General features: G+C 37.2%; 8 protein-coding genes across 12 annotated transcripts; 5 read left to right on the top strand and 3 right to left on the bottom strand.

Annotated features, from left to right (window-relative positions):
- Positions 1-6,330: 6,330 nt before the first annotated feature.
- Positions 6,331-54,827, top strand: myo15ab (myosin XVAb). Its single transcript, XM_079855858.1, has 65 exons — positions 6,331-6,672; positions 6,924-13,430; positions 14,143-14,225; positions 14,313-14,376; positions 14,821-14,930; positions 15,577-15,651; positions 15,736-15,832; positions 16,440-16,543; positions 16,876-16,939; positions 17,062-17,175; positions 17,843-17,998; positions 18,270-18,383; positions 20,163-20,221; positions 20,310-20,451; positions 21,265-21,396; positions 21,485-21,610; positions 21,761-21,838; positions 22,060-22,214; positions 22,367-22,412; positions 23,242-23,366; positions 24,231-24,348; positions 24,465-24,640; positions 25,861-25,945; positions 26,509-26,562; positions 26,793-26,874; positions 27,820-27,950; positions 28,062-28,157; positions 28,243-28,478; positions 28,946-29,124; positions 31,811-31,883; positions 32,363-32,557; positions 32,651-32,766; positions 34,359-34,447; positions 35,261-35,360; positions 36,066-36,137; positions 36,224-36,288; positions 37,877-38,221; positions 38,865-38,949; positions 39,045-39,210; positions 39,307-39,400; positions 40,520-40,625; positions 41,370-41,485; positions 41,570-41,629; positions 41,896-41,971; positions 42,099-42,214; positions 42,298-42,416; positions 42,503-42,644; positions 43,795-43,906; positions 44,682-44,756; positions 44,952-45,157; positions 46,808-46,926; positions 47,028-47,100; positions 47,983-48,055; positions 48,169-48,242; positions 48,372-48,454; positions 48,543-48,673; positions 48,787-48,881; positions 49,362-49,439; positions 49,532-49,628; positions 50,186-50,346; positions 51,409-51,542; positions 52,150-52,283; positions 52,400-52,533; positions 54,113-54,253; positions 54,324-54,827. Exons 2-65 carry the CDS (start codon positions 6,960-6,962, stop codon positions 54,423-54,425), a joined length of 13,629 nt encoding a protein of 4,542 aa, XP_079711984.1. The 5' UTR covers positions 6,331-6,672; positions 6,924-6,959; the 3' UTR covers positions 54,426-54,827.
- An 885-nt stretch (positions 54,828-55,712) lies between these two features.
- Positions 55,713-63,994, top strand: alkbh5 (alkB homolog 5, RNA demethylase). The gene is made up of 4 exons (XM_079853114.1): positions 55,713-56,909; positions 57,548-57,628; positions 57,720-57,845; positions 62,895-63,994. The coding sequence occupies exons 1-4, from the start codon at positions 56,236-56,238 to the stop codon at positions 63,070-63,072; spliced, it is 1,059 nt and encodes a 352-aa protein (XP_079709240.1). The 5' UTR covers positions 55,713-56,235; the 3' UTR covers positions 63,073-63,994.
- A 1,136-nt stretch (positions 63,995-65,130) lies between these two features.
- On the top strand, positions 65,131-73,044 carry mief2 (mitochondrial elongation factor 2). 2 transcript variants are annotated; one of them, XM_079848072.1, is made up of 5 exons: positions 65,131-65,262; positions 66,557-66,711; positions 69,637-69,793; positions 70,118-70,440; positions 71,387-73,044. In XM_079848072.1, exons 2-5 carry the CDS (start codon positions 66,577-66,579, stop codon positions 72,164-72,166), a joined length of 1,395 nt encoding a protein of 464 aa, XP_079704198.1. In that variant the 5' UTR covers positions 65,131-65,262; positions 66,557-66,576; the 3' UTR covers positions 72,167-73,044. The 2 variants fall into 2 exon arrangements, with proteins under 2 accessions (XP_079704198.1, XP_079704197.1); XM_079848071.1 differs by having other exon boundaries at positions 70,115-70,440.
- A 668-nt stretch (positions 73,045-73,712) lies between these two features.
- smcr8b (Smith-Magenis syndrome chromosome region, candidate 8b) lies at positions 73,713-78,874 on the top strand. Its single transcript, XM_079864615.1, has 2 exons — positions 73,713-77,207; positions 78,079-78,874. The coding sequence occupies exons 1-2, from the start codon at positions 74,629-74,631 to the stop codon at positions 78,494-78,496; spliced, it is 2,997 nt and encodes a 998-aa protein (XP_079720741.1). The 5' UTR covers positions 73,713-74,628; the 3' UTR covers positions 78,497-78,874.
- Positions 77,808-90,178, bottom strand: LOC307154615 (uncharacterized protein). Of its 3 annotated transcripts, none has more exons than XM_079864618.1 (22): positions 89,991-90,178; positions 89,613-89,681; positions 89,356-89,474; positions 88,937-89,042; positions 88,755-88,848; positions 87,649-87,805; positions 87,367-87,553; positions 86,451-86,573; positions 86,305-86,358; positions 86,093-86,212; positions 85,699-85,857; positions 84,702-84,755; positions 84,555-84,597; positions 83,719-83,935; positions 83,474-83,553; positions 80,817-80,924; positions 80,650-80,730; positions 80,218-80,322; positions 80,000-80,124; positions 79,794-79,916; positions 79,456-79,504; positions 77,808-79,341 (listed from the first exon to the last, which is right to left on the bottom strand). In XM_079864618.1, coding segments are annotated over exons 2-22 (2,169 nt in total). In that variant the 5' UTR covers positions 89,615-89,681; positions 89,991-90,178; the 3' UTR covers positions 77,808-79,278. The 3 variants fall into 3 exon arrangements, with proteins under 3 accessions (XP_079720744.1, XP_079720743.1, XP_079720742.1); XM_079864617.1 differs by having other exon boundaries at positions 89,981-90,168; XM_079864616.1 differs by lacking the exon at positions 89,991-90,178 and having other exon boundaries at positions 89,613-89,692.
- A 2,314-nt stretch (positions 90,179-92,492) lies between these two features.
- Positions 92,493-97,580, bottom strand: ptcd1 (pentatricopeptide repeat domain 1). The gene is made up of 8 exons (XM_079846697.1): positions 96,783-97,580; positions 96,016-96,156; positions 95,654-95,872; positions 95,451-95,552; positions 94,236-94,952; positions 93,420-93,536; positions 93,128-93,310; positions 92,493-92,774 (listed from the first exon to the last, which is right to left on the bottom strand). The coding sequence occupies exons 1-8, from the start codon at positions 97,227-97,229 to the stop codon at positions 92,601-92,603; spliced, it is 2,100 nt and encodes a 699-aa protein (XP_079702823.1). The 5' UTR covers positions 97,230-97,580; the 3' UTR covers positions 92,493-92,600.
- A 2,185-nt stretch (positions 97,581-99,765) lies between these two features.
- slc29a4b (asolute carrier family 29 member 4b) lies at positions 99,766-117,406 on the top strand. 2 transcript variants are annotated; one of them, XR_013823834.1, is made up of 12 exons: positions 99,804-99,978; positions 100,721-100,846; positions 101,499-101,630; positions 101,777-101,890; positions 102,021-102,149; positions 102,243-102,317; positions 103,629-103,903; positions 104,546-104,678; positions 104,801-104,988; positions 106,122-106,362; positions 107,685-108,183; positions 116,739-117,406. XR_013823834.1 is itself a non-coding variant. In XM_079896425.1 (11 exons), the coding sequence occupies exons 2-11, from the start codon at positions 100,723-100,725 to the stop codon at positions 107,834-107,836; spliced, it is 1,563 nt and encodes a 520-aa protein (XP_079752551.1). In that variant the 5' UTR covers positions 99,766-99,978; positions 100,721-100,722; the 3' UTR covers positions 107,837-108,281. The 2 variants fall into 2 exon arrangements, 1 of the variants encoding a protein (XP_079752551.1); XM_079896425.1 differs by lacking the exon at positions 116,739-117,406 and having other exon boundaries at positions 99,766-99,978; positions 107,685-108,281.
- On the bottom strand, positions 111,137-114,890 carry LOC307153359 (endonuclease domain-containing 1 protein-like). The gene is made up of 2 exons (XM_079862780.1): positions 114,577-114,890; positions 111,137-112,125 (listed from the first exon to the last, which is right to left on the bottom strand). The coding sequence occupies exons 1-2, from the start codon at positions 114,859-114,861 to the stop codon at positions 111,604-111,606; spliced, it is 807 nt and encodes a 268-aa protein (XP_079718906.1). The 5' UTR covers positions 114,862-114,890; the 3' UTR covers positions 111,137-111,603.
- Positions 117,407-118,410: the final 1,004 nt, after the last annotated feature.

Genomic DNA, 118,410 nt, shown 5'->3' with positions numbered 1-118,410 from the left:
ATAGCTGACTTACAGATTCAGTTAACATCCACAAATGAATAAGCGTGTCGATTCAGGGAGCAGTGCAAAGTGCCTGTGCAAAATCAGTTTTTGTGTGTGTTTTTAGTAATTGTTGGTTTCTTGGTAAAGAAAACACATTTTTACTCCAATTAATCAAAATGGATTTATCACGTATTGGAACCAAACTATAATATTCAGAAGTAAACAGTGTAGCTGACAGATTGTCAGAATGTTTATTTTTAAACCACAACCTTCTTGGGGCTTCTTTGACCGATACAACTCTCTAGTGTCAGAATGTTTATTTTTAAACCACAACCTTATAAAAATGATATATTTAACGATATCTTTAGCATTTCTCATCCAAACAACGTCAAACTTGGCACTGCACTTACTCGTGACCGTAGCGAGACACCTGTCAAGTTTGAAATCCATCGGACTAACGGTTCGAGAGATATGTGGTTAACAGACACACAGACAGACAGACAGACAGACAGACACACACACACACACACAGACAGACAGACGTTTCTGTAATTTATAGATAGACTAGTGCAAAAAATGCCCGTGCAAAATCAGTTTTTGTGTGTGTTTTTAGTAATTGTTGGTTTGGTGTGTTTGAGTGCTCATTGTTACAATTACACAGCAAAAGTTCAGTGACATTATTTTTTGTGCATGGTAGAAAGCACACAGTGAACTCTGAGAAAACGCTGTGCTTGAGTAAACAGTTTGTGTATAGGACACTACAAATGATGCCCGTGAAAGAGACTGTGAACGCATTGAATAGGATATGTTTAGTTGGTGAATAGCATAGGCTACTATTACACAGTAGCGATAACGTTAAGCGCACCAGAATGAAATATAATATTCAGAAGTAAACAGCAGAGCTGACTTACAGATTCAGTTAACATCCACAAATGAATAAGCGTGTCGATTCAGGGAGCAGTGCAAAGTGCCCGTGCAAAATCAGTTTTTGTGTGTGTTTTTAGTTTTGGTTTCTTGGTAAAGAAAACACATTTTTACTCCAATTAATCAAAATGGATTTATCACGTTTTGGAACCAAACTATAATATTCAGAAGTAAACAGTGTAGCTGACAGATTGTCAGAATGTTTATTTTTAAACCACAACCTTCTTGGGGCTTCTTTGACCGATACAACTCTCTAATGTCAGAATGTTTATTTTTAAACCACAACCTTATAAAAATGATATATTTAACGATATCTTTAGCATTTCTCATCCAAACAACGTCAAACTTGGCACTGCACTTACTCGTGACCGAAGCGAGACACCTGTCAAGTTTGAAATCCATCGGACTAACGGTTCGAGAGATATGTGGTTAACAGACACACAGACAGACAGACAGACAGACAGACACACACACACACACACACACAGACAGACAGACGTTTCTGTAATTTATAGAGAGATGTGCTGATTTGCTGCTCAAAAAACTTTTCTGATTATTATCAATGTTGTTCTGCCTAATAGTTTTGTGATTATGTTTGTGAAATGATGCTCTCCTGGTGTCTTCATCTGCTCCCTCTGTATGCCCCTCTCAAACAAATATCTATGATAATATTGTGGTCAATAAAATAAAATGCATTTGATTATAATTAACATGACAATGTGTAAAAAACTAAAGTAGCCTAAATTCACGTTTATTTTTACGTATCTGTCAGTCTGGGGTGTCGTTGCCAACGCGTTGCTATGGGTTCACGTGCGTCACGTGCGCTTGTCTTCCTTCACTGACGGGGTCAGTCTCTGTTTTCGAGATGCACTAGTGCAAATCGAATTCAGACACTGAATGCGCCGGAAGGGCTGCTGCTTTTACACAGTTTATGATCTATGATGTTCATGTTTATAATTAAATGTGCTTGCTGTTTAATAATACTGTAATTTGAAACTTAGCAAACTGGCTGCTCAGTAAGATGAAAATATTTATCTTGAATTCAGTCATGGAAACTAGCATGTATAAACCTTAATTAAACAATTAAATAATCAAGTAAAAAATTATTTATACCTGTATATTACACTGTAGCCACATTGGATCAGCGGAAAATTGATGTTGAAAATTGAAAATTGAAAATTCAGCTGTGGGCACCATCTTCTAGACCGTCAGACGCAGGAATTCATTCGGCGCAGGACTCTCACGGTGCATTATGGGTATTCTCTAGCCGTTGAGCGTACATCAGTTTTACACTCATTGTTGCGGTGCATTGTGGAAAAAGGAAAATTTTGTCATTACTTACCCCCAAGTTGTTCCAAACCTGTATGAGTTTCTTTCTTCTTTTGAACACAAAATAAAATATTTTAAAGAATGTTGGCATAGGCGTAGGCACAGAGTGTGCCGGAGCTGGCACATCTAAAAATAGATGCATAATTATTTTTTAAAGTCTTAATAAAAAATGTTTTTCTAAACTTGGGCTATTGTCGTTTACTTACAATATTTGTTCATTTAAAATGTAATGACATTTTTTAATTATTATCGTAAAAAAAAAAAAAATCTGCCGACCAATCCGCAAACAGCCGCTAACAAGGTTGTGCTTTTGAGGCTCGCGCCTAATGAGGAAAAATGGAAACAAATGAGCCCAGCTCACACAAAGAAACTCAGTGAACATACAGTGGTAAAAATTCATGTGGAGTTTTCATATTTTTAACATATATATTGACGAAACAAATCGTTTGAATAAATGGCTCAATGACTCACTCATTAAGACGGTCACATGCCGCCACCTACTGGTGGTTTAGTTGCGTGTTTAAAAGTATCATATCTCATATTAAAAAAATATTTAAAACAATCTCATAACATTATTTAATGCAGTTGTAATTTTTCAGTGTAAATTATTTAATTTGATTGGTGCTAAGAGCTAATTATTATTATTATTATTATTATTAATTTATTGATCAAATTTAAGAATTTAAAGCATAAAACGATTAGGGGAAAATGCCCTTTATAAAGGTTAAAATATCATAAAAATGCAGATTTATATATGTCAAAGCTGACTGAACACTGAGTATAGTTTTATACATCAACCCAGTTTATTCTGTAAAGTTAGTGATATGCAAAATCAGGTTTATTTGCACATTAATCTGACAATAAATGTGGCACACCCAGTTTTTCGTATAAGCACACCCAGAGAGACTTTTTTCTGGCTACGCTAGTGAATGTTGGTAACCAGACAGTTGACGGCAGCCGTTGAAAAAAAATACTATGGAAGTCAATGGGTGCTGTCTACTGTCTGGTTACCAACAATCTTTAAAATATTTTTTGTGTGTTCAGCAGAAGAGAGAAGATTATATAGGTTTGGAACAACGAGGGTGAGTAAATTAAGGCAACATTTTCATTTTTGGGTGAATCCCTTTAATAACCGCATTTATGGTTCTCTTTATGCAATAGCTTGCATACAGTATTCGATCTGCTGTAGCCTATATCTGCGTTAACTCTCTAACGCCTGTAGCCATAGTGTGACAGTGACTAAGGTGCTTATTAAAGATGGCGTCTTTCACAAGGAAAGTCTTATTTAATCGACTCGACGTAATTACTGGGCGATCAGCGATTTTTAAAGTGTTTAAAAAAATAAAAGCTGAGTCGATCGTCGGCAGTATTTTGAACACGAACAGGCCAAGAAACAAATGAATCAGCTCAGGTAGGCCTAAAAGACCGCGAAATCTAAAATCGTCATTTGTAGGCTACGCCACATGAAAATAGCCAGTAGCCTACATCACAATGGCTTGAGTTAGATTAGGTTTGGTCATTAGAATACAGTTGTTATTCTGGTTAATAAAAGTTTGTGTGTGTGTTTGGCACTTAAAATAGCACTGACCTATTCTGGTGCTGTAGTTATTTCATCGTTTACCTAATCGATTTGTAAATTCACGACTGAACCGTTTGCATGCATCCTATGCCTACTTAAATTTATTTGAATTTATGGTTGCATATGTTCTTCGAATGAATGTTTAGTGAACTATTTTTATAAAGAAAGTGTAACATTAAACAGAAAATATTACAATTTATAGCAAATATTTATATAATTTATATAGCCTATAGCATTTTATTTATAGGCCTATAAAAATTCACTTACTAAAAATAAAAGCTGAAGAGTATTTAAGTGTAACCCTTAATAAAACCTTAATAACCCTTTGATAAATGATTACGTCTATGATCATTTATCCTCCATTTTGTCACCTGCTGCCAAGACTTTTATTGAGCTATAGAGAAAGATAACAATAATAAATTAGTTATAATAACGACTTTATAAATAACGATTTTAATCCGTCATCCGTTTTTACAAGTCATAATTCTACCACCCACTGACTTCTTCAATCTCCTTCAAATGGTTTGTATCCCCATGTTTTTGGGCATATACCAATGTACTCCATATGGTGGCAGTATAACATACTGAAAAGCATTTCAATTATAGGCCAACGCCATCGTGATTCCTGTATGGTGCCTCCAAAAAGTATTTAGACAATTAAGCAATTTAGCAACTCTTTTTGAATCGTTTTCCATTGCATCCATTGACTTTCTTAGAAGTAGCCTAAATTCCAATGTTAACTTGATTTGATATGTCATTGTATATAAATATGGTAGTAGTTATTTTATAGTTTTGAAATCATTTAGCTCAAATTATTTATTGTTGTCTTATAAATAATGTTATGTTTACATCTATTTTGGAATTTACTCACTGTACAGTACAAGATGTTTTCTGCAAATCATGATACTTTTTTACTTAGTTAGCCTATGAAGTTGCAAATTAAGCTAAAAAGTTGTTGCCTCTAAAGAGGTTGTTAATGCCTTCACACATCTAATTTTATGAATTTCTTGATGTACAGTTGGTGTATTCTTCCATACTCCTTAATTCTCTCTCTCTCTCTCTCTCTCTCTCTCTCTCTCTCTCTCTCTCTCTCTCTCTCTCTCTCTCTCTCTCTCTCTCAGTGGGTCACCAAAGGGAACTCTAGGGTTTGGTCAAATTGTACACACACCCTCACCAACACATGCTCATTAAAGATAATTGTCATTATTCACCTTTGCACTCACTCCAATTAGGGACGAAGCTGCTACATTTTTAATCACTGAAATTAGAGTGGGTCAGTGTGGACTCCAGCTTTTAAGTAGTTCTTAGATGCCAGGTAACACCAGTTCTTGGCGCTGACCTGGTCACTTCTATGGTTACAACCTTACGTCAATATTTTTAATTACTCCTGTGCGAGTGCTCCAGTGACACTTTGATTGTTAGTGATCATGTATGAAATATTCAACTGCTAATTAGTAACCTATAAATCAGCAAGTCATTACTTTTCAGTCCTCAACAGGTTGTGTATCGTATCATTGAAAGTGAATTAAATGAGGAATAATTATCTCGACAAATGTATTTGGATCTGTTCCAAAACTGTTTATTAAATACTTTTGATAATATGTATCACATAAAAAAGTACCACAGTATTATGATTAGTGTATTTTTAGTCATAGTGCCATATAATGACCATAATAAGGTTTTTTGGACTATGTACCATGGTATTCAGTTCCATGGTACTGCCACAATACTTAGCCTATTGTTATGGTTTTTCTAACAGAGGTGCATGAAAGTAAATTGCTGAATTATATTTAACTATATCAAAAAATATATTTTTTAATTAAAACGCATGCATTTATATTCTCTACATCTCAATGCAAAAAAAACAAAAACAAATTCAAGCAAAAAGATAAATTAGATTTTGTTTTCTAAACCTCCTCCCCCTCCTGTGAAATGGCATGGCTGGCCAAATAAAAGGTCATCAGGTACCAACTTTGGCCCATGGGCCCAAAATAAATTTGTTTTTGTTTTGTTTGTGTGTGTGTATGTTCTACTTTTTTTTTTTTAGCACGTTTTAGCATTTTTTATGTTGTTAACCAGTCAAAATCATTGTGCACTTAACGATTATTAAGGGTAATTGTATTTTTAACAAATTTAACCACATTTTAAGTTTATGCTATTTTCTTCAAATGCTGAGAGAGTGTAGCACAATCACAATTTCATTCATGCCTGCATTCACCACCATCAATTTGTGTGTGTGAGAGTGAGTGAGTGAGTGAGTGAGTGTGTGTGTGTGTGTGTGTGTGTGTGTGTGTGTGTGTGTGTGTGTGTGTGTGTGTGTCTGACAGTGTGACAGTGTGTGTGCAAGCTTGTGTAGTAACAGGCCTCTGTGCTTACATTATTTATGCTGGAATGAGACCCAAGCTTAAGTTACACCAAGGCAAGTAGAGCTGACAAATTAAGGTTCCTTCTACAGCGCTCCAACAGAACTAAAAACCTGATGCATATCCTCTCACTTACACAGACACACAGTCCTTGTCTGAGTCACTCATGGATGGCATATCATAGTTGATGACTTGCATGTGCTGGAATTATTTGTTTGTTCTTTTGCAGAGAAGTACAGGTAGGTGTGCCTCTCTAGTATCTTGATGATCAACATAAGAAGAGAAGAGGAGTGTGTAAGTGTGTGTAAGGTTATAGAAACATACAAACATACCTCAACAGAGGATCTCTATCTTAGAACGTCTGCTAGAAAGATACATTTTCTAGATCACGTCTGGTGCTGTGGCGTGTGGAACCATGTGAACAGAGATTTATATGCACTCTGTGTTGAATTCATCTATGACAGTACTGAGAAGAGACAATGAACTCACCTACAGGTAAGACTAATTTCTTGCTTTATCATCCTAAATACGGAGAATTTAGAAAAGATAATGAATTGTGTATGAAGATCGTATATTGATTGATGTTGGTTTTTTAAAGAAAAAAAATTATTGTAGTGTCATTTTTCAGTCTTTAAATGTAATTTGTACAAAGCAGTTGTTTTATATTGTTACTTTTGTTTGTGTGTTTGTTTTGTTTTTTTTCATGAAGATTCTGCTTAATCATATTTGTATTTGTCATTTGGCAGAAAGGCGGTAGACTAGCATGGTTTTAAAAGGATAAAATGCCAGCCAAAAAAGACTCAAAATCAGCAGCCAAGAAAGGAGGAAAACCTGAGCCAGAAAAAAGCAAACCAAAGGAAGAAGAAAAGAAAGGAAAAGATGACAAAAAAGGAGCAAAAGATGACAAGAAGGGTGGAAAAGATGACAAGAAGGCAGGAAAGGATGATAAGAAGAAAGGAAAAGAAGAACCACCCAAGGGAAAAGGGAAAGATGATGGTAAGAAGGGAAAGGATAAAGGCAAGGGAAAGAAAGAGGTTATTGAATCTGATGAGGGCTCAGATGCTGAGTTGATGGATGAAGATTTGAGCGAGGAGGATGAGGATGAAGAGTCAGATGGAGGCAAAAGAAAGCGTGGTGGTGGAAAAGATGCTAAAGGTAAAACTGCAAAAGGAAAGTCCAAATCAAGACAGCCTGATTCTGATGAAGATGAGGATGATGACGACGATGATGATGATGATGAAGATGAGGAGGAAAGTGAAGAGGAGGATAGGAAAGGAAAGAAGAAACCTAAAGATCATCATAAATCTAAAGCAGAGGACGATGCAAAGAAGAAGAAAGCAAAAAAGAAGGAAGTGCCTCCACCTGAGCCACCACCTGAAGAGAAAAAGAAAAGAGGACTCAAAAATACCTCAAAACTCTTTATGAGGTTCTCTGGATTTAAGAAGAGGAAGAGCTCAAAAAAGCGACTTAAAAGCACTTCCAAGCTGTTTCTTGGACTTGGCAAAAGGAAGAATCGTTTGCTTAAGAAAAAAAGGAGAAAATCTCTCTTGAGAAATGCTCCAAAGTTCATGATGCGTTTCAAAAACAGCAAAAAGAAGAAAAAAGAGAAGGAAAAAAAAGAGCCATCAGGGCCGAAGCCAACCTATATGCTTATTAAATTAGGTGGCAATTCTAACACAGCGGATAAGAAAACAGGATTTTTTAAAGGGCTTTTTGGGAAAAAGGAAGCAGGGGATGGGACTGGTTTTAAATCTAGGGGTCAATTATTAGGTAAGATTGCTGGGGCAACAAACTGGCTCACCAAGAGGTTCCTCTCAATTAAGGGGCGTCAGAGTGGAAGGGGTGATGCCTTTGGCCGGAAAAACAACAAAAAATATCAATATTCTGCTGACAGTCGCCAAGCTAGCATCCGAGCTCCTCAAGGGCATCACAATTATGGATATGAACATGACACTGGAGGATATGATTATAATAACCAGAGCAGGGTGGATAGGAGTGCATTTCACAGACAGTCAGTCCAGAGGCATTCTAAAAGGTATAGTGAACAGTATGCCCAAATGCAGGGACACGCTTCATTTCCACATCAATACACTCAATATGAGGAACCAAATAACTATTATGACATGGAATCACATGATCAAGGCTATTATGAGATGCAGGATGGATACTATGACCCTCACACAGCCATGCAGAATGACAGCGAATTTTATGATGATGGTATGAACTACAATGACCACTATGAAGTGCAGGATCAGATGGGCAATTATCCACAGGAAATGGGCTACTATAGTCAACAGCATCCACTGGATCCATATTTCGATGATGGCATTGAGTACTATGATGATAGTCAGTATCCAATGGGGAACAGTTATGATCAGTATGGGAATGAAATGGATCTGAATTCCCAGGCTCATTTTGGATATTATGATGACCTTCAGGGTTTCTATGGTGACCCATATGAAGTTGAAATATCAGGTGATCCATATATGGAAGTTTACGGGGATTATGGTGATCTTTATTTTCAGGATTATCAAGTTAACTACAGTGAATCAGATGTTGATCCATATCTGCAATCTTCCTACAATATGTATGATCCATATAGTTATCCAATGCAAGATATTATGGAAGGTGAAGAAGCTTATGGAATGTATGGTGAGAAGTATGGAGATTTTTCTATGGAGTCTATGCCCCTTCCCAGAGACATGGAGTTCAGAGTCCCAAGACCCCAGGTTAAGCTTTTTGGTAAGGAAAGGATTGATGTTGAGCTTCCTCCTTTGCCTCCACAATATGATTTTGAAGAAATGTCAGACATACAGTATGAAAATTATGCATATATACCTGGAGGCTCAATGAATGATGGTTTTTCACAGGCAATGCATCCGCAAGAAATGTTTCATCAGCAAGAAATGTTTCATCCACAAGAAATGTTTCATCCACAAGAAATGTTTCATCCGCAAGAAATGTTTCATCCGCAAGAAATGTTCCATCCGCAAGAAATGTTTCATCCCACAATGCCTCAAGTGCCCACACCAACAGCCATGTTAATTAAACAAGCAAATAATCCCCAGGGATTTGTCAACCAACATATGCCACATATGGCTCAAGTTGGTGGTTTTCCACCATCTCCCACACCAAGCAGGAGGTCAGTAGCAGGGATGGCCTCCCCTGTTTATAAGCCTATGTCACCCATGGTAACCATGGATCCCATGGCAAGTTTTGGAGAGCCGGTAATGGAAGCTAGACGTTCCCCTGTACCTATACGTAGACCGAGCCCCCATGCCTCCCCACAGCTATCCAGGCATCCTGTTGGTCCACTCCCTATGAGAAGAAGCCCATCCCCACAGCCCTCTGTGCGTGGCATTGGAGGCATGGGAGCACCTCCATCGCCAAGACTAGCCAGAGGTGTGCCCTCTCCAATAAGTCATGGTCAACACCCTCCATCACCAATTGGACGCAAAATGAGCCAACCTGTTTCTCCAGCACTTTCTAGACGTTTACCGCCTCAGGCTCCATTTAGAGAAGGACCACCCACTTCACCAACATTCCCTAGACGTTTACAGTCTCAGGCTCCACTCAGAGAAGGTCCACCTGCTTCACCAACAGTCCGTAGACATTTGCAGCCTCAGGCATCCTTTAGAGAGGCACCACCATCTCCGCAGCCAATGCCTGGCCGTATGCCCTCACGGGCTCCTTCTCTCTATACCAGTCCTCCAGCTTCCCCTCGTGCATCTATTCGGAGGAGAAGCCCACCGCACTCCCCTCGTGCCTCAATTAGGAGACCTAGTCCACCCTCTTCACCCTCACAAGTTCATCGTCCATTTGGTGCCAAGAAATTTCAAGCCTCTCCATCTCCACTTAGACGGATGAGTCCTCCTCCTTCCCCTCAGATGGGTATGCGAACCATGGGCAGTGTTCAGCCGAGGGATCTTCGTAGACCACAGTCACCATTAATGGCACAAAGAGCATCACCTACTCCTTCTCGGAGAAGTTTTACTGTGGAACCAGACTCCCAGCAACCACAAGTGCAAGGTAGATCCCCCTCTCCCACCCTCTCCCGCAGGTCGACTCGTCTAATGAAGGATTCTCCACCTTTTGTATCTCCTGGAGGTCGACTGCGAGGAAGGGGACGTCCAAACATCCCTATGGGAGCTGTGAAACCGTATCCTGGCCGAGGGGGTCATACTGGAACTCCAACACAAAATGTACGGCCATTTAGACCATCCATACGTAGTAACAGGTCCATGATGCCACAGGACTTTACAGCCTCCCCACAACTCTCAGGTCAACATACTAGGATGGGCATAAGGGAACAAAGTCGTTTCAATCCTCCAGGAACACCCAATGCAATGAGAAACCCACAGAGACCCATTGGTCGTGGCCGTCCACTAATGGCCAGACAGTCACTTAGGCGTGCACCTGGCATGATGCCCCCTTCACCACAGCTTTCTCAAAAACACATGCCCCCTCCATCTCCCCAGCCTTCCATTAGACATCTCTCCAGACCAGCCTCTCCTCATCCATCTATCATACATGGTTCCCCATTACCAACGCGGTCCACTTCCCCTAGGGCTCTGCCTACTTCTGTTCTTTCTGGTCCTCCAATGTATGATGCTTCATTTGCATCTCCTTTACCTTTTGTTGCAGAGCCGATCCCTGTAGAATATGATCAGGTTAGAGGTGTACCTCATTCACCAATGCTTACAGGTGCCCTCCAAAATCAAAGGGTCCATAATGCAACCTATACTTCACCATTCCAACAGCCTATGTCACCTTATGCTCCTGAGATCATTAATGTTCCACAGTTTCCGGGTCAACCACCTTCACCAGTTTCCTCCCTTGCCCTGCAAAACCCTAACCTAAGCCATGCTGATCATTTCTCCCAATTACAACCAGTACAATCACCATATACTCCTGAAATGGTTGTACTGGATCAACATAGATCAGAGATGGCATCTCCTCTTCTGTCGAATGCCTTACAAAATACTCATCTCAGAGAAGCTTCTTACATGTCGCCCTTGCAAAGACCAGTACAATCACCATATACTCCTGAAATGGTTGTACTGGATCAACATAGATCAGAGATGGCATCTCCTCTTCTGTCGAATGCCTTACAAAATACTCATCTCAGAGAAGCTTCTTACATGTCGCCCTTGCAAAGACCAATACAATCACCATATACTCCTGAAATGGTTGTACTGGATCAACATAGATCAGAGATGGCATCTCCTATTCTGTCGAATGCTTTACAAAATACTCATCTCAGAAAAGCTTCTTACATGTCGCCCTTGCAAAGACCAGGTTCACCTTATGCTCCTGAAGTGGCTCAGTTTGGTGAGATCCCTGAACAACCGTCTTTTTCTTCCCCATATGTTCCTCAAATGGAAGCATTTGAACAATTTCCAGGTCAGCCAGCATCACCTTTGCTGTCCAGTGCAATTCACAATCCACAACTTCACAATGCATCATACAGATCATCCTTTCAGATGCCACATTCACCCTATACTCAGGTAGAGACAGGCTATGATTACATTGAAGAGCCAGGTGCTGCCCCCCTTCTCTCTAATGCTCTTCAAAATACAAATGTCCGCAATGCTTCTTACCGAACACATTTACGTCGCAGGGGATCCCGTGTGCCCCCTGGCTATGGTCCAAGAGGATCTCCAGTTCTTTCAACAGCTTTGCAGAACCAAAATGTTCGTCAAGCATCATACAGAGCACCTGTTCAGGGAATGGTCTCCCCTTATGCACCTGTGCCAGGGCATAGGCAGGACCCTAGGAAATCTCCTTTTCTGTCTGATGCATTGCACAACCCCCAACTTCGAGGTGCCACTTACCAATTGCCTGATGGGACATTAGTATATGGTACTAATCCTGCTGGATCCGTAATAGGCATGGACCCACGACAGCAACAGTCTTTCTCACCTAACCTCTCAAATGCTTTGCAGAACCGAAACATAAGAAATGCCTCTTATAGACTTCCAGATGGAACAATAATGTACCCAGAATCTCATTTACAGCAACCGTCTTCTCCAAACTTGTCTAATGCCTTGCAGAATCCAAATCTAAAGAATGCAACTTATAGACTTCCAGATGGAACTCTTGTAACTGCAGGACAACAACGACAAACCTCACCAAACCTGTCACATGCACTTCAGAATCAGAACATTAGGAAGGCATCATATAGACTGCCAGATGGGACAATAATAATGACTGATCAGCCAGTGGAACCAACATCTCCAAATCTAGCCAATGCTCTCCAAAACCGAAACATTAGAAATGCAACTTACAGATTGCCGGATGGCACATTAATAACAACAGACTATGGACAATCCAAACCTACTTCCCCAAATTTATCAGCGGCACTTCAGAACCAACAAATGAAAAATGCCAGCTATCGTTTACCTGATGGGTCAATTATAAGTGGACCAGGTTATGAAGTTAAGTCTCCAAATTTGGCAAGCGCACTTCGGAATCAGGATGTTCGTAATGCTACCTACAGGTTACCTGATGGCTCCATAATAAGTGCTGATGCAAGTTATAAAACTACATCCCCAACTTTGTTCTCTGCCCTGAGAAATGATGATCTGAGGAATGTCTCCTATAGGCTTCCAGATGGATCTGTTATTTCACAAGCTTTATTTAAACCAAGTAGCCCAAACATTTCAAATGCCTTGCAGAATGAAAACATTCGCATGGCCAAATACCAGCTATCAGATGGATCTGTTATTTCTGCAGATCCTCGAAGACATAAAACCAGTCCAGATCTATCAAAGGCACTTCTAAATCAAAACCTTCGCAATGCTAAATACAGATTACCTGATGGATCCTACCTCGCTCAAGGATTTGCTGTCCCCACTTCACCACATTTAATGGATGCTCTAAAGAATCCTAACCTGAAGAAAGCCTCTTACCAACTACCTTCTGGGATCTCCAACTATATGACATCCTCTGGGCAGGTGATTATTGGGCCAGATGGTCGTTATGCTGTGGTTCCACCACAGCGGAAAGGTCCAGGTGGGCCAGAAGAGCACTGGGCTCAAAATGCCAGAGAGGGGGAAACGGCAGAGGACCTGTGGGCTGCAGAAAAAGTATTGCCTCATGATACAGTACAGAACCTCATCAAATGGTCTATGTATCGTGATGAGAAAATGGAATTCCTTACCCCTCCACCTGGTGGACTTAGGCCAGGGGAAACAGAGCTGCAGTGGGTACCAGATCGTGAAGGGGAGCCAAAAGGACAGTGGTATGACAAGGTAAATCCCTTTAGACATAATACCATCCTTAATTTGGTCTTAAACTTATTTATTTAACTAATGGTAACAGAAGTTACCAAATGCATTGTATTTTTTCTGCCCCAGAGACACTAACTCTATATCATGCTTTCATTTTTTTCTCTTCTCTTGGTCAAATTCTGCTGTTGTAAATATTCATTTGGAAGCAGATAAATATAGGATAACATTGAGAGATGTCTCTCTTCACTGGAATGCAACAGTGAATTCATGATTATGTTTGTGGATCATATTTATACTATTCACTAAAACTTCTATATCTGAATGTTTATATTAAGAAGGAATTATAAATAAGCAGACTGTTAAATTTGACTAGTAATGTTGTCAAGTTGACAGAAATGAAGTTGTCAGATCTAACAAGTCTATTAGGCTTTGAGCCTTAACAAAAGGTCCAGCCAAGCTCACCTATCTTCATCAGGTTTAAGCTGCAGTCCGCAGCTACATTGTATGTCAGATGAGATTTACAAGGCTGATTATAACTCCTCTTAGGTTACCTTGCTGACCAGTGATAATCATCTCTGCATTATTGTAGTGCAGGCCCTAGAAAAGACAACTTGACCTAATTCATCAGAGAAGATATTCTCTCATGTAATTTAATGAATGACTTCTCAAATTTCTTTGAATGTTCTCAGATTGCATTTTCTTTTTCTGAGCACAAGTTGTATTTTTCAAACAGATGTATTCTATAAGGAGCCTGCCTACTGTCAGCTACAGAGCAAAAAGGGAAGGAGATGGAGTTGAGGACATGACACAAATGGAGTATGTCAGCATAAATATACATAGTAATGTATGTGTAAAGTTGATCATTAGATTCAAAATAAATAATTCTTCCTCCATTTCTTGCAGAGAGCTTTCTGAGGCAGCAGTATTGATAAACCTGAAGAGTCGCTTTGATCAAGAGCTTATCTATGTGAGTCTTGCATTCATGTCCCAGTAAGCATACATCACCAAAATGTCTCCTAGTTCTTATTACTTTGTACAAACATTTAATAAATATATTTTTTAAGTATTCACATACAATCAACAACTGCTTAAGGATGTTCTTATGCTTTAAAAATGCTTCCAGATAAATATGCACAAGAATAGATATGCTCACATACATGTGACATTAGGGACTATACAGTCCCTTGTCTTTGCAAAATTCTCGACAGAAGCACTTAATGTTACGCCATAATGTTACGTTACAGAAAATGCTTCACTGGACTGGCCAATTAGCAGAATAACTTTGACTTAATTTTGATATGAAATGTTTGATTATATGTTTTTCTTAATAATGTGAATAGACCTTTAGCACTTTTATTCAAATCTCTTGTGAACCTAACTACATTATGAATTTCCTTTTTCTTCTAAGCAGACATACATTGGCAGTATTCTGGTATCTGTGAATCCATACCAGCTATTTAACATCTATGGCACTGATATGGTTCTGCAGTACGAGGGCCATGGCTTGGGAGATAACCCACCGTGAGTCACAACAACACAATCATAACTATTCTCAATACATTTTCTTATTTGTCAACTCCTGGTAGAAGCTTGCCCAGTTTGGCAGATAAGATAACATGCTTTCATTCTTGAAAACCATGAACAAAATTACACAAACTAGAAGAAAATACAGAACAGGCATTAAAGACATTTATAATGTTACAAAAGATGTCTATAAATAGCTGTTTTCAACAATAATAAGAAATGTTTCTTGAGCAGCAAATCAGCATATTAGAGAATGATTTCTGAAGGATCATGTGACACTGAAGAATGGAGTAATGATGCTGAAAGTTCAGCTTGGCCATCACAGCAATACATTATATTTTAAAATATATTCAAATAACCCAGTTATTTTAAATTGTAATAATATTTCACAATTTATTGTTTTTACTGTATTTTGGATCAAGTTAATACAGCCTTGGTGAGCATAAAAGACTTCTTTCTAAAGAATAAAAGTATCTTACTGACCCTAAACTTTTGAATGGTAGTGTACATTAAAAGTCTGAGAAAGAAGGGATCATTAAGATGAAGATTTTATCCTCCATCCATTTACAATACTTTGTGATTATTGTTACCTCCAAAAACTGACAGTATGTAGATCTACTCTCTTATACATGTTTGTTTTCAGTCATCTCTTTGCCATTGCAAACATTGCCTACACAACAATGATGGACATCATGCGAAACCAGTGCATCATTATCAGGTCAGGTGATAGCATGTGTGTGTCAATTGCAGAGGATGTAATAATACACTGATATGTTGTATCAGTGAAATGTTTGTATTGTAGTGGGGAAAGTGGTTCTGGAAAGACAGAGGCGACCAAACTGGTTCTGAGGTACCTCACTGCTATTCACCATAAGAGGAACATTACACAACAGGTACATGTGTAGGATTATAAAGTACACACTGAATTTTCTTAATAGACAATTATACACCTACGTACACCTCTTTACACTTGCTGTGATTTCGCCAGGTAGGATATGTTATTGGATCAACATCCTTGATGGCCCTGGAACAACATTTTTAGGGATAAGGAGAGGGATGGAGTTGGGGCTTGAAAAGCACATAACAAAATTGGCAAAACTTCAAAAAATAAATTAAGATATAAAAATAAATACTATAAAGGTATTTAAATAATACTAAAATAACACTGTTAGTGATAGGGTATCTTTGGTAGATGTGTTGTTCCAGGTCCAACAAAAGATGTTGATCCAGGAACAAGTCATACTTCGCAAAATCATAGGCAGCAAGTGCATATTATAGAGTACATTTCTGGAACCACAAAATTTAGTTTGAATCAATGCATATGATGTATGCAGTGTTTGTTAATGAATGTATAATCTGTCTTTTTGTTTTTCTATTTAATGCTTTCGTCTATACAGATTGAGGTAAATCTGTGAAATTATTTTATTTGCTGATAGCCTAATAACTCTATCCTAGTAAACTTTGCTGCATACATCTGTAAGTAAGTTTTAGCTTCTTAATATCCAGATTCTAGAGGCAGCTCCTCTTTTAGAGTCGTTTGGGAATGCTAAGACGGTCCGGAATGATAACTCCAGTCGCTTTGGGAAATTTGTGGAGGTCTTTTTGGAGGAGTGAGTATTTTTTATATATATATATATTGTACATTACTTCTGTTCCGAACAGTGAAAAACTCTTTCACGCTATGTTAAATAGACTGTTTGAATGTTACATTGCGTAACTCTTTAACGTCTCTCAAGCCTGAAATTGTTGCTTGAGAGGCAACACTGTAAGGGAACTAGATCTGTACCGCCTGACCTTGTGTGAAAGTAGGACAGTAAGGTTGCTATTTTACCTCTGAATGCTAAGAGAGGAAGAGAGATGGAAAGAGAATTGAGAAGGTACAGGTAGAGCCAAAGATAGTTCATACACAAGACCAATCTGTGTGTATTGTTGTCCGTATCAGAGGGGTGATCAGTGGTGCCATAACCTCGCAGTATCTACTGGAGAAGTCCAGGATCGTTTTTCAGGTTGGTTGTTTCTTTTCCTTTTAACTTGGAAAAGGCTAAAAGAGCCCTGTATTTATCACTGACATTTGGGACCTTATCTGAACTGTGTCTGTGTGTGTGTGTGTGTGTGTGTGTGTGTGCAGGCCAAAGATGAGAGAAACTACCACATCTTTTATGAGATGCTGGCTGGACTTCCTACTCACATGAAACGGGCCTTCTACCTACAGGAGGCTGAAACCTATTACTACCTGAACCAGGTACATGCAGACATATACAAATGCAAGTTGCCAAGACACTGAAAAATAAGTAGACAAATATAGGCAAATCATTTAGATGATAAATTATTAAAAGGTAATTGTTTCTTTTGAAGGATTTTAGCTTGCACTACTGTTCAAAAAATTGGTAAGCTTCTCTTATGCTCACCAAGGCTGCATTTATTTGATCAAAAATACAGTACAATTTTGAAATATGATTACAATTTAAAAATAACTTCAATTGAACTGCAATTTAATAATTTATCTAGTCACACGATCCTTCAGAAATCATTCTAATATGCTGATTTGCTGCTCAAAAAAACATTTCTTATCACTGTTTTTTTTTTTCAGGATTCTTTGATGAATAGAAAGTTCAAAAGAACAGCAATTGTTTGCAATAGAAACATTATAAATGTATTTACTTTCACTTCAAATGAATGCGTCCTTTTTGATAAAAAAAAAAAAAAAAAAAAAAAACAGTTCTTTCAAAAATAATTCTTACTGACCCCAAACTTTTGAACAGTAGTGTATATTTCTGGTATATTTTAAGAATATCATATTATTATATTTTATTAATATCATTATTATCTAGATCTCCTTTGCTAAATCAAATGTGAACCTATATTGTGTAAAAGTGCTTATATAATTATGTCATGTTGATGTAATTTAGGGTGGTAACTGTGAGATCAGTGGGAAAGATGATGGGGAGGACTTCAGGAGGCTACAGAGTGCCATGGAAATTCTCCACTTCAGTCCTGAAGACCAGAGCAGCATATTCAGAGTGCTGTCGTCCATACTGCACATGGGCAATGTCTTTTTCCATAGAGTAGAGGTACTGACTGTGCAAATTAACATTTGAAAATTTCCTTTCACTTTTGTTTGCACACCAAGCCTATAATAATAAAAAAAAATGCACAATTTTAAGAATGTCACTGTGTTCCAGCTCTTCCCATTTGTCACACAACAATGTTTGTAGATTAAATATTTTACCTTTTAAATAGCAGTTTTCTTGATTGTACATTTATGTAAATATAGCGAACATATATGGACAATGTAACGAGTCTTGTGGACCGTGTGCTTTGGGTTCTCGGTCTCAGACAGAAGTGCAGGAGACAGCTGGTGTGGTGAGCACTCAGGAGATTCGTGCAGTAGCCGATCTGTTGCAGATTTCTCCAGAGGGTCTGCAGAAAGCCATCACCTTCAAAGTGACGGTACATACACGTTTACATAAACAATAATCCATAATGTGCTCTGAAAAACAGCATGTACACTGTTAGATCTGTGTTTCCATGAAGAACCTTTAACATCCATGGAATCTTTCCATTGCCCAAAAGGTTCTTTATAGTGGAAAAAAGGTTCTTAAAATGTTCTTCACTCTAAGAAAAAGTTCTTTTAAGAACTGTTCACTGGAAGGTTCTTTGGGGAACTGAAAATGGATCTTCTATGGCATTGTTGAAATACACTTTTATTTTTAAGTGTAGTATTTTTGGCCACTTTCATTTTTAAACATATTGATTTCATGGGGAAGCCAGACTCAAACTCACATCACCCATGGGTCCTATATATATCCTATATATTTTCCAACGCATTTGCGAACACCTAGGGCAGAAATAAAGAGAAAAGAAACATTGTAATGACATGTAAGCAGGTTGCTGTTAAAGAGTTCCAGTAACCTAATTTAATCATTCTGAGTTCAGCTCTATGGAAACCACAGTAATCTAATCAAGGGTTGCTCAGTGCTTGAGTAATCTTAACACCTAATAGCTTGCTCACTGCCAGGTTAGCTTGACATTACATCATACAATGAAGGTTAACAAGGACAGACGAGATGACATCAGGTCAGTTGTATTTCTATAGCATTGTCAGACCTGCAATTAACGAATTAAATCCCTGTAGGGGGGGGGGGGTGTCTGGGGACGTCCTCCCCCATAAGAAAACTTTTGTGATTTTAACATGTAAACGAAGCATTCTGGTGCACTCTGAGAAGAACATAAAGGGAAAAGACAACATTTGCATTCATTGAAGTAAAAAAAAAAAACATGGGCTGGACATTGACACAAACTTCACAGTTCAATTCGATTTCGATTCACAAGCTTTTGATCCGGTTTCGATTATTTTTAGGCCTATCAGGTGCAGTCCAGGCAAATTTCCTCAAGAAAAAAAGATATCTTTAAACTAATGCTGTAAACTATACAGCTTTGAAAAGTGACTAGTTTGGAGGTATGGTTATTCAGAATACCAGAATAAAAAAAAATACATTAATACCCTTAATAAGCACATTTCGCCCCTAATGCAAATTTTAATTGTATAATATTCATATGCCATGGTAGTATTTGTTGTACTACCTTTAATTCAGGCTGATTTTTCACCAAAAAAATAAATTAAAAATCAGGAATAAATTAAACATTTTTTATTCTGGTATGTTTAAAAACAAAAAGAAGCAAGACTGTATAATTGTAATGAATAAAATGTATTAATAGTAATGAAAGAAAACAAATTTACAATAATAGGAATTCTAAAAACACTACAAAGTAATATATCTGGATGCATGAAAATTATCATAGTTTTCATATATATATTATATATCTTTTCATTTTTTGGGACGAAATGTGACATGGAGGTTTTTTGTTGTTGTTGAAAATTTTAACACGCTCTAAGCATTTTTTATGTTAGCTTTATTCAAACAGAGGTGTTACATGAATACAGTGTGATTTGTTAGTGTGTTTGTGGTTTGTGTCATGTTGCTCATTTAATAAGTAAAGCTCTGCTATCCAGAGCTCACAGGTTTGTGTTTACACCACTTACTTGGATCAGCTGTCACATAACACTGTCTCAATTGCACACACTCACTGTGACAGTACAAGTGACATAACGTGTGTGTGTGTGTGTGTGTCTGTGTCAGACTAGCTTGTCTGCTTTCTCTGACTTATTAAATGATTTTTTAAAACATATACAGTAACTAAGCAGTGTGTTATTTGGTTTTGCCACAGGAGGCTATGAGAGAGAAGATATACACTCCCCTCTCAGTAGAAAGTGCTATGGATGCCAGGTACTCATTATGAGACATTTTCTAGTTATCTGCAATAGCTTGATTTTTCACTGCATTTTAAGTATGTATTTCTATTTCTCCATCGCAGAGATGCCGTTGCCAAGATCCTTTATTCCTTGCTCTTTCAATGGCTGACAGAACGTATCAATGGACGGGTCTACCCCAGGAATGAGGCTCTGTCCATATCTTTACTGGATATATATGGGTTTGAGGTATACACTGACATAAAGGTCTTTTTACATTTAATACTTTACATTTTTACATAAAGGTCAAATGTGCAGTTTTTATTATTTTTTAGGAATTTAGACCTTCTAAATTGCATATAAATTGCATATATCTTCATGTCATCTTGGTCTGTATTGTCCAGAGCTTGATGTTCAACAGCTTTGAGCAGCTCTGTATCAACTATGCCAATGAGACACTGCAGTTCTTCTTCAGCAAAATTATTTTCAAACTGGAGCAGGTGAGAATTACTGTGTACACCATCATTTAGAAGTTTGGGGTCATGGGATGTTTTTGAAAGTCTCATGTGCTCACCAAGGCTGCATTTATTTGATAAAATACAGTAAAAACTTAAATAGCTGTTTTCTACCAAATATAGTTTGAAAAGTAATTTATCCCTGTGATGGTGGCAAAGCTGAATTTCCAGTCTCCAGAGTCACATGATCCTTCAGAAATCATTGTAATCTGAGGATTTGGTGCTGAAGAATCATTTATTGTTATCAATGATAAAAATGGTTGTGCTGTTTACATTCATTTTTAATTATTAATAATATATTTTTTTATTTTTGTTTAGGATTCTATAATGAATAGAAAGTTCAAAAGAACAGCATTTATTTGAAATAGAAATCTTTTCAGAAATCTGTCAGTTTTGACCAATTTAATGTATCAGTTCTGAATAAAGTATTATTTCTTTAAAACAAAAATCTCACTGACCCCAACTTTTTGAACAGTAGTATATGTAGATTTTGATTGTGATTTCTTTGAAATATTAATTCCAAAAATATAACAGCAGAGCACACTCTCTTTCTGCGTGTCTGCAGGAAGAGTACATTCGAGAGCAAATCAACTGGAAAGAACTGATCTTCACTGACAACCAGGCATGCATAGACCTTATCGCTGCAAAGCCCCATGGGATACTCCGCATCCTCGATGATCAGAGCTGCTTTCCACAGGTTAGACACTTGGTATTTCAATGTTGCATTGGGATAAATTAAGGAAACCTGGTATGTTAACACCACATGTTTTAACATTTGTTGACAGGCCACTGACAACACCTTCCTTCAGAAGTGCCACTATCATCATGGAAACAACCCCCTTTACTCCAAGCCAAAAATGCCACTGCCAGAGTTTACTGTCCATCACTATGCTGGCCGTGTAACTTACCAGGTAATAGAAATCACAAAATGCACAGGCAGTATATTAATTAGACATTTAAGTCATGTCAAAGCTTAGAGGTCATTGCTAATTAATTTACCATTAGTAATGGAGGTTTTAATGTTGCCAGCCTGTCTAAAGAGAATCTCATACTGATTTTAGATCCATAAGTTTCTGGATAAGAACTTCGATCAGGTTCGGCAGGAAGTATTGGATCTGTTTATGCAGAGCCAGAACCGAGTGAGTCCAAGTATCTCCATGCATGCATCTGTAGTGTGTGTTTTGTGTGTATGTGAAAGCATATCCTATTTTTCATCTCTAAAAGAATAAAGAAAATAAGTGAGAAGATATGAGTTAGAAGTCACAATTTCCTCTGCTTATGCATATGATTCTTTTTTTCCCCTTTTTTTTATGAATGTGAATGTATGTTTCTAATATACATATGTGTGTGTGTTTTCTAGATGGTGTCCAATCTCTTCATAAAGCATGCTGAGATGCTGAATCAGCAAAAAGGAGCAATGAACAGGAACAGCACAGTGACTCGGAGATATCAGCCCTCTACTGTGGCCGCCAAGTTCCAGCAATCACTACAAGAGCTCCTTGACAAAATGGAGAGGTCTTGTACACTCATAAACACAAAGAGATGTACAATATTACACATGGATATCAGCAGCACATACACATACATTCATATATTTGTTTCTCCTGATTATGTGTCTTTGGCGGAATTTATTTAGTTATATCTCCTGTTCTTCTCACTTTTTTCAGGTGCAACCCTTTTTTTGTGCGCTGCATAAAGCCAAATAATAACAAGGTATGGGCAGACATTAGGCAAGCATCACTATCACTGTTTTATTAGGTACTTAGGTTTAACAATTTAACTTCACTGCAGCACCCACATTTCCTTCGGACAATTTACACTACTAATAATTAAGATTAATCTTATTGAACATTGTAGCATTGTGAAATATTATCACAATTTAAAATAACTATTTTGCATTTTAATATATTTCAAAATGTTTTTTTTTTTTCTTTGATGGCAAATTTCAATTCAGCAGCCATAACTCTATTCTTCAGTGTCACATGATCCTTCAAAAAATTATGAATAAAAATGAATAAAAAAAAAATATTCATTTTATTAATAATAATTATAATAACAATAATATCAGTGTTGAATATATAATATTTTTGTAATACTTTCAGGGTTCTTTGATGAATACAAAGTTCAATGAACAGAATTTATTTATTATACATGTCTTTACTGTCACTTTTGATCAATTTAATGCATCTTTGCTGAATAAAAGTGCTACTTTTCTTACTTACCCCAAACCTTTGAATTGTAGTTTATCACAGTTTCCACAAAAATATTAAGCAGCACAAATGTTTTCAACATAGATACTAATAAAAAAAAATTTCTTAAGCTGCAAATCAGCATATTAGAATGATTTCTGAAGGATCATGTGACACTGAAGGCTGGAGTAATGATGCTGAAAATTCAGCCATCACAGGAATAAATGACATTTTATAATCTATTACAATTACAATATCATTGTTTTTACTGTATTTCTATTTTTGCTTACTCATATATTTGTGTTATCACTCTAATGTGTATTTGAAATAAATGTATTTGTGTGTCCATTCAGGACCCTGGTGTATTTGACCCTGAGTTGGTCGCTACTCAGCTCAGATATTCGGGAATCTGGGACACAATCCGCATCAGGAAGGAAGGCTATCCAGTCAGAGTGCCGTTCCATAAATTCTTAAACAGGTATCCTACTCAACAGCTGGTGCTTGTTACTTATGGGTGCAGTGACATATGGGGCCCTATTTTAACGATCTAAGCGCATAAGTTCACTTAGGGTGTGTCCGAATCCACTTTTGCTAGTTTAACGACGAAAAAAATGGTCGGAAAGGGTTGTCCCTATTCTCATGATGAGTAATGGGTGTGTTTGGGGATTTACGTGTGTTAAACCAATCAGTGTCTCATCTCCCATTTCCTTTAAATGCCAGTTGCGCTCGCGCCATGGCAGATTTGTTATTTACATGACAGAATTTGATAGTGGAAAGACCGAACGCGTCTCCAGAGCACAAACTGAACTGCTCGTGTGTGAGGTAAAAGTGCGCAAGCAGACCATCTACGGGACAAGCCGGATTACATCATATTTTTATGTACACAATAATAATCTTTTACATTGTAATCCTTTTATTTTAAATATTTGGGATGTTTGTGTGCTGCTGTGCGTCCCTGTGTGTGTAATAAGCAGAGTGTACACGCGTTGTGGACCCGCCTATAGGCGCACATTACTAACACGCTCATTAAATAACAAAACATAACGCAGTCTTAACATAATGCGTCAGAACACACCTCGTTTTCAGACCAGCACGCCCATGGGCGCACAAATGGGCACAAATGCATTTGCTATTTAAACAACGTAGCGCAGGATGTGAAAATGATAACTGCGTCAGGCTGAAACTAGCAAAAACACTTGCATCGTGCTTGGCGCTGCATTGTGCCGGGTGTAAGATAGGGCCCTTAGTCTGTAATCTAGTCTAGTGATATAAATAGACGTACACATGCCAGTGTATAGAATACAAATCCTATAATAAATTATCTCTGCCAATGTGTCCCCAGGTACAAAGCCCTGCTGGGAATGAAGAAGCCACCACCTCCAGATGGAGATAACTGTGTCATTATGTTAATGAAGCTCTGCCCAATCAACAAAGGAGATTATCAAGTGGGTGTGTCAAAGGTAAGCAGAATAATTAAACATTGCACTTGTAAAGATGCCCAAATTTGGCTTTCTTCAAAAAACAGACACTTTTACATTGTATAATGTTTGTTTTAATAGTGTTTTTTTATTCTTAGATCTTTCTAAAGGAGGAAGTGAATCAGTTATTGGAGAGTAAACGTGATCGTATGAGGCATGTAGCTGCACTGACCCTTCAGCGTTATATACGGATGTATTTTGTCCGGAAAAATTTCCTCAAGTTCCGATTGGACATGACAAATCTTCAGGCTCACTGTAAGGGCTACCTGGCCAGGTAAACTACTACCTATTGCCTGTAACTTAACTTCAATGCTGTGTCATTTGTAATGTGATTTACAGCTAGAGAATCCAAATAGAGTCCGGGTCATGATGTGAAGTTCAGGGATTTGAACCCAACAGGAAAAACTTGTCAACGCCAGCTTTTGGCTGCGTTTACACTGGAACAAAAAAATCAGATTTTTTTGCTCACATCTTTCACAGATCAGATATCGTTTTTTTTTTTAATTCAAATCCATTCTGGGCCACCTCCACATGTGGTTTTTCAAATTTGCCCATAAAGATTATTTCACTTCATAATTCTAAATTTAACGAAAGCTACTGTTGTTTTTATCCATTCAGTCAAATATTTGTGCTGCGAACATCAATGACAGCTGTAACTTTTCCATGCTGGCAAGTGATCATGGTATAAAAAAACACCTAACATGAATATAATAAAACTTTATATACAGCCATTGAAAACCTGTGGATCAACCATGTCGCTAAAAGTGATCACCAATAAAAATCATTCTATAGTTGGGTGAGGATTAAAGTAAACGCAGATATTGGATATGAGTAATTAAAAAAAAATGGATTTGGTCAAAATATCAGATCTGTGCAATAACCTTGCAGTGTAAATGCAGCCTTTGATTGTCGCTGCTTCAAGATTTCTAGCTGGTTAAAATTGGACATTAACTGGTCATTAGCTGGCCTAAGCTATGTTTAGGTGCTTGATCACTTGGACAACCAGCTACTTCAATTCAATTCACATTTATTTGTACTACACTTTTCACAATATCGTTTCAAAGCAGCTTTACAGAAAATGAATGTCTTCCACTAAATCCATTACTTGAACACAGGCACCTCTGAAAACAGATCACTATAAATTGTAATGTATTTCAGAAATGTACATGTACAAATCATGCAGTTAGTTAACATCATGTATTAATTTAAGGCAGAAACAATTATCTCATTGAAGTAATTATTACAAGCTAGAAAGGATGAAGTCGATCTGGCAGACCCGACCATCTCAGATAACCTCGTTAGCACTGGTAGACCACTTTGATTAAACTGGCTGAGCTGGATAACCATGATCTTGACCACCTTATGATCTGTTTTTTTGGCAGGGAGAGATATTTTTGTACAAAAAATCAATATGTTACAGTAAGATCAATGAAACTGAGTGTTATATGTCATTGAAATGGCTGAAACTTCCCTCACTCTCTTTGTGCCTTTTAGGCGACGGTTTCTGCGAATGCGTATAAACCTGATCAGGCACCGTGCAATGATCCGACTTATTGTCAATCGCAAAAGATACATCAGGGTACGTTACATAATAGGGATGCACCTATACCGATAACCGATAGTTAGATCAGCTAACCGATATATTGGCCGATAAATCTAAATAAAAAAATGTATTATAATGATTGAGAGCCTGATTATAAAAACAAATGTCTCACTAGTAAAAGCCATGTCCCAAGCACACAATTGTAATGTTCTCATTATAATTTTTTGTAGCCTATGTGACAGCACATGTTGCACTTGCACTGTATTTTCAGTTTTTTAAGTGATTCCAATCATATTTTAAGCAATTCAAATCAATCATGGCGAACAGTGCACATCTGAAGTGTCTCAGCTGAAGGAAATAATCCATTATTTATCGGCTTTAATATATCGGCAAAATTTTCTTATCGGGCCGATAACGATAACATTAAAACTGAACATATATCGGCAGATACCGATATGGTTGCCGATATATCGTGCATCCCTATTACCTTATAATAAGTTCCAATCATTACTTCACCAATACTAAAGTGTCTAATGCAATTAATATAAGTTCACATTCGAGTTTTTTATGCTTTACTTTTGCTTATGGTTTTGTTACAGTACAACATCTACTTAGCGAGAAGAGCAGAAGAGGAGAGGAGAAGGATTGAACTGGTAAAAGAACTGTCTGTGCTCATTTTTATTTAAGGACCAATTAGGAACAATTATGTATATATTATCGCCCTGATGATTGAGGTTGTATCATAAGGCCCATTTGCAGTTCATATTTTAATATATTAAACTTTCAAACTGTTCTTTAGATTTCAGTTTTTGTAAATAGCCAGCCAAACATTTTCCACTTTTCTTAATGAGAGATTCTATGTTGTGTTTTCTCTTTTCTGTAGGAGCGAACAAGCAGGGAGGTGGTAAATGTGACTCAGCTAGTTATTCCTGCAGAGTTGGGAGGATTGTTACAGGCCACAGCAGGTTATTAACAATTTCCCAGTGTGTCTTCCTTATTATTAATAATGTCTGCTGAGGCAAAATCACTATTATTATTATTATTGTTCAAGCTTTGATCAAAACCTTTATCCCATATTAAACTGTGGCACATAGCTTTTCCCCCACTGTTTATGCTACAGATGTGAATGATACCTCAAATCATGCTGCTGGTTAAGGAGAGATGTGCTATTATTTTTCTGAGTGCTCTGACTTATCTGTCCAGCAGATTATACAAATTCATTGAAATTGAGAAAATGGAAAGATGTGCTTTTACTTTTCTGACAGCAGATGATAAATATGAATTTAAAATTGATCTAGTAAACAACCACCCAGAACATCCTTACAACTTAGGTCTATTTTAGTTAACTAAAACTAAAATAAAAAATAATTAAAACTATATAGACATATTGGTTGCACTTTATTTTACAGTACGTGCACTTTCAATGTACTTAGACACAAGTACTAAGTAGTGTAAGGTAATTACATGGGTTAAGTTAAGGTTTACGGGTAGGTTCAGGGTTAGTGCATAGTTAGATTCATTACTACAATAAGTACATAGTATGTTCATGTGAAACAGGACTGTAAACTAAAGTGGTACCAACATATTAAACAAAAAATAAAACAGACAAAAATACACAGCAAAATTTCTAAAAATAAAAATAAAATGAAATCAGAAAATAAAACAATGAAAACTAATTCAAAATAATAATAAAAACTATATTAGTATCTCAATTATATTAAATAACACTCAGTGCAGTACCAGTCAGATTTTGCATTCCTCCCATTATAATCAACAAAGCTGTCTAGTTTGTAATGTTGCAGTTGAAATAAAAAAATGATGCACAGACATGATGCAAAACTAGGCATTACTTTACCTAATAATTTTGACATAATATTAAACCTATGTTTTGCCTTTTGTTTTGTTTTTAGCTGGAAGGGAGCGTCATTCAGACTGCTTGGCTCTGGTTCAGGCTCCTAGAATACAGACGGACCCCCAACTCACTCTTCCACTGGACATCAACAACTATTTGATGACCAAATATATACGCACACATTTCAGGGTGAATGTCCTGCCTGCTAACACACACACACACTCATAATACTCACAATTAACTCACATTAAGGACATAATGCAGTACATTTTGTCTAAATTTTTTCTTTCTTTTGTGTAGGAATTGCAGTTCGGGATGCTAACAGCACCGCTGGAAAACTCACTGACCCGTCTAGAAGATGATCTGAAACAGGATGCTCTAGATGTGTTTATACTGGTAATGTTACCTTTACAAATCCAGTCTCATTATCAGTCACCCTTTGTAAGTCTCATATCTGTTTCATATCTGTTTTGATTGACAGATTTTGAGGTTCATGGGAGATCCAAACCTGAATGGAGCTCAAGAAAACCTATTTGGAAATTATATAATTCAGAGAGGCCTTGCCACTCCACCAATCAGAGATGAGATCCTAGCGCAGATAGCCAATCAGGTGTGGCGGAATGAAAACAGCAGAAATGCAGAGAGAGGCTGGCTGTTGATGGCTGCCTGTTTGAGTTCCTTTGCCCCATCTGAGAAGATGGAGAAATATCTGCTAAAGTGAGAGAATGCACAAATGAACATACAAACACACACAAATCAAAAGTTTGGTGTCACTAAGATTTTTGAAAGAAATCTCTTATGCTCACCTAAGGCTGCATTTATTTAATTAAAAATTATTGTGAAATATTATATTATTACTATTTAAAATAACTGTTTTCTATTTTAATGAATTTTAAAATATAATCTGAAAGCTGAATTTTTAGCATCATTACTCCAGTCTTCAGTGTCACATGATCCTTCAGAAATCATTCTCCTGCTTAAGAAACATTACTTATCATTAATCTAATGCAAATGAAAGTATTCATTTCTTTCAAAAAGAATCTTACTGAACCCAAGTCAAAGCACATCACTGATGCATATTTTGTACAACAATGCTGTAGGATAAGTTCTGTTCAGGGACATGGAGCTAGAGCCAATGTGAGATTTAGCAGTTAAATAACTGTCTCTCCCTCTGTCTCTGTCAGATTTGTGTCAGACTATGCTCTGAATGGCTTTAAGGCTCTGTGCCAACACAAACTCATCCAAGCCATGCAGAAATCCCACCTAGTCCCTGAAGCATCTCGAACATACCCTCCATCCCTGCTAGAGTGGACTGCCACCCGCAAAAAAGCACACATGGTTCTCCAGGTGCACTGTTTTGATGGTAAGACCCTATTAGTGTTTTCTTACATGTGTAACAAAGTAAAGAGGATACATGTACACCGTGAACAAAACAGCATCGTTAACTATGAGCAAAATTTCAGCAGATTTCAGACTAAAACTGATTTTTATCATCTTTTCCTGTTCAGACTCATTTAGGATGGTGCCACATTTCTTCAGATTTGCTTTTTAAACCCGAAGAATAATATGGATCAAAAATTCCTCTCTTAAAATGAGAAATAACACTAAAATAACTCAAAAATGTTAAACTAAATATGTTTTCCATTGAGTGCATTACATGTTACTGCCTCAAAAAAAGTATTTTAGTATTTCATGCATGACATACATCCTCAATCATTAAATATGGCCAAATTATCCCAAAATTGTCGCAAATTCTAAAAGTACCAGAAGTTACTAATACTAAAAGTTACTTGATCAACCGACAATAATATCCAGTGATGCAAGCTACCTTTTTGTCAAATTTCGCCGTTTTGAATTTAAAATAAAGGCTATAATTACATGATTCATCTAAATCGTAACTGAATATGACAAGACAAGAAATATTAATGGAGCTGTTTTTGGTTAGACATGATTCTTGACTATTTCCACAGTTGGGTTTTAAAACTGCCTTACAGTTCCACACTAAGCCACAGTGTTTCTGAACGAGACGTAAGTGGTGCTGTTTTCCCTCTTTTTATATCCCCTCTATTTATTTAAATAGCACTTTATCCAATACACATTGTTTCAAAGCAGCTTCACGGTAATAAACTGATTCATAACAGAATCATTGATGCAAACTTCATCAAATATTAGACAAATTCAAATTCTGCAGCTCTACAGATGACAATAGTGTATTTTTCAGCTGAGGTCAGTTCAGTGTTGATTCAGTTCAGTTCTGTTTAAAGATGTGTTATGTTATTCATCTCAGATCAGTTCAATTACAGTGTCAATGTTGTAAAATTAATCAATTATGAAACAAAGTTGATTCAGATATAAAGCAGCTCTACAGAAGACAGTGTCATCATCCAGCTCAATTCAGTTCGAGTTTCTGTTCTCGTCCAATAGTGTCAGTGCACTCTCTCTCTCTTTTCTCAATTTCCTGTCCCACTTTCTGCTGTCTCTCTCAAATAATGCTAATGTCAGGTCAGGAGGCAAATCAGGACTGGTGTCATCTGTCTATCCTTTCCTCTAATCTATTTAATCTCTTCTTCTGTCATTCTCTATATCTTTCTTTCAGCCTCTCCTCTTTCATCTAATCTTGCTCACTCTCTCCGTCACTCTGCTTTATTTTACTCCTCCTCTCATCCAGTTACACTGTCTCTCTGTCCTCGCCTGTTTGGGCTCGAGCAGATTAGTAGATATGTGATAGTGTGTGTGTGTGTGTGTGTGTGTGTGTGTGTGTGTGTGTGTGTGTGTGTGTGTGTGTGTGTGTGTGTGTGTGTGTGTGTGTGTGTGTGTGTGTGTGTGTGTGCTGGTAGAGATAAGATGGTCAGTCAAATTATCTTGACTACTCTTTCCACCCGTCAATTCTCTTACAATTACATAACCATTACAAGCTACAAGTATTAATGACCTCTTATCGGAGATTTTTCTCCTGTGTGTTGATCACAATATCATCTTCTAACAAGTCTACATATTAAGGTCTGGGTAGAATAGATGGTAAGAAAACAGCAGATCTCAGTTCTGCAGGAGAAATAGGCAAAAACAAAGATCAGAGCGACTTTGACAAAGGCCAATTTGTTATGGCAAGGCAACTGGTCAGAGTATGTCTGAAACTGTGAGAATTTACCAAAAGTTCAAGGTGTTGTCCTGGCGTCCAGATTCCCCAGATCTCAATCTAATTGAGCATCTGTTGGATGTGCAACAAGTTCGATCCACAGCAGCTCAACCTTGCAACCTACAGGACTTTGAATGATCTGCTTCTATTGTCTTGGTGCCAGATACCACAGGACACTTTCAGAGGTCTTGTAGAGTCAATGTCTTGGCGGGGTAGGCGCTGTTTTGGCAGCACATGGAGGAACAACAGCATATTAGGAAGGTGGTTATAAGTCAGGTGTTTTGGCTCATTGTATATACAGTATATATATATATATACAATATATATATATATATATATTATATATATACAGTATATATATTATATATATAATATATATATATATATAATATAATTTAATATAATATAATATATATATATATATATATATATATATATATATTAGTTCACCGAAAAAAATTTCTCATCATGTATAATAAGTCATGGGAATAAATTCTTAATTTGTTGCTACAATTTCTGGCTTTCACATGTCATATGTGGGGCTGCGTGTTAGATGATCTCACAGATATGGATTATTTTTCGAAAATTATTTGTTTGTGTCCATCCAAAGAAATAAAGTGGCATGAGTGTATCTCAAATTGTATACTATCCCCAGACAGCAACATAGTATCATCCCAGATCCGGGCCACATCTGGTACATGTGGATTCAACGTGTACCAGATGTGGGCCGGATCTGGGCCGACACTATGTTCCCACTGTCTGGGTCTGTATTTTATAGAAATGGAAACTCCATTCTGTTTAAGTATAGATTTAGACTGGGAGGAAGCCAGGCTGCATCTAGAGACCATAATAACAGAGGGACTTGGGTTTGGGGCTTTTTTGATTTGAGTTTTATTTAATTATCTCTTTGTAGGTGTCTCTTTCCTGTGTCCTGTCCATTCCTGGACCAATGGAGAGGGCCTCGCAGGAGACGTTCTACAACACAGGTGATTTTTTTCCCCACTGAATTTTACTTGAAAATAAAGCATCTTAAGGCTGGATTTCTTTACACAGATTTTACGAAGATTACAAAGTACGCAAGTTGCTGAAAATCAGAGCCAATCTGCAGATTTTAGGTAGTCGGAGTTGACAGATTTAGCAGAAATCACCTAGTGTATGATGGGCACAGACTCAGATTTTTTTTTTAGCTTCAGACTTTGATTTCATCCAGTATGGGGATTACAAACATGTTTGATATTTTTAATATTACACATCTTCTAGCAACGAGGCACACTTTTCTGCTTGAGTTTGTTGTCTTCAGAATGACTTGAAAAGTCTGTTCAATTGTGATCCTCAGTCGTTTAGTGTATGATGCCCAGTTATTCTCTGTAACCATTTACAAAGTCAGCAAGTATATAATGCCTAGTGTGTTGTCTAGTGTATTCCAGCCTGTAGTGTCAGTAACACTGTATTGGCCATCCTGCAGGGGCGTGTCCAGTGAGAGTCGATGGGGTTGGTCCGTTCTGATGAAGGAGCTGGCGCAGTGGGTGGAGTTAGAGGGTCACGATTACGTTCTCGATCTGGTGTGTGACCTGGAGCTGCTGCCAGACTTCCCTAAACAGAAAACATACTTCATCATCTCTACTGAAGACCCCAGCAGGGCACGACCTAACGCGAGCATGTATGTATGCATCCCAAAATATTTAGTTGTTCTCCCATGTTTCAGTTGCATTGCATTGTTGTGACCATGTTTAATACATACGTTGGTATGCAGAAGTCTCTTTGGCAGTGGATTTGAAGAGGATGAGGAGGGGCCGCTCTCGTATGCCAACCGAACGAGCGCCATTGCAACCAACAGCCTACCGATTTCTGAAGGCCACTACAGTCTGGGTAGCCTCCTTTTTCAGTCTTTTAAGTGAAGCACGACATACACTTGTTCCTAAGTGAAACGACATAAAGTCATTGACCCTTCTCAATCTGATTGCCCGGTGATTGTTATTCCACCAATAGGCCTAGTGGTCTGTCTCATGAGTCATGAATATCCAAGCATAACCTCAAGAAACACTAAACTACAGCCCCTGCTTTAATCAGTTGTAGCAGATCTACAAGCTTGCTTGTAAAGTAGAATCAGATACACACAGAATGGCTAGATTACATACAGCTAAACTAACCCCGATGGTGTTCATGTAACCTTTCTGTGTGCATGTCCAGAGGATGAGTAACATTATACAGGTTTAAGAGGTCTTGCCAGGGTGAAATGTTCAGGTCATTGATCATTAATAATGTTTTTTAGGCAGTGGGTTGTTCTACCAGTGTTATTGACTTCACTTGGAATATTTTGAATTTTGGGTTAATGAACTTTTGGGTTACCATTTTCTCTGATCCTCTTTAAGAAAAAATCAAAAATCACGGTCATGTGACAATGTATTAATCTGTCTGGCATCAGAAATTTCAAAACACTGCTTTTACAGCTTGGTTTCCATGAATTCTCTGTTTTTTAAGTAGGTTACAGTATATTTTAATAGTATAATGAACTACTATGTTTGCAAAAGATTAGACTCTTTATTAAATTATTCCTTTAATACACTTCTGTTCAAAAGTTTGGGGTCAGTAATATGTTTTTGAATGTCTTTGAAAACTCATTTGCTCACCAAGGCTGCATTTATTTTAAATGACAGCTTTCTATCTTTAGAAATATTTTCAGCATCATTACTCTAGTCTTCAGTGTCACATTATCCTTCAGAAATCGTTCTAATCTGCTGATTCCTGCTCAAGAAACATTTCTTAGTACTATCTATGTTGAAAACAGTTGTGTTTTTGGGGAAACCGTGATGCAATTTTTTTGGATTTTTTGATGAATAGAAAGTTCAAAAGACAAACATTTTTTGAAATATAGGAATCTTTTGTAACATTAAATGTCTTTACTGTGACTTTTCATCAATTGAATGTGTTCTTGCTGAATAAAAGCATTAATTTTCTTTTAAAAAAACAAACAATCGGTAACTCTTTAGTTTAGGGTACAATTCTCACTATTAACTTGTTGCTTATTAATATGCATATTACCAGGATATTGGCTGTTTATTAGTTCTTATAAAGGACACATTAATGCCTTATTCTGCATGACCATATTCTACATCCCTTATTTCTACCCAATACCTAAACTTAACAACTACCTTACTAACTATTAATGAGAAGTAATAGGGGTTTGAGGCAAAAGTCATAGTTACGAGTTAGTTAATGGTGAGAATTGGACCCTAAACTAAAGTGTGTCAAAACAATCCTACTGACCCCAAACTTTTAAACGGTAGTGTATCTTGGGATGCATTTGCTCCTTATACTTTAAAAAAAAAGCCTAAGTAATCTTACTGCAAACCAAGATGAAGATACTGTTTTTCGTATTATTAAACATAAATTCCTGTTACCACTTCCACTTTATCCTTTTTTTTCACTTTCTCTCTCCTGTCTCTTTCTGTTTTTATCAGACTCAGAACCATCCTATGATGCCACTCATCGCGGGATGGACCGGTATTTGGACAGCCTCTTTGACCCAGTTCTGTCTGATGGAACTGGGGTACGGTGACACCTGATTACCTCACACACACAAATGTCAATTAACCCCTAATGTGTGTTTCAGAGAGAGCAAGAGAATGAAAGATTGCTTTACAGGGTTACTGTAGGTATGTGTTGGTTTGTGTGTGTGTTTGGCTGTGCTTCCTATGATCGTTTTACACAGAGCACTATGAAAAAAGTAAGCAAATGAGTGTGTAATTTTTTAATGAGGCTTATCCCACATGCAGAGAGAGACTGAGACCAAGAGTCATGCACTAAACTACACACCTCAATGAGATTTCTCTAATTAAATTACAATCTCTGTTATAGAAACAGATTAATGCAGTAAAATAAGTGTGAAAGCATGGTCTGACTCTCTGTGTGGCTGAAGCCCTACATTTGATTTATTATTTAATATCTTGTTTCACTCAGAAATACATTATGAAAGAAAAAATAGGTTGTTTATCTTCTTTCATGGAATGCAAATATAGCTTTTATTAGAGTGTTAAACCATTTTTTCACTATTTCAACCCAAATATATGATACTAACACAAAGAGTCCTATTCACCCAGTGTGGATTTTTTAACCTTTAAAAATGCTGAAAAAATGATGCTGTTGGAAAACCACATCGGCTGATCTTTTTACTCCAGAATGGTGTTAATGCATATTAGCCAGACTCATTTTAATAATTTGTTACCTTCGTTTCACTTAGAAAGATTTTATGAATGTAAAACATTCTATGGAACGCTAAGGGTTTTTTTTTTTTTTTTTTTTTGCTGTAGTACTCTGAAGTATGCGGTCTTAGTAACTAACTGGATTATTCTTTTATATGTAGGACCTTGATGCTTCAGTTTTGTCTGGTAGGATGAAGGGTGGAGGAGGTGTAGGTGGCGATGAAGCACAGTCCCCTGCTAGAGTCACTCTTCAGCCAGGAGGTAAACACACATTCACTTTCACACATTCTCTGCTGAGAAGTCCGGCTTAAAAAAGCAGGAATTTCTTTGCTGGTTCAGGCTGGTTTATGCTGGTTTTGGTGCTGGACTGCCTGCAAAACGTATCCAATTTTTTCTGCATACATACAGTACACTGTGTGTAGTACAGTTATATATAGACTTTTTCAAAGGCTATTCATCGATTTAATCTCAACTGCCTTATTTTTTATTTATTTATTTTTCGCAAAATTTAACTCGCCCAGCTCTTTAAAGATGCCAAACTTTTTTTCTGCGTATGCACACTCAGTATACTTGCGTAGGGCAATACATACTATATAGTATATCTTATCTGGTTGATTGCTTGTATCTTCTATATTAGAACTATATTATCACCCAGCTTTAACCTACTAAATGTGGCTATAAGGCATAAAGATTATTAAGATATGATAAATATTCTGCTTTGAAACAATCTGTATTGTGAAAAGCTCTATACAAATAAATTTGACTTAATTTTACTGCTGCTTGACCAGATTCATTAGTCAAGTCAAGAAGCCTGGCAGAGACACCAGCTCACCAGAATCCCAACCTGAGGACCAGCTATGCTGATCTTTTAAACTGGACTCAGTTATGAATGCCCACATACTGCACATAATTTAATGATGTGATGGGCTGTGTGTGTGATATTTTTCTGTTATGTCTATTTTGCAGCAGTGAGAGTTCTGCCACCCATACCAGGCACTTCAGTCATGCCCAGAATGTCAGCGGTGTCCCCAGTGCCAGGTATTTCTAATTAAAATGCCATCAGCTTTACAGGGCTTGGAGTGATGGACCAGTATTCAGCATTGTCTTTCAATTCTTCCCCTCAGAGCAACAGCAAACTGTCCTGGCCCAACAGCAACAGACCATCATCAACCAGCAAGCCGTCATTATGGTAAAACATTAGCTCTCCCAAAAATGAAAATTCTCATTTACTCATCCTCATGTTGTTTCAAACTATTTGACTATTTCTTTAAAGTGATGTTTTTTTTTTTTTAAGAATTATTTCAGGATGAGTACATTATGACCGAATTTTCATTTTTGTGTAAACAATAATTTTATTTAAACAAAGTCCAAAAGAAGAGAGCACATCTAAAGGAGAAGTATCCAGTCGAGGTGCTCTATGGTCCAGGTATTTTAGTAGTCCATCAAAGATAACTTTAGGATGACCATGGCACTCTTTAGAATTAAAAAGCCTTTATTATGGCTACATACAAAATGGCTACATACAAAAAAACTAAAAACTCTCCAACACGTTTCGGCCCATGCCTTCCTCAGGGAGAGCAACACAACAACCTCAACCACAGGTGCAAGCAGTTTCAATCATTAAGACATCTGATTAGTTAACAGTTGTCATGTGATCACCATCTCTTTGCAGCATTAAACATGTTTTTAGTTTTTAGAAGTTTTTAGATATTTTGTATTTAGCCATCTGATAATAAAGGCTTTTTAATTCTAAGGAGTTCAATGGTCATCCTAAAGTTTTCTTCAATAATATATATATATATTTTAAATTGGCAGGAGCTATTTGCACTAAAGTGCAAATAGCGATAGATTCTATTTACGCAAAGTGAAAATAGCAGTATTTTGGGTGGAGTTAGTGTAAATAGCCTGGGGCTATTTGCACTTAGTGTAAATAGACACTCCCTTTTTTTTAGTTTTTAGTTTAGTTCAGAGTAATTATTGTTAACTAAAACTAAATCCATACAAAAATGTGTTAATTTAAATGACATTATTATTATTATTATTATTATTATTATACAAATGACAAAAACAAACACAACAAAATTACTAAAAATTTCAAATTAAAAAGAAATATTAACAAAAATAAAATTTAAAATAAGAAGTAATCTAAACCAGTGTTCATTTAGTATAATTGATAGTTTTTATTTTGTTTGTCTTTATTTATTATTCATTTTACTTTTTGAATGTTTGGTTACAGATTTTCTGTTACATTTTGACATATTTTGACATGTCAAATAAAAAAAAAGTTTTTACATGTAAAATTGTATGCCTTTTCAATCAGACTGCTATTAATACATGACTTTATACAACCTTACAACATATTTAAAAATTGTCCCAAAGAAAAAAGACTAAAGGCCCGTTCACACCAAGGACGATAACTATAACAACAGCGAAAAAGATATAGGTCTAAAAATCGTTCTAAATATAAAAGAATATCCACATCACAACTAAAAGATAACGGCACAGGGAAATAATTTTTTTTTCTAGCTGATGAACAATGAAAACAATGACAGCCAATCAGAATCCATCCTACTTTAAAGATCTCAAGCATTTAAAGCGGCAAACGACAAAACTGCAGCGCATGCTTATAATCATCAGAATTATATCATCCACTGGTGTGGACCCTAATATAGTTATCATATAATATATAATATCGTTATAGTTATTGTTCTTGGTGTGAACTGGTTTTCAAGTGTTTTAAGTCACCTTGTGTCTCTCGACTGTCCCTACATCTTCAGGCTCAGCATATGACCATGCAGGCGATGGCTATGGTGACCAGTCCAGTGTCCAGTCCACCAATGTCTCCCCTCACCAGCCCCCCAACCAGTCCTCCTCCTACCCCTTACAGCACTCTGCCACCCAGCCCGTACGCCGACATCCCTCCCAGCCCCTACGCAAACATCCCCCTCAGCCCCTACGCCCCATTCCCCCTGTCCGCATACACAAGCCCTCCAGTGACCCCCCAACCGGCCGTCGCCTCCACCTCCATCTACGCCACCCCCCGCACCTTAGAGGGGAAAAGTGAGCCCATGAAGAAGAACAGCCCCCCAACGCCTCAGCCGCAGAACACCAAGACTACACAGGTGCCCAAGTGTTGATATCATCTAGTTTATACTGTAAACCTGACATTGTGTCCTAGGAATATTGTTGGCTCTTTTGACTAATTGCTCATGAAGTTCCTCATTTGCTGTGGACAAAAGCATCTGCTAAATCAATACATGCAATGTAAATATAAAAACCCTACCATTTAAATTAAACCACAGAAATTTTATTCTGCATGGAAGTATTAAATTGATCAAAAGTGACAGCAAAGAAATTTGTGAAAATTGTGATATTACAAAAGATTTCAAATAAATGCTGTTCTTTGGAACTTTCAATTCATGAAAGAATTCTGAAAAACTTGCATCAATATAATTTTATATTTTTACATTAGTTAAAGACTATATTGAATACATTTTAAAAACTGGTTCATGAAAGTTAATATAATATGGTTGACAGTGGTGCTTTTTTTATTTTTATGTTCATGTCTTTTATTGATTGTTGTCATTAATACTGTATCTTTTTTATATTACGCTGCAACTTAATTACTTCTAATTGCACTTTAATTGATTATAATTAACTTTTAGTCACTTATATTTATCTAATCTGTGTATCTGTTTAACTGCTGAGTATATTTTAGTATAAGAACTGTTGATGATTTGTTATCTTTGGCTAAATGATTTTCAGGCTGCATCATCTAATGGGACATTAGGGAAGAAACAAGCCCCCGCTGCACCAATTAAACTTGACAGCAGGCCTGCTAAAAAACATGGTGTGATTGCATTTAATATAATAATGCCCAACAATTGAAATAAATCAATTTTCTGTAACTTCTATATATTCCAACTTTTTCTTTCGGTCTCTCAGCTCCTGTTGCGGTCACGGGTCCCATGCGTTCTGCTCCGGCTCCTGCCACAGAGGTGGTGAAATATTCTGTCTCTAACTCTGAGCACATTGTTCCCAGCCACAACATTAAAGACATCATTAAACAATATCAAACTCCAGACCCAGAACCTGTGCCGCAGAGGCAGAGGTGGGTTACCTGTGCATTTGCTCTTATGTATCATGCAATCAGATTATTTTATTATTATTATTCTTAACTCAAAGGATGGCATGCGTTTGTTGACAGGCGAGATGGGAAAGGTTTTGTCAAGAAGTTGAACCCACATGATGAGGCAATGCAGATCCTAAAAACACAGATGGACAATCCACCTCCTCCAGAGGTGTGTATGTTTTCCTATTTGTGTCTAGCTCTCTCACTTCCGTACTATCCATGTGTCTGAGCTATTAAAGATTGCTAGCTAATAACTAATCATTTAAAGAAAATCAAGTTTTTAATGGTTTTTTATATGTCTATGTGGTGTTTTTAATATGCTTTAAAGGCATAGTTCACCCAAAAATAAAAATTCTGTGATTAATTACTCACCCTCATGTTGGGTTCCAAACCTGTAAGACTTTCGTTCATCTTTGGAACACAAATGAAAATCTTATCAATGAAATCTGAGCAATTTCTTTCCCTCCATTGACAGCTACGCAAATACCACTTTGACGCTTCAAAAAGTTCATAAAGAGATACAGCTAAATCCATATGATGTCAGTAGTTATGGTTGCCAGCAGCCATATCACCCTGAAGCTAAGCAGGGTTGAGCCTGGTTAGTACCTGGATGGGAGACCTCCTGGGAAAACTATTGCTGCTGGAAGAGGTGTTAGTGAGGCCAGCAGGGGGCGCTCACCCTGTGGTCTGTGTGGGTCCTAACGCCCCAGTATAGTGATGGGGACACAATGCTGTCAAAGAGCACCGTCCTTCAGATGAGACGTAAAACCCTCTCTCTGTGGTCATTAAAAATCCAATGGCACTTCACGTGAAGAGTAGGGGTGTAACCCCGGTGTCCTGGCCACATTCTACCCATTGGCCCTTGCCAATCATGGCCTCCTAATAATCCCCATCCATTGAATATGCTCTATCACTCTCTCTCCTCTCCACCTGTAGCTGGTGTGTGGTGAGCGCACTGGTGCCGCTGTACTGTGGCTGCCGTCACATCCTCTAAGTGGATGCTGCACACTGGTGGTGGTTGAGGAGAGATCCCCTGATATGATTGTAAAGCACTTTGGGTGTACCGTAGTACATATGAAAGCGCTATATAAATGCCTCATTCATTCATTCATTCCTATGAATTGAGCGTTTTTAAAAAAAAAAAATTCTGAAGAGACTCGATCGCTTTATATGGTGAACCGATTGAATTTGCTTTTCTTTCTTTATACTCATTCCTGGTCGTATTGCGCACAAAATGTTTGTCTTCGCAAAATACAACATCTTGTGCTGTGTGTAACTGTTTGTGTAGAGAAAGCCTCCCGCTCCAGCCGCTGTGTCCAAAGGTGGAGGCCTCAAACCAACTAAAAGCAGCAAGAAGAAAGCACCAGAACCACCACTGACTTTACCACCACCAGGTGAACAACACAAACACACACACACACACATCGCTTACAACAGATATTATGGTATTATCACAGTTTTAGCTCTTTGAGCACTACCTTGATGGTATTACCATGTTATTCTCTAAATACTATAGCAAATGAATGTGGTAATGATATAGTACCAATGGTACAATAACGAAGTATTGTAGTATAACCATCTTTTTGTAAGGGATACACACTATTGTTCAAAAGGTTTTTTAGTAATTAATACTTTTATTCAGCAAGGATGCATTATATTGATAAAAAGTGACAGACATGTTTAATGTTACAGAAGATTTCTATTTCAAATAAATGCTGTTCTTTTAAACTTTCTATTCATACAAGAATCTTGAAAAAAATGTATCATGGTTTTCGCAAAAAAAAATTAAACAGCAAAAATGTTTATAGATCTATATATCAGCATATTAGAATGATTTCTGAAGGATCATGAAGGAGTAATGATGCTGAAAATTCACCATCACAGAAATAAGTTACATTTTAAAATATATGAATATAGAAACAGTTATTTTAAAGTGTACTAATAATTCACAGTGTTGCCTTTTTTACTGTTTTTTTGATCAAATAAATGAGCAAAACAGACTTCTTTCAAAAACATTAGAAAAAACATCTTACCGACCCCAAATTTTGGATAGCAATATACATACTGTATATAGTGCATACTGTATGTCCTCAACCATCTCTATTTCTCCATCTGTCATACACACACACACACACCAGTGTCCCGAGATCTTCCAGTGGAATCTGAGAGCATCCAAACACAGCTGCAGAGGAGCAGCACAGAGGAGCATTACACCTACACAAACGTCCCCTGGAAAATCTGCCTCAGGAAGGAGGTGTGTGTGTATTGTGTCAATTTTGTAGATCATCTTGAACACAGAACAGTTTCAGCACTAATGCTGCTGTACACACTGTTGTAGGTCTTCTACCCCAAAGACAGCTGGAACCATCCGCTAGTGCTGAACCTCATATTCAAACAGGTGAGGCGGACTCCACTCATTGCCTTCATAATATCATTTGCTTTGATAAATAGAAAGTTTTATTTTAAATAAATTTTTTGTAACAATGTTAAAGTCTTTACTGACTCTTTTGATAAATTGAATGCACATGCTGAAAAATGAAAACGTACTGATCCCAAACATTTTTATTAAAATATTGAACATTTTTGCAAATACATTGCTTTTCTCTCTTCATTTCCTCTCTTATTTTTGTCATTTATTTCTCACCTTTAAATGATGTTTTTCAGATTGTCAATGACACATTTACAGAGGCCTGTGTGCGCATTACTAAAGAGGAGAGACAGAAGATGAAATCCTTGTTTGGTGAGGAAGGAATTCATTTATAGTTAAATTTATTTTCTATGTGGAATAATTTCCCATGGCATGTTTAGTTTAATGTTTTTGATGACTACACTGATCTGTTACTATGATATGTGTGTTTATTTCATAGCTCAATATGGCATCGATCCGAACACAGATGTCCCGGATGAGACTGTGAAGAAAGCTGTGGTTGCTGCTGCCAGGGAATCATGGGAGATTTATTTTTCTCGCCTTTTTCCTGCCTCTGTGAGTTCCTTTTGCTGGCAGACTTTTAGTATGAATTCAGTTTATGCCTGATATGTCACCATTGTGTGTGTGTGTGTGTGTAGGGCAGTGTGGGTACTGGAGTGCAGGTGTTGGCAGTGTCTCACTCTGGGATCAAACTTCTAAAGACAGTGAAAAGCAGCTCTGCAGCTCCAGACTACTTCAGAGTGCTCCGTCCATACAGGTGCGTCATCCATCCAGCCATTTAACCGTCTGTCAGCAAGAAACCTCATTAAGATTGAGTAGCACAACTCTCGCTCTCTCCCACAGCTACACAGACATCCTGTTTGTGACCATCCCGTCTCAGAACATGCTGGAGTTTAATCTGATGAATGAGAAACTGATTCTGTTTTCAGCCAAAGCTCCTCAGATCAAACAGATGATTGATCTCTTCATCTCTCATCTTAAGAAGGTACGGAGGAGGCTTTGATATCTCTTCTTGTCATTTCTTAAAGTTACCATGAAATTGCGATATTCTCTTTTCTTCCCGACTGGGATTAGCCTGACGTCGTCATACTCAGATTCTAGTCAGAATGTGAGTCTGATACTGGTCCATTGAGCTTTGATTATGGGGCGTGTTTTAACCGAACCAGGAAAGAAAATGCCTCTGCACTCAATTGGATAGACTACAACCAATCAGAGCAACAGAGTAAATTTTCATTCATGTTTCCGATCGACAAATGCCTTGATCGCGGTTCTCTTTTCCTCTTTTAAAATGAATGCGCTGTCGATATCTTCTATAACAGACGCAATGGCGGAATCTACACATGATGTTTCATAAACAAAGTTCGGCAGGAGCACGTTCACATAATCAATCCAATCAACTTGTCATCAAACACAATGTCTACACTATCAGCATGAGAGGAAGCATATTATTCACTCTGTCAACTCACCTAACATTCCTTGACAGTTTTCAGCATCCCTCCACTCACTCTTGGCTTGTCCTCCCACAGCCAGGAATACGGGGGGAGTACTTTGGGTTCGGGCCGTATACCGAGCCCGAGCCCTCTCCTCTCCTCAGACAGCACGCCAAAAATGCATTTATTCTATCTGACTTATTTGTAAGCGTGAACTTGTGAAATCTCAATTCTCCAGCGGCAGTCTTTTGTATTCAACCCAAGCGCTCGTTGATGACGTGGAGGATTACGTTACCGTTGCTCATCTGTCCATCATCGTATAAAGCCCACCCTGACAATTTGATTGGTCCAAACAATTTTTGTTCGGGCATAATAGCTCCTCAACGGATCGAGTCCAGACCGAACTTCCCGACCTAAAAATTTTGTGGGCGGGGCTAAGTTCGGCTGGCATCCAGGCTAGACTGGGATGGAAATGTGAGTGAAATGGCTTCTCGAACAAGAAAAAAGTTATTTTGATTAAAGATTACAAGGGCGCATTCATTTAAAAAAAGATAAATCATTTATAATAAATACTAAATAATAATTATAAATGAATAATAAATTCCGTAAATTTATGTATGGTGACTTTATGGTGCTGTTACACTGCCAAAGACGGCTCTGATTTTGTGTTAACATGCAATGCTGTACTTCTGACTTCCTCCGCAGGACTCTGAGTATGTTGTAGCAGAGAGAAACTTCATTACGGAGGACAGAGCTCTTTTAAACTTCCATAAAGGAGATATCATCCGTCTGCAGGCCATGGATGGATTAGAGGAGGGTGAGAAATGCAGTCATTAAAATCACATTAAAATCTATAGGTCTTTCCCACAAGCAGTGATGTCATGCAGTTTTTAGCAGGGGGAAATATTTGGCACCCGAATACAATATATTGCATCCCATCTCACTTATCCCATTGAGTTTAAGTACACTACCATTCAAACGTTTTTTTATTCATGCATTAAATTGATCAAAGGTGACAGTAAAGATATTTATAATATATCACAGTTTCCAAAAAAATATTAAGCAGCACAACTTTTTACCTGTGATAATAAAGAAATGTTTTTTGAGCAGCAAATCAGCATATTAGAATAATTTCAGAAGGATCATGTGACACTGAAGACTGGAGTAATGATGCTGAAAATTCAGCTTTCCATCACAGGAATAAATTACAATTTGAAATATATTCAAATAGATTTTATAGAAATAGAAAATAGAGTTATTTAAGATTTTACAGAAACAATTTTTGATCAAATAAATGCAGCCTTGGTGGGTACAAAATTGTACAACCCCACATTTTTGAACGGATGACAATAACTTTTTTGTATACAGTGATTTGTTTAGTTTTGAGTCCGTAAAGATTAGGAAATTACTCTACAGGAAGAGATTTTAGAATAGAGCTCAAAATATTTGCATTCCATCAAGGAGGATCAGCAGTTAACCTTGGGACAGGCTTGACTCCAGGAAATCCATGAGAGGGGGGGGGGGGTCCTGTACAGTGCATGCATTTTAGAGGAAGAATTGTGACATTTTCACGGTGTGCATGTGTGTTTCAGGTCAGAGTTACGGCTGTGTGGTGAAGAAAAAAGTCATTTACCTCGAGGAGCTAAAGAGAGGCACACCAGATTTTGGTCCGACATTTCACATATTACCTTTTTTATATATATTATTTTGTTTATAGGATGCTTTAAATTGTGTAACAACTTTAAATTAGTTTTGTCACATGATGAAAACAGATATCTATTAATGCCATTTTTTTTAAAGATGTTAAAAAAAGCGGAATTCAGAAATAATAAGCTGTCATAAGGTTATGTTTGTTTTTTCAGGCTGGAAGTATGGGGCAGTGCAGGGTCGGAGTGGAGCGTTCCCCATGGAGTGTGTGATTCCTGTAGCTGCTCCTGATTTCCTGAGTCTCCCGGCAGATAGAAGAGACGAGCCGAGGGATAGACAGGGTCGAGTGGCAGCATCAGGAGCTATCGCTCTCGCCGTGGCCTCCACTGCAGCTGCACATGAACTAGACCCCTCACTGGAGGTATATAAACACAATTTCATTCATGCAGCATATACAAATGCTGATGCTGATATCACTATGACGAGCTGTTTGATGGCTGATATAATGCCAATATATTTGGGTCAGATTTACAAACAGCTTGCTCCAGCACAAACACTCTTTTGGTATTAAAAAAACTACAGTCAGGATTTACTAAAGACACACAAGTGCAAAAGAATAGCACTGAAAAGCAATGGACAGGGTTATTTTTGCGGCTGACCTTATTGCGTATGCATTTGTACTGTAGGAGTTTCCTAGCCTGGTAATACCAGACTCTGCTACTTCACTTTGCTTCGTAGAGAGAGTCTGGAATAGCATAATAGAGAAGTGTTTTCTCTCTCGCGGGGGGCGCTTGTCTGAAGTTTAAAATCATTGGTTACCCGTAAGCCAATCACATAACGTTTGGTTATGGCGTGTGTATTGCGCATGCTCAGCCGCATCTAACTTCCACTGTAAACACATGTATGATGCAAAAACTAAACCATCGAGCGAAATACCGGAGTGAACATGGCTGTGAACGACTTTTGCAGATTATGTGAAGTAAATCTACGCAAGTACGCATCCACCACGGTACAATCAGCGTCTAGGTCACGGCTCTCAGCCCGCCCTCTGTTCGTTGATTGGCCCGGCTGTTTTCAGGCCGGTGGAAAACTGAAAGATACGCTGCTATCTCAGACTGACTACAGGAGCGAAATGAAATTAGCGGAAGTAGGAAGTCTGACGTAGTCAGGCTAGGAGTTTCCCTTTCAGATGCAAAATTTATGGGAGGAGAGTATTTAAATGAATCACGCAAGGTGATTTACTATGGTTTGCGCTCATCAATTTACTGGTATTTGTGGCATTATTTACCGCCCAAAAAAGCACGTCTTAAACCAGACGCTAATTTGCGCTGATCTGGGTAGATTGTGTTGGTCATTATGGAAATAATCCCGCTGTGTCTGTGCTTTAATTTGAGTATTGTTTGTAGATTTGGAATTGCACTTTCACATTAATTTGCCCTGTTTAGCAAATAACATTTAAAGCTACACTGTGTAATATTTTAAGTTGATTTTTAGCAAAAAACACTTTGTTCTTTCAAAATCATACATTCTCATTAATGTGTAATCACTTCAACCAACTAATTAAGTATTCTCGTAAGCGTATAATCTGCAATTTAGAATACATACGAGCGAGTCGCTCGAATGGCGGAAGCCATGTTGCCAAAGAGGGACATACCTGGGAATTCAAGCTTCGCCTTTCGCGTTTTTACACTCAGTGGCACCGTGACGAGATTACTCGCGACTGCCGGCAGATTTGAAATAATACGGCCACCGTAGGAGTTAAAACGCCCTCGGAATGGGAGGGGCTAGAAAGTAATATTCAGTTGGTAGTCATATACAATTTCACCACTAGATGGGAGAAAATCCTACATAGTGTAGCTTTAATGTTAGCATGATGCGACAATGAAAGTGCACTATTAAAACGTTTTATGCAGTATTCAATTTTTTCTTGATCTTTGAAAATAAAAAAAGTGAATTTCCTATTTACTACAAGGCTGTTAGTAGATATTGGAGTTGAAGTTGAACAAAATGTGTCTGACGGAATATTGCTAATATTACATACTCGTTTTTATGTCTGTTTTGTGATTGCTAGTCTGATGGTTTAGGGGATTTTGGTGACTCTGAAATTGAGGGCAACATCATTTCGGACAGCCAGTACAACATGGTGGAGTTTGCTAAGAAATATTTCAGAACGTCAAATGGAAACAAGAGGTAAAAGTGATGCTACTGCTATTATAATACAAAACAATCCTGCTATTTATTATCCAACACATGACTGAGTCCAGATGTTGTACTTTTCTTTATGTTACTAGTGATTCGTTCAGGGATAAGTCCAAAAAAGGTAAAGGAAACAAAGACCCCACAGAGATGGTGAAATTCAGCAAGGTACTGCGTCCACTATATGCATACGTAAATAAACATATAAATACATGTCCACTACAATACATATACACTACAATTCAAAAGTTTGGGGTCAATATTAGCAAGGATGCATTAAATTGATCAAAAGTGACAGTAAAGATTTACATTTCTAATGTTACAAAAGATTTCTGTTTAAAAGAAATGCTGAAAAAAAGCTTGTGACATTTTTAGCGCAATTTTCCACCGGACAAAATTGCGATTGTTAACTCATGATTTCTGTTCTGTCTGTGCGCACCAATCTTGTACTTCTATCTACTCCTCAACCAGACCACCTAGAGACTTCGGGTTTTCGGCATTATGTTAAGGAAGGTCTAATCTCGGGAACGCACCAAAAAAAAAAAAAAAAATCCATGAAAGGATTTACTATCTCTTAGTGTTGTGATCCCATGACGTCAGAAAATTGCGCTAAAACACTCACTGAGTTTTTATTACTTGTTTGATTAAAGAATCTTGAAAAAGAGTTTATTATGGTTTCCACAAAAATATTAAGCAGCAAAACTGTTTTCAACATTAATAATTATAAGAAATGTTTCTTAAGCACCAAATCAACGTATTAGAATGATTTCTGAAGGATCATGTGACACTGAAGACTGGAGTAATGATGCTGAAAATTCAGCTTTACTATTACGGGAATAAATTGTTTATTAAAACAGAAAATAGTTATTTTAAATTGTAATAAATGTCATAATATTACTGTTTCACTATATTTTTGATCAAATAAATGGCTTGGTGAGCGTAAGAGACTTCTTTCCAAAACATTAAAAAAATGTATGTATATACAGTATGTACACCACAAACACACACACACACACACATATAAAACTGATGATCTCTTGTTTTCTCCAGAACCCTATCACAGAGTCCCTCATAGACTTCACTGACCCCAACATGAACCGAGTTGCTTCTGAAATTTTCCTAGGTGAGATGAAACATAAATCACAGCCACTCAGTCGGTTTTATTTTTGTTTATTATTTTTTTGGAATGCTTCATATCTCAAGATTTATATCTGTCTGGGTTTGGTTTGTGTGTAGCCATAATGAAGTTCATGGGAGATCATCCACTCAGGGGCCAATCAGAGCAGTTTGTGGTTTGCACCTTCCTTAAGGTAAAGCACTACCTCTTGTCCATCGGACCAGCTGTACTGTTACCCATAGGGCTCATAGATCCCAGTTGTGTTTGATATATGTTTTAGTTTTAGCTTTAATTTGACTAAAATGCACAATTGTTTTTGTAGTTAACGGGTGAATATGGACTGATGAAGGATGAGGCTTACTGTCAAGTCCTCAGACAGATTACAGCCAATACCAGCTCTAAACCGTGAGATGGTTTTTGTGTATTTGCTTGTTTGTTAGGAATCTGTGTTCAGCTGGTCTGTATGTTAGTGTTGTGTTGTGTTGTGTTGCAGTGACAGCTGTCAGAAGGGCTGGCGCTTGCTCTACATTCTGACTGCTTTTTACCGCTGCTCTGAAGTGCTCAAACCATTCTTACTCAAGTTCCTCAGAGACGTCTGCAGAAGTCCTGAAGTGCTTTTTCACGGTAATTATACATCACACATATACAGTACACATTTAACTTTTGTTAGTCTCTGAATTAAAATTATATTTTTATGACGCATGATGATCTAACATTATTTAATGTGTGATCTCCAGGAATTGCTAAAGCTTGTGAGCAGAATCTGAGAAAGACCTTTCAGTTTGGTGGCAGGAGTGTTTACCCCAGTAGTATGGAGCTCAAAGCCATAATGGTCAATAACCCACATAATTCATACTTTTATTCAAGGATGCATTAAATTGATCAAAAGTGGTAGTAAAAACTTTTACATTGATACAAAAAAAGTATGTTCATATCAAAGAATCCTGTTTTCAACATTGATAATAATAAGAAATGTTTCTTGAGCAGCAAATCAACATATTAGAATGATTTCTGAAGGATCATGTGACACTGAAGACTGGAGTAATGATGCTGAAAATTCAGCTTTGCATCTCACGAATGAATTACATTTTGAACTATATTCAAATAGAAAACAGTTATTTTAAATTGTAATACTGTTTCTCAGTTTGACTGTTTTTACTGTATTTTTGATCAAATAAATGCAGTCTGGGTGAGCTAAAAAGATTGCTTGTAAAAAAAAAAAAAAAACACATACAAAATTCTTAACATCTGTTGATCAGTAGAGTATGTAATAGGAATTACAATGTAATTATGTTCATGAATGTGTTTTCAGGCTGGTCGAAGCTCGAAGCGGCAACTGTTTCTATTTCCCGGCGGAATTGAGAGACATTTGAAGATCAAAACCTGCTCCGTATGTCTCTTGTCTTGAGTTCATACCATTTATTGCATGTGATGATATTTGTAAGTTAACTTAAGATAGATGTTGATCTGTTGTGTGTGCAGGTGGCACTGGATATTATAGAGGAGTTGTGCTATGAGATGGCGTTACAAAGGCTGGAGGCAATGGATGAGTACACAATTTTCATAGTCACCAACAGAGGTACAGATTGCTGTCCTTACACCTCTATAAGGCTATGTTCAGAGTGGATATATTAGCGAACTGAGCACTGAATATTGCTTACTATATACTGTGCATTGCATTGTCCAACCCGTGGTTTAGTGGTTAGAACACATGCTCTGTTCTGCACTTGTATTGATTCATAAAAATTGGTATGTAATACAATATACACAGTATACAAAAGAAAAACTTTATTATGTTATGACCTCATCTTGCATTTTTAATTTAGTAATTTATTGGACCAAATAATGAGTCAAAAAGGGCATATTAAAAAATTACAGCTGAATTTACCTCTGGTTTATTAGTCACACTGGAAATGAAAGGTCAAGTCAAGAGCATTGCATTGTGAGATATGCTATTCTACACAGCATGCTATGCTTGTTTATTTTAACGAATGTAGGAAAAGTACATTATTCAAGTATTCTATGCATGAAATTGTATATTCTGTAGTGTGCACAATATAACGATGCATTCTTCGAACATACCCTACCGCTTTCACTACCAGATTTATTCACTCATATATATTTTATGTCACACAGGTCAGAATGTGCGGCCCCTCAATAAGCGAGAGTATATATTAGACATTGCAACAGAAGCGGAGCAAATTGACACCAACTACAGCTTCTGGTTCAGACGAGTCATCTGGGCCCATCCGCTCAAGTTTGACAACGAGCTCTGTGTCACCATGCACTATAACCAGGCACGCCATGTCTGTCTTATCATATGCCATTACTCACATAATGTAAATACACATAATTACCTAACCAGCTGCAATGCACTAAAACATCAAACCAGCAATCCTGTCTCTTCCATGTTCATACTGACAGTATTTGGATTTCAGTGAGGACAGAACAATGACTGATGCTAGAAACCTCCAGGCATTGCATCTGGCCTGGACACTGTGTTAAGAAAATGTACATTAAGATGCATTCACGCCATGTCGGAATTACCGTTATTATTAAGATTCCGACTTGTAAAAAGCTTTCACGTCCTCATAGAACTTGTAATTACAACTCGGAAGCTCCGACTTTTACCACCTGACCGCTGCACATGGATTGTGGTGTTGATAGTGTTTTCATTGAAAGGACATCACATGTTGTCATCTCATAATTACAGTAATTACAACATGGTGTGAACGCAGAATGACATATACACTACAGTTCAAAAGTCTGGGGTCAGTAAGAAAAAAAAACAAAACCTTTTATTCAGCAAGAATGCATTCAATTGATCAAAAGTGACAGTTTCAAATAAATCGTGAAAAAATAAATATTTCCACGAATATATTAGGCAGCACAACTGTTTTCTTCATTGATAATAATCAGAAATATTTCTTGAGCTGAAAATCAGAATATTAGAATGATTTCTGAAGGATCATGTGACACTGAAGACTGGAGTAATGATGCTGAAAATTCAGCTTTGCCATCACAGGAATAAATTACAATTTAAAATATATTCATATTATTCATAATAGAAAACAGTTATTTTAAGTTATAATATTATTTCACAATATCACTATTTTTACTGTATTTCTATCAAATAAATACCGCCTCGTGAGCATAAGAAACTTTCAAACTTAAAAAAATGAATAATAATTATTACCAACCCCAAACATTGACCGGTAGTGTAAATATAATAAATTGCTGGAGCACATTTTATTAATAATGTTATTGACATTTTTAAAAAGTGCACAATTATATCCTAATTAAAATGTACCTGCACCTATAATTCCTTCATAATTGTATGTGTGTTTGTGTTTGCACAGGTTTTGCCAGACTACGTGAAGGGTCTGCTGAATATCATACCTCAGGGAAAGATCAGTGAACAGCAGTTTAACCAGTTTGCCAAACTTGCTGCTCTTCAACACAGAGCCAAAGACAGTCGCTACACACCTACTATGTATGTTTCAACTTTAGACATCCTTCATTCTTTTTGCAACCTTATTTGTACTAACAATCTTTTTTATATATACTAACATTTTACTTGATTTTCACCCTTCAGAAATAATTCTAATGTGCTGATTTTCTGCTCAAGAAACATTTCTTATTATTATCAATGCTGAAAGTTGAGCTGCTTAATATTTTTGTTGAACCTGATACGTTTTAAACTTTTAAACAGTAGTCTATCCCCTGGTTTCACAGACAGGGCTTAAGACTAGTCCTAGACTAAAATGTAAGTCTGAGCTGTTTCCACTGAAATAAACTTGCACTGACTGATCTTAAAAATATATCAGTGCCTTTTTAGTTTTAAGATGCACATCGGTAATGTTTTTTTCTAAGCATGTTTATAAAAATTACTTAAATGTCCTAATTGATCTATGGTCTAATCCTGGCTTAGTCTAAGCCCTGTCTGTGAAACCGGGCCTAAAAGTATCTGTATATAACTATATAAGTGTCCTGCTATGAAAAAGGGCACTTCCTTTGGGATTTTTCTAGTTAAAAATATTTCCACATATATTCAATTTTAGCATAATGACTTGAAATGTTGACATGTTCTCTCTCTGTAGTCATGAGTTGACAGAGTACATCCCAGTTGAGATCTTTGGCAGACAGGGGCCTCAGCAGTGGATGCAACTGGTTGCCCAACATGTACATGCCGTCCAAAGCCTGAACCCTCACCAGGCCAGATCCCAGTTCCTGGGTATATTTTATTCTCATCAGGCCAAACACCCTCATTAACTTTTAAAAAAAAATTAAATAAGATAATACTATGATAAAAAGCAAGTTTGCTGGATTGTGTTTGTGTGTGTACTTCAGGTTTGGTGTGTGCATTTCCCATGTTTGGATCGTCCTTCTTTTACATCCAAAGCAGCAGCAACAGCACCATCTCTGCACCATGCATCCTCGCTGTCAATCAGAACGGACTGAACTTCCTGCACAAAGACACTCATGTGCGTATTACAAACACACACAGACTTTCAAAAGCTAATGTTTTCAGTTTTATTTCGAATATTACCTTTCATGTAGTGTGTAATACAGCTGTTTGTGAATCTAAAAGGTCTGCAAAGTTTTAAAGATCAAAGTGCACGGCATAAAATTGTCTCCTAAAAGAAATCGATTTTTGAACTGCCGAAACGAGTCATCAGAAATTCCAGTCTCACTGCCTGTTACATACCTATACGTAACAATGTAACAAATTTGCATAATGCCCCCCTATGGTCTTCATTGGTTGCCACTGCAAACAACGTCTACTTTGACTTGCCCTCAAACACTGTAGTTATAGCTGAGACTGTAAGAGTTTGATTCATGTTGTCAACATGTTGAGAAGATGCTGTTTTCAGCGCTGAGAATCCACTTTGCATGCGCTTTAAAAGGATGAGGACTCACACTGGAATTAATACTGAAAAACCTATGCCGTCGTGACTGTTCGTATCACTGTGTATCAAACGCTGAGGAACCCTTCCAGCAGCTGACATTCAGATTTGATAATAGGAGTTTCGTTTCCGGCACTCACTGTAAGCGGCAAACCAATCACAGCAGACTGTGCTGTCTGACCAATCAGAGCAGAGTAGGCTCTTGGAAAGGCGGGGTTAAGAGAGACTGAATCAACAAACAAACCGTTTTCAGACACTTTGAGAAATGAGGTGATGCTGCAATGTATATTATGGGAAAATTAAAGTGTTTTTTGACCTTGGATGCTTGTAAATCTCCAAAACAAATATAGAAACCTTTAAAATAGCATAATAAGGGCACTTTAAAGGAGAAATCCGGTCAATTTTAACATTGAGCTCATTTTTTTGTACATTTGGAGTGCTGTCAATACAGAGAACAACGACAAAAATCGGTGTTGCCTACACCGTGTTATCCTCTTTTTAAAATTTGCACCCTGTTGACTTCAATGGGGCAAGTTTTAAACCTGCTTTTAGCCTCTTAACATCTTTGATGTGTCATTACAAGTGCACAGCCATGTGAGTGATTCCTTCAGAGTAAACACGGGTCAATCTGACTGCAGTAGATGTGAAAGAAATGAATAAAAATGATATTTATTTAGCCAGCGCTCATACCTGTATTTACATCCTGTTTTCGGTCAAAGTCCATAGTAATCGATTGTCGAGTTCACGCGCATTGGTTTAGTACCTATTATCACACGCGTGAACTCGACAATCGACTACTATGGACTTCAGCCGAAAACAGGATGTAAATACAGGTATTTGCGCTGGCTGAATTAACATCATTTTTTTCATATCTTTCACATCTACTGCAGTCAGATTCACCGTGTTCACTCTGAAGGAATCACTCACATTGGCTGTGCACTTGTAATGACACATCAAAGATGTTAAGAGGCTAAAAGCAGGTTTAAAACTTGCCCCATTGAAGTCAACAGGGTGCAAATTTTAAAAAGAGGATAACATGGTGTAGGCAACACCGATTTTTGTCGTTGTTCTCTGTACTGACAGCACTCCAAATTTACAAAAAAATGAGCTCAATGTTAAAATTGACCGGAGTTCTCCTTTAAATTTCTATTGGCAGGAGATGCTGGTGAAGTTCCAGCTGAAGCTGGTTCAGTCAGCTCACACACAGCGGCCCAGCGCTGGATCCAGTTATCCTTATGTAGACATCCTGATAGGAGACTTAACCAACCACAGTGTCACACAGTTACAGCTGGAACAGGTAACGCACATTCAACACCATGTATGACAAGTATTAATGAGTGGTTCATGACCATATATGTTGTTTGCAGGGTCTGGAGCTGTGTCGGGTTATCGCCATGCACATTGAGAATATGCTCTCTGTGCGAGAGAAGAGGCTGACGCTGCCACCCAGTGAAATCACCATGCTGTAACAAAACACATTTTCATGCATTCTGTATGTGTAATTTTTTATTTATTGTTTATCTCATCATAACTAAACAAACCAAACCTCTTAATGCGATGTTTGCACTAATCATGTGTATTTGATCACATGTTATGTATAGAACACACGCGGTGAATGAAAAGCATTATTTTTGTACTGAATGCGTAATATTTATACAGATGGATTATTATTTGCCTTGCTTTTGTGCATCAAAACATGTAATGTAAAATTGTTCCTTGATACCTTAGATGTGAAAGTAATCAAGGTATAAATGTTTTTGTATTAATCTTTTAACACATGCACATACAAGTTAGATTGAAGAGAGATGTTACTCAGGAGAACACAATATGAATGTAATATTTTTCACACTCATCATTATTATCTCACACAGACTGACAATGAAATGGTTTTCAAAGTAGTGTAATGACAAATTTTCAGTCAAACTTTGTATATTTAGCTATTCGTTAACATTAACAACTGTGGGTTGTTAAATTTGTATTTTTTATAGATTTCTTAATGCATTTATTGGTTATAGCCTAAGTTTATAAATTGTCCTACTGTAATTGTCTATAACTCTCAGTGTTTTGGAGAAACTGGAATATGATGTTCACATTTGTATTTTCTATAATGACCTAATAAATGAATAAGATTAAAGTACAGCATATTGGTAGCTGCATAAGATGTCTGTTTTAAAATTATTGTTTTCATTATGCAAAATGAGATTACTAAGGAACCCCCTCAGATTTGAGATGTAGAAACAATGATCTCTACATTATGGGTTTTTAACTGGCTTGCAACTTTTGCACATCAATTATTTTATTACATTACCCTTTTTTTGACAAAATATGTTGATCAAAAAAAAAATGACCATGACTAAAGATGTATTTTTATTTCAATTTAAATAATACAAGGAAAAGTAATATACATTTTGTTATAATAATAATAAAATATTGAAATGCTGTTCTAGTTTTATGGAACATTTGTGTTGTTGTAATTGAATAAAAATTATAAAAAATACAATAATGATGTCAGCAGCACGTGTTCCGGACATGTAAGAGCTGTTGAGATCTTGAGGACCCAGGTTCGAGTCAGTCGAGTCCATTCCCACCCGTACTTTTTCTGTCTACAAGTTAGTGTTATAATAATAATAAAAATAATTCTTAAATATGGCAATACTTTCATTTAATCGAAAATGCCTTATATAGCTGAAGGGGTTTACTAACAGCTGACCGCGTCGCTCATTGGCTATCACTGGACCAGACCCTCATGCCTAGTTGCCTACGTGCAAGGCTTGACGCGCATGCGCAGCTACTCAAACAGTTTTGGTTACACGAGTTTACGTTCTCTTCACCGCTCTGTACAATCCAGCAGCTGCAGAATAACTACTATCTCTTGGATACATTATAATAAGCTGATAAGCACAGCTTGCAGTGACCAGAAGGCGTGCTATTCAAACAACATGCCGCTGTAAACCTGTGTGCCCTGGAAGCTAGCGGTGTCGCAGCTACGTGCTAATGTTATGGGACTGAACCGCAGGAAAACGCCGCCTGTGATTGACAGCACACTCTCTGCGTCGCGTTACACACTCAGCCGGGTTGCTCGTGGAATGGGACAGTGGAAACTTTGGTTGGATTAATTTGCTACAACAGGGAAAGAGGAAGCGGGAGGCACCGCACCAGGCCTTCGACGTCTCGCACTTCTTCAGTGACCGATACTAAAATTCTAACATGGGGACCTGAAGTGAATTCAGGATAAACAACATTTAAAATTCCGCACAATTTCGGACTTTGCTCTTTAAAATGGCCGGTTTTACGGATTTGCGGGAGAAGCTGAAGTCGATGACACCGCACAGGGACACAGTTTTCGAGCACAGCAACGGCGAGAAGCGCAAATACCGCGAGTCGGATGACGATGATAGTGAGTACGAGGAGCGGCGGGACGCGGAGGCGCGCAAAGTGAAGAGCGGCATTAAGCAAGCGAGTATTTTCACGCAGGAGGAGTGCGCGCGCATCGAGGCAAAGATCGACGAGGTGGTTGCCAAGGCAGACAAGGGGCTCTACCGGGAGCACACGGTGGACCGGGCGCCCCTGCGGAACAAGTACTTCTTCGGGGAGGGCTACACGTACGGCTCGCAGCTCGAGAAGCGCGGCCCCGGGCAGGAGCGCCTGTACTCCAAAGGCGAGGTGGACGAGATCCCGGACTGGGTGCACGAGCTGGTCATCGATCGCCTTGTGGCGAACGGCGTCATACCGGAGGGCTTCGTTAATAGCGCCGTGATTAATGACTACCAGCCCGGGGGCTGCATCGTGTCCCACGTGGACCCCATCCACATCTTCGAGCGACCGATCGTGTCCGTGTCGTTCTTCAGCGATAGCGCGCTCTGCTTCGGCTGCAAGTTCCAGTTCAAGCCCATCCGCGTGTCCGAGCCCGTGCTGCACCTGCCCGTGAGGCGCGGCAGCGTCACCGTCCTCAGGTGGGGGGCTTTACCAGCACGGACACTCGCTACTGTGTTGCGATTCATGTTCAGGACATTCTTATCATGATATTATTTGTAGTGATATGTGCGATAAGTTAATTCGGTAACACTTTACAATAAGGTTTCATTAGTTAACTACATTAACAAATACAGTAACAAATGTGTTGCTCATGTTAGTTAAAACATTACAAATGTGTTTTGTTCAAGGTTTCATTTTAACTACATTAGTTAACATGAACTGAGAATGAACTGCACTTCTTGCAGCATTTATTAATCTTAGTTCATGTTAATTTCAATATTTACTAATACATTATTAAAAACTAAAAGTTATGTTTAACAAACATGAACAAAAACTGAACAGATGGATTTTTATTATCAAAGATTAACAAATACAGTAACAAATGTGTTGCTCATGTTAGTTAGTTAATCTATTAATATTAACAAATGAAAACCTTATTGTAAAGTGTTACCGGTAATTCCATGGTGATTTATACTATGGTAGTATATAATTGCTTTATTCATTTGCCATGGAGTTTACATGGTACTTGAAAGGATAAAACTCACAAGTACTGTAGTACTGCCATGTTTATAGTAAAATATTAAATTCTTGCTCATGCTCTCTGCTTTGATTTTAGTGACTACGCAGCCGATGACATCACGCATTGCATCCGCCCCCAGGACATCAAGGAGAGGAGAGCTGTCATCATTCTCAGAAAGTGAGTTGTTCTGGTTGAGTCAGAGTTGTTCTTGAAAGCTCTGGAGGTATATGTGGGGGTGTATAATTAGTCTTGGTGTGTTTTATTGCAGAACAAGGCCGGATGCCCCTCGCTTGGACTCCAATTCACGGAGCCCGTCCATCCACTCTTCTGAGAGACGACACACACTCAAAGCCAAACGCTCACACCGCAAGGCTGACCCAGACGCTGCACACAGGTACTTGCAAAGTCGTTCATGCTGTTTAAATAGTGGTGCTACTAACCCTAACCCTAACTATTTTAGCCTCCTTGTTTACTTACTCTAGTAATAACAGTAAGTTACGCTTAATTACATGCAACTAACCCTAAGTATATAGTGTTGATTAATATTAATAAGTACTTAGATGCATAATTACACTGTAACAAGGAAACCTTAAAATGAAGTGTAACCCCACTAAAATTCATCCCACTTTGTGCTGTAGGCATGATAAATACCTAAAAGTGTGGCTTGTTAAAGGGATAGTTCGGCCAAAAATGATATTTAACCCATGATTTACTCACCCTCAAGCCGTTCGAGATGCATATGTCAATCATTTTTCAGACGAACACATTTTCATGGGGTCCACCTCCTTCAAGTCCTGAAATGTGCATGCATCCTTCACAAAAGTAATCCATCCGGCTCCAGGGGGATAAACGAAGGCCTTCTGAGGGTAATCCGTGCGGTTTTGTCGTAAAAATATACATATTTAAAACTTTATAAATGAAAATAACTGGCTTCCGGCAACGGTCGACGCGCGTTCACGGGAGATGGATGCCGACGTAGGACGTAGCGTTTGATTTAGCTGTACTTCGTTCTACGTCACGACGCTTACTACGCTACGTCCTACGTCATACGCCAGCATCCATCTCCCGTGAACGCGCGTCGACCCTTGCCGGAAGCCAGTTATTTTCATTTATAAAGTTTTAAATATGTATATTTTTACGACAAAACCGCACGGATTACCCTCAGAAGGCCTTCGTTTATCCCCCTGGAGCCGGATGGATTACTTTTGTGAAGGATGCATGCACATTTTTGGGACTTGAAGGAGGTGGACCCCATAGCTTCACATTATAACCACTGAAAGACATTTTCTAAAATAACTGAAAATGTGTTCGTCTGAAAAATGATTGACATATGCATCTCGAACGGCTTGAGGGTGAGTAAATCATGGGTTTAATATCATTATTGGCCGAACTATCCCTTTAAGGACAGTTGATCAGGCTGGATTTTCTTCAGAAATTATAAAAACCTAGTTTTAATATTTAAGGTGCACAAATGTAATGTATTTATTTACTTTATTAATTTGGTTTTATACCTAAAGAAGTAAATATGACAAATGTTTAAACTGATTTAGTGTCTAAAAGACCAGTGTAGAAAAGCTGTTTTGTTTGCATAAAGTTGGAGCCACCGGCCATCTTGAGATCACATGAGCAGCTATACTAAGGTTTATCTTAGTAAACCCCATTATCCCGCAAAATAATGAAATCATACCCTGCTGATCAAAAGTGTGGGGTCAGTAAGGTTTTTTTTGTTTGTTTGTTTTTCAGCAAAGGTGCATTCAATTAAAAAGTTTCTTTTCAAATCACAAGTTACTTTACATTATATTAAAAGATTTCTATTGCAAATAAATGAGCAACAAATCAGCATATTAGAATAATTTCTGAAGGATCATGTCCAGGGCTTTAGGGGCTGTTTTCACCTGGCCACTTAATGCGCTTTCTGTGATCGGATAGCTATCCGATCGTGAAAAGACCAGGTGTAAATGCCCTCCGAAACGCATTCAAGACGGATTTAAATCCGATCGCTCAAACCACTTCAGGAGGTGTTCTGGGCCGCATTACAGACGAAAGTAGAATAAAAAAAATAAAAAATAGAAAGTGGAAAGAAGTCTAAATGCATCTGCTTGTTGAAACCACATCCTCACACTCCTCCCAACAATGCTAAAAATAAATGTGTGAGAGCGTGTCATAGGCTATATGTCATGTTATAGCCAGATATGCATCACCGCAGCGGAGTATCTCTTCATCAAGCCTAGCGCAAACTATCGCAAATAAAAGTGACTCACAATCATCTTCATTAAAAGTTAAGAAACTAACTGAGCTTACCAGTGCTGATTCCTTTGCATTTTCTTTGATGATTTGATTTGAGAAATCAAATCAAATCTTATTGATTTGGATTTTGTCTTTGATTTTGAAATTAGCTGATGATCAATAAAATGCATCTTATATCTGTTGCTTTCGTTGTCGTGAACTCCATTAAATCTGCATATAGCGCGGGAATTGAAGATCAGAGTTATATCCGATTTGCGAAAACACTTTTATGTGACCAAGTGTAAATGGAATTGTTTTGATAAATCAGATAGCAATCTGATCAGTAAAAACACATGAAGTGAGACTACTTTTCCTGCCGGTGTGACTACATTTACTACCGTTACTACACAGCACTGGGAGATCCAGGGAGAAAGTGTTTGAGTTCGCCGCTGTATTAAAGGAGAACTCCGGTCAATTTTAACATTGAGCTCATTTTTTTGTACATTTGGAGTGCTGTCAGTACAGAGAACAACGACAAAAATCGGTGTTGCCTACACCGAGTTATTCTATTTTTAAAATTTGCACCCTGTTGACTTCAATGGGGCAAGTACTAAACCTGCTTTTAGCCTCTTAACATCCTTTATGTGTCATTACAAGTGCACAGAAAATGTGAGTGATTCCTTCTGAGTGAACACGAGTGGATCTGACTGCAGTAGATGTGAAAGATATGTATAAAAATGATGTTATTTAAGCCAGCGCAAATACCTGTTTACATCCTGTTTTTCGGTTGAAGTCCAAAGTAGTCGATTGCCGAGTTCACGCGCATAGGTTTAGTTACCTATGATCACGCGCGTGAACTCGGCAATCGACTACTTTGGACTTCAACCGAAAAACAGGATGTAAACAGGTATTTGCGCTGGCTTAAATAACATCATTTTTATACATATCTTTCACATCTACTGCAGTCAGATTCACTCGTGTTCACTCAGAAGGAATCACTCACATTTTCTGTGCACTTGTAATGACACATCAAGGATGTTAAGAGCCTAAAAGCAGGTTTAGTACTTGCCCCATTGAAGTCAACAGGGTGCAAATTTTAAAAATAGAATAACTCTGTGTAGGCAACACCGATTTTTGTAGTTGTTCTCTGTATTGACAGCACTCCAAATGTACAATAAAATGAGCTCAATGTTAAAATTGACCGGAGTTCTCCTTTAACATTGCTGTGAGATCTAGTGGGAAGCATTCAAATTCAGTGCAGAATTATCTGATGTAAACCATAGATATCAGATCAGACAGCACTGACGAGGAAAACAGGAGAAACATGAATAAACAAGTTATAGAAGGCTTTTCAATCCTCAAATCACCAACATTCACCATGGGTTTAATCATGTATTAACGCCAACTGTGTTAACCATGGTATTGTGGCAGAAATAGTCTAATGTTTTTATATTATTCATTTCGGTGTTCGCACAACCTTTTGAGAGTGAAATTCAAGCACTTTTCAAGGTCTTTCAAGTGCCTCACACTTTTTCCAGCACTACAAGGCTCTAAATATATATCCAGTATGAATGTTATTTTTAATGTGATGATCAAAAAAATTATATATATTAGTTCTTCTATCAAAGATTGACACCATTTGTAAAACTAAAAGTTTCAAGATGTAGGAAATCTAACACGTGGCAAACACTTTTATTTTAAAATAAAAAAGACCACTATAAATTACCACTATAACCAGTAGATGGTGGCAAAGAAGCACTTATTGGCTTATTAGCCATTTCCACCTAATATAGCTTTTTTTTTTTTTTTTTTTTTAATACATTTACATTTAGATATTATGAAATCCCTATTATAAAATATCAAATCATCGAGAAATAAATTTGTCAAAGTTTGATGGTTTTTGTTCTGAAGTATGAAAAGTCAAGAAGGAAAACAAAATCTTCCAATTGTGAAGAATTAAAGAGCACTACTTTTATAATCACTGAAGCTGCCGGTCAGTTCACTATGATACTATAGAAGAACAATTATACATTTAATAAGAGTAGAATATTTACATATTTAAAATAAAAAAAAGATTTTATCTGCATCTCAACTCAAGCTCAGCGCTTTACTGTAAAATGTGCATAAATAAACGCGTAATATTATTAGTTACTGCTCTTGTTTATGCAAAACAATATAAATTTTATGAAATAATGAACAATACCCCCCCTCAGCACTACCAAATCCGTACAAATGCCACCATCTGTGTGTTACTGCTCTCAAATGTTACTGATGCTGAAAATTCAGCTTTCCATCATAAGAATAAATTAAAATTTAAAACATATTCAAATAAAAACTTAGAATAGAATAGAATAGAATCGGGCATTTATATAGCGCTTTCATATGTACTACTGTACACCCAAAGCGCTTTACAATCATATCAGGGGATCTCTCCTCAACCACCACCAGTGTGCAGCATCCACTTGGATGATGCGACGGCAGCCACAGTACAACGGCGCCAGTGCGCTCACCACACACCAGATATAGGTGGAGAGAGGAGAGAGAGTGATAGGGCCAATTCAATGTAAGGGGATTATTAGGAGGCCATGATTGGTAAGGGCCAACGGGTGGAATGTGGCCAGGACACCGGGGTTACACCCCTACTCTTTACGAGAAATGCCATGGGATTTTTAATGACCACAGAGAGTCAACTTATTAGACTTATTAGAACTTATTTTAAATTGTAATTATTTTTCACTTATTATTACTGTTTTTACTGTATTTCTGGTCAAATAAATGCAGCCTTTGTGAGCATAAGACATTTCTTTTAAAATCTTAGCGACCCCATACTTTTGAATGATAAAGTAGGAGAGAGTTAAGATAAGCATGGAGGGTATTTCTACATTGTGTTTGGTAACTACAGATTTTTGCTTTTGCAAGATGCAGTATAAAGTCCAAAAACACATCACCCTGCTGAACCGGCTTGCTTAAGTGCATAAAGCAATCAGTCATCGTTTACTCGCCCTCATGTCATTCCAAACCTTTATGCTGGGGTCACTATGAACTGTCATTGGGGGGGGGGGGGGAGTAACAGCATACAGGTTTGTACTGACATGAGGGTGAGTAAATGATGATAGAATTTCCATTTCTGCTTGACCTAATCCTTCAAGACTAACGAAGTTGTCACATTCCACACATGCATTTAGCTAAAAAGCATTTTGCTCTGTTCCTCCCTCAGGCCTCGTATTTTAGAGATGGACAAAGAGCTGCAGAGGCGTTCCCTCCCCTCCCGACAGAGACGTCACGGCGACAGCAGTTCAGAAAACTCCTGGAGGAGAACTGACGAGAGAGAGCCGGGCTCACGCCACACACACGACCACGCACCCACGCGACGAGTCAAGATGAGACGTCACTGAGACGCAATCAGAACTCACTGCTTATCTCCTCAGACGCCTTTACGTTTGCTCAAACCAACAGTGACTCAGTAGAAGAGATGCTTGTGGAGTGGGTGGACTCAAGGACGTTAGACGCTGGCTGCTTGATCTATCTATTCAGACATATCAAAAATGATACTTTAATATCCACTATATTTTGTTCTGTGTGATTAAAGGAAATGTATGGAATAAAAAGACATCTAAACAGACATGGAATTCAATCATAATTCACCATTTCGCAACTTCATGTGCCAGTGTCATGCATATATAGCTCATTCACATAACAACATCAAGGTATTTTTGAGAAGTAAACTTGGGTGATTTATTTTTTCTGGCTTTAAGAATTTTGCTGGATAAATTCTAAAACAGAAGCTTAGAACAGGCCATCAAATCATCATTTACAGGAATGTTTTGTTTTTGCAATAAAGTCAGAGAAAGCGAGAGGGGAAATAAATTGCACGTTTTGTTAATGCTGTCAGTAAAGATTATACTGTGATAATAAAATGTGTCTTTGATTTCCACACAGTAGCTTCTCAGTGCTTTCCCCCCCAGTTGAAGGGTGGTATAGCCATGGTAACTAGTCCTGTTTGACAACCATGCTGTTTAGATTCTTTACTTCTGATGAAAACAATTCATTCATGCCAACATTACAGCTGTCGTATGAGACTGTCATAATGGCAACAGTACATGTTTTATTTATGTTCATACTGTTTAGTTCTGAGATTGAATGGAAGTGGAGAACAAGTAGGAAAAGACGATAAAGTGTGTCCCATTGCAGTTGTTTAATAGAAAAAACGCGATTGACTACAAGACTATACTTTGTATTCATGACTATTTTTGTTTAAAGGTTGAAAACAAATGGAGTAGATTTTGCTGCACAAAAGATTAAAAGGAACGGTGTGTTTTGGAGGTTCTATGTTCATTCTTTATTTTTCTAGTTCTTCATATTTGTTGTATTGTTTTGCAGTTAACTTTTAAATTCCAAACATTCTCACGCAATGTTCCTTGAAACACTTACTACTCATGTTAGTTTATATTTGAGAACATTCTTTTGGTTACACTTTATTATAAGGTGTCATTGTTACAGTGTTATTATATATTTAAGTACTGAGTAATAATAATTAACTACATGTACTTACTATAGGGTTAGGGTTTGGGTGAGGGTTATTTGCATGTAATTATGCATAATTTACTGTTATTACTATGGTAAGTACATGTAACATATGTAACAATGACACTGTAAAATAAAGTATTACCGTTCTTTTTTTTCAGTTCAAATTGCTTTGTCCATTAATATGGAATAGGAACATCATTTTCAGGTTACACTTAATTTAACATGCATCAGAAAGTTAAAAAAAAAAAATTTGCTCCAGTTTTGATATTCATAATTTGCACTATGCACTGTTTTATTTGGTTCAGAAATCAAAATGTAAATATTTCGTGTGGCTATGCAACCTTGAATCGTTACCCAATCAAATCCCACAGGTTATTTCTTCAAGCGCTGGTTGTGAATTAAAGGATGTGACTGTCCACTAGATGGTACGAGAGAACTTTCCACCAATTCTTCACAGATTGCAATATTAGCTTGATCACAATGTTGCTTGATAATATGGAATGTTTTAAATTATTTCGCGGAATATCACAAACTACATTATTTACAATCAGGTGCTAATGCACAAATTAATAATTCAATTTGGAGTGTTTTGGTTCTCCATTCAAATGCGAATGCAGCTTTATTATTCTGTTTTCAAGAACAACGTACGTTTCATTTATTTTCTACATTGAACCTAAATACAGAAGCGATGAAATAAGTGTCATAGTGTAAGAAAATAAAATACGAAACGATATAATTGATCAAAATCATAACTTTTTAACACATTAAAATAATTTATGAAAAAAAAATAAAAAAAAATATGTGTGGATCCTCCAGTTAAAATGTAAAAATTGTGTAAGATATGCTTATTACTTCTTTTGACCATACGTGCATAGAAATTCCACAAAAATTCTGACGTCAGGCGATACTGTCATTTCATTGGTCTAGAAGTACGTCAATCAGCGGGATAGTGACGTAGGATGTGTTTGTTATAGGTAAGAGAGCAAGTGCGTACTAGACAAAAGTACTGAAATCGATACTAAACGCTAATGGCACTGATTTGAAACCACCTTAAAAAGGTAAGTTAGCTGTTTAAGTCGTGTTTCTAAATTGTTGACTTCTTAATATAGTCCCAAAATTGTTGGTTTTCTGAATTCAACAGACAGCTAGTTAAGTTAGCAAACGCTAACAGAGCAAAACACTGTTGTTTTCAGCTCAATTTATGCCCTTTGTGAACTACTGAAAATAAGTATTCGATTATTTGGTAGTCATATGGGATTTAATATAATATTTAGGAAGGAAAAACGTGCTGTTTAACATTTAAACCACTGATAGCATTAATCAGTTTTGAATACATCAGCTGTCTTTTCTGGAAAACACAATTAATGTTATCTGGGTTTTAAAGTCCATTTGTATGCAGGCCTTTAATGTGTACTAAGTTACCCAATAACCAGGAATATACTGCTTTGATCTGGCCAATAACGTGCTGTTACTTTTCAAGCACCTTTTGCAATAAAAAAAAAAACAAATTAGGCCTAAAATGTATCTATGTGATACTCTGTATTCATCCATGTCCGAGCCTTAGACTACTGTAATCTGTAGATCACAGCCAGAGACTGAAGTCTAAGTCAGTATCACAAAATTATCATATGAATAAGTAGAGAGTTACTAAGCCACATGGGTCTAAATTTAGACCTGGTAAAACCACCCTGTCCCAAAGCTATTTCTGATCCACAGACAGAGTGAGTGGCAGGAGAAGCTTCGGATGCCTGGCCTGTCACGTAGCACACATGAGCAGCATGTGTTTTGGGAATAACCTTCATAAAAGAGTGCTGTGGTGGTACATTAAAGCCAGAATTAAATGAAAATTCACCCTTTAAATTTCTAAATTTTATTGTGTACAATTCATTTGTGAATGTTTCTCTTTTTTTATGTTTTGACCTCAAAATGTTTAATCACAATGTCACAACTGAACCTTCCAGTGAAAACGACATGTTTCTCTCTTGTGATGTATGCAGGACTTCTCCAATCATTTAGTCCAGTTAAACCACCCCTGCAAGCTTGCATTCATCTTGCAAACACCCACATCTCAAAATAATCCATTACACTCTGGATGCATGTCACAATCGAGAAGTAAAGATCTGTCGCTACTTCTGTTTCATTGTAACTTAAATGGTATCAAATGCCTAAAGCAATAATAATAGCACTTTATACCATGAATATCATGATACATGTCCAAAAAATCGTAGATAACACATTCTTACAATTATGTATTTGTTTCAAGTCTCTAAACTCAAAAGCTATCAGACTTTGGACTTTGAGGAAGCATGTGTGAAATCAAATGGTAATGTAATTCTCTGTTGACATTTTCAGACACTTTCACAGAGGAAGTGATGTATTATTCTGGAAAAAGGCGAGGAGAAGATGGAATTGCTGCTGTCATTGACTTCCTGTTGTCCAATGCCCGGCTGGTGCTGGGGATCGGCGGAGCTGCGATGCTTGGCATCGCCACATTAGCAGTGAAACGGGTGATCATTTCTTTTGTTTTTTAGTTTATTACACACTACACAATTCTGATTGGTCAAAATAATATTGTTTAATAGAGTGCAACAAGTTAATTTTTCCTTTAGAGATTTTAAAATCATTTAAAGAGTTCGAAGCCATGAATCAAACCAACCAACTATGAGGTCAATCACAGCATTACAAACTTTGATTTCAAGGGGGAAAAAAAGTATGTAAAAATCAGACAAATAGACAAAGGTACAAGACTGTGTACGTAATTGCTTTAAATAATTACAATTGCTTTGCACTAGCATTGCAAATGACATGGCCAAAAATAAAAGTCATGGATAAATATAAAAAATATCTTAAGATAAAGGTCTGAGGCACTCAGGAGGATGAAGATTAAAAAGCCTTTATTAATCCATGGCTAGTCTCATAAAAATAAAAACATGCCTACGTTGCCTATATGCGTTTTTTTTTTTTTTTTTTTTTCCTTAGTGTCATTTTTGTAGAAATATATATGCTTTTTCTCTGTAGTTAAATTTAACAGGATTAATGATTGTAAGCAATTTTTGTGACACTAGTCATTTAATCATGTGACTTCCTACCTGCTCAACCTAAGCAGCTGTTATTGATTACTGGTCTTAATAAGGAAGTGAGCTGTTTGTCAAAACACTTCAAGCCCTGACGAAAGCCTTGTTGGCTGAAACGCGTAGGCATGTTTTTATTTTTATGAGACTAGCCATGGATTAATAAAGGCTTTTTAATCTTCATCCTCCTGAGTGCCTCAGACCTTTATCTTAAGATATATGTGGATCCCTTTACTGAAGAGCACCGGAGGTATCTACATATTTTTATACCCAAGAAGCACTCCCAGCATTTTCCTGTCTTTTGAATAAATATAAAAAATATTGATTTAAAAGGTTAGTCCACCCATAAATGACAACTATGCGTATTGTGGAACACAAAAGAAAATATTTTGAAGAATGCTGGTAACTAGTTTCAGTTCTCATTGACCAACATTCTTCAAAATATCTTTTGTGATCTGCAGAAGAGAGCAATGCATACAGGTTTGGAACGACATGACCTGTGACATACATTGAGTCATGTGAAAAAGAAAGCACACCCTATTGAATTCTAGAAATTCAGAGAAATTGCACAAAAAAAAAACAAGAGCTACACCTCAAGACTCTACAGGCCTCAGTTAACATGTTAAATGTCAAAGTTCATGACAGTATAATGAGAAAAAGACTGAAGACACGCACTTGCGAACTTCCCCTCGGGGTAATCCCCGCCGCCAACTTCGTGAAGTGGACGAGGGAAGTTTATATGGACAGACCCTCGCTCCCTCGATTTTGACCGAGGGAGCGAGTCTGCTTCAAATGTACACTTCAGGCACCTATATGTCCCACAATGCAGTACGACTGTGACGTCACCACACATCTCGTCTAATCACCACCACAACAGACAACTCTTATGATATATTAATTATATTTTTTATTTTATTTAAAACAATCCAAACACACATAAACATTTGGATGCTGGATTAAACAAATTCTTAAAGGGAAAAAAGATTAAATAATAAATCAACTCTTTAGCTGATTCCAAGTGATCAAGGGCTTAGGACGTTCCAGTTCAGCCCATTGCAGTTTCCGCCAGTAGTGGGCACTCGTGCAATGTAAGCAATGACGTACATCCGAGTGAACAAGACGGAGGGAAGTTAGCGAGTGAAGGGCATGACAATTTTGGACTGGAACGCAGCCCTGGTATGGCATGTTTGGAAGGGTTGCCAGGAGAAAGCCTATTTTCTCTCAAAAGAACATGGCAATACGGCTTAGGGTTTGCAAAGTTGCAACTAATCAAACCACAAGACTTCTGGAACAATGCCCTTTGGACAGATGAGACCAAAGTGGAGATGTTTGGCCATAATGCACAGTGAAATCCAAACACAGCATATCAGCACAACCACCTCATAAACCACCAAAGTATTCTAGAATCAAATGTGAGGCCATCCGCTAAAGCTTTGCCGAAATTGGGTCATGCAACAGGACGATCACAAGAACACCAGCAAATCTACACCAGAATGGCTTAAAAAGAAAAGAATCAAGGTGTTGCAATGACCCAGTCAAAGTCCAGACCTCAACCCGACTGAAATGCTGTGGCAGGAGCTTCAGAGAGCTGTGCATAAACCCTCAAACCTCAATGAACTGAAGCAACATTGTAAAGAGTGGGCCAAAATTCCTCCAGAACGATGTGAGCGACGGATAAAGTCATACAGCTAAAAGTGGCTCTACAAGCAACTGAAGCATAGGGTGTGCTTAGTTTGTCACACATGGCTTCTCCATTTTGGCTTTACTTTTGTTAAATAAATAATGACATTGACACTGTAATATGTCATGTGGTGTTGTTCATCTGAGGTTGCTAACACCTGCTAACAACCAGATGATTTTTTTTAACGTTCTGATAAGCAAAACCATAGAATTGGAAAAGGTGTACTTTCTTTTTCATATATATATATATATATATATATATATATAATATATATATTACACAACACACACACAAATATAAGTATTTTGAGAGTGTAGGGAGATTGACTCGCATTGTTTGAAGGGTGTGGGCAGGAGCTAATGTGTTATTTTGATTATTTGGTCATGGGAAATGTAGTTTTTCACCAGGAATTCCACTGTTTAACTTTCTTTCTTTTTTTTGAAGTTGAAAAAATGTCGGCTGATGACTTCAACAGAAGCATATACCATTAATTAATAAAAAATGTGTAGCCCACAGTAGGTCTGTCTTTAACGGTTAATACGTTATTGTTAAAAAACTATTTCCCAGTGGAGGAAAATGTTATTTCCAGAACCCAACGTTTACTCTCTATTATGGCTTATTTTGTTTACTTATTGATTTTTTTTTTTTTTAATCTCTTATTTCTTCTTGTGATGCCATAGCTGATAGAACGTGCCGGCAGGCCTCCTGATGAGAAGCCTGACAAGAAGATGACGGACAGCTGGGAGGAGTTAGGCTTGGTTAGTGCCTCCCCCAAACTGCTCCACAAGGGTATTGAAGGAGTAGTCATGAAACAGATTGCAGCCGCAACCAAGAAAGGTACATGCATATTTAAAGAGTCTTCCAAATGAAGGTATTTCCCATCTAGCTTAAAGGCAACGACAAGAAATCAAATCCTAACCTATTTTCTGTCTCATTGTGCACAATTCATCAGTGCATGTTAGTCCAAACCAGAAGTTTTGTAATCTTTTATCAGAATGTTTTGACTTGCTCAACTTCTAAAACTACTGGTTAATGTCAATTGGACCTTTTTGTCCCATGGAAATTCGGGCTTTGATATCACTGAACATCCCGTTTCACTAAAACACATGTGAATTGTGAATGTGGTTTTAAGTAGAAAAGCTTTTTTTGTGTGTTCAGCAGAACTGTCTCAGCCCATCCCCCTACCCTCACCTGAACCCCAGCGGTGTGACGCTGACCCACCTCAGCGCCGGAAACGCTTGGATCTGTGTGTGATGACGTTTGCAGAGCGTCTGCAGCAGTACTTCAGGACACGAGTGTGTCTGTCAGCGGAGGAGGTGTCTGTCGCACAGCAGCGAGCGTTAGATATATCCACAGAGATCCAGGCCTTCCTGCACTCCAAACACCCAGACATGCCGTTGGGAGACATGATGCTGGCGGGGTCACTGCTCGACGACCTGCAAGTGGTCAAAGCCGATCATGCCTGCCTGATCGTGCCTCTACAGGTATCAAGATTCTCTCTGGACCACTATCTTTTTATCTATAGTGGACCACTAAATTTTATCTATAGTTGCTATTCCATACATCTTAAAGACCAATCAAGTTTCATGATATCCAGAGCTAGCCTGGAGTTTTGTTACATGTACTATATGTTGATAATTATATTTATTTTTAATGAATATAATTTATATATTATGTCATTCATATTTTTATTGCATTTTTATGTTTTGTATCTTAAACCTTTTAGCGCCACCAGCTGTTCAAATGTTTATTTACATGCCAAGATATTTACATATTATTTTGATTCTCTGGGTCTAATCTAATCTAATATAATATATTTTGATTTATATTATATTATACTCCATAAACCGTTCTGCCATTTTTAAGTTTTTGGTGAAAAACTCCCTTTCTACAATACTTTTCAACTGTTGACCAAAATTGGTTTTGCTTATTTTTAGACCAGCCATTGCCATTTTTAATTAAAATTATTCTTTTTATTCCCTAGGATTTCAGTGGACATATATATATATATATTTTTTTTTTAATCATTAAAAAAATTATAATAATAATTTCTAGGTCCTTCATGTTTTTTTTCCCCCCAGCATTTTTAAATGACCAACATTGGTTTAGAATCATATTTAGGCCAACATTCAAAAAATTTTAATATAATTTTTCTTTTGATTTCCTTGGTCATGCAGAGTTCAGGGGATGATGTAATATAATTTAGTAATAGTAATAAAATAAAAAAAATATATTTTTCTAAGTCCTCTAAGCCTTTCCATCATTTTTAAATGAGCAGAGATTTTAATGACCCTTTCTACAATATTTGTCAATTATTGACCAAAATTGATTTAGATCATATTCAAACTAACTTTCCCAAATGTCACCATTTGGATCTCTGGACTTGGATTGAAGCTGTTTTTAAATTTGTTCCAAATGTGTTTAATACAGTTGGAGTCCAGTCTGTGGATGCCTATTGCCGGAGAGGACACATTTTTGGGTCACCCTCAGTTCTGCATGGTGCGGCGTGAAAACCTCGAGTACTTCCCAAGGGGACGGAGCTACTGGGATCGACATTTACTGGGTGGATACCTGTCGTCACGGCTTGTTTCAGAGCAACTAGGCAAGGCTGTGATGGAATCAATGAACTGGCCTTCGCTAACCGGAACCCTGGAGTGCGAGGTGCGACCGGTGCTTGGGTCTCCTGAGCTCAAACTGGAGATTCAAGGATTAACCCAAAGCAGTTGTGACAGTGGGGAGCGCTTCTATATTACCGTGTTGCCAACAGTGCGCCTTAGCGAGATGATGCTTACGGCGCAGCGAGAGATCACTGGGTCATTCGACTACGTCTGGTACCAGAGCCTATACACCAGCGAAACAACTAGACTAGCAGCTCTTGACAAAGCAGACTCGGGGGTCAGAAAGAAGTGTCTGAAAACACTAAAGGCCGTGTGCCGCAACTGCCCTGCACTACGCAAGCTCAACGGCAGCCATCTTAGCAATGTCATTCTACACATGAGTGAAAAGGAAACTGATTGGTCGGAATCGGTGTTTGCTGATAGGTTCCTGCAGGCGATTGCTGAGCTAATCGGATACCTGGAGACTGGAATCATGCCTAGTTTCTTTAAACATAATGTGAATCTGTTTCAGGGATTTACTGAGGACGACATTGACGAGATGGGCTTCATGCTCTACTGTGCCATAACTGAACCTGAGATACTACTTATTTGAGTCACTCCTATACTTGTGCACAGATTATTACATCTATCAAAGCATCTATCTCTATGGCAACTGGCAATAATGCATCTTTAAACAAAGAATGTAATATTAGAGATATTATATGTCTCTGCACAGTCCTCTGATGTGAATTTCTGCTTACCTGCTCCTTTAAAGGGGATTTTGAAATGACAGGCATCATTTTACTACGCGGCACTATCCTAGTCAGACACTTTGCTTAGATGTAGGTTTGAAAGAAGTGAAAGATTTCATAAAACATCTTTATTCTGAGCTTCTGCTTGTGTGTGTGTGTGTGTGTGTATAAGGGTATTTAGACCGTTTGTCTGTGACTTCAGATGTATTTTTATTATGAGCTATGTGTTGACCATGATTATATTTATATATATATAAATATATATAATACTCAGTTATTACAAATACTCACTGAAAGTAAATACTCAATATTAAGACAATAAAGCAGTAATGCAAAAATATTTTTATATCAATTTTTGTTTGTTAGTCTTGCTTACAAAGTAGCAAAAATACTGTTTGATTGGGGGAAATGTGCATTGAGGGTTGTCTAAACCTTTATAAGGGATGTTTTCCTACTTTGATCACATTCTACCCTTTTGTCAATAGCAGCATAAATGGCTAAAAAGGACAGAAATAAACTAAAAGTTAATGTGATGCAGGTTCTATGTAAACATCCTATGATAACTTGCCAAACAAATTGGTTAAAAAATAAATGGCAAAAAACAATAAAAATATTGGTAGGGTCAAATTTATCACACTTTGGTGAAACCTACCCCACTAATAAGGTTACATGAAATATTATATGATTTCTTCTTTACCACTGGGATGCATGTCTGAATAAAGAGATTGTTCACAATTTTCACATTTGTTTGTGGTTTTGCTTCTGCTTTTCATGTCCATTAGAATGGATTGCACGCCCATTTGTCATTGATTTTTGTATGCTAAGAGATTTCCCCTTTGCGTTGCTATCATGTGAAAACACAATAAGCACAAGTCACGGTTTATGAAAGGTCAAATAAAAAAAGATATGGCCACGTTTCTACTGAACTTAACAGTTAACAGCACCTCCCTTAAAAGTGTAATAAGTTAATGTTTCTGAAGGGAAAAAAGTTTAACTGTAATAATGATATTTGGACTTATGGGGCATTTTAAGGAATCCTATTCCAATAATCCTTTTCTTTGGGTCACTCACATTTACATTTCATTGAATGACCCAGAGAAAAGAGGATTTGGATAAAGTGTTCTTTTTGAAGAACTTTTCTTTTCTTTTTTCTTGTTTTCATTCTTCTTCTCTTTTTAAGATATAAAAGAATTGCCTGGTAAAATAAAGTTTGTTTTCTAAAATAAATTAACTGGATTTTCTTTGATTGTCATTGCCTATCAATTAATTAGAGTTCGTAATATTTTGAAATATGTATTCCATCTCTCAACACTGCAAAAAAAAAAACGCACGAGCACGTCTTATTTTTCCAGTTATTTTGAGGAATTGGTTCTGAGGCGGAAACAAGTTTGAGCCCCCCCCCTAACCAGAGGTGTCACATGGCTAACTATGGCAAAGGCTGCTTCAGTTACTGCTCTCCGGGAAGGGCTTTAATGTTTGTTTACTTCTGAACAACGACTTAAACTAACTTCTAAAAATTAGCCAACAACTGCTCTCGTGAATTGCTGTGCTCACGCTGCCGTCAGCGAACGGATTTATGCGTATTTTATTCTGAACTGACCTGTCAGTTTTCATGACATTGCGTTTATGTCATGGTTTGTATTTTGTATCAGGCATGTAATTTTTTAAATCGGCGAGAACTGGATAATTTCATGCTTGTTGTGGTTTTTAAGTAGTTATTATTCTCGGGTCTGGCGACAAACCAGTTTGCTTAGATATACGTAGTAAAACTAGACCTCCTGGAGTGGATGGACAGCACTGAAGATGCCGGTTTCAGGGGTGTAAAGTATGTGAGTGACAAGATTAATTATTTTAGTATTATTTTATGGAATTTGTACGTTAGTACTATTAAAACTTTTTGCTTATACTTTTAATGACATTTCCGCAATTAAAGAAATCTAAATTTTTATTAATTAAAATTTTAGACCTTCAGTGTACAACAAAGTGCATACTGAAGTTATAATAGCTTAAACAAGTTTTTAATGTTTTTTTTTCCCCCAGTAAAGTAACAAGCCTGTCAAAGTGAAAAATGGGGAATGTATGTATGTTGAATGTAAATACGGTAGATGATCAGTCTATAAACGACTATATCTACATGTACTGTAAAACTACTAAAAAAATCAGGTCTTGCTGAATGTAAAGTTTAACTAGCAGGTATCAGTATTTAAGATGTAATAGCCTTACTAAAGAAAAAACATTTTGACAGTCCTCATATTTTAATTTAAGCATAATTTCACAATATTTTTTACACCCCTGTCCGGTTTGTTTAAAAAAAAAATCCACCATGATTGGTTCTCCAGACTTGGTGGCTTTTACTAAAGAAACAGATTTCAGTGAAATAGACCCATCAGCTCTTCCAGAGGAACTGTCTGTGCCCATGTATCCCTACTCTGGGGATATCACCCCGTGGTCCAGGATGTCTGGTGCTAATTTTAAGAAGGACTTTATTCTTTTATCAGAGTTTTCGGAGCAAGTTGGGCCCCAACCTTTGCTTACTGTTCCTCCTGAAACCAAAGCTTGTGGGACGTTTGATTTGAACCACTTCTCCCTTCGGATTATGTCAGTGGACTATCAGTCCTCTCTCGCCAGCTCGGCAGGTTGTGGCTCTTTGAAACTGAACTTTGTAGAAGACTCAAAGGTAGTTTTAGGGGATTCTCGAGAAGGAGCATTTGCATATGTGCACCACCTTACGCTCTATGACCTGGAGGCTCGAGGGTTTGTGCGACCACTTTGCCTTGCCTATGTGTCGTCTGATGAGAATAAAATCATTCAACAATTCCAGCAGCTTTCCACAGAGTTCTCCAAAGTCTCTGAATGTCTGAAAACGGGGAACAGGAAGAACTTTGCGAATGAACTGGAGATAAAACTAAGAGATCTGAAGTATACAAGAGTCATGTTACTTAGAGAGATAGAAAAAGAGGTCAATAATGCATCTGCGAAGTGCACCAATGAAAGGGAACGGATGTTGAATGGTATGCCTACATTAGATAGAAATACAGATGTGAAACTAAAAGAGTGTGAAACAGAAATGAAATTACAAGAGAAAGACGGATGTGGGATTTCAAGAAAGGCGGAAGTAGAGTCTGAAAATGAGAATAGGTCATGTATTACACACGAGAAAGATAAACGGTTTGGAGATCGAAGGAACAAGCAGGATCAAGGATCTTGCCCAATGCCATTGGCTAACAAAGAACAGGAGTTGGCCACTGTAGAAAAATCGATTCAGGATTATAAAAGCCTTTTAAAACAGGTCACTTGCTACCCAACCAGGAAGCTTAGAAACTCTGAGTACTCCCCTTACGAACCAGATGACCTCCCTCATTCTCTGGAACTTGACTTGGATGATTTAAGGCACGATCAGCTTGCTGAGCCAATGCTAGAATGCAATGTTTTTCCTTACGCAAACACACCCTCGCATTCTCTGCAGCTGATTAGCTCCACTTCATCTTGCCGATTTGACAAGCGTCTGAAAACTCTCGAGGAATTGTGTGACGAATACTTCCACCAACAGGCTCTACAGCAACTGGACTCCATAGAGAGGACATTCAGAGGAGATATTTGCCATCTCTACACACAACTCCTCTGCCGTAATCTTCTCCGCAACCTTAAATCTACCAATTTCTTATTTGAGGATCCATGTGACTTGGAAGAGGGTGCTGGATTACAGACTGAAATAGCTGGTCAACATTCAGTGCGACAACCGTCCTTTCTTCCTGCACCCTCAGTTCTAAGTGAACCTGTCAGTCTTGAGTCATATGCCTCCTGTGTTGAAATGGTGCCAATCAAACTAGAGTTGGCTGGATCTAGCCAATCTCCAGTTGTACCCAGCTCTGTAAATACCCCTTCCGAGCATAACCTACCCTTGACATCCAACACCGCCCCAGTAGAGGCTGAAATGGAAAATGAGGAAGTAGTTACAGCTCTGGATTATCAAGAAAATGTGGAATATGTTTCAGCTTTGATGAAGACCAGTATTAGTAGTGGAGATAGTATCGAGGTCTTAGGGACGGAGAAGTCCTTCAGATCCCAAGGTTCAAATTTACCAATGGATACAGCACTGCAAAGTCCACCACCTTTGTCCACTACAGCTGCACTGGAGGGTCTAAGGCAAGGGAGGGTACCTACCAGACGGACTTGCAGCGAAGACAGCATTGAGGTGCTTAGCACGACAGAATCCATCCTACAAGAAGAATTGCGTGCCTTATACCCTTGCGCAATTGATGAGGAAAGCCCAGAGCAAGAGAATGATGAGAAAGACAGGTGTCAAAAACAAGACAACAAAAATGTTGAATGTGTTTTTGGGATGGGAAATGTTCCTGGAGATCATGGAGGTGCCTGTTTGGAGTTGTTGCAAGGTTTTTATCCTGCTGTCACCCTGACTCCACCTGACTGTCCTATTACTTTATCCCTGGGTGGGTCAAGCTTCCAAGATGCTTGTCATGCAACAGAATCGATCCCTCTCTCGTTGCCAGATGAGCCCTGTCGGACAGTACCTGATGATTTGTCAGACTGCTTCAGCTATCGGAGCACCACTGCCTCCACAACCTCCGAATGCCCTTTCTCTGCTTGTCTTCCCAGGGGGAAAAAAGAAGGTGGGACCAGACGAAGGCGTGGCAGAGTAGGGCGGGCAGCATTGCAGTTCTTGCGACAGTTTCCCTTTGCAGTGCATGCAGTGTATAGCCTTCTGAGTGGCCGAACATTGGTGGTACTAGGCAGCGAGGAGGCTGCAGTGAGACGACTAGTTACAGCACTGTCTGTGTACGTACCACATCCGAGTAGATACAGAGACAGCATTCAACCTTGGACTTCAACGCCGCTGCAGCTTACTGACCTGCTCAACTGGAAACTCATCGGCTTTAACAGGTAACATTTACTAAGCATCATAATCTTGTTTGAATGCCTGTTTTTAACTCAAATATCTTAATTAGCTAGTTCTGACATATTTATTGGGGGTAAACAGGAAGGTATCCAGTTAAGTCTGACATCACACTTCACCGTTTCTGAGTCCAAAGGCTCCTGGTACAAAAAGCAACAAACACTGAAACGAACGGCTGTAGTATTACTTACAAATCATGATCATAACCCTTAGGTGGCCAGTGATTCATCTTTTCTGAATACTGAGTCTGGGTCATTGTAAGCCTGGAGACTTTGAAAAACTTACCTAAGAAGTGTGCAATAAGAGAAGTGCTCATAAATGGCTGTGAGACAGTATTCTCATTTGAAACAGAGTAGAGGCTTGGACTCAGAAATAGTATTATAGGAAGATCAATACATCATGACTTGACAATACAGATCTCCAGGAGCAGGGTTGCATGCCACTGATATACTACATAAACATTGATTGCTTTGTTGATGAGCTTAAATGATACAGTAACTATTAAAGGGGCATTTTACTTGGGATGCATAAAAACAAGAATCTAGTTACCCTTTCAGCAATGACATTAGGATAAACACTGTTAGCTAAGTTGAAGCTCTAAGTTAACCTCTTTTAATATTCATGCATGTACAGCACATCTACATCATAACAAAGATCCTTCAGTGCTGAAATATGACATATCATGAATTTACTATAATTATTGTCTGCTGTTTCTTACTCATTCCAAGTTGTAGGGATAGGTGTAGGAGTCTAGATTAGAACCACACTGTTTTCCAGGAAGTACAAGCAGAGGAAGGATATTTCTTCCTCTTGACAATATTCACCCTGACAACATTTTTGTTTTATATATTTACTCAGGATGTGCTGTTTTACTCACACAACCTTGCCTCACTGCCTGGGCCATTATAGCCGATACATCAGTGTTCTAGATGTGGATCAAAAGACACTGCGCTGCCCAACCTACAGTGGTACTCTAATCAACCTGCTGGTGGATCCAAGGAGCAACTTTAAACGTGGAAACACCTACTTCATGTTTGCTCAAAGTGTGCAAAGCAAGCTTGTCACTAGAGCATTCCTTTTAACATTTTTACATGGTCGCCTGACACCCAGAAGGGCTATGGAAAGTACATGGACAAAATGTTTTCTTTCTGAATTTCACAAAGATGATAAGAAAATCCTCAACTATTTATCTGAGCTCATTAAACTAAACTTCATGGAGATTCCACCCAATGTCCTCCGATTCAGCTACACCACAACCTCCATTTTCAAACACTGAAACACACAAACTAGTCAACGATTTTTGCACTGTACAGTAGTTATACTTGGCTTAGATTGCACATCTAGTTGTTTTTGCCCATCTGTAAGACTATAGTCTTTACATTTTCTGCATGCTTTGAAATCTTGTTTACAAAGGCAGTTGAATAGAATATTTACAGTAATATTTTGCAAAGATCCCTAGTTCACAACCTTAAATGATCTGTAACAAAGCAATATTAAACAGCTTTTCAGTGTTGCATTTTAAACTGTCATTTATTTGCATTACTGCTGATGTTCAAAGATTTGAATATTGTTCTGTTTTTGAATATAATTGTGATTTACATGCTCCAGCTATTAATCACAGTACTGTAATGTTACAAAATACTGGTCATTTCCCAAAAAAAGAAAAAAACTTGGCAATGAAAAATGTAGAACTACCGCTTATAACCTTTGAAAACATTAGAGGCACTCTTTCTGTACATTAAAACTGTACAGTTTGTCCATTTTGTCGAAAAGTCAAATGTTAATATATACATAATAAAGAGTTCTTAGTTTTTACAGTTTTAAAATTCTGAATAACTGAATTGACTGAAAAATGTGCAATTAACAAGATCCGTTATATTAGAAGTGAGTCTCACAGCGAAGTCAAGAAATGCATCTCACACTTTGCCAAACAAAAACATTGTGATAAAACATTTCCCCAGCAGATAATAAAGGATAAATGAAACATTGATCTCATCCAAACTTATTGCATGGAATGAAATGCAGTGCATGTTCATTTGTTCAAGATGTTGGTCAGGCTTATTTTCCTTGGCGTTGGATTTGTTGCAAGATTTTACGCTTTTCTGTAGTAAGTCTGGCCACCTGCAAGAGAGAGAAGAGAAGATCACCTTAAAAACACTTGGGTTATTGAGATCTAATTATATCTTCTTTGTATAATTTTTGTTACACCAAGTCTTTAATGGAAAAGATTCTTACATTGCTTTCAAGTTGCAGTCTCAAACTTAATTGCCAAGGGCAGTACAATCTGAAATCAAATAGAATGCAAATTGTTGATAAATTAAACTTCATATTATATGCATTTAATATGAACAAAATGATCCAACTTCTTTATAGTGGAATTCATTTATTCCCGATCTTCCTTTTTATATCCCTCTGGATAAGGTGTATTAGGAATATCCAAAATGTCCAACGCAATTCCAATATTCAATTAGAAATAACCTCTTTTAATATTCATGCATGTACAGCAAACATTGTTCAGTGCTGAAATATGACATATCACGAATTTACTATAGTGATTGACTGCTGCTTCTTACTCATTCCAAGTGGCAAGCAAACTATTGATGGGATAGGTGTAGGAGTCTAAAACCACACTGTTTTCCAGGAAGTACAAGCAGAGGAAGGATGCAACTAGGGAATGTTCAGTTTCACTCCATGTTCTGAAACAGATATAGAGCATGTACATGCTTATCATAGATGTTTTGTTCAGTTTTAGTGTATGTGTGTGAGCACACAGACTTACCCCTGTATGAGTTGGTACTGCTCCCCATGAGACAGTTCCTGCAGAAGACAGCACAGGAGGTAATGCAGCACATCCGGCCTCCCCAGTAGACTGTTAAAGAACCAACGGAGCGCCCAGTGGTTGAACTGAAGGCAAATGGCACATACACACAATTACACATATGAATCACACAAAATCAAAACTACTAAATTTAACTAATAACTACAGAAAATAAGCACCCTGAAGGAAATGATGACGTCGAGGATGGGGCTGAGCTGGGAGTGGAAAATGCGCAGCACCAAAGCCTGAGTTGCTAACAGCAGTCTAGCCTGGTCAGGATAACCCTAATGGGAAAAAAATAAAAATAAAACATAGCACCAATAAGACAAAGCAATGTATAATATAGAACTGGTTTGCATTTAAAGAGTATTATTTATTTGTCATCATTTTATTTAAGATATGCCAGGCATATTCAGAGGCCTAAGAAGAAATTGTTTTTTTATTTTTATTTTGTGTTTCTCATTTACTATCATTATATACACAAATATACTGCCATTATATTGGGCATCAGACACACTGCTTTATAGATGCCACATAAATGTCAGTCACGAATAATCCAAGGTTTACACAAAAAAAAAAAAAAAAAACTGCAGAGAACTAATTAAACTCACATTCTCAAAGGTTTTGGGGATCTGTATACGGGAAGTCTGTGTCAGCTCCTGGAGAATTGCATTGGCAGAGTCTTTGGTCACCTGAACAGAAACACATAACTATCTGTCTCCAAAACATCTCAGTATGTTCTCCATCCTGACAGACACAAGATAAACACTCTTCTTACCGCTTGAAAGGTGACGTCAGGCTCGGCATAGAATGCACCGACGACAAGACCATCTGGAGTAATAAAACTGGAACTGACAATGCCAAGCAGATACACCCAGGTTTCTGACTACAAACAAAGAGACATTAGTCATAAAAGACAACAGATCTGAAAAGTACACACTTCACAACAGTTCACACTTCACAACAGACTTCACAACACATATGAAGAGTTAATATGAATGAAATGAGTTAATATGAAGGGTTTTGATGTTTTTATGATAGGTGACATTTGATGCTGAACTGTTTGTCACACATTCAGTATGCAAAAGCTAAATAATGCCTTTAACACTGACAGAATGTTAATAAATAATGCAAAATATAGTTTGGTGGCCAGTGATAAATGTTTTTTTCTTGGAAATACATCTGAAAAAAATGGTGTCATCTTAAATTCACGGTCCAAACTGTTACATGTCAATAATACACCCGCAACAATGGGGAGGGCCAAATATGTGTAAAACGAATGTTTCCCCCTGGAGACTGATAAACGCAGAGGAGTCAAACAACTCTCATAAAGCACCCAAGAAATATGCTGTTGTAAGAATTGAGAAATTACAAAATGCCGGACAGTCTGTTTCGGGGGTGACCAGACCGAGAGGACAAAAGGACCTCTCTGGAGATTACCATTTGAACTGGCTCTCATGCACCATCGAGACGAAAGTCTCACCTCCGAGTCATCCTAATCTACATCTCTTTCCCTCTCCCCTCACCCCCTCTCTCTCATGCTCAGATGATCACCTGAATTCACCCAAGAAAATGTATAGTTTAATGTGAATGATTATCACAGAGTATTTTCATGTTTGGTATCATTTAAAATGTCACAGTGCGACTGGTACAGATGTCTCATTTCAGAATAAGTAAAACAAAAGGTAATAAGGATTTTAAGAGTTTATGGATAACTGACACAAAAAGGAAGATGGTCTCTCAAGCAAATGGTCACACACCCCCAAGAGGTGCTACCTCTGAATGCAAATTTCTATTGTTAGCACATGTTTCCCAGCGAAAGGTTTGTCTATATAAGGAAATGCAGCAGGGAGATCGAGGCCTTTTCTGTAACTCAGATTGGTCCGTGAGGCTGAGAGAGAGATCTCTCAGCCTCATGTATTTCTTAAAGTTGGGTTTGCATCTTCTCTCTATTCCAGAGCATTTGATGTTTTGTATCGATTATCTTTGAATTGATTATAAAATTGACATGATACATTTACCTGACATAATAAATTGTTACATTTGATTATTCTAACTGACTTTGATATTTTCATTGAAGAGTTAAACGGAATAGTCAAACGGAATAGTCAAACATTCACTCATAATTAATGATCCACAGATATCATTAAAACCTTTTCATTTATGGAGTCAGATGAAATAACGAGAGAATACATAACTAAATGTATTGCATTTAATCAAAAAATACTTTGCCTCGAGAAAAGGACAGTAACACGTTAAGACCTTCCGCGCTTGTCGGATGCCGCGCTTTGGGCCGATTGAGCGCGAGCTTACACTGTGTCAGAGTGTAATGTTAGTAGATGGCGAGCCTAAAAAGAGTTAAGTTAAGACTATGTCTTAAAAATGCTAACAGTCAAAGAAAAGCTCAACGCGGTCCTAAAAGCGGCCACTGACAGGAAACTGACAGGAAAGTGTGTCAGTACGTAGCCGAAAAAAGACATGAGGGGCTGCCCATAACAAGAGCCGTCATCCAGCTGAAGGCATTGGAAATTGCCAAAGAGCTGAACATACCCACCAGTGAGGCCCACCATTTCTTATTTCAACTACGTATTGACGCACTTGCCTGTCAATGTCCTCGAAGTGGCCGCTTTGATGCAGCGTAATGGATTAGCGCTTGCCCTCCGACTTCAGGAAGAAACTGCTGTCTTTTCAGCACTATGTGATCGGCCAAAGGAAAAAACATTCATATCCCCCTGGATCAGATAATCAGGTAATACGGATCAAATACCTGTGTTTTTTAACATGCCAACATCTGTCTGTCACTGTACATAAAAAAGGTGAGAAATCCATAATTGTGAAATCTACTAAATGAGCATTTTACCTAGGGCTGGGCGATTTAAATCGTGAGATTGTTATGCGCATCTCGTCAGTAAAGCCGGTTCCTTGATTAGTAGTAAATCGCCATCACCTGCTTTCAGATGGAGCGGCATTTACTACAAAGAGCCGTAGTTAACTGACAAGCTGAGCCATATCGCATTAAAATCGTGGACGTATCGCCAGCGATAATTAATGCGATATGGCTCAGCTTGTCAGTTAACTACGGCTCTTTGTAGTAAATGCCGCTCCATCTGAAAGCAGGTGATGGCGATTTACTACTAATCAAGGAACCGGCTTTACTGACGAGATGCGCATAACAATCTCACGATTTAAATCGCCCAGCCCTAATTTTACCAGAAAAAATTGTTTTAAATATAAAAAATGTGCAATATGAAAATTATTTTCAAATAAAGTATTTTCTTTAAAAGGTACATCTTGAAAAGGGGGAGGGAGGAGGGGGGGGGGGGTCTTATATTCGGAACAATACGGTAGATTTACAAATGCCAGTGCCTGCTCTTACATTTAAAAATAAAGTGGATTAAGTTATATAAAATAAACATTATATAATATTTTACCTACATTTGCAAAAACAGCAGCGTTGCAGTCCAGAACCCTCAGTGCAAACTTCAATACCTCCATCATCTTGAATGTATTTAACCCTTTAATGAAGGAACAGGGTTTGTATTCAGCATAAACATTCATTGTTTGTTGAGCTTAAATAATACAGAATCTGTTAAAGGGAAGATACATACAAATGCAGGAAAACAAGAGCCTGACAAACCTTTCTGAAGATGTCATTTAGATAAACACTGTCAATGCTCTACCTTCAATGGGTGTCCAGTTGGTGCTCAGTAAAGGATCAGGTATGATCATATGGCCATTTCCTGGATCAAATTCTTGTTGTGCTATATCAGGGACTAGGCCTGATGTAAAAATTCTGAGGTAAGCTCTGAACTGTGGAGGTGTGAGTCGAGAGGCTGGGCAAGCGGCACCGAGCATTGGCGATAACATTGTGTGGACCGCACCACTGTAGTCGGCAACCTAAACACACACACACATAACAGAAATGCAGTTAAAGAAATAGTTCACTTCAAAATGAGAATTGTGTCACCATTTACTCACCCTCAAGTTGTTTCAAAACTGTATGAATTGCTTTCTTCTGCTAAACACAAAGGAAGATAGTTTGAAGAATGTCGGTAACCAGGAAGTTGATGGACCCCACTGACTTCCATAGAAGGGAAAAAAAATATTACGGAAGTCAATGGGGTCCATCAACTGTCTGGTTACCGACATTCTTCAAACTATCTTCCTTTGTGTTCAGCAGAAGAAAGAAATTCATACAGTTTTGAAACAACATGAGGGTGAATAAATGATGACAATTCTCATTTTGAAGTGAATTATTCCTTTAAGACAGGGCATTTACATTGTCACAATCATTTACCTTTACCAAATTTTATATTTAAGATCAATTATATTTTATGAAGGGTGTCCTTCATACAGGGGTGTGTAGATCATCATACTGGCCACAAATCCTCTGCATCAAAAAGTTAGAAAACTCCTGAGAGTCCTGACTTAAATGTCTAAAATTACTAGTGTATAAAACTGAAGTATATTAAATAAAGTAGAAAGCACTGATGGAAAAGGCTTTATTCTGATGTACCTTGCACAGGTAGAGGGGAACCAAGTCTCTCATTCTCTGCAACCTAAATACCAGACAGACAGACACACAATGAAAGATTGTACCATAAATTGTAATAATATTCTGCTTATATGACAACAATGTTTATGATATGCAGCTGGCACTCACGTGGGGCTATTGGTACTTCTGACAACTTTCAGATAGCGAGCCAGCTCACGGTACCTAACGTGTTAAAAAAAGGGTAGATTATTATTATTATTTTATTAAGGTTAGCGAGGTCCTAAGCAATAACACTTAACACAAACTTTTTGCCCAACATTTTCTGTGCTGTTTACAAGGAAAAATCCCCAGAATTAGTTTAAAAAGGCGTTATTATGCCCTTTTGTAAAGTCTTGAATTTGTTTTTGGGGTCTACTAAAATAGGTTTTCATGCTTGAATGTTCAAAAAACAAAATTTCCCACATATATTACATTGCTGCAGCACCTCTCTTTCCCAGACTGTCAGTAAAGCTCTGATTAGTTCCTGTCTCCATGAAGCCCCTCCTTCCGAAAAGCAAAATGTGCTGGACCAGTGTGTTGTGATTGGTCAACCGCTTTGAGCGTGTTTCAGAACTCAACACAACTCAACCAGGCCTCGCCCCCTTTTTTGCGTATGCCTAAATGAGGAATATTGTGACGTGTTTGTTCCCAGAAGAAAACTCAAGAATACAATTGAGGAGTTTCAAGGAAATTCAGAATCAGTGCGCACTGATATAGAGAAAAAGTGAACGTTGTGCTTTGTAACACTGCAGACCTTTTTCATGCTCAAACAGCAACATTACATACAAAGAATGTTGAAAATGTAAGAAAGCATAATAGATCCTCTTTAAAAAGGGCAAAATGTGTTAAACACAGTGCTACACTATTACTGATCATTTTTAAATATTTTGTTTCATTTATATTATGCTTCAGAGTAGTGAAAAAATACAGTTTTAGGTGAATCTACCTTTAAGTATGCATACAACTTTGTGAATGACAGATGTATGAATTCTTTCTGTGGAATTCTGCATGTGCGGATTTTGTGCAGGTTTATTGCATATATCATTTAAGTAAATTAAAAGGTTTGATAAGCAGTTAATAAAGCATAAAATAAAGCATAAAAAGTACACTAAGGAAGGGCCATTACTTGTTTTGTTGTTGAAGTTTACAGACTCTCGCTTGAATCACGCTCAGGGGTTCATACAAGACTTGAAGCTTTCGACCTTTGACCTGCCTCTCTCCAGTGATATTTTGACCTTTTATCACGCCAGAAAGCAAGGGGTCATCCCAAGGAAGCACACTCAGACTGCAACCAAAGAAAAGACCATTTAATCATTAAACAACAAAACAATGGCAGACCACAACTGAACAATTATTGTATTAACAAGTAAAATCTCAGAAACAATTTTTTTAAAACTAGGAAACAACATAAGGGGAGCAAATGCTGACTGAAATTATCATCTTGGATGACATTTTCTTCAAGAAGCAAAAAGTGCATGGCTTTTCCAAACCCAAATTACAGCACATGTATGTGTTGTTACCTTTTTGGCAATGTGGAGTTTGAAGGCAGAGGAAGCCTCTGGAAGAAATACTCCAGTTGCTTTATGAAAGTGCTGGAAAAATCAAAGTCAACTAAAAGCGTCCACACCTTCGTCATAAATCTGGAAGACAAACGTACAGTTTATAAGAAAACTAGGAAATGCAAAAGGGACTGTCCAAGTAAACACACAAAAGTACATGTTTGTAGCATTACCTCCACAGGAGCATTGACACGGTTTCAGATACAGTGGTAGCAGCGTGAACATTTCTGCAAGGGAGACATAACAAACCAAGATATGCAATTATACATTACATACCAAAACCAGGGGTCAGAATATGCAATAGTGTATAGTATTTTACCCAGGAACAGTGTGAGTGACGAAAAGCTTGATAGCGCCTAAGAGCATCACAACAGAAGCCTTTGGATTCTCTTTCTTTGCTTCATTAAAAAACATTTTGATATGTTGACTCACGACAGTGTAACTGAAGAAAAAAAAAAGAGAAAAGAAACAACTTTAGTATAGCATGGTGTTCGCTAAAGGCTTGAATACACTACACAAAAGATTTTAAAACACTAGGCATCATACACTTGCCGACTTTGTAAATGGTTACAGTGGAAAAACTGGGCATCATAAACTACCAGACTTCGTACCGAATACATCAAACGCACACAGAAACACGTCTTGTTGCTTGGAGATGCATGACAGATGAAACACAAACATGGATCTGCAGATGACCACAGTAGTTGTTATAGCGACTCTGAAGCACACACATCTGTGCGTCCATGAGTCAAATACTGAGGCTAATTTGATGTTCTGTTACTAGTGCACATATTTGTGTTCTCAAATCGGCTCAAAATATCAAACATGTTTTGATATCCTCCGACTGGATGAAATCATAGTATGAAGCTAAAAATCAGAGTCTCTGCCCATCATACACTGCGCGTGAATTCTGTTAACTCCGACTGCCCAAAACCTGCAGACTTTCGGCAACTATTGCCGACTCATCTAGACTGCAAATTGGGGTAAAAGTCGTGTTGTGTATTCAAGCCTTAAGAATCACTATTACTATTGGTCATGATAAAAATCTAGTTACTAATACTGCAATAACAATCAATGTAATGTTAATTTCTTACCCAAAACACAATTAATTTGCAGTTTATCAATTGCACCCACTTTACCTAAATTAACCAAATTGTGACTGATCTCCAATTTTATAAAGCAGATAGCAAAATGCTAAATTATACTAAAAATGATATAAAAGGTGGACCACTCACTCGTACTCCAGAATCTTAAAGTGATGTTTATGGCATCCTTTACATCCGAAGGCTTGACTCTGTGTTGTGTCGTTATTGTTGCGGTGACAGATGCACCGACAGCCTGGAATGTTCGAACTCTCAAACCCCAACAAGAAAGTTGCATACTTCATTGCCAAACTACCAGCAAATGTGTGCAGTGAAGCCTCTACCACAAACACACACACACAATTGTAAGATTTAGGCTGGCTCATGTCGTGAGAGACAATAAATCTGCAGTTTAAATCGCGTGAGAGAACATACCTGCACGTCGTAGGTCTGAATCCATATCCAGCGGCTCAAAGGTGAAGTTCAGCTCATGCAGATATCCCAACAGGCTCTTATCACGAAGGGACTTCCAGTAGACGCTGTGCTTATGGCCATTACAGTGGCAAAAGCCAGGGATGGTCCAAAACTTACACTTTAAAACACAAACAAGTAATAGCACTTTACCAATGCTCCACAAACACAAAAGTGGCCTTGTTTTTAGCCAGTATTTACTAATATAACTAAATACAGCAAAAAATAGTATATTTTTTCATTTGTAAAACTAGTATAATGCATGCATAGTAGTATTTGTTTTTTATGTTGATGTTAAATTCTAAAATAATAAATAATACTACCTGTCTGGACAGGATTAAAATAATGGGATTTATTTCATTTAACACGAAAATGTCACAAAAAAACATGATTTACTTTCTGTTAGCAAAATTTTATTCACTTTTGCCTCTTCTGATTTGGGGGACATTACACTCTGCCATTTATATGAGTAACTAACATAAGGCCTAGATAGATGAGACTGAGTCTGCCTTCATGTGCTCTGGAAAAGATGATATTTTCCACTTGTGAACTGGTATTTACCAGTGTGTTGTGTTCAAGTACTTTTGTTGTCGTAATGTAGTACCCGCAAGGTCTGTGTCAGTAGAGTATCTTTTTTATCTTTACAAAAAAACAAAACAAAAAACGTAAATGTGGTGCTTTCTGATGATTAAAACATAATTAATAATAAAAAATAATAAAACGACATAAAATGATTAAATATGAACCAAGGAAATTGCAGCGAAGTTGAAAATTGAGTGTTAACGCATTATATTACAATTGTTAATGACACAACATTGTATAGGCTACAAAAACTATCTGCTAACAGTATTCACGACTCTTGCGTTGCTCCCCACCATTTTGAAAAGGTCAATGGTTATCTCATCTCGGCAACTCGTGCATCAAAATATTCTACGAGCTGCCCAGTGGAAAATACCACATGAGGGGGTGTTCATGTGCATTTTCCACGTCGGCTTTTGGTATTTACCATAATTACCATAGCACGTGAAGGCACCATGAGTCCGATTTAGGTTTGAAGCTAGTGAACTCACCATGGAGGCCAGGTTGTCACAGATGTAGCAAAAACACTGATCACAGTATTGTGCATTATTTTGTAGAGGTCCTGAGACGTCCTGCTCTGCTCGACTAGAACAAGCAAACACACAATGGCACATAAACAATCACAGACAACACAAGTCCTTCACAGGACAGTGGCCTCGCTTATTTTACTGACCAGAAAGCCAGGGTGCAGTCGTATCTAGCATGTGGAAGCACTATTGCAGTTTGGGAGTATGTGATGGCCAAGTCCTCATCCAACTCCTCAATATGTTTGGATATATCTGAGATCAACAGAAAACAAAGAGAAGCAGAGAGATGACAATGCTACTGAATGATTACCATAGTATATATGGTAACGTTATATAAAGGTATATCAGAGGTACTGCCATGGTATATCAAACAAAAATATTTATTTCCATGGTAATTTTGAAACCCATGGCATTTACTACAGTTTGTGTCAAAGAAAACATGGTATCGCCATGGTATATGTCCAAAAACGGTTTTTATGGTGCATATGAATGGTCACAAATGGTATGGTAAATTTTGTATTTGTTATGATTAACGTTAAATGTGTGTAACGCAGACTAACGTTACCTGCTTCGTTCCTCTCATTTTCAACAATCAGCACAGAGGAATCGTTGAGGGTCGTCAAGGCGTCACCATCATCTTCATCTTCATCGCTCAAAATGATTATAGGTATGTTGTGCTGAGTCCTACGGAACATGACAGGCAATGGGAAGAAACGACCTCGAATACCAGGCTAACTCAACTAACATTGCGTGTGCCTCGTATAAAAAAGCTTTAACATTTACTTTGTTCGAGTTTTCTGTAACTTAGACAATTAAACTTACATATTTTGTCGAAATGAACCCTCGGATGAGCGCGTTCAAAGTTTGGCGCTTTTGCTGAATCACGTGACTCTGGCAAATCGGAAATGGTGTCAGTGTCAGTGTCGTGTCTCGTGTCGTGTTCTGCCCTCCCCCAGTTCAATTTTAATTTTATTTTCATTTTAATTCCTTTTATACACAATATATTACAACATCATAAATACAACAATACACAATATGTACCAGTAGTGTTGACCACATTTAATATTTCTCTTTCTGTACAGTAGGCTATCAACAGTATCTTGTTGTCATGTATTTACTAATGATTCTCCGCAAATGTCTAGCGTTAGAAAATAGAGTCATTCAGTTCATGTTTAAGGAAAAATATAGACCTTTCCATACCACTACCAACTTCTGTTGTAGAAAGTCTTCTCTCTTTGCAAAAAAATAAATAAATCCCAAATATTCCAGATGCCAAAACCTTTTCTTGTTCCGTTCAACAAAAGCCAGATGATGCCAGCTCTATGTGACCACCTCAGTCATAGCTCTCTTCTTTCATACAGTTTTCTGAATCTGTTCTGACCAGTCACAGGGAACTTGGGTATTTTCCACTTTTTCTTCTTTGGCCCATCCCCATTCCAACCCCATATTTTTAAAGGCTGCACACTGCCAACTAGACTTTTATTTAAAAAAAAAAGAAAATTTACAAAGAGCATTTAAACAGGAAGACTGATGTGGCAAACATCATATGCAACATTTATATCAAGAGAGCAGCTGTGCTGGAAATTCCCCAATAAAATTAAAGTCTGTGGCCACTCAGTGCTAAAAAATTAAATACAACATTTTTTTTTCTTACATCACAATCTGCCTCGCTTACAATCAGAACATCTCAGACAGCAAAAAAAAAAAAAAAAAAAAGAGCTCTATGCAAAATAGAGTACCTAAAAATCATACATATTTATTTATCATTGAACTAAGACTTTCAAAGCTGACTGGATAAGCAAATGAACAGATTATCATAAGGCCTCCTACTTCATTTTATCATAAATATACACTTTCCGGTTCATTTTCATCCACACTGGTCTTCCTCAACATCCCAAATATGTCCACCTGGCGCACATAAATATTTTTTAATTGGAAACATTTTATCTGACTCCCTAGACTCTTCCCAGGCCTACTGACCTTGACTACAGAAAGAAGCATGACTCACAAGTTGTTTCTCGCAGATTAAAACTAGAGGCATGAGAGAGAGAGACAAAAAAAAGAGATAAAAAGGCAATATATCTGAGTCTTCTACCAAGAATGTGATGGAAGGAGGAGGCCTGTGTTGGGTAGTTATCTGAGGACTTGCATTTGTGTACCTCAAATAACTTTAACATCTCCAGTCAAAATCTTACATGCATGTCATATAATATAACCTCCATTGGGCAGCGACCTGCTTAAAACCTTTAACTTGTCCCCTTACATTCTTAAACAGTTAACATTAGAAGCAATTACTTTGTCCTCCTCCTCTAATCCCTCTCTCAAAAGCATCAAATATTGAGTAACAATAAAAGTAGAGTTTCTGTTTTCAATGCATACAATAAAAAACATTGATTTACACATGCATAGATGTCAAAAACAAAATGTATCTTTCATGATTAAAACTAACTCATGTAAGATTAACAAAATTAAGTATAAGTAGTGGTATTGATTCAACACACATAGGAAAATGATATTTCTCTTAAGACACTCGTGCCCTAGGAAGACAGCTTCAGGTTTCCTGGTTTTACTCATATTACTCCTAGGCTATTCTACAAACATATACTATTTCCAGAGTCCAAAACTTTCAATAGACTTTATTGGTCAAGACAACAAAGCCGAGATGCCTGCAGAACATCTAACAATCCCAATCGCAGCTTCCATCCTCTTTCCCAAACACTTGCCACAATTATTTCATTATTTTACAGCTTTCTTTGTAATGGTGGCGCACATACAATTTGATTTTTTTTTTTTTATTCACTTTATAAGCCTATACTTCAAATGTGTCCAATATTGATAGAAAATACAAGTTAAAGAAGAATATATATATATGTAATATTCCTGTACATTGGATAGACTAGTGCATGTTCGATGATTAACCAAACAACGAGCTTGCACAGGCTCACCGTTTCTTAATTCAGCTCAAATTGCTCTCAAACCATACCACGAATATATTGTATATTACTAATAAAAAAATACTATACTTCCATCTCAGCTGTTCAAAATACACACCAAATATAATGAGAGTTATCGTCGGTGTATCATAGATAGAAAATGTTCACATCTCACTCTTGTCAGTTAAGGGAATTGCAAATCCAGTTAAAAGTCCTGTGCAGAACTTTTTAAACTCTTAGATCATTTTAAGTTATCCATTTAACTGAATTCATCAGTGGTTCTCAATCTGGGGGCCTCAGCAAACTCCCACAAGGCCCCAATAAATCTAAAAATGATTTGCATTTAGTTACATTAACACAATCTTAATTAAAAATGCTAAAAGAAACTGACATGTCATATTCTTGCTTTTTATTATTACAATAGGACAACACCACATGTAGATCATCTATAAAAAGCCTGAGCAACTTTACAGGCACTGTCAGTGTAGACTTTTCAGTGTAGCCGTTTCAATCTTTATATCAGATTTGTCTCCAAAAGCAATTACATAAATCCTGGAAGTTACAAGCCGTTTGTACACAACAAGTTTTTTGTTGTGGACAAATGAAAGCAATCTGCCTTTCAAGGTTAGAGCGTGACCGTGACCCAACTGAAATATCCTGCTAGTTCACTAATTTAGTTACATCCTGAATAAAGGTTTAAATCATTTTATGGTGATGATTTTTATTTAAAATATATATATTTTTTTTTTAAATGAGACAAACACTAAAATAAATACAATGATTTAATGTACATAAATCATATCTACAATTATTACACATGAAATATGCAAAATCAGCCTCAGATTATCCTCATACACACAGATTTCAGGAATTTGATTTATTCAGAAACTTGATTTTGTGAGGTGACTCCATCTTGTTCTGTTTCTGGTTTTGGGGATCGATACTTTGCCCAGGGGTGTGGAGTTTCCTGGCCAGGCATGAACTCCAGCCATTCTCTGTAAAAACCACGGAATCCATCAATCTTGTCCAGGTATATGTTCCGTGATTTTAACTGAAGAAAATAAGATATAGAAGGCATAATTATTCCACGGTAGTCCATATAGAATCTTGCTCAAAGGTCAATAACATGCTGAAAAACATTCACAAATTGCATGTATTCAATTTTACTGAACCACTTTTCACTGAAGCTTAGATGTGTTTTTAAATTACGTTATTAAATAATTATTTAAATAGATTACCTTAAGAATAATACCATGTAATCCTACTTACCTTGCTGCTATTTTATTATTACTATTACTTTATAACTGACCCGGTTTCACAAGTTGTATTCGGTATATAACATGTGACAAAATACAAATCTTGAATCTTGGTTGATATGAGAGATTGCATTATTCAGTTTCTAACCTTGTCATAAGAAGGAGGATACTGAGCTGCAAACTCCAGCTGTCTGATGATGACATCATTGGGCGGCACCTGCAGTTTGGTCATGTGTAGAAGAAGTTCGTGTAGATAAGCGTAGTCCAAACGCTTACTTGCTTGGCTGATCAGGGCACTGTATATATGAGCATTCGGCACAAGTCCACAAGACTGCACAAAACAAGACAAATAAAAATAAGAGCGGATTGAAGTAAAAAAATAATATAAAAAGCACCTTTAAATATTTAACTCAAAATCGGAATGAAATTGGTTTTCATACCTCCATATCAGTAAAGAGTTGTATCGCATCTTTCTGTCTGCGGCAAGCCAGAGCAATACTACAGAACGTCTGAGTGTTCGAAGCCAGTCCTCTTTCAACCATAAGGGCTTTTACTTTCTAAAAAGAGAGAAAGCAGTTCTTACTTACATTTTCACTTAGGCATTTGGCAGATGCTTTTATTTACTTATTATTTATTTACATCTATGCAATTTTAATTATATAATAATAATAATAATAGCAATTTGTTATTGTATGTATTATTATTAGGGCTGTCAAACGATTAATCACGAATTAATCGCATCCAAAATAAAAGTTTGTTTTTACATAATATATGTGTGTGTACGGTGTATAATTATTTTCTATATATAAATACACACACATGCATGTATACATTTAAGAAATATTTGCATGTATATACTGTGTATATATATTTATATTATATATAATTTATATTATATATAAATATTTTATATATAAATAACACATTTTTCTTAAATATATATGCATGTGTGTGTATTTATATATAGAGAATAATTATACTCCATACACACACATATATTATGTAAACACAAACTTTTATTTTGGATGCGATTAATCGCGATTAATCGTTTGACAGCCCTAATTATTATTAATATTATCATTATTAGTATCATTAAAAATGCAAAGGAAACGAAATGCTGACAAATGACGATGCTGTTTTCGCCATGGCTAAACTGTAGGCTGCCATGCTCTACTGTTTGAGCTACAGGAATATATTATTTTATAAAAGCAACATTACTGGAACATTATGAACAGATGATTAAATGTGTTTCTAACCTTAGCCCCATACAAGTCTCCAGCTTTGGCCACCCTTCTGATCATAGTGTTGAAGAATGTCACATCCAGCTTGACACCGCTCTCTTTGGCCACATTAATCAAACTCTGGATTGATTGGCTACCAGCTTCCATGACATCAGCCAATAGTGTGATGGTTTTTATATTGGGCTCCAGTCCATCCTTGGCCATTTCCTCCAAAAAACCATCAAGATTTCCAATCAGAGCAAGTCTATCCGAAGCTCTATTCACAGGACCCAAGGCAACCACACCTGCGTGGCAAGTGCTGGGGTCCAGAAGGTTCGGGAGGTGGGAACTTTGTGTTGATAACTGTGATTGACAGGTCAGAGAGCCACTTGATAATACAGGCAGCACTTGAGTCTCATCTTGAGATGTGTCTATTCTGCATGAATCTTTTTCCTTTAGATGGGTGAAATCACTCTCTTTGGCTTGCCCATGGCTCTGTGTGTGTGTGTCTACAAACAGCTCATTCTCAAATGCATCCATATCTAACGGCTGACACAATGTCCCCACTTTGACATTTGTCCGACGGCTTTTCCTTCCACTTGTGAGTTTTGGGGTCACTTCGTCCGTTCTCTTCAGCAGTAACGCAGAAGCCAGACCAGGATCACCCATTCCACAATCTCGTGCTACACGCAGGAGTATGTTGTAATTTTGAGTGTCTGGTTTTATTCCAATCCTAAGCATCTGGTGCCACACCTACAAAACAAATAACAATACAATAATACTAACTTACTACTAACTAACTTAATTGACCAAAAGTTGATTTTATTAGCACTTCTCTGATGACATGTTTTGACTGTGTCAGTGTCTATTTCATACACACGTGGATAAATCAACAGATAAATCATTTTAGCAGTGTGGACACACTTTACTGTGACCAAAGATGGTGTAAGAGTAGCAGTATGTAAAATTTGAATAGGCTTGTTACCTTCTGAAAACCTTTACAACGACTGGTTTTACTTTATTTTATTTATGGTTTTATTTTATTTAATTTAAGAACACAACATTCTGAACAGCATAAAGAGTTAAGTTACCCAAATGTAATTATCAATACTTCAGGTTAAATTTTCAGCTAAATGAAAACATTAATTTCGGGTTTTCTGTGTTTCGTTATAAAATGAATTTCTGTGCATCAATGCTAACATGTGTATCAATGCTAATGTGTGTTTCTAGTCCGTAGGTGTGTGTAAGTACCTGTAAAGCCAGCCTGAACCCATGCTGCTTGTCGTTCGCACAGTTAATCAGCAGATAATGAAATGTCTCTTGTGTGATGGGTTGTCCATTTTGAAGCATCTCCTATGCATGCATTTACACACAAACCAAATGATATTACTGTGGTGTTAGAGCAAAAAGAATTCAAAAGCAAAACTAAAATGTGTAGTGACATTAGTTAGTACCCGCAGAATTTGAAAGCACGACTTCAGATCTCCAGCAAGAGCGACTGCTTTGAGCAAAGCATGCCAGGTTATGGCACTGAGAGGGATGTTCTTCCTGAGGAGCTCTTGCTTGAGCTTTATTGCCTGGTCCAACCCCGACTGCTTCCAAGGTGATTCTGCACAAGCGTTGAACAGTGCAGTGTATGTAGCATCTGATGGCTCTACCCCTCGCTTCTTCATCTGAGTGAGTGGTAACATTGCAAAACATGTTAAAAACAGGGTTAAATTAAGATCAAGTGTGTCTTTATACATCATTAGAAGCACCTAATATAAATAATGACATCTAAGAGCATCATAATGTGAAGTGTGCATTACCATCTTACTTTATTGTACAGCTGGAAGGCTTTCTTTAGGTAGCCCACACGTCCACATCCGCCGATGAGAACGGTGTAATTGTACTCCTCAGCCTGTAATCTCTCACCTTTGAGCATATCAGCCTCAAACAGAACTAATGCCTCAGCCAGCTAGACAAAAAAAAAGAATAAAGTGTGCATTGGTTTATATGATACAGAGACATTCTTTGATATACAGCCTACTTGTATTTACATGGCACACACACAACAACATGGGAATAGCATAATAGAGTACTTTTATGGATATAATACACTTTTAAGGAACATACTTGTGCAAGCAAAATTAATAATTATTATTATAACTAAATTATGCTTTCAGACTCTTAATTGCATGTTAAATGAAATTAGATGAACATTTATTATAGCTAAAATTTATATTAAATGCATTTAGTTCAAGTTGCAATTTAGCACAATGTGTGAACTTTAAAATGTAAAATACAATAATACACTACAGTTAAAATTATAAAATTACAAGTCCTTTAATATGTTAGACAAAACTTCAAAATAAGTGTACTTATTTAAAGCATGACATTATTAAACCATAATGATTTTTAAAAAAAATACTTTAAAGAAAAAAAACTTTTCATTTAAAATTACTGCAAAGTACAAACAGTGTACTCTCGTTAAGTACAATTAAGTGACCTTCTATATAATTATTATAGTTTAATATTAATTACATGTACAGTACTGCCACAGTAATGATGTGTTATTAAAATCTCGTGTTTTTGACAACGTACTTTGTCCTCTTTGATAAGCCTTTTGCACTGGAGGAAATACCAGTATGTTGTATTTTTCCGACCAGTTTTGGACCTGAACTTTTCCACCAGCGGCTTGTCCTCCTCATCCCTGTATCTCATATCCAGCAACTCTGAGGATGTTTTGCGAAAGGTTCTTCTGGAGGAGAAATTTCTGGAATAATCACCAAACACATCACTGGGATCTTCCTCATTCACACGATCAGATGCAGATGCGTCTGAACTAGTATTGTTGCTCTCGGTCCATCTAGGAGGTGATAAAGTCACTGATTCACTAAAGAATCTCAAGGGTCCTTGATGCACTCGCTCAGAAGGACGGACAGAAGATCTTCGCTCATTTGAGGATGCTGAAGCCCACTTTATAACATTAACACTTGTGTTCCGTGTGAAAATACCCCACATACGTGCAGAACGCAACATTTTGGCCATCGATCTTGAATTAAACCCTAGTTACTCCATTTATCACCTTTTAAAAGCGAATAAACTGTGATAGAAACCGCTGCTAGAATTTTTCACATGTACTTCTGTAAGTCGCCATGATGCCCACAACGGAAGTTTAACAAGACATTACTAATAGATAGAATCACAATCGAGCTATTTATTCACCGCATTCTATGTAATATTCTGTTAAGACTTTTATAATGAGACCTTCTTTTGATCTACATGTACATTAAACGAACGAACTCTCAATTGCATCCAACAAAATAAATAATAAAGATGCGCGGGATCGATTAGTAGGACTTATCGTGTGTTCGCCTCGCCTTCACACTGTTGACACTCCAGCAATGTCACCTCTATCGTGGAACTGCCATCTAGTGACTAATATTGAACATATGTATCGAATAATTTCACGTGACAAGGACAATAAATGTTGTCTAAATACAAATAGGGCTATGCAAGAAAAATCCCTATTTTTACATTCCAAAATGTTTCGATAAGCATTGTTATTGTGAGGCCTGCTTGCACAGTTTGAATAGAAATAATAGAATAATATAGGCAAATTTGAAGATTAAAAAATAATTCCCTCTCTTACTGCAAAATGCATTATTCCTGTATCAATATTAATAGCTTTTTATTTTTTATTTTCTTGGGGTGGCTGCCATTAAATCAAGTGATGAGTGGCATAGATCTGTGCTCTGTATTTTCATTATCACCATGCAACTACAGTCAAACTTTCCCTAAATATTCATGCATTTTCCCTAAAATTCATTCACAAAATTCTTTGATCTTCCTCCCCACACACAAAGTATTAAAAATAGTTGTATGATGTTCTAAGTAATGAAACATTTTATTTCAGTAATCTGTGAGTTGTTTACATATTTTTTTAGATTTGATGTACATTACATTCAATACAGTTAAGTGCACTTCTTTTCACAAGGGTTTACAGACATAGATGTGTATAAATCACTTTGCTGCTCTGAAATGATTATTCATGACATTTAAATTCACTTCTGATTAACTTCTCTGACTTTCCCACTGCAGCTTATGTAAGTATATTTCAAAACAAGATGAATGTGTTTAGTGAGATACTGAGCTAGCCTATGTGTGTGTGTGTGTGTGTGTGTGTGTGTGTGTGTGTGTGTGTGTGTGTGTGTGTGTGCGCGCGCGGGCGAGTGTGTGTGTGTGTGTGTGTGCATGTGTGTGTGTGCTCTTGCATCGTGTCAGTAGATTTCTCACTTATCTTCCATGACAGACTGCAGTGCAGGATTTCTAACTGCAGACTGCTGAGCTGAAGCGCACACACCCACACACTGCAGAGAAGAAGGGCGAAGGCTTTTGTTTCCTCAGCATCTCCTTAGAGATCTCACACACAATGTTTCCATGGAGATGACACTTTTTGTATAGTTCTTTTATGTTGTGCATGTAATAAAAGAATCACACTTGTTCTCAGAGACAATATGTTTCTAAAAGTATCTTCTAATGCATCCAGAATAGCTTCGTCTGTGTTGCTCTCCTACATTTGAATCCCCCTTTTTAAATTCTGCTTCTTTTTAACAAAAATGAGAACTCTGAGGTTTTGTGACCTAAATGAGGGTAATAGATAATTTAAGGGTTCAGCTTTGCATTGCTTCCAAAATCTCCCGAGGACTTTCTGCCCCGGAGCAAGCCAGTTGTGAAAAAAGAACTTCAAGAGAAATTTTGGTTTTTGAAGAAAAGAGAACAGTTCAACACTATCTCTTGAAATGCAAATGCTCAACACAATTAAAAATAAAGGTTCTTTATTGGCATCGATGGTTCCATGAATAACCGAATCTTTCCATTGCGTAAAAGGTTTTTTATAGTGGAAAGGGGTTCTGTAGATTTTTCAAAATCTTCATTACACTAAAAAAATGTTCTTTTAAGGACTGTTATTTGGGTGAAATATAAAAAGGGTTATTCTACAGACTACAGTATCACTGCAAAAAAACAAAAAACAAAACAAATGCAGAGTGCATATAAAGTAGTCTAAATAAACCAAACATGGTAACAAAACAAAAAAAAAGATGTAAAAGATGCAGGCCTAGATTTACATTACTGTGGCTTTGAATTAAATAGGGGAGGCTGGGGCTAGTTGTCACAGTGGTTGTATCTCAGTAGCTTCAATTGTCAAAGTTACACAAATCATGTGTTTTCTCTAGCAGTTTTGTAGGCATATGTTATAGTTTTTAACATAGCCTAGGTTCACTTTAATCCTAAAACCATATTCCTTAAAATAAATTAATTTAATTCATTCATTCAATAAATTATTTTTCAATCATCTATATAAAAAATATTTCAGTGTGACAACATGCTCCGCTATCAGCGTTTGTTGAACAATGAACTGATTTGAGAATCAATACGCAGAATTGTTCTGTTCCTGGGCAATAACGGTGGAAATGTTCAATAGTTTTGTAGCCAATATTTAAAGGTAGGCTAGGCCTATATGTTTATACAAATGAACCCCATCCTTAGATAGTGTGCCCTGCTGATCAATCGTAAAGTGCGTGATGATTCCGTGACTTGCGCATGAGGGAGGAGAGCCTCGAGAGAGAGAGAGAGAGAGAGAGAGAGAGAGAGAGAGAGAGAGAGAGAGAGAGAGAGAGAGAGAGAGAGCAGAAAACGAGCACCCTCAAATAACCCCGCTTTGGAAAGAGAACCTGGATCGTAATTAAATATACCTAATTCTCTTGTGACAGCGTGAATGACATTGGCACATCAGGTAAGAGACCTGTTATCTTCACGAAAGCGCGCGACTGCTCTGATTGACGTTCACTTATTATCATACTGCGTGAGTCTATCCATTAGTTGCGAATATGTGTAAGGCATCCAGATGTCAAATAACCTTAAAGACAAATCATCCTTCAAAAACATCAGTCATTAATGTGATGTAGTAGCCTAGGCTACTTCAATTCAATATCCCCGCCGTTAAAATTACAGGCTATGACATGGACGCTCGATATTTCTAAAAATAGCTTTGGTGGATCTGTCAGGTGACATCGACGAATCTCGCGTTTATCACCTAGTCCAACTGACCCAACAACATATGGGAGAATAATTCATGCTCATGCATGCTTCAAAGGAAAACAGGTGGAGGAAGAAAGATAGAAGAACCACTGCAATGCTTGGTTGCATAAAACAAAAAAATGATTGATTCTTATTGCACAGCATAGCATACATGCTGTGCAAGTCCGGTCAGTATTTCTTACAGGGAAAGTGTAGTATTTCTAGTACTAGTATTCAGTATTCTGTTTTTGATGTCATGTCAATATTCACTTCAGCAGCTGATAGGCTATCTATTATATTTGTTTATATATTCATTATATATATATATATATATATATATATATATATATATATATATATATATATATATATATATATTAAGTTACTAAATTTAAGGCCAACTGCATCTTGACAGTATGAATCTTTTCCCACGTGTGAATTCGGACCTTTTTTCCCAGGCATGTACTCAGAGGAGTGGAGCAGGAATCGGCAGGGTAGAGAGAAGGCTGTGATCACGAATTTCAGCTTTAGTCAGCTGCCAGAGGAGGAGAAGAGGGGTTGGATAAAACCTCACAGTGCTCATGGTGAGTTGCAGATACACACAACACAGAATTACAATTCGCACATACAAAATGCATTAAATTGCACGTGCAAAATGACGTGTATATATTGATGCATTTGATGCATGCATTGAGGTCTTTGTATAAATGTATGATGCATGCATGTGTGAAATAATGCATACATTAGTTTCCAAATTTTTTGTGACATGTAGGTAAACAATACAATATTTTCATGTTTTTAGTTGGTGTTAAATTTTGATTCATTTTTTTAAGTATTAATTTGTTTTTAATTTGACATTTTTATGATTTAATTAATTATTTGCTTCTAATTAACTCCCTGCAGTTCCCTCACAAACCACCAGGGGTTCACAAACTCCAGGTTGAGAAGCCCTGCATTGGTGCAAGACACCATCATGTACAACACAAAAGCATTCTTGACTTTTACATTTATGCATTTGGCAGACACTTTTAATCAAATCGACTTACGTTGCATTTAAGGTATGCACTTTATCAGTGCATGCATTCCCTGGGAATCGAACCCATGACCATGGCATTGCAGCACCATGTTCTACTGTTTAAGAATGTTAATTTCTATTAATTAAAAATGGGGCTCAGGTTTATCAAGCTGCTCTATCATTCTGGTTGGTATTAATGCAAGCTCATGTCTTCATTTCAGACTCAGAGGAATCCATTCCTGATGATCGCTACCATGGCATCTACTTTGCCATGCTGTTGGCTGGTGTCGGCTTTCTACTGCCATACAATAGTTTCATCACTGATGTGGACTATCTCCACCGCAAATTCAAAGGTTTGATGCAACCAACCTGTCGCACATCACAGGATAGACTAAATTAAATTCACAGAGCTGTGGATGGAAAAAGTGACAACTATGCATTGCACAGTAATATTTCTCTACAAGTTATGCTTGTCAATTCCCCTCTTTTCTATTGTCAGGCACCTCTATTGTGTTCGACATGAGTTTGACGTATATACTTGTGGCTCTCAGTGCCGTAATTGTGAACAACGCACTCGTGGAGAGACTGAGCTTACACACTCGCATCTGTGTGGGTAAGAACATGCAAAAGTCGCCTCAAAATAAAACGATGAAAGGCTCCTCCGCACCATTTTCTACATGCAGATTACATTACTCTTATTTATTGAATGCAATATCACTAAATTTCTTGTTTTGCATATATAGGATATCTATTTGCATTGGGACCTTTGGTGTTTGTGAGTGTGTGTGACGTCTGGTTGGAGCTGTTTGACACTCAGCAGTCCTATGCTGTTACTCTGGCTGCAATTGCCATCGTTGCATTTGGATGCACAGGTACATTTATACAAGCAATCATGTTCTTGCATTTGGCCTAGATTGTGTTTTTGTGATCTGAAACTTTGTCCATTGTCCTTCTGCCCTTTGCAGTGCAGCAGTCCAGTTTTTACGGTTACACTGGGATGCTGCCCAAGAGGTACACACAGGGCGTGATGACTGGAGAGAGTGAGCTGAACTTCCATCACTGCATGAATGAAATCACAATCATTATATTAAAATAAATGTATTTTTTTGTGTAATTCTGAATTAAATTTTTCAAGTGATATAGTAAAAATATGGTAATACAAGGATTAAATTAGAGGCAGTACAACAAATACAGTTGTTACAAAATATATATATTTTTTATTATTTAAAGGGGCTATTTGTAGAATTAAGAAACCCTTGTTATTGGCGACATCGGTGGCCATTAAGTGAGTTGCAGCCGGCAACTTATTGCTCATGCTCGCACTCATGCACAGGTAACATGCAAGTGATTGAACATGATTCATTGCCCCGTTATACACAAGGCAAAATTCTTCTTCGTTTGTTGCTTGGAAGTAAAAAGGAGTGTGAAATAACTTTGCAGCGATATACTTTTAACGAACATCCCGACGCCACCCACACTGCTGAGAGCTACGTTTAAATGACTATGTTAAAGGTAGGGTAGGCAATTTTGGAGAGGCTAGCTATAACAAGCTAGCATTGAAAGCATGAGATCCAGCCCTCCCTTCTGAGCATCTCCAAAGCCACGCCTTCTCTTAAACACACAGCAGAATCTGCAAAGCATTCGCGAGAGACGGCGTTAAATTACTTCATGTCTTAAAGCACACAACATTACAATAATAATGAACGTTAACAACTTAGAGCTCTTACTTGTACCACCTGACTGCTGCAGATTCATTTCAGCGTTGATAGTGTTGCCATTGAAACGCAAAAATCTGAGTCTGAGGACGTGAACAGCTCCTAGTAAACATCATCTAATTACGGCTATAGCTTGCACAGCAGGGTGCGCGGGGGTATGGGAATACATATGTTGACTGGTAGGACATTGTGATTGGACAAACATGTTTTGGTCCTGAGACTTCTACAGAAGATATATATATATATATATATATATATATATATACATGTTTTAATATATAGACAACTTTTATTATTAATTGTTATCAGGATGTGAAGAGTGTTCCAACCATTATATAAAAAAGTGTTTATTAAAAAAATTGCCTACCTTACCTTTATTTTGAATGACAAAATCAACAGACAACAAAAATGACAGTGGTGAAACTTCATAACTGGTGGGGGAAATATCCTTAATTGTCACAAAGATAATGGCACAATTGCAATAAATTTTAGTGGTCCTTTAATACTTTCAATTTTAATAAAACATTTTAGAAAATATAATGTATGTGAAATATGAATTCACAGAATTTTTACTCATAATGTGCTGGTGTTTGTTTGTATTGCAGTTGATGTGTTTTTTGTCAATTGCTGTTTCAGGCACTGCTGGAGTTATTGTCTCTCTGAGTCGGATTTTTACAAAGCTGCTGGTGGAAGACGAGAAGAACAACACCATCATCTTCTTCCTGTTCTCTATCTCAATAGAGACGCTCTGTTTTCTGTTACACGTGGTGGTGCGACAAACACACTTTGTCCGTTATCACACCGACAGAGCTCGCCGCAGCCACAGCTGGCTCAAAGGACAGATTAATAATGTTCCGACACAGAAGCGCAGTGGCTACCAGATACATTATGACAGCGGTGCAGAGGAAGAGGTAAATTCACACACAGAAGCACTGGTTTGCATTTGACTTTTGGGGACTTTTTGTGAGATATGGATCCATCTGACAGGTTCTGAAAGGTTTCTGTGGGTCTGTCTAACTGTTTTCCTTCTTACATTTAAAGGAACACGCCGACTTTTTGGGACTTTAGCTTATTCACCGTATCCCCCAGAGTTAGATAAGTCCATACATACCTTTTTCATCTCCGTGCCGTAACTCTGTCTGACGCACCCACCGCTGGCCTAACTTAGCACAAAGACTGGAGGTAAACAGCTCCAGCTAGCATACTGCTCCCAATAAGTGACAAAATAACACCAACATTTTCCTATTTACATGTTGTGATTTGTATAGTCACAGCGTGTACAAATAACCTGGTCACGTGAGACAGACATCTTCTAACCATATACATACTACATTGCAAAAAATATTTAATTTAGGTGTACATGGTGTTTCATAATGAGCTCCCTACAATAACCTTTTTGAATATATGCACACTTCTGACACAAGGCAATGCCACAATGCACTGTGACAAATCTCAGCGAAAACGTTTTATTCTAGATACTATACATATACATAAATTGTTTAGAATGATTTTCTCAGAAATGTACATTGACTCATGGCATTTCCACACATTAGGATGGAGTGGCGTCAAGCACAGTTGATGAGGCTGATGCAGTTAATCTGAGTAACGGTTCCCATGGAGATGAAGTTTATGTCAGATTTGATGTGCCCAAACCAGAGAACAAAGGGACCTGGATCAGTGTGAAGGGTGAGCCATAGTTTTAATCACAACCAGTAGCTATTCTGTGTACAGACTGTAAAATAAAGTTAAGTTCAATTAATGTCACATTTTTAGCACTGAAGTATTGTAACATGATGGCTTTCTTCCAGAGATTCTGGGTCAGAGGTGCGCTGTTGCTCGGATGATCTGGCCCTATATGCTCTCAATCTTGGTGACATATTTCATCACACTGTGTCTGTTCCCTGGTTTGGAGTCAGAGTTACGTAACGATACACTGGGAGAATGGCTGCCTATTCTCACCATGGCTCTGTTCAACATGGCTGACTTTGTGGGCAAGGTGAAATGAAACAGTTTGATGTCATTTATAAGCATATAATATCATTTAAAAAAGGTAAATGTTTGAAGGAGACACAAAATGGAAGTTTAACTTGCGACAAAATTTTCTTCACTATTATGACATGATTGCTTGTTAAACAAGAAATAATGTTGGACGGGACTTGATTTCGTCCTTTGGGAATTGTTTGGATGATTGGATTGTTGTGGTTTGCTATTTATAGTTTTCAGTCACATCACTGGCACGGAGACCTGGAGGGCAACATATTCACATAACTGTAGCTCGAATCTGTCAATTTTTGCTCGTTTTGGGTACTTGCGATCCATATAATGCATCCACCGCAGTTTTTCAATCACTTAACCTGCAATAACACCTAAAATGCCTTATGTACTAAAACAGTGAAAGATCAAATTCATTGTACACCTTATTGATGATGCATACCATAATATAGGTGAGTAGATGAGCCAAGAATTTGAATGCAACACACTAAATGTTTAACCGTTTTCTTTATGAAGTCTTTTTATGGAAAACCGCTTAATAAAAAACTATACATTATACATTTTTATTTCTCAAATTAAAATAGTTTGTGGTTTTAGATATTTCCCTTTATTTTAAGTCCCTAGCTACACCAAAAACTAAATGGTTACATTTTCTGTCAGTAGGCTACACCAAATATGTATGAATACATAATACATAATAAAAAGAAAATTTAAACAGATGAAATTTTATACTTTTAATATACTTGTGTTACATTTATATTCTGGGTTCATAGACTTGCCTGTATATTATGCATCATCAATAAGGTGTATATTGAATTTGGTCTTTTAATATCACTGGCTTATTACATTAGTACCTGGTGAAAATATCTGGTGGTCAGTGGAGGAATCCTTGTTTTGCCCTCCAGGTGGGTGCTCCTATAAGGGTGAGACATCATGTGAAAACTATGAATTGCTGTGATCTCATCAGAGAAGAGATGAAGATGTCTCTGCAAGAGGGAGGGGAAGTTATTTTGATTAAAGTTTACAATGGCACATTCAAGGATAAATAATTTATAATAAATAGTGCAATACTCCATAAAAACAAGAATTGTCAATTTTGATTTCATGGTGACTTTATTTCTCTCTCGCTCTCTTTAGATCTTGGCAGCGTGTCCGTACGAGTGGGGCGGTGTGCAGCTGCTGGTGTGTTCGTGTTTTCGTGTTCTCTTCCTGCCCCTGTTTGTAATGTGTGTGTCTCCTGTGCAGCGCCCCCTGCTGGCGCACCCCGCCTGGCCCTGCGCCCTCTCCATGATGCTGGGTATCAGTAACGGGTACCTTGGCTCTGTACCAATGATACAGGCGGCCGGCAAGGTGCCACTTCAGCAGCGAGAAGTGGCGGGTGAGTATATCAGACACACATGAAGAGTGAGCGAAATGTGTAGTGTGGTTGATATTCCCCTACAAATTCCCCTTGTGGAGAATCTCCACAACAAAAAGAGTACAAAAGTTTATATAGAATCGGTGCATGGCAAAGGTTACATGATTCATTGCAGTTTTCTCTAATATGATTGGCAATACAGCAAACCCCCTCCTGTGTTTCTGGGCAAAGCAAATTGGATTTTTTTTTATTACTTCAGCTTGAGGTTAAATATATATATATATATATATATATATATTCAAACAGCTGTCTAGTCTTGTCCATCTGCTTCCGTTATTTCAACATGCACTAACTTTTGCCAAGTGTTGGTGACATTTCATTCTCAAAAGCACAAATGTTAATCCTTTTAAGAAAAAGCAATGTTAGTTATGATTAATAAAACAAATTCCTTCAAAGTAACCATCGAAAAGTAACCATCTAGACTAGAGGAAGCTTTAGTACAGATCTAGTTTAGTTTGAAATTTTGCAGATTAGTTTTAAAACAGCAGCTTTTCCTCTTTGAAATTAGCCATAGATGATCACTAGAATGTACTTAATACAAATTCAAACTTAATACCAGCTCTTTATTTCTTTATTTTATCAAAGTCGTGACATTATCACCCACTACCCCTAAAACCACTTGTCCTCAGATCAGTAATCATTACTGAATACTTTTTTAAACGCTGTCAGAAGTGTGAAAACCTTCAAACTCAGTGTCTTGAAGCACAAATGCTCTGGTGAGCTTTATAGTTTTTGCTTTGTTTTTTAAGTAATTGTCCTTATATTTTCTGTCACAATCACCAAAATAATTCAGCACTGTCTCAAATTAGAATTGGCAACAAAATTTATGTGAATACATAATAGAAAATGTTTTTAAACAGATTAAATCTACTCTGTGTAAGTTTTTAAGAATAGGTGGCTACAAAATTCAATAGCCTTCATAAAAAAAACCTGATTCTCTATATTAAGCCTATGGTAATGATAATTGCATACTTTTTATGCTTCACACACACATAGTGTAACTTTAATCTAAAATATAATTCCTTCACACATAACATTTCATTTAAATCCCAGTACTCTATGAAAGATTTATAAAATTAGCATTTTATAGCATAGCTCAAATCATTTGTTGTCGGAATTGTTAGAGGCTTTTTCTCATGAGAATAATTGTCAAAACGGGAGAAAAATTCTCCATTTGCTTTCCATTTGATGTCATTTCTGTCATTTGGAGAAGCAACTGATATACTGAAATCTTATTGTGTTTTCTCTCCACTAATTTTGTTTTCTCAATGACTATTTTACAGGGAACACCATGACTGTATCATATATGGCTGGACTGATGCTCGGGTCTGCAGTGTCTTACTCAACATACAGTCTGACCTCACAGGCACACGATACTCACACACTGAAACTCAACAACACACTCACATTACACAGCTATATACCTGGCCACTGAGTGTTTCTCTCACACATACACTGGTTTGTATAGATGTTAATTATGTAAGAATAAAGAACATTTCTAAAGACTATTCCTGCTGAAACACCAGTTTAGACCAGAGTTTGCATACTGGTCCAGGCTGGTTTATGCAAGGAAAGTCTGCTGGTTAAGCTGGTTTGGGACACCAGCATATTAGTGTTTCATTCTGGGAACCAGCATCCAAAACACAACATATGCTGGTGATCAGCTTTGATGATTTTTCATCAGGGATGTTAGCTCATTAAAATGTGTTGAGATACCCATTTGCATATTATTCAAGACTGTCTGAATAACCATCAAATTGTTAAATAAACTGATGTATGACTGTTTCTGTCATATTTAAATGTACAGCCACCATGTGTAATTTATTGTAAGATTTATAGCTCTACTTTATGACTGGTTAATAAAGTTGTGTTGGTGTCTTAGTTTTAGTTTATGCTTATGACTTTCCACTTTAACCTATTTAAACCAAGGATAGGTAACGAATAGTTTCATTATTCACAAAAAAAAATCTGTAACGCTTTAGATCACAGCCTGGAAAGTATTGTGTAATTAATGCGATTTTACAGTGTAACTTTCAGTAATTATAGTGTATCTATAAAGTACTTGCATGTAAGTATAAGGTGACAATATGTAAAGTTTGGGGAATAAAGGGGTTACAACCAGGAGAAATAAAAAAATATTTATACTGTAAGTATTATAGAACTAAAGGGTACTTTTTCTACTATTATGATACAACAATCTTACATTTGGGAGCAATTTAGCGAGAACATACACTGTGTACCTTTTTGTAATGTGTACCAATACATACTTTATAGACTTTTTAAAAATTACATATTTATGCATTTATACAGTAATCTTTTTTAACAAAAGTGCACTGAAAACTAAAACTATTGCAACTTTTGCTTAAATATTGGGGAAAGATACTCTTGTTCCATGTAGTGGTGCTTGTTACCCTCTTGTTCCATGTAGTTACAGGGTAAGTATATACAAATACATACACGCAATCTTATATCACTGACTCGGAAACCTTTATTTGAAAAACAACTTAATTCAAACGAGATTTACAACACTTCTTTTTCATTTAAGCCTTGACAGAAAGTAGCATGTTTTGTCCCCCCTTTTTTCTCTTGCTTGGTTTCTTTTTTTTCTTTCTTTCCACTGATGAATCTGAAGAAGATATCATGTCTCTTGCTATTCTGTATTAAAAGAAAATGCAGTTGTAGGGGTTAACAGTTTACTGTAGGGGTTAACAGTTTAGGACCCAAGGACCAGATGTTGAAGAAAGACCCGGAGTCAGAATTATAAAAAAATTGAAGAAAAGTTTTACTTAAGATAGTTTGCAGTTTCATCAGCAGAAGTCAGTTCAAGACTCACACAGGAGTTCGTAAGCCGCCCCGCTTACAGTTACAAAGATCACAGCAGTTATACCATTTCCAAGGTCTAAGCTACGTCATTGCTTACAGGTTGAATGATTCTGATTGGCTAAGAAATTCATAAACATAGTAATTTTCCACACATATGCAGACAGACTGAAGCATATCTCCATAGATTATGCTGCTGACACTCGGACCCTGAAGTTAGGCACGACGTGACCTTCCAGGTCACAGATTTGGGTTGCTGGACGCCAGCATGTCCCGAACAACAACTCAGTCAATCTCCAATAACGCCAGTGGTTCCTTAACCTGGAAGCAAGAAGACTAACACACACACCGACACACAGCTTTTCCAAGGTTGGATTCGGCCCGGCTCTAACTATAAACAGGAGTCTCGTCTCAAAACATCAAGATAACAAGTTCTTTCTCTCAGGATAGGACATTTTAGTCTAAATGAAAATATAGGCTTTAACTGAGAAATGGTACCTTAAACTATAGACTTCAATGAATGTGTTTTAACATGTTGAAGACCTTTCTCAAACACAAAACAGTCCCTATTTCATTTCTGGAAGCAATGGACAAGCAATGTAAATAGTAAATAGGCAAGCAATGTTACTACATTCAAATATCAAATACTGACATTAAAGAATACATGAAAATAACATTTCAGTAATCACACTGGTAACTTCAATAACAAAGTAAAATCTCCAGAGAAGTCATTCAAATCATTTGATATTTAGAAGGAAAAAAAATATGGATTAATACCTTGATTATAATCACTTCTTACATATACATTGAAGCAGCAGTGGATTCCAATCCACCCCCTTCACAGTACACCCAGAAATACGTCCTCACCATTTACTCATCTTTTACCCTCATGCCATCCAAGATGTACACTACTTTATTTTTCAGATTAACACAAATGAAGGTTTTTAGAAAAATAAAAAAATACATCTCTGGAAATACATATAATGCAAGCTCATGTGTTCCTAAAAGTTGGAGGATCAAACAGCACATACTGCAATAACTGTAGTAATCCGCACAACCCCAATGTATGATCAATGTCTTCTGAAGTTAAACGATAAGTTTGTAAAAAAAACAATTACAATATTTTAAACTTTTTAAACTATCGCTTCAGACCAACTGTAATGAGTTGTTTTTTAAATAAAGGTTTCCGAGTCAGTGATATAAGAGTGTATAAGTGTGTATGTATTTTTATTGTACTTACCCTGTAGCTACATGGAACAAGAGTATATTTCCCAGTATTTAAAAAAATTGCAATAGTTTTAGCTTTACTTGCCTTGAAACATTTACGGCCAAACTTAAACATCTGCACTTAGATATACGTACCCTGTAATTTTTAAAAAGCCTATAAAGTATGTATTGGTACACCATTATTACAGTGTATGTTCTCGCTAAATTGCTCCCAGTCCCAAATGTAAGATTGTTGTATCATAATAGTAAAATAAGTACCCTTTAGTTCTATAATACTTACAGTATAAATAATTGTTTAATTCTCCTGGTTGTAACCCCTTTATTCCCCAAACTGTACATGTTATTCCCTTATAGGCTACTATAGGTACCCTATAACTACCGAAAGTTACACTGTAAATTCGTCTTAATTACGCAGTACTTTCCGGGCTGTAATCTAAAGCGTTATCAAAATATGGCCAAAAAGAAACAGTGTAAAAATAACATTACATGATGGGATGACCAGTTCAGATTCAAGACCAGTTCAATCCAGTAAAATCCAGTCCATTAAAATGTGAAGTTCTGACAACTTTTTGTTGTTTGTTTTCCTTGATACAGTTAAAGTATCAGAGCCCCATACTGTCACTGACAACTGCAGGTTGTTACATTTTCTTTTAGTAATCAGGTGCAAATACACATAGGCTACATATTTCTAGAAGCATCCACATTTTTAATAGATGTATCAGAGGTTAATAGATTTACAATAGACATTATAATGATAATAGTTACAGTGAAATGCTAATCATTTTCATTATAATTTCACAGATAATTGCCATTCTAATTTGTCATTTGATTAAGACACAACATAATATCACTCAATACAAATTCTCACAGAATGTTTACAAACTTTAATACAACTTTTGTTGTTTATTTAGTTTTGTTAAATTTAAAGTCTGACTCTAAATCAGCTGACATCCAGCACAAGGTTTGCAGTGTTATTTATTATCAGCATTAGAAATGAATTGTTTTCCAATTCCAACAGGATGTTAAAATTATATAAATTAATGAAATTATACTAATCTGCATAAAATATCACTCAAAATAGTTCCCTCAAAAATGTTTGCAAAGTTGAATTGCTCAATAAAGATTTTGAAAAAAACATGTCTGTTTTTGTTATTCCTATTGAAACAACCTAAAGTTTGTTTTATAAAGGGTTGTCAACTCTTTCTGTAAATTATCCACAGTTATTTCACTTATTTTGGAGTAATGTTCATTGGTTCCAATGACTCCCCCTGAGAATGAACATCTGTTATTCTGGTCTAAGCAACAGTATGCAGACCAGAAATGACTAGGCACATTCACTCTATTCTTTATATTACCAGGACCTGGTACTACCCCTGTTACAATGTAAACAGGTTGTGAGATAAGTATACATTGTCTTTCCAGAAGTACTGCCAGCTTTTTTTCCTTATCCCTCCATAAAGGTGTGTTAAAATTGGGCACTTGTGGAGCAGCATTAGTGAGAGTGAAGGTGGCGTCAGAACAGCTCTGTGATTCTGCCTGGTAGACTGGTGCTAGATGACCTTTGTGGTACAGAGACTTCTCATAATCTCCATCGAGAGCTTGATGGACTCCACGTAGTGTTTTATCTTTCACAGACCCCTCAGGTGATATGTTTGGTGATGTATTTTGATCATCAAGCTGCAATATTAAATCAATTGAAAACATGAGCTTAAGAACAGTTTCATTAGAAGATAAATAAAAGTAACTGACACAGACTCTTAAGTAAGCATAGCAAACACTTTTAGGCCAAATCCACTGGTTTTATACCCTTCCATATGTCTCCTTCTACTATTCAGATTTGTAATGTACTACAGTATCAATCTCTGTTTTGTTTTATAAGCATTTATCTGACTCTGTGTTCATTTGTAGGGGAGACCGGGGATGGTTGTAACACGGGTCAGTTGTAACAATTCCAATCTGTCCAATCAGGAACTAGTTACAAATCACCTGATTCACTTCAAACATGCTCAGTTTAGTTCTTATTCCACATGTGATAAAGTAGAGCCCTGTGGCAGACACAGCACATGTTAGAGTGGAAAAAACAATTTTGAGATAAGAAAGTTACTTTTTTTACTTTTTTTGTTTTTGTTATGGGAATTTCTGCTTTGTAGTTAAACTCATCAAACTTTTATTATGTTTATTGTGTGTCTGTAGATATTTTCCATGCAAGTTGTGAGTGCTAATGTTTTGCCTGTTAGCTGTAAGGTGAGCTAGTTCATGGCTACACGACTCTGGGTTAGTTGTAACAACAAGACTCTGGGTTAGTTGTAACAACAATGAAACATTAAATTTTATTATGGCCAATACTATAGACTGACAGTAACAACCATGCTTACACAAATAGAATGTTCAAGTGTTCAAGTTCAATTTATTATGGTCAATTACTCTGACAGAGTAACAACAGTCACACACACACACACACACACACACACACACACACACAATGTTCAAGTGTTCAATTTTATTAATTATTATTATTTAAAATTTACAATTTTATTATTCAATTTATTATTATTATTATTTTATTTATTATTTATTATAATTTTATCAATTTATAATGGTCAATTACTATGACTGAGAGTGACAAACACACTGAGACTAAGAGTGATACACACACCAGTTATATTGAAAAGTCAGTGTTGAATAAAAACCTTTCAAAATAATTTTTTTGTCAAAATCCTTATTTCATTATGTTACATATCACCCCGGTGGATATCATAATGTTACATCTCACCCCAGGGTATGTTACAACTAACCCAGACTATGGGGTGAATTGTAACATTTCACTCCTCGTGTTTGAAACTAAACCATGCATTTTCTGTTTGTGTTGCAAAGATAATAGCAATGTCATTTAATAGCAGACACTTGTAACTAGTTTGGATCACATTTTGAACACACTGACTTCAAAGTACTACAAGATATAGACAGAAAGGTCAAAACTGTTACAACCATCCCCGGTCTCCCCTATTGTGCATTGTTTGGTATAAAGCCTTGATTATTCAGTTTCCTCATGTTTCTTAAAGCTACACTGTGTAACTTTTTTAGTTGATTCTTAGCAAAAAACACTTAGTTCTTTCAAAAATATATGTGCTCATTAATGTATATTTACTTCTTTCAAGTAATAAAGTATTCTCTTAAGTTTATAATCTGCCATTGAAAGTACATACGGGTGAGGGGTTCGAATGCTGGTCGCCATGTTGCCCCTCCATCTTGAAACTACATTAGCCAAAGAGGGACATACCTGTAAATTCAAGCTTCGCCTTTTGCGTTTTTCACTCAGTGACACCGTGACGAATGCGAGGGGGAGATTACTCGCGAGCTAGCGAGTGCCGGAAAGATAGTGTGGTGTGTGTGTGTGTGCGTACTCACATTTGAAAGAGAGAATTAAAACGTCAACGCGACAGACAAATCAGCAAGACCATAGTCAATATTGGAGTAACTTTTCCCAGATGGAAAGAGCTCATGAGGAGAAAAGATTTAAAACGGACGCCGAGGTTGCCTGCTTTCTTCTTGACAGGTAATTCAGCCTGTTGTAATTCATTTGTGTAAATTCGAAGTTTTAGAGTTGCTTGTCTAACCATAGCATGGTTGTGCATAACGCCAGAACGACCTCTAGTATAACTTCATCCTCACATCAATGGTGAAAAAGTATTGTTTACCTTGTAACAGAAATCTGTGCTGCAATGGATCACAGGTGATGAATAGTTTTAAAGGCACAATTTTTTAAGCTATATAAAAAAAGGACACTGTAAATTTTAGTTATTTTTAATTGCTTTTACTGTGTACACATTGTAACGTTAGCCTAATCTGATTATGCTGGGATAGCCGATTCCAAGGGTGACGTTTACCTCCTGACATCTGTCCTGTAGTTTTATTCATTTTAGACGTATTGTTTATTATTGTCATGGACGAAGTGATAACTGGAAGCCATGTTAATCTTGGAATAATACGGCCACCGTAGGAGTGAAAACGCCCTCGGAATTGAGAGGAACAGAAGCTAATATTCACTGGGTAGTCATATACAATTTCACCGCTAGATGGGGGTAAAAATCACACAGTGTAGCTTTAACAGAATAATGTTTCACTTACTTGAGGTTCAATGTACCAATTGTTTCTTCTTGTGCAGCCCATTATCCCGTTAAACCTGTAGGCTGAGTACACTGGGATCCTGTTGTAAGTATCATAATATGTGGCATAATAGTAAAGATTATTTAGAGTTTGGCAGATCTGCTGATACTGTGGTGGTCCAGGAAATCTTGTTGGTGATATTCTATTTGCAAAAAATTGACCACATTCCTGCTCAAAATCCGGCACAACTCTGGCCGAACCACCGGAAAGAAGAAACAGCATCAGCACATGAAGAACCAGCGCCATGATGAAGAGGATGAGATGATGAATTATCAAGATCTTTGCAAGAACAAACACATGTGATACTTTTTTTATAATAGCTTTTATTGTGTAATATTTAAATAACAAATAAACACTTACCTCAAATTTATAGCAGAACAAGTCAAAGATCAAGCTATTATCAATGAATAGACAATAATGCAAGTATGGAAAAAAACTTTACTTAAAACCATCCATGGATTAATTAAACATAATATTAAATACAGATGTAGAATGTAAAAGACCAAAAGCAGCTCTTCAAATGCTACAGTACATACCGACACCAAAGGCAAGAACACACTGGTGTTGCGGTGCCTGGAGTATTTATAACCTCCTGATTTGTCATACAACAGATGAGCAATTTCAAGGAAATGTGAACTGGGACTCACAGTCTTGATCACATCTCCCTTAATCTATACATATTTAAACAAATTTCCTTAAGTACACCCAACACGCATGTGTTCATTTATGAATCTAAAAGATAATGCTTTAAAGTAAACAATATCTGACGTTTGTTGCATAACATAAAATATATATCACATGACTCTGATTTTTGCCAGGTGGAAGAACTGCTGACTGACATCAAAGTCGGTTCACATGGTGACCATTTTCTAGTCATGCAAGTATAGATCCTGAATAGATCCGGTTTACTTCAAAAAGTAAAGATCAAATTCTCCAAAGAAGCTTTCTAAAACAAGCCAAATTATATTTTAATGTTCTCAGCATTACTCATCATAATGACATAGATCTCAATTTGTATTTCTTACTAACAACTTTATTAAAGCTCTGTAATTGTTATTGTAACTAGTAAGAATTAAATTAAAGAACTTTTTAATTCAAATCTTACTAGTAAAAATGCAATTGTGACGGATAACGCTGGGTGCATTTACAGCTAATTCGGCTTGACATATATAGTTTTGTTTTGATAACATGTCAGGGTAAATGTTTTCCAGTTAGTTCAGATAGTAAACATAAAACCTATTGTGGAGCAAAACAGATCAGACGATTTCCCTGACAACTTTTCTACAGCTATCATACTGCATTTTTCTTATTCAATTTCTATGAGACATTTGTCTCCTCTTTATACTTTATCTGGTGAAATACACTCAATGGATCTCATGCAGTGAAGGTTAAACAACCACACTCACTGAACAGGACACTAAGTAAACTCTTCTTGTCAGTATCATGTTTTCTCTCTGGTGGTTTCGGTTGAAATGGTGCCAAACATTACACTCTAAACAGGATCTCGCAACTACTGGTAATTTTCTTAAAGGAATGAATGCAAACAAATGCAAAAAAGTGTTTAATATTTCTCTCTGTTGAGCATCATTAAATTTGATGATATAATAAAAAGCTTGTGATACAATTTTTCCACCTATTGCTATTTTAGTGTAAATATACTTTTTCAAGGGAAATTTTTCTCCTAAAATAGCTTTACGATCACAGGCACACGATACTCACACACTGAAACTCAACAACACACTCACATTACACAGCTATATACCTGGCCACTGAGTGTTTCTCTCACACTGGTTTGTATAGTTGTTAATTATGTAAGAATAAAAAACATTTCTAAAGACTATTCCTGCTGAAACACCAGTTTAGACCAGAGTTTGCATACTGGTCCAGGCTGGTTTATGCAAGGAAAGTCTGCTGGTTAAGCTGGTTTGGGACACCAGAATATTAGTGTTTCATTCTGGGAACCAGCATCCAAAACAAAACATATGCTGGTGATCAGCTATGCTGATTTTTTAATCAGGGATGTTAGCTCATTAAAATGTGTTTAGATACCCATTTGTATATTATCCAAGAGTGTCTGAATAACCATCATATTGTTAAATAAATACCGTAGATGTATATTACAGTTTCTGTCATGTTTAAATGATGTACGGCCACCATTTGTATTTACTGGATTTGCTTTATACCTCTACTTTATGACTGGTTGATAAAGTTGTGTTGGTGTCTTAGTTTTAGTTTATGTTTATGGCCTTCCACTTTAACCTGAAACCAAGGATAGGTAACGAATAGTTTCATTATTTGCAAAAAAACTTATTCTGGCCAAAAAGCACCCATTGATACTGTTTGCTTTTTTGACGTAATGTTAGGGACCGGTAAATCTGAAAGTGGACCCTGACAATGATTTATAGTTCACACAAAACATGTTTTTGCTTTGAAAAACACAAGACGCAGGTAATGGAATGGGGAAAAGTTGATCCTTTAACTTTAGTGCAGTGATTTTAGTACTTCACGCCATGCACGAGATGAAACCTTGCCACATACAGCATCTATTGTCGCAGCCTGTGAAGCTACAGTGCTTGTGTTGTGGTCATGGAGGCTTTCCCCCTCGTCATCCCATCATTTACTGTCATTTTTACACTGTTTCTAACAATAAAAGATTGGAGCTTGTCATTTTGAGAGCGCTTATGCTTTAGTTTTTTGTCAGAGTTTGCAGATTGTTAGTAATTACATTATGTCTGCGACCAGTTCAGAGTCAAGACCAGTTCAATCCAATAAAATACAGTCCATTATAATGAAATCTTTACTGATTCTTCTAATAAACTAAACTGAAAATTTTCACAACTTTTTGTTGTTGTTTGTTTTCCTCCATTGTCTCATAAGATCACAAAATCTGGGTATGTTCAGTTTTTTTGATTAATCAGGTGCAAATTCACATTCCTATTTCTAGAAGCATCCAATACAAGGTTTGCAGTATTAAAGATTTTTGTTGGAGGTACCAGAGGTTAATAGATTTACATTACAATGGTAATAGTTACAGTGAAATAATAATAATTTTCATTTTTATTTTACAAATAGTTGTCATTTTAATTTTTCATTTAAGACACAACATAATATCACTCAATATAGTTCCCAAAAAATGTTTACAAACTTTAATACAACCTTTTAATGAATCAATTTCAATGTTGTTCCATGAAGTTTTCCCAAGTCTGTCTCTAAATCAGCAATGACATCCAGCACAAGGTTTGCAGTATTTTATCTGCATTAGAAATTAATTGTTTTACTATTCTTACAGGAGATTAGTTATAATGAAATTATACCAATCTGCATAAAACATTGATCAAAATAGTTCCCTCAAAAATGTTTTCAAAGTTTAATGGGTCAATAAGGATTTTGAGGCACCTCTGTTTGTTTTTGTTATTAGTATTGAAACAACCTAAATGTTGTTCCATAAAGGTTTTTTAACTCTTCCTCTAAAAGGGCCACAGTCATTGTCGTAATAATGGCGTTATTGTCATTGGTTCCAGTGACTCCCCCTGAGAATGAACATCTGTTATTCTGGTCTAAGCAGCAGTATGCAGACCAGAATTCACTCTGTTGTTCACTTTCTTATTACCTGGAACCACCCCTGTTACAATGTAAACAGTATACCTTTTATTTAGACATTGCTCAAATAGTTCTTTTGCCATTTTTGCTTCTAGTGCCCTCCATTGACCGCTATTAAAATAGTGGTTTTGTGGAGCAGCATTAGTGAGAGTGAAGGTGGCGTCAGAACAGATCTGTGATTCTGCCTGGTACTGG

Source organism: Squalius cephalus (assembly GCF_949319135.1).
Source record: "Squalius cephalus genome assembly, chromosome: 2".
Taxonomy (NCBI): domain Eukaryota; kingdom Metazoa; phylum Chordata; class Actinopteri; order Cypriniformes; family Leuciscidae; genus Squalius; species Squalius cephalus.
The sequence above is the reverse complement of the archived record's forward strand: the minus strand, read 5'-3'. Positions and strand labels throughout refer to the sequence as shown.

Coding starts and splice junctions, on each gene's coding strand:
- alkbh5 (XM_079853114.1), top strand. CDS start 56,236: ATGGCCGGTTTTACGGATTTGCGGGAGAAGCTGAAGTCGATGACACCG. Junction 57,629..57,719: donor GCTGTCATCATTCTCAGAAA/GTGAGTTGTTCT, acceptor GTTTTATTGCAG/AACAAGGCCGGATGCCCCTC. Junction 57,846..62,894: donor GACCCAGACGCTGCACACAG/GTACTTGCAAAG, acceptor TTCCTCCCTCAG/GCCTCGTATTTTAGAGATGG.
- mief2 (XM_079848071.1), top strand. CDS start 66,577: ATGTATTATTCTGGAAAAAGGCGAGGAGAAGATGGAATTGCTGCTGTC. Junction 69,794..70,114: donor TGCAGCCGCAACCAAGAAAG/GTACATGCATAT, acceptor TTGTGTGTTCAG/CAGAACTGTCTCAGCCCATC. Junction 70,441..71,386: donor GCCTGATCGTGCCTCTACAG/GTATCAAGATTC, acceptor TGTTTAATACAG/TTGGAGTCCAGTCTGTGGAT.
- smcr8b (XM_079864615.1), top strand. CDS start 74,629: ATGATTGGTTCTCCAGACTTGGTGGCTTTTACTAAAGAAACAGATTTC. Junction 77,208..78,078: donor AAACTCATCGGCTTTAACAG/GTAACATTTACT, acceptor ATATTTACTCAG/GATGTGCTGTTTTACTCACA.
- myo15ab (XM_079855858.1), top strand. CDS start 6,960: ATGCCAGCCAAAAAAGACTCAAAATCAGCAGCCAAGAAAGGAGGAAAA. Junction 23,367..24,230: donor TTCCATAAATTCTTAAACAG/GTATCCTACTCA, acceptor ATGTGTCCCCAG/GTACAAAGCCCTGCTGGGAA. Junction 32,558..32,650: donor GCACGACCTAACGCGAGCAT/GTATGTATGCAT, acceptor GTTGGTATGCAG/AAGTCTCTTTGGCAGTGGAT.
- LOC307154615 (XM_079864618.1), bottom strand. Junction 80,731..80,816: donor CTGACGTCACCTTTCAAGCG/GTAAGAAGAGTG, acceptor GTTTCTGTTCAG/GTGACCAAAGACTCTGCCAA. Junction 80,125..80,217: donor ACGTCATCATTTCCTTCAGG/GTGCTTATTTTC, acceptor ATTTGCCTTCAG/TTCAACCACTGGGCGCTCCG.
- slc29a4b (XM_079896425.1), top strand. CDS start 100,723: ATGTACTCAGAGGAGTGGAGCAGGAATCGGCAGGGTAGAGAGAAGGCT. Junction 101,631..101,776: donor TCTCCACCGCAAATTCAAAG/GTTTGATGCAAC, acceptor TTCTATTGTCAG/GCACCTCTATTGTGTTCGAC. Junction 102,318..103,628: donor GGGCGTGATGACTGGAGAGA/GTGAGCTGAACT, acceptor TTGCTGTTTCAG/GCACTGCTGGAGTTATTGTC.
- ptcd1 (XM_079846697.1), bottom strand. CDS start 97,229: ATGGCCAAAATGTTGCGTTCTGCACGTATGTGGGGTATTTTCACACGG. Junction 95,553..95,653: donor CGTGCTTTCAAATTCTGCGG/GTACTAACTAAT, acceptor ATGCATGCATAG/GAGATGCTTCAAAATGGACA. Junction 92,775..93,127: donor ATCCTCCTTCTTATGACAAG/GTTAGAAACTGA, acceptor TATTTTCTTCAG/TTAAAATCACGGAACATATA.
- LOC307153359 (XM_079862780.1), bottom strand. CDS start 114,861: ATGGCGCTGGTTCTTCATGTGCTGATGCTGTTTCTTCTTTCCGGTGGT. Junction 112,126..114,576: donor ATTGGTACATTGAACCTCAA/GTAAGTGAAACA, acceptor TTAATATTGCAG/CTTGATGATCAAAATACATC.